General features: G+C 42.3%; 1 protein-coding gene across 2 annotated transcripts; it reads left to right on the plus strand.

Moving 5' to 3' along the window:
* Window positions 1-36,691: 36,691 nt before the first annotated feature.
* Window positions 36,692-90,928, plus strand: WDR11 (WD repeat domain 11). 2 transcript variants are annotated; one of them, XM_068548672.1, is made up of 29 exons: window positions 36,692-36,824; window positions 37,808-37,919; window positions 44,012-44,165; window positions 45,133-45,306; window positions 47,544-47,730; window positions 50,185-50,350; window positions 50,777-50,891; window positions 51,751-51,946; window positions 52,282-52,385; window positions 55,416-55,592; window positions 58,134-58,218; window positions 64,009-64,115; window positions 66,479-66,554; window positions 71,094-71,202; window positions 73,206-73,330; window positions 74,028-74,175; window positions 78,171-78,277; window positions 78,708-78,822; window positions 79,203-79,374; window positions 82,070-82,178; window positions 83,105-83,167; window positions 84,297-84,362; window positions 85,146-85,323; window positions 85,951-86,046; window positions 86,564-86,729; window positions 87,246-87,343; window positions 87,787-87,932; window positions 88,707-88,786; window positions 89,982-90,928. In XM_068548672.1, exons 1-29 carry the CDS (start codon window positions 36,739-36,741, stop codon window positions 90,137-90,139), a joined length of 3,675 nt encoding a protein of 1,224 aa, XP_068404773.1. In that variant the 5' UTR covers window positions 36,692-36,738; the 3' UTR covers window positions 90,140-90,928. The 2 variants fall into 2 exon arrangements, with proteins under 2 accessions (XP_068404773.1, XP_068404774.1); XM_068548673.1 differs by having other exon boundaries at window positions 52,285-52,385.
* The last annotated feature ends 53,251 nt before the right edge of the window (window positions 90,929-144,179 follow it).

Raw genomic sequence — 144,179 nt, forward strand, 5'->3', positions numbered from 1 at the left:
TACTTCACGTCATCCCACTAATTGGTTTCAGCATCTACTTGTGCCAATTGCCGCCACGATCACGTTTTAAAAAATAAAAAGGCTGTTCTCCTAAAAGAAAATTAAAAATGTAAATGTATCATCTCATATTTTGTCTTCATTTTCTCAGGAGATAGGAGCCAGAAGAGAGGGGGAAATAATTAGTCAGCAAAATCCAGCAATTCTCACGCTGGAATTAAACGTTAGCAGTGTGATGGAGAGCATGATCAAGCTGGGACACTTCCAGGGCCCTGGGCTCCTTCTTATTCAGCCAGTGCCTGTTGAGCACCTACCATGTGCTAGACCCTGTTCTAGACACTTCGGAATCTAAGCAAGTTCAGCAGAGTGTCCATGAGAGCAGCCCCCAACTTCCACTTCCCAAAGATGGAAGAACCATCATTCACACTCAAGACTCTGTACTTCTGGCAACGTTTTCACAGACACTTGAAATCATGGCAACATCAAGTGAACGGGTGTTTGCTGCTGTGCTTTTTCAGTAAATGCTGGTGTAGCTTCTGTACTACCTACTGACGTTAGAAAGGCCTGTAAGCCCACTGTGCGCAAAGGAGTGCAGCCAAAGGCTCTTAAGAAAGGGATCTGAAATGGCCGAGACCGCTGGTTTTCGACCGGGATTGCACGAGCCCTAGAGGCTCAAGGGGATGCCTCCAGGCCACTAGGGGGAGCTGTGCAGCAGGAGTTGGACAGACTGCAAAGCTCCAGTTCCCACCCCTCTCTCAGCCAGAGGGCGTCCCTTTCGTTTGTCTTACAGGTCAGTCTCCTCTGGGAGGTTCGATGTATGGAGACAGGTCCGTATCTTTGAAAGTAATTGAAAACCACTAGCCTACACCCTGCTCCAGCACTCAAGAGCCTTGCTGATGAAGTATTCTCTTTGGAACCAAAAGAGTTTGAAATAGTAAACATTTTGATGAATGACAAAGTAAGACCTAGATTGTGGTCGACACAGGTATGTTGGTTTCTTTTGTTCCGGGTCTGGTGGCCCTTCTCAGCTCCGGAGGGTTGTGCAGACAGAAAGCTTTCCAGCGATAGGAGAAGGGCATTCTCTCCTTGCCTGTGGTTCTTCACCCCCTTGCCCCCTCACCCCGCCCCCCACCCCCGACCCGAGCATCTCATGCCAGGAAGCCGGGCCAGCATAACCTACCCCGAGACGCTTCCAGACACTCAAGTCCACATTTCCATGCAGGTCTGCATAGTGTAAGCTAAGCTTAACTTACTTAAAAGTAGACGCTATGGTTGGATAACGCACTGTTTTTATTGCTGCCATAAACCAGGATTCAGTGAATGGAGCACTTAACCATTATTCTTCTTGCTCGTTCTTTTTCTCAACCCATGAAACAGTCAAGGATACTTTCAGGGAAAAGTTAGTAACAATATGCATCTAATGGGTACTGCAAAATGTTTGCTTTACGGTGATGGATAAAGCCATTTTGGAGCAGTTCCTGCGTAGCCACGATTCCTGGGTGTCTGTCAGGGTAGAGTCTAGAGGTGAAGCCACCCAACCCTCCAACAGAAGCATGGGCCTATACAGAAATTAGAAACAAAGCTGCCGGGCTTCCCTGGTGGCGCAGTGGTTAGGAATCCGCCTGCCAATGCAGGGGACGCGGGTTCAAGCCCTGGTCTGGGAGGATCCCACATGCCGCGGAGCGGCTGGGCCCGTGAGCCACAACTACTGAGCCTGCGCGTCTGGAGCCTGTGCTCCGCAACGGGAGAGGCCGCGACAGTGAGAGGCCCGCGCACTGCGATGAAGAGTGGCCCCCGCTCGCTGCAACTGGAGAAAACCCTTGCACAGAAACGAAGACCCAACACAGCCAAAAATAAAAAGTAAAGATTGATGAGATAAAATTAAAGAAGTAAAGTTAGAATTAAAAAAAAAAAAAGAAAGAAAGAAACAAAGCTGCCCTTTATTGAATATCTAGCCTAAGTCAGGACTTCTGTAAATGGCATCTCTCATTCTCAAAACAACCTTTTATGTTAGGTAGTCTCATTTTACAGATAGGAAACTGAGGCTCAGTGAAGTTATAGCCAAGCCACTGAGCTTTCAAATCAAGATCCGCCTGACCTAATCTCTTCCCATTTCCCATGCTACAACTCAGTTTGCACACCTCCAGTGACAGGGAACTCACTGCCTTACCTGCAACACAGCCCTGTGCTGGACGGCACTGACAAATAAGAAGCACTTTGCGTTGAAATGAATTGCTTTATTCTCCCTTTCCTATTTATGCCTCTTTACCCAGAGCCTTACCTCCTTTTTTCCCAATCATAAATGATTGTTGTGTTTCCAATTATAAAGGAAAATTGGTAGAGTGATCAAATTTGCAGAGTAATCAGATTGATGTGAGTCAAACACATTTATTTATTATGCAACCAAAGATGCCATCCCTGGCTTGTTTTCTCCATCCTTAGTCCTAAGATCTCTAACAGGAACATCACTAGAAGAAAACATGGTCTATAGCTAAGATGGATGAAACTGCAATTTGTATTGATTTTGGTAAGACAACCAGTTAATTACATCTTTAATTACCTGGTCCCAGGGGTTATGTTTGTATTAACTAGATTTTTGTTTTTCTCTCTTTTGGGACACTTTCTCAACTGATTTCTCTTGATTATACAAGGATCAATAGATAAATGTGCTTCTAACTAACTTTCATTGCCTATATCATTGACAGCAGTGGTTCTCAACCAAGGATGACTTTGTCCCAGGGAATATTTGGCAATGCCTACAGACATTTTTGGTTGTCACAACTGGGGAGGGGGGGAGGGTACACTGTTAGCGTCTAGTGGGTAGAGACCAGGGATGCTGCTATATCCTACAGTGCTCAGGAAAGCCTTCCCCTCCTGCCACAGAGAAGGATTTCCCTCCATGTCAGTAGTGCTGAGGTTGAGAAACCCCAATCTACAACAATACCAAAAGAATACAAATAGTAAGGGGGAAAAAAAGGGTTATTGATTTCACAGTAGAGAAAATAATTTAGAATTATGAGTTAACATTGGTGCCCACCATAATATCAAGAATCAGTTGGAATGAATAATAATGTGTCATGACTTAGTTAAAGACCACAACTTGAAACAGAGTTATCAATACCCAATGCAAACATTCCTAGCCCTCCTCCTAGCCCTCCTCCTTCAATTTTAGAAATTGTTGAACAAAAACCAGTCATACCATGTTTCTGGGAGGCAGATAGCTTAATCCTCAGATGTCTTGAAGACAAGTGGAACAACAAATTCAAGGATAAGATGGAGTCTTGGAATTCACAGGACAACAATGGAAGGAGACTTGACTTTTAAACCTGAAGACAAGTGAAGGAGCCACCCACCACCAATGAGCTTTGGCAGGTCATTTAAGCCTCAGGCTTCTTCCCCAAACTTAAAATGAAAATAATGGAAGAATATCTGAGGTGAGACATTAAAGTGATTATATCAAATAAAACAGGCCAGCCCCCTGTTAAGTATAAAATGCCATCTGTGGAAAGTTTTACAAGGAGATCTATTATTATAAGTGAAAATAGACACTTCAAACAGCCCAAAGAAATTGACCAATAATGCTTAAATTCTTAATAACAAGCCCTGAAATAGTTATGCCCCAGTCAATTCAATCCAAGATTTAGTCATTTTTTCCAAGTCAAACACAATTATGTGAATTAAATGCTTTTAATAATATCCTGAAATTAGGTTACAGCATTGCACCTGGAGCTTTCTCTATTACCAACAGAATAGCATTGCTTTGAGAAGCAGAAATGGCTGAATGAGTTCTGAAATGAGACTAGAAAGAATGAAAATAGATATGAGGGAAAAAGAAAAATGTATGAAACAGTCTTTCAATTAAGTAAAACCAAACAGAAGAAATGAATCATATAGGTCAAAATCTAGGGTAGAGAGTACTCTTCATTTATGGTCTGACATTAGACAACTTTTTCATGTTTCAAAAGGACAGCAACATGCCTTTGCTAGATTGAAGCCTGTATTGAATAATTAGAGTAGACATAGAAGGACAATTAAAAAAAAAAAAGATAAGCACAATGTCCTAAAGAATACGTTTGATAAATAATTTGATTTATTTTTCTGATTTACATGGAAACAAGATCACCTAGAACTGCATCCCTCTGTAAAACTATGTTAAAAACACACACACATAAATATATATATATATATATATATATATATATATATATATATATGTTTTAGGAGCAAAGGACCTCTTTGCATTTGTAAGGAGATGCACTTGAAGAATTGAATACAGTGCTGGTCCAAGACTGATTTTCTATATTGAGTAAAATGAAATTCAGGGGGAAATTACACCAAAGTAATCTCAAAAGCACAAATCTGATTTACTCACTTCCTGCATCACAACAAACGCAAAAGCACAGCTTCCCCCCAAAGCAAAAGTCCATCCCCTGCCCCATTCTGGCCTAACCCCGCTCCCCACCTGCTTTCTGCTGGTCTATAGGTGCTCTTATACAAAACTCTTTCACTGAACTGAGCTTGTTGTGGTTCTGTGCTTTCCTCTCTCTTGACGGCTGCCCTTGCATCTTTCCTCTAGATGCCCAGCAAGGCCAGTTGCTTTAAGCATCCCTGAAACACCACTTAAAGCCACTGGCTGAACCCCAGGCTGGACAACAGCCACTGCTCCAGCCCCCAACCCACCTGAGTCCCCTCTCAGAAGTGGACTTGCTCAAACTGAACACAGGCCCTGGGCCACCCACGTGCTGCCATGCGGTGTCTTCCACCAAAACTAAACAGATAACGTTTTGCCATGTATGTTTGGCCTCCAAGCTCTCTCAGAAATAAAACATTGCAAACACAGCTAAATCCCAACTGCACCTCTCATTTCCCCCCCCCCCCCACATTATTCCTTAAAGGTATCCACCATTCTAAAGCTGATATGAATTATTGCCATTAATGTATTTTACCATCCATGCAATAGCATATACACTACTAGATTGCATATTTTTTAACATTTAGACAAATAGTATAACACTGTTCCTTTAGTTTGCTGTTTGCTTTTTTTCATTCAACATCATGTCTTAGAAATGTACTCACTTTGATTCCATGTAGATCTAGCTCAAACTTCCATTTAACTAACAGACCTCAGATTATTTATCAGTTCCTATACTGTTGGGTGGTTTCCACTTATATCCTATGAAATAACAGAGCTGCAGTGACCAAAGTGTGCATATCAGTTGTGTGCAAATGTGAGTTTCTCTGGAGGAGAACGTACTAGAGGTGCCATATTGCTCTCTGGAGTGGTCACTTCACCGATCAGCACACCCACCACCTTTGGGACAGAGCACCCATTTCTATACATCTTTGACAACACTTGGTTTGAACGGGCTTATTAATTGTCCTAAACTGATGCATGTCATGGTATCTCATTGCTGTTTCATGTTTAAATTTGATTATTTATGTGAGAGGGTGAGAATATTTTCATATATTTATTGACCATGAAGGTTTTCTCCTCTGGGAAAACTTGCCTTTTCATTTTATTTTCCCTGTCTTTCTATTGGGTTTGCCTTTTAAATTTTTTATTTATTTATTTTTTAATAAACGTATTTATTTATTTATTATTTATATATTTATTTATTTTTGGCTGCGTTGGGTCTTTGTTGCTGTGCGTGGGCTTTCTCTAGTTGCGGCGAGCGGGGGCTATTCTTCGTTGTAGTGCGCGGGCTTCTCATTGCTGTGGTTTCTCTTGTTGCGGAGCACGGGCTCTAGGTGCTTGGGCTCCAGTCGTTGTGGCTTGCGGGCTCAGTAGTTGTGGCTCACGGGCTCTAGAGCGCAGGCTCAGCAGTTGTGGTGCACAGGCTTAGTTGCTCCGCAGCATGTGGGATCTTCCTGGACCAGGGATTGAACCCAGGTCCCCTGCATTGGCAGGTGGATTCTTAACCACTGCACCACCAGGGAAATCCCTGGGTTCGTCTTTTTTAAATAAGAATTCCTTACATATTCTAATAACTGACATTTTGTCAATTACTTGGACTACAAAATCTGTTCTTATCTTTACATGCTTTTTCCTGCTTCTTGTCATGAAAGTTTATTGTCTTAATTAAACGGCTTGATGAAACTTTTCATTTGTGACTCATGCAGTTTTTCTGTCATTAAAAAAATCTGTCCCTTCTCCACTGTCATAATGATATTTGCTTGTGTTTTCTCCCAAAAGTTTTATAGTTTTGTTTTTGACATGTGTGTCTTTTACACAATGGAAATTAATTTTTAATATGGTAGGAAATGACCTAATGTTATCTTTTTCCAAAATAAAGAGATCTCATTATCCCAGGATCACTATGTGTGGCTGTTAGCATAACCAGTGCCTCCTCGGGCCGTCGCAGTTTCTCCTCTTTCTGCTGACCCTACCCAGGACTTTATGGTGCGTTAAACCACTTCTCTGTCGTCAAGGGCTTTGTAGTTAATAGATATTGTTTAATAATCATTAGGACCAGGTGGCCTTTATGCTCTGTTGGTCCCCAAACAATGATGAAAACCTTTGCTGATGTATTCCTGGCACCCATGAGACTAGTTACCATTTACAAATCTTGACTTAGGAATGCACTTCATGTTTCCAAGCACCTACCCCCATACCCTAGGATAACAGTAAAATTGTCCCAGTAGCCACTCGGCAGTGCAGAGTGCAGGTGTTAATGCTTCCAGACAGCTGACCGCCCTATCCCACCCTGTAATTTACCCTCTAATGAGGGTAATGAACTGATCCATTGATTATATGGCGCCACCTGTCTCATTTTTCAGTCTCAAGATGCCTTCTCAGTTCGGTGGGCACTTTTGGTTCCCTCCAATCTCCAACACACTAGTTGTTTGAACTACTCTTTCCCTACCGATTTTAAAGCCACCTGTCATGTACCAGCTCAAACACATATATGTGGTTCTGTTTCCAGGCTGCCTGACACGGTTCTTTGGACTCCCTGTCCAATGCTGAACCCATTTATTTACAGTGCCTGCTTTACTAGCAGATAAGTTATATTCCCCCAACTTTCTCCGTTTCCACACACATGGCCACATTCTTCAAATTTGTCTTAGCATTTTGTCAAATTCTGTGAAAAACAATGTTAAGACTTGTATTAGATAGGCAATGAAATAATAAAGGTAATATGTCTTCTTTATAATATCAAATCTTCCCACCTACAAACTGGTATTTAGATCTTCTACATCTTCCAATAAAGATTTTTGGTTAACTTTTTTCTTTTATCTGCAAAGGCCTGTTACAAATATGAAGTTTAGGTTTCTTTTAAAATTGCACGTTCTATGTAATAGTTTCTGGGATATAGGGATGATATTGATTTTTTATATTACACTTCTGTCCAGCAACTATATAGAACTGTCTTATTTGTTCTTGTAGCTTCTCTGTAGATCCACTTAAAATTTTTGTGTCAACAGAAATTTTGTCTGCAAATAATGGCAATTTTGTTTCTGCCTTTGTAATTCTCATACATTTTGTTTCTTTTTCTTATTTTATTATACTGACTTAAAACTAATGCAAAGTTGAATAGAAGCAGCGGTTGAAGCAGTGCAGGTTTTATTGAATTCAAAAGGAATATGTATAGTGTTCTACTCTTTAGGTATGATATCTCCATATATTTTAGGCAAACTCTTTATCAAGTAATGATGTTCCCTCCTATTCCTAAATTTCTATTTTTTTCTTCACAAGTGGATGTTAAATTTTGATTTTTTTTTTTTTTTTTTACATTTGAGAAGCAAGGCAGTCACATATGTAGAGAACGGACTCTGGAGTCAATATCTGCAATATAATAAACATCGGGTGACACGTTCTTTTCACGGGCACATGTTTCTCAATCTTGGCGTCAGCATCTCTTTGCACTCTTTTTTTAAATTTAGAGACGTATTTTGGTTATTTTTTATTTTATTTTATATTTTGGCCGAGCTGCACAGCTTGTGGAATATTAGTTCCCCGACCAGGGATCAAACCCCCGGCCCACGGCAGTGAAAGCGCTGAGTCTTAACCACTGGACTGCCAGGGAATTCCCTCTTTGTACTCTTAAAAAGATTGAAGACTGAAAAGAGCTTTTGTTTTTGTGGGTTATGTATCAATACTTATCATGTTAGAAATTAAAACTGAGAGGTTTTTAAAATATTGATTGATTCATTTTAAAACAATGATAAGCCCAAACAACAAAAATAAGCCCAATCCATATTAAGTAACATAATTTTTTATTTAAAACAACATATTCTCCAAAACAGAACCAAGGGGAATAGGTGTATATACTATACCTATTAAATTTACTCCAGTCTATTCTCAAGTATTATTACAGCTCTGCACGATCACATATAGCATCTCCCAGCCTTTGTGCTATTGTATTCATACATTTTATTTCTACCTATGTTATAATCTACATAATATCTTGTGATTATTTTTGCTGTAAACAGTTCATTTTATTTAAAGAAAAACTGAAAATAACAACCACAAAAAAGGCTTTTAAACTGACTCACATGTACACAACCCTGGGATCTGATGGCAAGCTTTGATTTCCAAAGCAACGTTTTCAGCTGCATGTGCCTAAGTTGTGACAGCTGCATCATGCAAGAACCTGCACAAAAACAACGTGCTAAATGGTGAAAGGCTTAGGAGGGCTTCTCTTGCTGGACCATATGCACCCTTCATGTCTTAGTTATTCTGATTTAGAGGAAGCAAAGAAGAAAGCCTTACTCTGCAGTGTTTTCTTAATTTTCTTCCAACTGCTTCCTTGACCTACCCTTCGAAATGTAGGTAAACAGGGGAAAGAGTTGCCCTGCTCCAACAGTGGGTCACAGCCACCACTTCCGCAATGGCCACGGGACCCCTAGCTCCTCGTGACTTATTGCTATTATCCAAATTCTCTCCCTGCCCCGTGTCCTGCACCCCAAGCCTGGCCTAACCTAAAAGGAGTTTGATGAGAGGAGAGATGGGACGGTCAAAAGAATCACAGAGGCGCCCTGCCACCACCCTCCCCAACATGTCCCTCCCTGGGACTGGGGGCTCTTCCAAATAGCCTGCCTTTCCCGGAGCCCTCTCCTCAATCATCAGAAAAATCAGTGGATCAGAGAGTCTCGGAGGGAAACACTATGCTTTGTCTTCATCTTTTCTTCTTTCTCCTCTCTTCCCTTCCTTCCTTCTTTCCTTTATCTCTCTCACGAGCATACACTGAGTACCACGGAAGACGGAATAGTGGTCCCCCGACGTGTCCACGTCCTAATACCTGGAACTGTGACTTGGTTACCTTCCATGGCAAAAGTGATTAAGGGGGAGCACAGCAAGAGTCAGAGTCAGAGAAGGAAGCGATGTGACGACAAAGCAGAGAGCGATTTGAAGATGCTGCCCTGCAGGCTTTGAAGATAGAGAAAGGGGCCAGGAGCCACAGGATGTGAGGGACACAGCTCTAGAAACTGGAGGAAGCGAGGAACCGATTCTCCCCTAGAGCCTCCGGAGGGAGTGCAGCCTTGTCAATACCTTTCAGTTCAATGACACGAGCCTGAACTTCTGACTTCCCAGAACTTTAAGAGAATAAATGCGTGTTGTTTTAGACCACTAAGTTTGTGGTCATTTGTTACAGCAGCAATAGGAAATTAATTCAAGCACCCAGCAGTGTATCTGGTAAAAATCAAAGCTCAGAAGGAGGGCCTGGGCTCGGATGGACCGGTGGTGCAGCCACTGCTACAAGGGATGGTCAAAGTCACAGGAGTGGACAGAGTAGATGACAGGGAGGGAGGGAGCTCCACACACCGCACCCCGATGCCCTGAACAGGGCTGAACCCTGGACAGCACCGTGGGGTGTAGGCATTGGATGCAAAAGAAAGACGTGACTTGGCAGCTAGAGAAGAGAGAGTGGGGTGCTGCTACTTTTCAGAAGTCAAGAAGAAGTGTCATGAAAATGGTTTTCCATCTTTTATCCTGGGCCTTAAGTTTTCCTTTTCTTGGCTGTTAATGGGTAGGTCTTTAACTGCAAAATGTCCAAATCCATGGAGACAGAAAGTAAGTTAATGGCTGCCAGGGACTGGGGAGGGTAGTGCAGAGTGACTGCTAATGGGCACGGAGTTTCCTTTTTGGGTGATTAAAATGTACTGGAATTAGTGGGAGTAGTTGCACAGTACCCAAGAGGAACCTGATGCCTCCACGTTGTAGGTGTTCCTTCTCACACGGAGGCTCTTGGCCGTCCCTGCTCCTGGCTCTTCTCAGGGTTCCCTCTGTGACCCTCTCCCGCATGGAGGAGAGACAAGTGAAGGGTAGGCAGGGTGAGGTGTGTCACCTGGAGAACTCCTAGCACGGGGGAGGTGTTTCTTCCAGGCGAGGTGACAGATTGCCATGGGACACCAGCCAGATCCTTTGGGTTGACTTCCAACAGCAGGTGGTGGTTGCTAATCAGAAAGGAAAGCGTGCTGCAGTGATTCCAGAACTAAAGAACAGATGGCACATGGTGAACCCCTCTAAAGCCCAGGACCCACGGAAATTGTCCAATCAGACACCCCTTCCAACATGTGGAGCGGCATGTGGAGTCCCCAGAACTCTGAGGATCGGTTCAGACATGACTCTGCTTCTGGCTGGTTCTATAAGGCACAAGGTACCTCAGTGTTTCCATCTGTAAAATAGGTTCTGGGTTGCCATGGAGCAATTCTGAAGATGTTTTAATTAAAACCAGGGAGATGCCAACTTCTAGGACTGGGTCATTAATAATATGGACAGTGGCGTAAATTTCATAAATTTCTGGTAATGGAGGGAAACCCTATTCTGGGCAAAATATTTGGAATCCCTAAAAATTTTGCTCTATGCCGAATAGTTGCTCAATAATAGTATTATTGATAGACTATAAACAAGAAAATATGTTTCTCTAATTAACTGTGCCTCACTTGAGCTGTGACTTATCTCTGGTCTTATGAAAAGAGAATGATTATTTAACAAGAGCAGTTGCTGATTTGTCAAAATCACACCTTTTTCTGAAATTATTTGCCTGCCCAGGACACCTTTATAAATCCATAGTAGTGGCTTTCACAAAAGGGAGTTTATTTTGATTTCTCTATCAGCTGGATCAGTAATCAGAAAAATTATTTTGAGGGGATTATTTCAAGATCATGTCAAATAACACAGGGATCCTTCGGGAGGCATTTGCATAAGCTTCCTAAAACCTAACTTGTAAACAGCAGCAACAGCTGACCACAGTGGGGACAGGGGAACCCTCCTCTTACCACCCAGCTTCCACCCTCCTAAAATGGGTTTCCTCCTCAACGTTTGATTCTCCCTGTCCTCACTGTAATCAGTCCTGGATGGAGACTTGCAAAACACACGTGTTCTAAGCATGATTAGAACCTTCTAAGGGGTGACCTTCATCATCTTCAATTTATGGGAGCATTAAAGAGTTGTTTGTTCCCTCTCTTCTGCAGTGGTAGCAACAAGAAAACATGGCAGAGATTAGAATCACTGGATGCTGGGCTTCCTCTGCATGATGGCTCACTCTCAACAGGTGAGGCAGGGGGCTCAGGTGTAACGCCCCACAGGCCCTCCTCTCTGCACCCCAGCATCTCAGACAGACACCTCACCTACGCAGACTCTTCCTTTCCAAGAGTAATCTCTCCGCCATACTCCAGTGCCCAACCCCTCCTTCCTCCTCTCACATTTGGCCCTTAGCCCAACCCTCTCCGCATCTCTCCTTCACGTTTCATCAACACTTAGTGACTCTCTGCTATGTGTCAACGGTTAAAGAAGTGACAGTCACCCAAGGAATCTAGGAATACCCAGATTTATCTGCCAGTAGCCAGTCTGTTTTTGAGGTTCCCAAGAAATAGATACGGCGGGAAATGACCAAGTATTGGACACTTTTTGTTACTTCTTCGGGGTTGTCTTCAAATTAGGTGACCAGCTGTTCTGGTTTGCCTGGGACTGAGGAAGTTTCCAGGACATGGAACTTTAAAACCAGGACAACCTCGGGAAACACTGAGGCAAATTGCCCACTGTTATGGATTCAATGTGCCTCCCCCCAAATTCATATATCAAAGCTTTAACTCCTGGCACCTCAGAATGTGACCTTTTTTAGAAATAGGGTCATTGCAGTTGTAATTAATTAGTAATTAGATGAGGTGATCTCTGAGTAGGTTGGGCCCCCTAGTCCAACATGGCTAGTGTCCTTATGAAAAGGGGATATTGGGAGACAGGAATGCGCGCAGGGAGAGCGCCATGTGAAGTTGAAAGCCAAGACTGGGTGATTCAGCAGACGCCAAGAAAGCCAAAGCTAGCTAGCTACCCGCCAGAAGCTGGGAGAGGGTCCTGGAACAGATTCTCCATCCCAGCCCTCAGAAGAAAGCAACCCTGCCAACAGCTCGGTCTTTGACAGAAGTCTGGGCTCATTTTGCAAACATGGTGGATGGTTGCAGACAAAGGGAAGTGGTAAGGCAGACTCTGAGGAGTCAGGATGGTGAAGACACAGACAGGGAGCAAGGTCACTTAGAGCTTCCTTAGGCTCTGAGAGGGGCTGGGGCTTTTGAGGATTGACTGGGAAGTAGGAACCCGAGGCCTGTTCCCATGTGGCACACTGGGACTGGGGCTGTGGGCGGGGCTTAGGCTGGACTCCCCATGGGAATGAGTGAGTCAGGAGTGAGCCTCCCGGTCCCAGCAAAGATCTCCTGACAAGGAAGCTCTGGAGCCACCTGCCCTCAAGGGCACCTCGATGCATTCCTTAAATAGGGAATGTGACCCAAAGGCCAGAGGAGCCTTTGATGAATGTTCTGGACTCTGCCATACCTTCCAAGCCTGGGTACAATCCAGAGGAGGAGGAGGAGGACCCCTGTTCCATGAGCAAGGCTGAATTTCCTGCCAGTCAGGTTGGTGGGAGCGCGGAGCCAATTAAAGTTGATTTAGGAGAATAAGAGCACTGCGACATCTCTTATGTGCACAGATGTAGGGTAACATTCAAATCCACTGCGTTCGGTGATTGAAACAAGATGTATCAATACTTTCAACTCCTGTACTCTTAAGGTCCAACAGGCCGATGTCCCCAGGCCCATTCTTCTCCCAGCTACCTTGCCTCAGCTGACCCCACAGGTCCTATGGAGAGAGACACTTCTTCCCATAAACCCCAAACAGAAGTTAGTTTAGGGGATTCCTGCAGTGCTACAGCTGTGCTCTGAATCACAGGGAGAGGGTAGCCTGGGGAGGCGGGGGGGGGGGGGGGCGGGGAATGGGAGATGAAAAAAAGACGGAGAAGCCCCAAAGAATGGGAGACAAGAAGAAGAAAGCTGATTTGTAAAGCCGCCCTCCAGAGCTCTCCAGGGCCTCTCTAGTACTCCAGGAGGCCAACCTCAACTCCATGGCTTGCCTTTCTGCCTACTATTTCTGGCTTCCACTCACAGGCCAGGGTGCCTGTCAGGCTGGATTACAGCCCATAGCTCACTGCACTGTCACATTTGGCATCTGCAAACAGAAGGGAGTGTATTTCAGCTGGGGACAGGGAGAACTCAGGATCCATGACAAGGAAAAATGGAATGCAGCAGAGGAGAAAACTCCAATGCAAGCTCTCTGGGGAGCTGGGATCATCCATCTTCCTCTTCTGGTTGTCAGTGGCAACTCTCTGCCTACAGCTTCCACCATCTCTCTGAAGGAGAAAGAAACACGGCACACTTATTTCCCTCTTTTAATTGCAGAATTAAAAGGATGTGTGATAAAGCCTTACATGAACCTCACAACCTAATATTTTACCTTATCAGCATCACGTCCTCCAGATTGGGTCGGGGGAGCTCATTTCTTTTCACAAGACCTCACCCCTGATTGTAGCCTATTCACCTTTCATGACTATTTTCTAGCCACCAGCCCGTTTCTCCATGATTAGTCTTAACACAGCCAGACACTTTATGCCTCAAAATATCTACTGTTACCTTCCCAAGACCCACGAGCTTTAACCAGGGGATTTGATCTTGAGTTCAAAAGAGAAACCAAGAACAAAACAATTCGAAGATAAGAACTAAACTGATGACAGTGTTTCATTGCTTGCTACTTGTGTTCGTTTCCCCAGAGACGGAGCACGGTGGAGGGGAGCCCCACGCTGGAGCACGGGCACAAAGCACAGGTGAGTCATGGCCAACAGCAAGATGGGTCACAGGCAATTACTGCGACACACTAAAGCTTGTGACTAAATCTTTTTTCTAATAAAACAGAATGCAGCCAAGGTTATCCTTAGAATGAAATAACTTTCACTCACATTCTGATATGCCCTCCTGTGTGGGAGAAAAAAGGGTCAAGTGCAGACAGCACATCCCGAACCCTTCCACCGCCTCGGCTCTTCCTTGGCTCAGGACACACCTTTACTGATGCCTGTTAACAATGATGGTAGTTAGATATGGTTGTAGTAAAAAACATTTTCAGGTTTTTCTTGAAGTCTAGTTATACCCCTGGGGGCGTATTTATGTGACGCCATCTGTCTCCTGTCTTATGACAGAGTCATTGGGCGTGGACTCGCTTTGCTCCCCAGAGGCGCCAGCCTCTCTGTGTCTCACTTTACACTTCTTAAAAGTGACCATATCACATGGCCTCCCTCACAGGGTGCTTGCCAAGATGAAATGAACTGTAGAAGATCCTCGATTGCCAAAGTTCAAGTGACGGGCTTTCAAAACCGGCTGCAGAGCAAAAGCTTTTCAGCTGTGTCTGAAAACCAACAGATGGTGCTAGATGTCACTTGTGTGGATGACGGAGGGACCCAGAACAGCCTCTGGGAATCTAAAGTGTCCGGGAGTTCTTGGAAAAAAATGCACCTTTAAGTTGGGAGGGTTTGAAGTCATTGCCAAGACACACGGGGCAGCACTTCATCTTTACTGCTGCACTGGCCTCTGCCACGAGCATGTTTTAACAGTGAACTCAATAGTAGGGGGCCATTTGTCCAGGTATATGCCCGGTGTCGTGAAGTAATTGTAAATAGCGTCTCCTTTCAGAGTCAGTGTCCTAATTTGCAGGATAACATATCTGGTCACCCTACCGAGTAGGACCCTTGAGAAGCCATTCATTTCAGAGTCAGTATCTGATGGCTGCTTCCAAAGCTGTACTTTGCATCCTTGACAAATGACACGCTGCATCAAGAGGGGCAAGATAGGATGATTTTTCTATTTTGACTTAGAATCCAAGTGCTAGTTTATGTAGTACAGGAGTTCTCAACCTCAGCACTGTTGACATTTGAGGCTGGCTAAAAATTCTTTGCTGTGGGCGCTGTCTCGCGAGCTGTAAAGCGTTTAGGGGCATCCCTGGCCTCTTCCTGCTAGATGCCAGTAGCACCCTCTGCCCCTGCTCTGTTTGTGACAGCCAAAAATATCTCCAGACATTGTCAAATGTCATTTGGGAGGTAAAAATCATCCCTGCTGGAAAACCATGGACGTGAAACTTCTGACAATAGGATTTAGTGTGCAAATCTGAGTAGCTTCAGCCTCAGACAGTCATGGTTCCTGAAATAGCACTTGACTTCAGAGGATGAGAAACACGTTTAAGGTTTGGAAGAATATACTGGTGGTCATGAGCTCCAGATTTAGAATCAGACAGATTTGGATTTGACGTGGCTCTACCACTTACTATGTAGCCTTGTACAAGTTACTCAACCTTTTTGAGCCTCAGTTTTCTCATCTGTCAAATAGATTTAGGGACTTCCCTGATGGTCCAGTGGCTAAGACTCCGTGCTCCCAAGGCAGGGGGCCCAGATTCAATCCCTGGTCAGGGAACAAGATCCCACGTGCCGCCACGAAGATCCCGCGGGACACAACTAAGACCTGGTGCAGCCAAATAAATAAATAAATTTTTTTTTTTTTAAATAGATTGAAAAAAAATTTCTATCTCCCAAGGTAGTTAGGAGGATTAAAAGAGACATGACATATAAAGTATTTTAAGTGTTTCAGGAACACAGTAAGCACCCAATAATATTGTAGCCACGATGATGGTCTATTAGCTGTTATTGTTATTAGACATTGGGCAGACTCACATGACGGTTGAATGGGCTGCTATGTTCTGAAAGGTACTATGGGCAAGGCAAGTTTCTTAGGAACAGGCCCTTTAAAAGAAAAATAATTATACATTAAATAATTGGACCTGTCATATCGTTCTACTGGAAACCTGCTTCCCAGGTGTCTGATTTGGTAAACAAGTGGGTACGTGTTTATTGTACTAAAGGATTCTTGAGACCCATGGTGTATGAGTCTCAATATCGCCTGGTCTCTATGGCACAACCCCACCTCTCCCAAAACCTAACCTAAGCTCCAACTGAGGAGGTAGTCACCGAGCCCCTGAGCCCAGGACTAAACTGTCAACGCTTTGTCACACACAGTGGCCCATGCTTCAGGTGACAGTCCTTTTGTGTCAAAGTCCACGCCAGACTGTGCTATGCCAAGAGGGCATGAGTCATTTGTGGTCCTAGGATAGTCCCTGAAACTCAGCTTATAGTAATGACCAGTCCTGCACTTTGCCTCTATCCCTGGCTGTGCTCATAAATCTTTACTTAACCCTCTCTGAACATCGACATCTCCACCTGTAAAATAAAGACAAATAATACCTACTTCTCAGGTGACTATGAATATTAAATAAGCTCATTAGAGTGTTTGGCGTGGCACCTGGACATAGTAAAGGCCTTACGCGTACTTGTCGTCTGACCGCCTCTCAGATGTTCATGGATATGAAACGAAGCAATGCTGGCACAGTGCCCGCCGTGGCCCAATAGCTCATGGGTCCCCTTCCGCCCCTTCCCTCACCCCTTGGTCCTTGGTCCTTTAACACCCTCAGTGAGGAATTTGCTGGGGAACCCAAGGTGCCTGGACTGAGCTTCCTCGTCCTCTCCCCGGTGAGTGCAAGGGAGCAAAGAGAAAAGGGGGCTCAGAGTGAGATTCACCACGGCCTCAGCCTGAGCACCCAGAAGGCCACTCTGTGAGGGAGACCTCAGAGGCAGAAGACTCTCTCTCCACCTACCGAAAATCCCACCTCACTCCGATGTAAAGCAGGACGGAGAATGTATTATCTTAACGGCAGGGCCAACTTAGCCAATAGGAATGGTAGGCTGGTGTCCAGGGCCCACGGAACTTTTAAGGACCTATGAGCAAGTTTTAATTTCTCTTAAAATCAGAATTAAAAAAAAATACAATCCAGCTAAAATTACATTTTTCTTATACCAACACAGTCATGAATATGATTTTATATATATATATATATATATATATATATATAAATATATAATATATAAATAAATTAGATAGATAGATAGATGAAAGAAGTGGCCCATGAAGGCAAAAATTCTTTAGGCCCACTAAAGTTGTAATGTGTCCCTGCCTCACAGCTAAGTGTTCAGTTGGTCTTGGGAAGACCTTGATGTTCGGCTTGAAGGCTGGATGTTAATTTGGGATTCGTGGGGCTCCAAAATCACCTTCCTGAGCTCCCCCTCAACTTGTCATAAAGTAAATTTTGTGCAAGTGGAGTTTAAGTGAAAACGAAAGCAAACAGGAGCCAAGTTCCAAATTGACACAAGTGATGCAGAGTCAGCAGCACAACCTAAAGCAGCACCAGGGAGGCAGCCTGGGGGCCCTGCTCCATCAGTGACCTGCAGTAACGGTGGGAAAGGCTTTGAATCTGGGGTTTCAGTGACAATCTTATCCAGAACGCAAGGGGCGGCAGGTTCCTACCCACCATCAGAGTCACGTGCTACAACCACCCCATCACCTTACACCTCTTACTGTCACTTTCACAGTTGATTCTCTAATTCCTAATTTGTTTATGTGTGTTTAGATACAACAGATAAGGCGCCCCTGATGTGAATTATCCTCAGCGTATGTCCTCAACGATCCTCATGAGGACCAACGCTCTCCCGGGGCAGGGATGGGAGCCAGGGAGAGGAAGACCTGAAGCTTGAGTGAGCAATGCTTCTACCTGAAACCTGTGGGGACTGGAGCACTGGTCTGTGGTTGCAAACGGCTACTGGGAGCGGGGGGTGGGGAGTGACTGCTAATGAGTTTCTTTTGGGAGTGATGAAACTTTCTGGAGTTAGATAGTAGTGATGGTTGCACAATCTTGCAAACATTAAAGGAAAGAAAAGAAAAGGAAAGGAAAAGGAAAACAGCTGAATAAAAAAAAAAAAAAAAGTAAAAGTGGGGCAAGACCAGTGCAGACTTTGGGACTAGCTGGATGTGTGGCCTCCACAATATCCTCAGGCTCCGTCTCTTTCCATCTGCAGCTCTGCTCTGCTTCGGGTGGCTCCGCTCTCAGACTGACCGCTGTCTCCACTCGGGGGCTCCTGCAGCTCTAGGCTTACATCCTCCCGTCTCTGAGTGGAGCCCAGAGAGGAGTTCTCTTAACATTGCAGAAATTGTTGTTTTCAGCTTGATTGTGCCCATTGCCTTGTCCCTGAATCAGACATCGCGGAGGTGGAATTTGCTGACTGGCTTAAGCCTGAGTCACATACCCACCCATCTCAGTCGCTGGGGGTGGGTTGGGGATGGGACAGAGGGAGTTGACAACCTCAAGCAAACCACAGGCAGTGAGAGTGGGGGATGGGTGGGTGGCTCCCAAAGGGTAAATGGAGTGTTGTTACCAAAAGCAGGAATGGAGATTAACTAGGCAAAAACAACGGAGATGGAGTAAGTAGCTGGGTGACCTTGAATTAGTCTCTATGCCTTAGTTTCCCCACCTGTAAAACGAGAATAATAGTACTACCTGCCTCCCCAGGTAGTGATAAGGATTACATGAGTTAAATGATATATACCACTTAGATAGAACACAGCAAGCACAGTGCAGTGTTAACTAACATTATTTTTATCTGTAATATCATCTGTTCGTAAATTTCTATAATGAGCTCCAGTTATTTACTTCCTCACCAGAGTGGCTCTTTCTTTAGTTGTCAGCAATTTTTTTTTTTTTTTTAATATTTTATTTATTTATTTATTTATTTATTTATTTATGGCTGTGTTGTTGGGTCTTCGTTTCTGTCTGAGGGCTTTCTCCAGTTGCGGCAAGTGGGGGCCACTCTTCATCGCGGTGCGCGGGCCTCTCACTATCGCGGCCTCTCTTGTTGCGGAGCACAGGCTCCAGACGCGCAGGCTCAGTAATTGTGGCTCACGGGCCCAGTCGCTCCGCGGCACGCGGGATCTTCCCAGACCAGGGCTCGAACCCGTGTGCCCTGCATTGGCAGGCAGATTCTCAACCACTGCGCCACCAGGGAAGCCCGTCAGCAATTTTTGAATGCTCTTTAGCAAGAGTCCGTCAGCTCTTGATTTTTGGTATAAAATGACTAGAAAGCAGTTTGCCAGTTTGTACGTAAGACTGAAGTAATCATAACAGCCCCGGTAATTGCTGTAAGATTACTAGGATGGTGCGATAATCCTGGCCAGCCTTTCTCCTAAGTCTAAATTCCAGGCATTCTTGGTTTTAAAGGGTTCCTACAACGAGAATCCAGAACCACACAGAAGGGAATGTTCTAGATCAGGAATCTACGTGCCTTGACAATGAGAATGCATAGTCTGACTATTCTTGCAGTTCCTTGGAGATTCACAGTATATCCAAGAGAAAAGCAGCCTTTTGTGATTTTCATTGCTACCAGAGCCTTTCTTTCCCCCACTGGCTGCTCAAGCCAGAGAAAAATGGCAGGACTCTGGGTCTATACGTGTCACACTGCATTAGTGCTTATTTCTAGAGGCAAATGGCTCCATTAAACCCTGGGAAAGCCTTCTTATACCTGGAAAACCAGCTGAAAATATTTAAATTGAATTTCACTCTCATAGCAGAAATCCATCTTTATAATACAGTCCCCAAAACTACTTCAAATGATTTTGTGTGAATAGTTTCTGAGATGTGACAAGAAATGACTGCTTTGAGGGAGGGGGGCAATGGATGATTATTTCATTAGCTTTGTTAGCCTTGGCACACCATGACATTATGAAAGGAATTAGCAGCCCTGTGGACTACTCAGGGTACAAATAAATATTTTAATATAATTTGGAAGGTACTGCAATAAGGTCCAGCCTGGAAAATCCACTGCTTTCATTATGATGTGCTTATGGTTGAAAGTCAAATATCTGAAGATCAAAAATTAGTCCTACTCATTTTAGAGAGAAAATACAGTATATGACAACTTTCCAAACAAGGATTTATACAGGTGCTGCTGACCTCAAGGCCCAGGCAACATGGGGGGGCTTGGTTAGAGCCCTCTCAGGCAGATTCTGGGGGCTGGGGCTGAAGGTGGCTTCCAGCTACCTGGGCAACAAAGGGGGAAGCACAAGTATTTATCCTGCGTCTAGACCCGCTGTGTTACCTAGTGGGCCAGGGAGGATAGGGGGCAAGTAATTCCTAATCTGTAAATATCCCCCAGAGATTCATTAAGAATACTTCACAAGGGTGGCAGAAAGAAGTATATTTTCACCATATCAGGGCCGAGCAGATTCTCAGCCAGCTGCCGACATCCCCACCCCTCCTACACAGGGCGGGTCCATAGAGAGGGTCTTTAACCAGCTGCCTGCCAGCAAGCTCCAACCCTTATCTACTGGGAGAACTTAGGCAAGTTATCTTGTTACACTGAGCCTCAGTTTTCTCAACTGTAAAATGCATATGCTTACTCGGGATGCGCTGTGAGGATTAAATGAAATGAGGAACGTGAAACACTGAGCACAGCGTCTGCCCCGTGAGGGTTGTCCCCCACCCCTTTCCTCTTTTCTAACATAGAGGAAGGAAGGGATTCTCAATTCCTCTTTAAAAAGCAATAACAAACTATCATAGGCTACACATTCCTGTTTGTTATGAGTTTACAAGAAGCTGAGAAGTACAATTCTTTTGAAGAGAATGACACTCAGTTTTTCTGACCTCTGATTTTCTGTGTGACCTTTGATGAGCCCCCTGGTCAGTCTGATTCCTGGCTACTTGGACCAGTTGGTCCCCATAGTGACTCCCAGCCCTGTCGTTTGCTGCCTTGATTCTCCCACATAGCTGAGGCTCTGCAGAGTGAACCTCTCAGGGACTGTTTGCAAGAACCTCTTTTTTTTCCAGAAGCATCTCCGCCATGCACACCACTATATGGGGGTCCTTTACGTTATTACACAGCTTGGCTTCCTCTGGCCAGAGGGGGTTCTTCCAGGCACCCAGCCTGAACAGGCGAATCAAAATTCATCTCCATGAGTTGTTCCGGACTTGGGAAAGAGCTACGGGAAGCAGTGAAATCTAGCTCAAAGCTGCTGACAGCCACGTCGCCAGCAATTTGGTGGAAAACAGGCTACAGTGAGAGAGAAAAAAGCCAACACAGAGAGAGAAGCAGAGAGCAAAGGTGTAGAGAGGGTCCAGACTCTAGTCAGTACTTGACTTTCTAATTTTAATTCCTCCAGATGCCTGCTGCACCCCTCTCCTTCCTGCAGTTTAGATGTTTCCTTCCTTAGTTTCCATGAGCCAAATTATTCTCGTTTTGCCAAAGCTAGTTTGAGTTGGATTTCTTTCCCTTGCAACCAAAATTCCTGACTTGGAGCACCATTTTTATTTGATGCAAATGTTCCTCATGTTTATTTGGGATGTCATGGTTGGTTGTTTGTTTGTGTGGGGTTTTTTTTACATTTTATTTTATTATGGTGAGGACATTTAACATAATATCTAACTCTTAACAAATGTCTAAGTATACAATAGTGTTATTAACTACAGGTACATGTTTGTACAACAGATCTCTAGAACTCTTTCATCTTTCATAACTGAAACTTTATGCCCAATGATTGACAACTCTACAGTTTTCCCAACTCCTGGTCCCTGGCAATCACTATTTCATTCTTTGATGCTATGAATTTGACTATTTTTAGATACCTCATATAAGTGGAATGATGCAGTATTTGTCCTTCTGTGAATTCAGTAAAGTTGCAGGATATAAAATCAACATACAAAAATCAGTTGTGTTTTTATACACTAACAACAAACTATCTGAAAAGAAAATTAGGAAAACAATCCAATTTACAATAGCACCAAAAGAATAAAATATTCAGGAATAAATTTAACTAAGGAAGTGAAAGACATGTACACCACAAATGACAAAACATTGCTGAAAGAAATTAAAGAAGACACAAACAAATGGAAAGACATCTGTATTCATGGATTGGAAGAACTCATATTGTTTGAATGTCCATACTAGCCAAAGTGATCTACAGATACAATGCAAATCCTATCAAAATCCCGATGGTGCTTTTTACAGAAACAAAAAAAATTTCTAAAATTCATATGGAATCACAAAGGACCCTGAATAGTCCAATCAATCTGGAAAAAGAAAAACAAAGCTGGAGGCATCACACTTCCTTATTTCAAAATGTATTACAAAGCTAGTAATCAAAACAGTATAGTACTGACGTAAAGACAGACATATATACCAGGGGAACAGAATAGAGAGGCCAGAAATAAGTCCAAAAATATACGGTCAACTGATATTTGACAGGGGTGCCAAGAATACACAAGGGACAAAGGATAGTCTCTTCAATAAATGATATTGGGAAAACTGGATATCTCTTTGCAAAAGAATGAAATTGAGCCCTTATCTTACGCCATACATAAAATGGAATTCAAAATGAATTAAAGAGTTAAACATAAGACCCAAAATTATAAAACTCCTAGAAGAAAGCATAGGGGAAAACTCCTTGAAACGGATCTGGACCATGATTCTTGGATATAACACCAAAAACACAGATTAAAAAAAGCAAAAATAAAGTGAGACTACATCAAACTAAAAAGATTCTACACAGCAAAGGAAACAATCAATAGAGTGGAAAAGGCCACCTATGGAATGGGATAAAATAGTTGCAAACCAAATAAGGGCTTAATTTCTAAAATATATAAGGAACTCCTATAACTCAAGGAAAAAAAGCCCTAATAACTCTTTTTTAAAATGGACAAAAGACTTGAATAGCTATTTCTCCAAAGAAGACATACAAATGGCCAAGTATATGAAAAGATGCTCAAGATCACTATAATCATCATCAGGGAAGTGCAAATCGAAACCACAGTGAGATATCATCTCACACCTATTAGGATGGCTATTAAAAAAAAAAAAAGTAAATGTTGGCAAGGGTGTGGAGAAAGTGGAACACTTGTACACCTTGGTGGGATGGCATGGCTTTTAATATTTTATTAAACCTGCTAGCATGCTACCCTTGAAATTCAGCTTCTGTTGCAACATGCTATTACTTCAAGGGAAAACTGGGAGTTCCTCAGGGGTGTACAATCCTCCGTCTCCAGGCCCAAAAGATATCTTTTCCATGAGGGTCTGATAAAGAAGAACATGCTACCACCAGCCCAGCAGGTAGAAGACAGAACAGTCTGGAGTCCCTCAGAATTTGTTATCTTCAGTTATGCCTATAAGTGTGGAGTTTATTACAGAGTAGATTTAACTTTCTGAGTAGGAAATACAAAGTGTTTCTCTAGCAGTTTGGACACACTCAGGCAGAGTAAAAAAGTCAACCATGACCTCAGGCTCTGGAGTTCTGCATTCTAGAACAGTTGGGCAGGGCTACGTTGGTGGTTCAGTTCTTAGATGGAGTGTTTTGTGAAGCATCAAAGACCTAACATTTTTCAAAAAGTTCCAGGAAGAATCTTGTTTCCCAGGCAACAGCTTTTCTATTGCTGCCTCTCAGCTGACTCCCCACAAATTAATCATGAATGTAAATGAAAGTGCTTCTCAAGGTAAGTGACAGCTGCCCTCCTTGGCCTGTTAGGATAGCAGTGGAGAAATCGAGAGTTGAATAAGGTCTTAAGAAAATCAATGGCACAACTCAAGGCTAAGCATCCAGACTATAGCTGAGTGGCTGAAATGCTGGTCAGAACAGGGTCTGCCAAAGTCAAATGCTACAGGAGCAGGAATTGCCTTCATGGGAGCCTGATGCTTCCTGACAGGAGGCAGTGTGTACCTTCTGCATTTAATGACATCCCTGATGGGGAGTGTGGACTGCTCATTGGTTCTTATCAAAGAATGTCTTCAGACACTGCTGGCACCAATATTTCATGCTATGATTTAACTTTTGGAGTGTGTATTATTTCCCGTGTCAAAAGATGTCAATCTGGGTAGCTTAGGCTGCAGTAACAGAAAACCAACTCAAACTGGATTAAACTGAACATCCACTTACATAAGAAGAAGTCCAAAGATAGGGTGGGCTTTGGGGTAGTTGATATCAGGCTCACGATGTAATTGAGACCCAGGCTCTTTGCATGACTCTGCTCTGATGTCCAGAGTCAACGGCATCCTAAATCCGGTTTTCCTCCTGGTCATAGGGTGGCTTTAGCAGCAACCAGGACTACATTCTCCCTTGTTCATATCCAACAGGAGAAAGGGAGAATCGTTTCTGAAAGCCTTTCAGAGGAGCAAGGAAGAAGGTTCACAGAAATTTCCAACAAAACACTTCTCATATTTCATTAGCCAGAATATTTCATGCCAGTTCCTGAACGAACCCCTGATAAAGAGGAAGGGAACTCACTTGAACCAATCAGGCCCAAGCCTAGAGCCAAGGGTAGTGAAGTCAGCTTCTCCTGAGGTTTATGGATTATTTGGGAAGGGGTACATAGCTGAATCAAGTCTGAGTTCTATTAGATAAGACACAAGGGAAATACATGATATTTAGCCAATGTTAACTAGCTAAAAGATTAGCTAATGGTATTTAGCCAATGTTAACTAGCTAAAAGTTTGTACAGCTCACTTTCCTTTCCAGGTTGCACTGTCAACACAAATACTCTTTTTAGTTTAATTCTTAAACTCCTACCTCTATATTTGTTATGGATGGAATGTTTGTGTCCACTCAAAATTCATATGTGGGAATCCTAATTCCCAATGTGTTAGGGCCTTTGGGAGGTAATTAGGTCATACGGGTGGCGCCCTCATGAATGGGATTAGTGTCCTTAAAAGAAGAGACACAGGAGAGTTTGCAGTCTCTCCCTTTGCTCTCATCTTTGTGAGCATATGGTGAGAAGGTGGCTGCTCTACAAGCCAGAAAGCAGACGTCACCAGACACTGGATCTATCAGTACCTTGATCTTGTACTTCCCAGCCTCAGAACTGTGAGAAATAAATGTTTGCTGTTTAAGCCACCCAATTTATGATATTTTTGGCATAGCAATGCAAACTGACTAAGATAACATCCTTCACTCCACAGTAAGCAGTAGGAACTCTCATCAGGAGAGGCAGGATGGGCAAATTGCTCATAGTGTCCTGAGAGCTCTTGCTGGGTTTGCCTTGTGGACCCCTGGTGTGGGACGGCAAAGTCCCAACTGGACAAAGGCATTGGCAACATCCCAGCACAATATACTGACCAGAGCAATGCTGCTCACACTCCAGTGTGCAAAAGAATTGAGGTGGGGGAGTGACCTGCTTCAAAATGCAGATCTCTGAGCCTTGAACCATGCGGCATCGCAATAGGAGCGAGTTACAAGGGGGCTTCTTATAGGATTTGGGCTTGTGCTGGATGGTTCTGAAGAGAGCGCAAGGAAGCAGAGGCTAGTTCTGGATTGGATGTTGCCAAGAAGCCGGGTCAGTTCACCCATCCGGTATGTCAGCAAGCTTTGTTCTGGAGGCAGGAGGAATGAAGGTAGGGGGCACAGCACTGATGAGAAAGCAGCCATCCCCTGGAAGGGATCCTTAGTCATTTCGGCTGCCGAGGTTCGGCCTCATATAGAAGCATTGTTTGCGTGGCCTTGTCCCTGTTGCGTTGGAAACAGTGTTTACGTTCTGTTAAAAACATGACTATCTGATGACCAGAAGGGCTATTTTCACTTTCTCAAGGGTCATTATGTGCCAAGCACTGTCAGAAAAACATCCAATCCCTATGACAACACTGTTAGTAGGTATTTTTCTCACCATAACAGATTAATAAATTCAGGTTCGAAAAGATGATGTGATTTCCTCAAGGCCACATAATTAGTGGTCGAGCAGAACATCAAACATAGGTCTACTTGGCTCCAAAACCCACATTCTCAATCACTCCACCTTAATCCTGCTTATAGCAAAGTGTAGAGCAGATTGTGGTATCAATTTCTATTTTTCAGAAAAATCAAGTATGATACTATAAAAAATTTTTTAATGTTTCCATTCCTATAACTCCTTCATGGCTCTAATATTATTTCTGGGTTTTTTTCTTGCTTTTTTTTTTTAAGGATTGAAAGAGGGTTATCCATTTATTGTTCTTGTTTTCAAAAGAAGACTGCTTTGATTTATTAATCCCACTCTCTTTTACTACTCTATTTCTCTTTTGCCTTCATTCTATACCTCTATTTGGCAGGAGGAATTTATGTCTCTTTTCTAACACCCTAAATAAAATGCTTAATTTGGTCATTTTTTTTGTATCAATAAAAGCATTTAAGTGAATTAATCTGGTTGAGTTCAATAAGTATGTATTGAAGGTCTACTCTGTGACAGGCATAGAACTAGGTAGAGGAAGGCACAGGATGACTGAGACATGAATATATGTCCCCAAGAGGCCTAGAGAAGGGAACAGGCATATTAAAAGATACCTTTAAAAATATATAAATGTCACAGTTATCTTCAGAGGGGATTAATACTGACTTTTTCTCTTTTGTACATTTTTAAAAAATCTCATTTCTTGTAGTTTCTTTTATTTTGCCTTATTTTATTTATGTATTTATTTTTGGCCGCACTGCATGGCTTGTGGGATCTTAGTTCCGTGACCAGGGAGCGAATGTGCGCCCCCTGCATTGGAAGCGTGGAGTCTTAACCAGTGGACTGCCAGGGAAGTCCCCTCTTTTGTACATTTTTGTATTTACCAATATTTCAGTGATCATTTCTTTAATTTAGCAATATTTCATTCATGAACATATGCTACTTATGTAATCAGAAGAATACAGGAAACTTATTTTTTTAAAGAAAAGCTATTTTGGCATAAAAGCAATGATATTTAGCCTTGAATCTGGAGATTCTAGAAAGACCTGGCAGAGAAGAGGACACCAGATCTGAGTTTTAAAAGAGGAGGAAGAAACAATCAAAGAAAGACAAAGGTTATTTCATGAAGAGGAATTGGCATAAACAAAGGCTCAGAAGCAGGAGAAAAGAGGCATTACCCCAGGTGATGGTGAGGTCCCCAAAGCCTGCCTTGGGGTCTGCCTGTTTCACTGCTGTGTCCCCAGCAATCGAGGATGGACAGATGGACTCCAGCTGGGCCTGCAGCACTAGCTCTAACAGGCGCTCTGTGAACATGTGTGATGTGGAATGAGGATGGGTGAGTAGCAGCAGGAGGGGTAGGGCAGTAGTCAGGGAAGAACATGGTTTTCCAGGAGGATAGATTTGATCCCGAGGGCTATTGGGAACCGCTGTGCAGTTTTCAGAGAATAAAGGAAATTTTTACTGCACTTGGCACACTCCATTTTAGGAATAGCTACTGTTCAGGGATGGACAATTTCGCCACAATTTAAAAATTGATGTGTTATTATCACTTCCTTGAATCACTAAAGTTCATATTAAGGAACCTCCTACCTCCTGCTGTAGATTAATTAGCTCTAATGCAAAGCCTGCAATACCAATATAGCCCTGACATGAATATATTACCATGTAAAGACTGTTCTTATGGGCTGAATAAAGCAGAGAGCCAATGGATTCCTCAACCATAGACACCATAAATGTCTTCGATAATGGCTGCTCTATTGGCCCTTTCTGTTCCGGCCTCAGCAGTAACTCACATCCTCTACCTCCTGAGCCCCCAGAGAGCACTCAGCTAGGAAAGGCAAGACTCAGAAGGAGAGCATTTTAACATCACTGCCGCTTTACCAGATGGCAAGTTATGGTAGGAAAGAAAACATTTCTCATATATGTGTGTGTGTGTGTGTGTATATATATATATATATATATATATATATATATATATATATATAGTATTCGTATTTGTAATTATGCACATATACATAATCAGAAATACAAATTTTCTTTTAGTGTACTGCTTCTCAATAAGTAGCACTGTTATTCAGTTCATCAGGATTTATAAAATGCCCCTTTATATAATTATGCAAGAATCCTAGTGGTTTTCCCTTTAAAATATATTAAGTGAAATTTAAGCCTGTATCCCACAGAGAATTAACTTTTACAACCACTACATTCTGCCACAAGGAAGATTAATGACTTTTCCTTGTCTAATTTCTATTGAAACCCTTCATGCAAATGAGACAGATGTGAGAGACTTGGCACATAGCCAAGTCAGATATGACTTTCCTAATGAATTTGGCTGGAAACCCCTAGGCATTAACTTCACCCTCAAAACAGCATCCTTCAGAGGTAGGAGCTGAATTCTCAGTAATCGACTTGTTTGGCGACCACCTACTAGGTCTGTCTTGAGGCAGACGAGTGGGTCTGGACCAGCCTCCCAGGTGTTGAGCTCAATGACACACAAAGGACCAGGAAAGGCAAGGTGAGACTGGGAATCCCAGGCTCCCCACAGGGGTCATGTAGAAGACAGTGAGTACAGATTCTGGGAGACAGTTCCTGCTGTACCCAATGTCCCCTTGGGAACAACATCAGGCCAGTGAGAGGAGCAGGATAAGCAGGAAGGAGGGATGACACCTCCCAGTCCTGGCACCTGGCTCAGCTCCAGATTTGGAATCACCTGGGGACTTCAGACAGGGCTCCTTTTCTTTGGCTTCTGACATCAGGCCTAGAGTCAGGTGTGTTATGACAAATACAGAACATCGTGTTGTCAAATGGTAACCTGGCAGTCAAGCAATGAAAGACATGCTTTCATTGCATGAAAAGGGCATACGATGGGCAGTGCATTTTATTCCATTAGAAAATGTTAAATTTCTGTATTTCCAAAAAGTTCACAAAATAAAGGGCAGATTCCATTAGGGAAATATTTGCAAATGATTACATCTGATTATTGAGTGGAAAAGAGGAGAGTAAAAATAGTTCTTATAGTATGACCTCAGTTTTATAAAAAATAAAACATACATGCACTTTTTAAAGGAAGAAATATTTAGTCACTTAAAAGAAGCCAATATTACCAGGGATCATATATTTTTTGTATTTATGCTCTTCTGAAGCTTCCATATTTTCTACAATAAGTACTTATTTATTTTGTAATTTAGAAAAAAATTAATAGTAAAAAAGAGACAGTTATACTCACTCCTGTGAATTATTTTAGGGAAATAACATAAAATTCAAACCAACTATAAGCATGAAGATATTTACTGTAGCTTTATCTTTGTTATTAAAAATGGAAATAACTTAAATATCAGGCAATAGTGGAACAGCTAAATAAGTTATTGTATATATTTTCTGTGAAATATTGTGAAATCATTCAAATAATAATTATGATGACTATATAAGTATTACAATTATGATAGAAGTTTCAAAGAAAAAGATTAAGGGCTTCCCTGGTGGCGCAGTGGTTAGGAGTCCGCCTACCAATGCAGGGGACACGGGTTTGAGCCCTGGTCCAGGAAGATCCCACATGCCGCAGAGCAACTAAGCCCGTGCGCCACAACTACTGAGCCTGCACTCTAGAGCCTGCGTGTCATAACCATTGAGCCCACGTGCCACAACTACTGAATCCCACGCACCTAGGGCCCGTGCTCCGCAACCAAGAGAAGCCACCACAATGAGAAGCCACGCACCACAACGAAGAGTAGCCCCTACTCGCCGCAACTACAGAAAGCCTGCGAGCAGCAACGAGGACCCAACGCAGCCAAAAATAAATAAATAAATTAATTAATTTAAAAAAAAATAAAAGAAAAAGATTAATAAAATGTATGTGTATTATGAAATTGTGTAAAATATGTCTTCATTTGGACAGGATTGGGAGAAAAACAGGTGAATATAAAAAATTACATTAGCAACTAAAGATTGTGGATACATTTTTCTCTTTTAAAAAAATTGTGATATTGTTCTTTATATTTCGAAGGAGTAAAACTAGATGCTCTTAGATAAACACTTTCAGTATATGTCAGGGGGCTACGAGTGCCCTGCTTTGTCTTATGCTGGCTTGTAGGCCTCTTGATTTAGTCTGTCCACACTCAAGGCTTATTCCAGGGCAGAGTTTGAATTACAAGTCAGTCGTCTACCCTGAGTAGAAATACAAGTATGACACTTAGAGATTCGACGTATCAGTGGCAAGTTGGCATTTGTTTTTAATTGCAACAATCGGAGGATTCTGTGAAAGACCAGACAATGTTGTGAAAGCCTGTTAGAGTGTCTCACAATCTATTTCCACCAAGTTCCAAGCTCGTTAAGAATGTGAAAATCAATAGAATCATTTCTTCCCAAGAAATCATGATTGCCTACCACCTACAACCTCGTGGGCTTCATCTAATTTATGAAATGCTATTCCATGAGCACAATATTAAGACATTGTTTATTTGGACTAATAAAATTCTGATGAATAAACCAAATAAGGAAGTCCTCTAGTTTATTCTTCCCTTAAAAACAGCCAGTAACTGGATAAACACACACTGACAGAAACTAAGTGGCCCCAGGAATGAGATTTGCTGGCAGGTTCATTATGTGGACCCTCCCTGGAAAGAGGGAAAGGGTGAGAATGGGTGCTGACCTGGCTTCTCATCCTTAATACCCGGGACAACTATCACACTGGAGAATCTTACACGCAATATTTTTAACCCCTAAATTTGTCCAAAGTCACAGAGCTAGGAGGTGGCGGGACCAGAGCAGGACTCCTGTCTGTCTGGCTGGCTGGCTGTCTAACCGCAAAGCCCTCGCTGTCTCCAGCAACTCCTAACTGCCTCTCCTTGTGTGCAGGATGAAAGAGAAACACATCCCTCACACAGCTTCCTCGGGAGAAATCCATTTCATCATGACTGCTTTTCTCAGAAACATCCTTTAGTCTAATAAACCTCAATTACCATGTCATAAGGTGCAGTGACTGATCCATTATACTGTAATCATTATCCATAATATGTAGAGACATAAAAAGAGATCAATAACGAGAGTAACCAGATAATAAATCAGACTGATGATTATCCATGAGGAAGTAAGGAGTGGGCGGAAGGTGTTTAAAGAAAAACTCAAGGAAAGATAGGCAGATGCCAAGTCTAGGCTGTCAATCTAGTACCCCTCCCCTTCAGCCAATCCCCCGCTCAGCTGCCGACTGTGCCTCCCACGTCACTGGGTGCCTTTCCTTTAAAATGTACTGCCTGCACAAAGTGTGCACTCCTGGTCCCCATTTCATCCCCTTTGACAATGTCACAACCACTCCTAAACCTCACATGAAAGCAGCTCTGTATCCTGGACTGAGTCCTAACCAGGTAGAGGTTCGCCTCTGTCACTGGCCAGAAATGTGATCTTGGGTAAGTCCCTTCCCCTTTCTGAGGTTGAGTTTCTTTATCTAGAACATGGGGTTGGCGATAGCTACCACTGACGAAACAAGGTTGGTTTGGAATTCAAATGCTTTCCTTTAAATAAGACAGGATTGACCAATTTAAAATACCAATGTTATAAGGAAAATACTCTTAACAGATGCAGTAAATGTCTTGGCACAAAGTGGTGCTAGAGTTAGCGGGAGGCTGAGTGACCAAGGGTCAAGAGCAGGGTCTCAGTAAAGACACAGCCTGAGAAGGGAGGCTCGGGGGACCCAAGCCTGGAAGAGAATGAGGCGTTGTCATCCCGAAAGATACACAAGCTGCAGCCCCTCTCCTTTAAAAGCTAATCCCTGAGGCCACCGGCCCTGAGCTTCAAACAGCATTGTAAGCACGATGTGATTGCAGGGCAGTCAGCAGAGCACTGGTTGGGGCTTGCTCGGCAGCTCAAACAGCCTGTGTCTTTGGCTATGTGTGAGGACAGCCTGGTCTTTTAGAAAGAGCTGAGTTAGCCCCTTCAGGCCAAGGTCATCATGGTCCATCCAGAACTTCGATTCCCCAAACCCTGTCTGATGTGTTCCCTTAAAACCCTGGTCTTAAAGCTGGTCACTGTGGTTTTGGTATCCTGGTGACTGACACAGCAAATTCAACTCCACTTTTACCCAAATCCTCATTACTTCTTCTTTTTGCAGGATGCATCTTAGAGAGGGAAGATCTTTCTTCAAATTCAAGGTGATAAAGCTTAGAGGGGCCAGTGCTATCAAAAAAAAAAAAAAAAAAAAAAAAAGGCCTAGATTTTTATCCCAGCTCTGTCAGTAAATTACAAGGTACTTAGGAACCCAAGTGCTGTGTTAGGCTCTTTTAATGTATTATCTAATGTAATGCTTTTAATCATCCAAGGATCATTACCAACCCCCTCTAAAAAATAGAAGAAAAGGAGGCTTAATCAACTCAAGTAATTTGCCCAAAGTCACAATAAATGCCCTTCTATTACTGATACTAACCATCCATGACTCCCTAGGACCAGAAGAAGGAAATCTAGTATAAGGATCAAAGATAAGGCTTAGCTCACATGGAAAGTCCTTAGCTCACTGCCTGACACATGGTTAATTCCCAGCAAATGATACCTGGTATCAGTAATAGAAGTGAATTAAAAGAACCTTTAAAGGATCACATACAGTGCGTGGATTCCATGGACTTGTGCACATAGAAGCACTTGGTGTGAGAAGACATTTGGACAAGTGTGAAGGCCAGGAACCGAGCAGGACTACCAACAGTGTGACTGAAGTTGCTCATTACGTGCCATCCTAAGTGAGAGAAAACAGAAACACAATTAAAAGCTACGGAAATAGTAAAATATGCAAATAAAACAAAAAGACAAATTTTTAATTCCTAAATTTTCTCTTTGACTAATTTCATTATTCCTAGGCATGTGACCTGTCCTTACACACCACGTTTCAGCATCAGAATTATGTTCCTGTCCCTTTCCACAATCAGGCCACAACCAGGCCACCGCTATATTTCTTAGTTTTGGAAATAAGACCATGACTTCAGTCCTTGACCTTATGGGGTATATGTGCTCAGCCAAGCGGCTCCACATTCATGTTGCTACCTATAGAATGGGAGAATTTTTTGGTAAATCTGATAAGGGATTTGTGTCTAAAGTATGTAAGGAATTTTTATAACTCAATAGTGAACAGGCAAATAACCCAATTGAAAAATGAGCCAAAAATCTGAATAACATTTATCCAGAGAAGATATATAAATGGCCAATAAACACATGGAAAGATGCTCAACATCGTTAGCCATTAGAGAAATGCAAACCAAAACCACAATGAGAACCACTTCACACTCACTAGGATGGCTACAAAAAGACAGAGAATAAAAAGTGTTGGGGAGAATGTGGAGAAAGTGCCAGCCTCATACACTGCTGATGGGATGTAAAATGGTGCAGCAGCCTCTTTGGAAAACAATCTTGTAGTTCCTTAAAAAGTTAAACGTTAGAATTACCGTATGAGCCGGCAGTTCCAGCCCTAGGTATATACCCAAGAGAAATGAAAACATATGTTCACGTAAAAACCTGCACAGGAATGTTCACAGTAGCATTATTTGTAATAGCTGGGAGGTAAAAACAACACAAATGTGCATTAACAGATGAATGGATAAATAAAAGGTGCTATATCCATACAATGAAATATTATTCAGAAATAAAAATAATAAAGTACTGCTATATACTGCAAAATGGAAAAATTTGAAAACATTACACTAAGGGAAGAAGAACAGGTACAAAGAGCCAAATGTTGTATGATTCCATTTCTGTGAAATGTCCAGAATAGGCAAATCTATGGAGATAGTAGATTAGTGGTTGCCTAGGGATGAGGAGGGAGTCATGAGGTCATGGGGAAATGATGACTGACTGTTAACGGGTATAGGATTTCTTTTTGAAGTGACGAAATAGTCTAAAATTGAATGTGGTGATGGTTGCAAAGCTCTGTGAATATACTAAAACCAACCAAATTGTGTGATTAAGTAGGTGAATTATATCTCAATAAAAGTATGATTTTTAAAAAATCCTATGCTTCCCAGGCAGCTGGCGTTCATTGCAACTGGACCGTGGTGTGGATTGTGCCATGGAGGGCAATGTGGTGCTGTCAGTAGTTAAAAGTATCAGTTCTGGAATCAGATTCACCTGGGTTCCAACACTGGCTCTGCCTTTTATTGACTGTATAACTTCAGGCAACTCTGTGAGCCTTAATTTTGTCATCCATAGGATACTTGTTATAATACAGCCTTATGACGTTGAGTAGATTCAGTGGGATGATGCAGGTGAAGGGCTTATCATAGTACCTGGCATTTTATGAGTGCTCCATAGTAAGCAACTGACTTCATCACCTTCATCCTCAACATCTCCATCCATGGTCAAACCAATTTACCAGTGCTCTCTCTGATGTGACCTTGGAAATTTCACTCACAAAGTGATTTATTCAGTAATATATTATTTCTGTCTTCATCCCTTTCCTCTGTTTTGTCCCACCCACGCAGAGTAGTAATCAGAAATATCACCATTATATTCTTATCTCCACCAACTTTAAAAGAGGAAAAAAAGTTGTCCTAGTTTAGGGAAGCAAATGAGACAGCAGTGGAAGGATGCTCTGAGCCCACTTTACCTGGCTTTGGAGTTGACGTCATTGGACGTGGAGTGAAATGGTAGTTTTTCAGGCATAGAAGAGGAGCTTAGGTTCTTTCCCATGGAAAGAGCAATTGTCCAATGTGTTTATTCTGTCTTCCACACTGGCCAAGACAGACGCTTCAGAGAAAGTCATAAAAACCCATTAACATACTTAATTCACACTCTCGTACCATGGGAGACATATTACTGTCCCAACCCCAGCTGTTCATCCATCCTTGCCCTGAATATTCAACATTCATGTCCTCAAGGTAGCTTACAGATTCAAACTAATTAATTCCTCTTCCTATAAGAGGGTTCCCTGCTCCCCTTCTCCACTTGTGAGCTTCTGCGCTGACTCCTTACTGTCACCTCATGCCTGGTTGACCTTATGCTTAAGGCCATTTAAAACTCTTGCACCATCAGTCATTTATTGAGGACCAGGAAGAGTGCTGGGCATTGGGAAGAAAGGAATATTGAGATTTGGTTCCTTTCTGAGAGGAGTTCTAAGTCTACTAGAGTGTATTTATTCTGCTATAACACAGTTGACTAAAAATGTATTAGTCTCCCTTGCTAGACAAACATATCTGCAGATAACAATAATGTAGGGTATAAATATTGAAATAGCACAGAAGGACAGCACAGAAGAGTGGTTTCTCAGAGGTCACTACACACCTCCATTTACAACTCACTGGCCAGAATTTAGCCTTATGACTTGATCTAGTTGTAAGGGAAGCTGGGGTATGTATTAATTTAATGGAGTGATAATGTGCCTGGAAACAAATTGTGGTTACGTTCCTAAGAAGGAAGGGGGGAATAAATTCTGGGAGCCAATTAGCAATCTCTGTCACAGGAGGCACCAATGATTTTTAATGAGGGAGTGGTATATTTAGATCTGTGGTTATGGGTATCTCTGCTAGCCCCAAAGTATCATCAGTAGGGAAGGATGTGGGGCAGGGAAGGCAGGACAGCAAGGGAAGGGAAGGGAAGCAGCAACAACTGCCAGAGAACAACTAAAAGCCAAAATGTATTCATTAACTTTAACAAATAAGAGGACGTTGTCGGTAATCTTTGAGAAAGCTGTTTTATAAGAGTGATAAGGTGGATACAACGACCCATGATGACAAAATTACCATTACTTTTGTTCCTTTTGTTGATCAAGGAACTAGCAATGTGTTGGGGGAGAGACAGAAGACTGCAAAAATTGTAAAGAAATCATTGTGTCGAGCGTTAAAGGATAAAAAAAGTGTGGAGTACAGAGGAGGGAGGCACTGAGTCTGACTTGAAGGAGAGCAGCAGAGGAGAAACTGGCAAACGAAAGCTACCCCAACAGACAAACAGGCAAAGGGCACTTGGCCTCAGGAGAAACGCTATTTTGTGGTTGTTTTTTTCTGGTTTTTTTAAACTTTTACTTATTTATTTATTTATGGCTGTGTTGGGTTTTCGTTTCTGTGCGAGGGCTTTCTCTAGTTGCGGCAAGTGGGGGCCCCTCTTCATCGCGGTGCGCGGGCCTCTCACTATCGCGGCCTCTCTTGCTGCGGAGCACAGGCTCCAGACGCGCAGGCTCAGTAATTGTGGTTCACGGGCCTAGTTGCTCCGCGGCATGTGGGATCTTCCCAGACCAGGGCTCGAACCCGTGTCCCCTGCATTGGCAGGCAGATTCTCAACCACTGCGCCACCAGGGGAAGCCCCTGTGGTGGTTGTTTTTTTTTAGTATTTCCAAGGCCAGATATGGAGTATTCTCCATATTTGCAAATCTTTTATGTTCCGGCCATTCTTCTCATTCACTCTCTCCATTCATCCAATTAACTTCACACATGCATTTATTCTATAAACTCCATGAGGGCGGAGACTTTGTGTCTTCTTCATCACCACATCTTCGATGCCTACAACAGTGCCTGTCATTGGTAGTTGCCCTAAGTGAACTAATCCAAGGCAGAAAGGCTAATTGGGGCTTTTAGCTCCTGCTTTTCACCATTTGCAGCAGGGCACATAGGTCTACGCAGTCCCAGTCTGAACAAACCGGACGTAACCAGAGTCAGCACCTCTTTCTTCCAGGAACCACCGGCTCCTACGCAGAGCTGCGGAACCGCTACAGCGGCGGCATCCTGAAGCAGCCGGAACATAGGCGTGGCGGAACCTGAAGGAAGCCGTATCTGGGGGCGGTGGAACCTCGGATTCGGCGGAACCAAACTGCGGCGCCCACGGAGCTACCCGGACTCTGTTTGGAGCGGAAGCGCAGTGGTCGCCGCTTCCTGGTTGCGGGTCGGCGTCGAGGGCCGGGCTTAGCCGCAGCGATGTTGCCCTACACGGTGAATTTTAAGGTGTCGGCGCGCACCCTCACCGGGGCCCTCAGTGCCCACAACAAGGCGGCGGTGGACTGGTGAGGGAGCGGGGCTCCGAGGCCGCCAGGCTCGGCCAGGAGTTTGTGAGGGGAAGGGGACAAAACAAGAGGTTTCACCCCCCCCCCCCCCCCCGCTTAGTTTGGCCTCGCAAAGACTGGGTGCCGCCTTCACACTTGGAGATTTTCATTTAAATGCTGGATTTTTGTTGTTGTAAAAGCCGTAAATGCCCCATGTGGGAACTTTCCCGGTGTGGATATATTTGCCCTCGTTCTCGCATCTCTGTTTCTTTTTGCTCTTTTCCCCACACCTTCCTCACCCTCGCAGTCTCGTCTCTTAACCTCTCTCCAGTCTCCAGCCTTCTCTCCCCAGTGTCAATTCCGCTACCACGTTCTCGTCCCCATTCTGTCTTCTTTCTCTTTCATCCCTGTTTCTTACCTTTATTCGTTGAACAGTGTGCCGGACCCTGTGCCAGGCACCTGTGCTCTCGCCGGCACTTCATTTCACCTTTATCGGTTTACTGTAAAATGACACTGCAAATTAACAACTAGACAGATATAAAGCAAACTGCGGTCGCTGTGGCTACTGGGAATGTTGGCAAGAGTACCGAAACCTCCTGTTCACTGTTTGTCTTTTTATCTGGTGGGAAGGACCGGGGCTAATCACAGATACCGGGGAGCGTGGTCCCACGCACTTTGTGGATGCTCAGTATTTAAAGTTGAATAAGACGAGGTATACGCCCTCAAAGGCAAAAAGACGACGGGAGTTGCTTTATACGTCTTCACGGCTCTACGTGCATATCTCTCAGAACCTTTTTTTATCTGAAAGAAAAACTAAACAAGCTTTTTAAAAGCTAAACTAGACATTTTATTTAAATGGTATAATGTAAAATACTAGCCTTTGGGCTTAAATAATTTTATTAATGGTGGTGCATGTTAGATTTCTCACTTATTTAGGCTGCCTCTTGGCAAGAGAGAAGTTGCTTTGCTTTGCTTTTTACTTAAATTTTAACACTTTTTGTTAGGGGCTGGCAAGGTTTAATTGCTTATGGATGTCATTCGCTGGTGGTAGTGATTGATTCCAATACTGCTCAAACGCTTCAAGTTTTAGAAAAACATAAAGCTGATGTTGTCAAGGTAAGTCAGATCCTACTTTGACCCTATAACATATTGTCTATTCTAAAGTTTTAAATATCGCTAGAATCTCAGTAAGTCATATGTACACATGTTGAATAGGTTTTAAGAATGATAATCTATTTGGGGTAGCCTAGTATTTCCATATATAATGTCACATCAGGATGAGCTAGTATGGCTCAGATGAGCTAGGATGAGCTAAAATGCTAGTTCTTAGGTCATTTCAAAGCTGGTGGAGAACACTAATTCTACCATGTACTGGACCACTCATTCACTCATTAATTTTGAGCACCTAACATGTGCTAAGGATATAGAGATGAAAGCCCTCAAGCAATTCATTGTCTAGTGAGGAAGAATGAAAAGAAAACACACAAATACAGTGTGGTAGGTGAGACCTGCCTAATATGCTGTGGAAAGACAAAGGAGCTACAGGTCACCTCGTTTTAGGGATCAGAGGAGGGTCTCAGAAGTCTTTTCATTTTAGGAACTGGTAAACAGTAGTTGGCCAAGTGAAAATTGGGAGAGGTGCACTGCAGGAAAAAGGGAGAATATACACAAAGGGAAGTAATATGTGTGAGGATGGCTAAAAGATGGGATACACATGTAGGAGTGATGAAAGAAGGCAGCTGGAGAAATTCACCTGCCCTGAAAGGTTTGTAAGATTATGAAGGAATCTGGATTTTTAAGTAGGAGATTGATATGATCGTATTTGCATTTTAGGAAAACTCATTCTGGAATCAGTGGAGGATCTGTTGGAAAAAGGCAAGACAAGGCAGTGGGATCATTTAGGAGAATTGCAGTAATTTGGGCAGGAAACTCTTAGGGCCTAAAATAAAGCGGAGGCGTGAAGGAGTTACATTTAGGAGCTAAGAGGTAAACTTGATAGCCTTTATAGTAAACAATCTTAAGGGAGAGTCAGAATAGAATGACTCCAAGGTTTCTGTTGAGTAGTTGAATGGCAGTGTTGCTTTGATGAGGTGAGTGTGTGAGAAGTCGGTGAGTTTAAGTGTTTAACGTGCAAAGTCTGAGACACCTGGCGCAATTGAATTATACTGATCTGAAATTTTAGGAGACATGTTACAATTGGAGATAGAGATTTGGGGTCTTTTTCGTTGTTAACAGCTTTACTGAGATAGTCATACCATTTAAATTCACCTGTTTAAAGCATACAATTCCCTGGCTTTCAGTATATCCACAGAGCTGTGTAGCTGTCACCACAGTCAGTTTCATAACCCCCAAAAGAAACCCTGTACCCATTAGCAGTTGCCACCCATGCCTTTTCCCCATCCCCTTCATCCCTAGGCAGCCACTAATCTACTTTCTGTCCTGTAGATTTGTCTGTTCTAGGCATTTCAAATAAATGAGACGATACGATATGTGCCTGGCTTCTTTCACCTAGCATAATGTTTCAAGGTTCATCCATGCCGTAGCATATGTCAATACTCTGTTCCTTTTTATTGCTGAATAATATTCCATTGTATGAAATACAATATTTATTTATTGATGGACATTTGGGTATTTCCCACTTTTTAGGTATTATGAATAATACTGCTGTGAACATTTGTGCACAGTCTGTTTGTGTGAACCTATGTTTTCATTTCTCTTGGATATATGCCTAGGATTAGAACTGCTGACTCGTGGTAACTCTATGTTTAACTTTTTGAGGAACTGCCAGACCATTTTCCAAAGAGGCTGCACTATTTTACATTCCTATAGCAGCGTATGAAGGCTCCAATTTCTCCTCATCCTGAACAACACTTGTTATTACATGTCCTTTTGATTATAGCCATCCTAGCAGATATGAAGTGGTTCTCATTGTGGTTTTGGTTTGCATTTCTCTGATGGCTAATGATGTTTAGCATCTTTTCATGTGTTTTTTGGCCATTTGTAGATCTTCTTTGAGAAGTGTCTGTTCATTCCTTTGCCCATTTTAAAATTGTATTTTTAAAAATTTTGGAGTTGTAAGAGTTCTTTATGTATTCTAGATACAAGTCCCTTATCAGATATATGGTTGGCAAATATTTTCCCTCATTCTGTGAGTTATCATTCACTTTTTTGATAGTGCCCTATGAAGCACAAGTTTTAAATTTTGATGTAGGTATAATTTTTTTTCTTTTGTTGCTGTATCCAAGAACCATTGCTCTTCCCAATGTCAAGAAGATTTACACCTTTGTTTTCATCTAAGAATGTATGGTTTTAGCTCTTATATTTAAATTTCAGATCCATTTTGAGTTAATTTTTGTATGTAATGTGAAGTAGAGAAAAATACAGGTGATTTTTTTTTTTTTAATACTAACATGTATCTTGTGATCTTGCTAAACTTGTTAGATCTAGTAATTTGGGTTTTTTTTTTTTTTTTTAACATAGACAATCATGTTATCTGCAGATAACGACAAGTTTGGGTTTTTCACTGATAATCTGGTGTCTTTTATTTCTTTTCCTTTGTCCTGTTGTGTTGACTAGGACCTCTACTACAATGAATAGAAGTGGAGGGAGGATACTCTTGTCTTATTCCTGAGCCTAGGAGGAAAGCATTCAGTCCTTCACCATCAATTCTGATGTTAGGTATAGGGGTTTTTTTTGTTTTTTTGTTTTTTTTTATTTTGAGAAAAAATATATTCTCTCCCCCCCCGCCCCCCATTTCTATCTTTTTGGCATTTCTGGAGTTCTCATTTCTTAGTGTAGATCTGTGTTTCAGTCTGGCGTCATATTCCTTTTGCCTGAAGAATTTCCTTTAAGTCCTTGAGGTATCTGATCCTCTCAGCTGGTTGATCCTCTCAGCTTTTATTTGGCTGAGAAACTATTTCACCAGTTTTTTTGTTTTTTGTTTTTCTTTTTTTCTTGTAGTGCTTGAAAGATATCACTCCCAGCTTGGGTAATTTTTAATGAGAAATTTTTGTCTTTGTTTCTGTGCATGCATTGTATCTTTTCTCATCTCGTCTCCTTATCCTGATTTTCAGCAGTTTGATTATGCTGTGTTTAGGTGATTTTTTTTTTTAACATTTTTATTGTAGTATAATTGCTTTACAATGGTGTGTTAGTTTCTGCTTTATAACAAAGTGAATCAGTTATACATATACATATATCCCCATATCTCTTCCCTCTTGCCTCTGCCTCCCTCCCACCCTCCCTATCCCACCCCTCTAGGTGGTCACAAAGCACCGAGCTGATCTCCCTGTGCTATGCGACTGCTTCCCACTAGCTATCTATTTTACGTTTGGTAGTGTATATATGTCCATGCCACTCTCTCACTTTGTCCCAGCTTACCCTTCCCCCTCCCCGTGTCCTCAAGTCCATTCTCTAGTAGGTCTGATTTTTTTTTTTAATATGTACACTGCTTGACATTTACAAAGATGGAATTCAAGTACTACACACACACACACACACACACACACACACACACACAACAATAATTCTTATCCGTGGTAGTTTTATTCTGTAAAGTTGTTGCAAACGCTGAGTTAGCATATACTGAAACACTGATGGCTCCTCGGGGAAATACACGGTGTGGTTCCGAGTGAGCCTTTAGTCACAATATTTTCATCAACTGATTGATACATAACCTTGTTTTATATGTGTTTCTGTTAAAAGACATTTATTATATATTGTTGATTTATTATCAGTGAGCTCATGACCGACAGCACTATAATTCATGCCTGGACAAAGGTTATTTCACGTGTTTTTTTTCTGTAAGGCACGTCACAACTTCTTGTGCTTAGGAGCACTAGACAGCACTTCAACGCTGCGCTTGAGGACCATTTTAAACAGTGAAATCATCAACAAGAAGCACAAAAATGCAAAAAACATGGTACTTAATAGACCTCAGAAAAGACATTTGTTTACTTTATGAGAACTGGAACAAGAGTGCCTCATTCAACCACAGCTGGGATGCAGTTGTATGTTGAGGGACTCAGATTTTTCACTACCCTGCACATGTCCATGAATGACTGCAAAAGCACTGCAAATACTGATTTCACAAATAAAATCACAAATACATTTTAGCGAGTAGGCAAATTCACAAATACAGAATCTGCAAATAATGAGGAGGGAGAGTATACATACATTCACACATGTGAATATACGTATATAAACATTCAAACATATACGCATATATATATATATGCCTACGCACACATTTTATTAAAAAAATTCTTGCCTGAGGAAAAGATGTGTTGGAGTAGAAACATAAGGCTTATTAACACTGGAGTTCAGAAAACTTTTTGTTTCCATCTTTTTCACGAAGGTTGTTGGAATTGGTTAGCACGCTTCCCTAACCTAGCATTTTCTATGAGTGCTTGCTTATAAATACACATGTGTATTTATGTGTCTGTGTACACATGTGTATTTATGTGTCTGTGTACATATGTCTACATAGGTATATACTTGAAGTGTCTGTGGTGTTAAGTTCGTTTACTGAACACATACTCGAACGTCAGCTGCAAGCACTGTGTTATAGGCTCGGGGATAGAAATGTGAGCGAGGCCTTGGTGATCCTGCCCTATGGAGCGGGATTGGTGATAGGGTTGGTGATAGGTCAAAAGAAAGTAAACAGAGTAATTACAAAGTGTTGTGTGGGAAATGTTCTGAAGTAAGCAAGTAGGATGCTGAGCTAGAGGGGAGGGGAGGTTGTGTCCAGGGAAGGCCTTGGCTCAGGGTAAGGACTCTGTGTTTTATTCCTTACTCTGCCATTATTCGATGCTCAGTTAATTCCTTGATTTTGTGCCAGGATTCTTGTGTTTTTTATTTTTTAAAAAAAACTATTCTTAATGATATTACTAAAACTATGATGCACAAATTTGTTTTTTAGAGAAAAAACTGTTAACGTTATTTTCCAATTTTATGAGAGGGATAGCCAGAGTTTTTGTTTGCTTTTGTTTTTTTCCTTTGCAAGGTTTTTGTAGCTGTAAGTTGTCTCCTTTTAATTAGAAGAATAGAATGCAGGAAAAGATTCTGCTTAGCAGTTTAGGATTTTACATGTTATTTCAGAATTAGATTTTATGGTTATTACTATGATCAAACGATATACCAATGATCATACCATTTTAAGATATGGTATTCTGGAGTTTTTTTTACCTGAATTCCCCAGATTACTAAGGCTGCGCATCATTTTTCATATTTTAAAGGCAGGAACATGGTGATGTTTTCAAAAATATTTTAATTGCAACTTTTAAAAAATATCATAATAATAAAAATGTCTGACTTTCAAGATGGAAGCTAGTTTCCTGTTTTAAAAAATTTTTATTGGAGTGTAGTTGATTTACAATGTTGTGTTAGTTTCTGCTGTACTGCAAAGTGAATCAGTTATACATACACACATATCCACTTTTTTTTTTTAGATGCTTTTCCCATGTAACCCGTTACAGAGTATTAAGTAGAGTTCTCTGTGCTATACAGCAGGTTCTTATTAGTTATCTATTTTATATATAGTAGTGTGTAAATGTCAATCCCAATCTCCCATTTTATCCCTCCCCCTGCCCTTATCCCTTGGTAATCATAAGTTTGTTTACTATATTCGTGACTGTACTTCTGTTTTGTAAATAAGTTCATTTGTACCCTTTTTTTTAGATTCCACATATAAGCAATATCATATGATATTTGTCTTTCTGTACGTGACTTACTTCACTCAGTATGACAATGTCTGGGTCCATTCATGTTGCTATAAATGGCATTATTTTGTTCTTTTTTATGGATGAGTAATATTCCATTGTATGTATGTACCACATTTTTATCCATTCCTCCACTGAGGGACATTTAGTTTGCTTCCATGTCCTGCCTATTGTAAATAGTGCTGCAGTGAACATTGGGGTGCATGTATCTTTTTGAATTATGGTTTTCTCCGGGTATATGCCCAGGAGTGGGATTGCTGGGTCATATGGTAGTTCTATTTTTAGTTTTTTAAGGAACCTCCATACTGTTCTCCATAGTGGCTGTACCAATTTACATTCCCACCAACAGTGTAGTAGGGTTCCCTAGTTCCCTATTTTTATAATATAAGTGTAGAATGTAGTTTGGGTTCCAGTTGGTGTTTTATGAAAATTATGTGTAGTTTCATCCAGTGCAAGTATTTACTTGATTTGATTTCTTCTTGATACTAGGTTAAATGGGCCAGGGAAAATTATCACCATAACATTGGCTCGCCATATTCCTTGCGCTTAGCTTCTGCTGATGTCAATGGAAAGATCATCGTTTGGGATGTAGCAGCAGGAGTAGCTCAGTGTGAGATCCAGGAGCATGCCAAGCCTATTCAGGGTGAGGAAAGTCTGTACTCCGCCAAGCGTCTGTATTAATACACTTACTCTTAGAGTGGTTGGTTTTTCCCATTCGTTTAATTTCGTCACTTCTCAGTTAACTCTTGATTGTGTTTAGCCTGTTCTGCTGATCCGAATCTAGCTTTCTTTTCCTTATCAATACGCTTCTGGGCTTATTTCCTCAAATCTCAGTTGATTTGTGCTTTGGTAAAATGCATTAATTTCAATCTTGCCCTCAGTTGAGCATGATGATGAGAAAAATGAAGCTGCTGTGAATAGTCTTGTAAATGTAAGCTATGATATAAGTAAGCTTGCCCAAACTGCTCTTTTGAATTAGCCCTCAGTGCTTACTTTCTCTTAATAGAGATAAAATTTTTTTCTCATTTTCATATAGATCATTTGTTAGCTTGCTTATGTTACTGACCTATAATCAGTACAGTATTCCTGGGCTCTTCAGGCTTTGACTGAGTGGCTCTCTTGACTGAGTGAATCTTTTAAATGACTATTTAAAAGATACTTGTCAAGTACTTACTGTACTACTGAACTAGATCCTTATCCTCTTTATTGTTATGAAAAAACATGAAATTCTGTAAAGTCCCATTAAGTAATTCCACAAAAACATTAGGAGAGTCTGACATTGATCATGGCTAGGACAGTCTTTGACATAAAGTTTTAAATAATGAATAGTGTAAATTGCTTTGTATTTTCTTTGAAGTAATATTTCAGATTACTTGGAAATTTTGACCTCTAGATTCTAATGTCCAGACAGCTCATTTTTATATAAAATTAGCTTTTCCTATCAGTCCTGACACATATATGCAACATTGAGGGGGGGTAGTTAAGATTTTAAGGATTATGTAAACACACACACACACACACACACACAACTAGATATCAAGGACACATTAGACAAATAATTTGAAGTGGGTGATTTCTGAATTTTGCCTTTATTGTTCTGGTCTTTACAGATGTTCAGTGGTTATGGAATCAAGATGCTTCCCGAGATTTATTGCTTGCTATCCATCCGCCAAATTATATTGTGCTCTGGAATGCAGATACTGGCACCAAACTCTGGAAGAAGAGCTATGCAGATAACATTCTTTCTTTTTCTTTTGATCCTTTTGATCCCTCACATTTAACTTGTGAGTACTAGTTTCTTGTGGAAAATGAGTTGAGGTGTTTGTGACATATATGGTTAATGCTATGTACATAAGATACACACACACACACACACACACACACACACACACACACACACACACACACCCACCCTTCATACATTTATAATGTTAAAATGAGAAACACATTTAGTTCATATATTTTCAGCTCCTGTTACAGATACTAAATCATAACCCATAGCATTTGCAAGTATTCTGATGGTTAGAAATTTAAATCAGCAAGCTAGACCTTCACTGTGTGGAATTTGTGAACAGAATTAGATTAGTCAGAGAAAGAGAGAGTTGCTGTGTTACTCTAATTCAGACTTAATTAAATTTTTTTCTAGGAACATCGAAAGAACCTGAGTCAAGGGTTTCATTTAGTCTGTGGCCAAATTCATTTCTTCCTTTTTAAAAAATTGTTTTAATTCATGCCGTGTATTTTGAGTGCCATAAACAGATGCATGTCAGGAACAGACCAAGCCCAAGGGATTTTTTTCTCGTGGAGGCTGTTTTTCCCAATGTGCTTTTGATATTTTACTGAGCTACTGATCTAAAAATTAGATTCTAGACAGATATTTTTGTGACTAAATTATGTAGAAAATATTTTTTATTCAGTTATCCAACAGATATTTCTTGAGCTATTGTTACATGCCAGGAGTGTTCTGGGAACCTGGAGTATATCAGTGAACCAAGGCAAGAATTCCTTCCTTCATAAAGTTTGCATTCTAGTGAGGGAGAGTCAGCTTGTAAACGATGAACATAATGAATTAATAAATTACAATATATTAAGAGGTTATAAGTGGTATAAAAAAGTAAAACAAGGTAAAGGGAGTGGGGGAATGGGAGTGGGCAAGTTGTTGTATTAGATAAAGTGGTCAAAGTAGGCTTCATTTTGATATTTGATCAAAGACTGGAAGGAGGTAAGGGGATTAACTATGGTAAAGAATGTTTTCCCTGGATTTGAATGACTCAAAATTCTAACATGTATCCACCAACATTTATTGAGGGGTGTGTGCATGTGTGAGTTGATGCAGGGAGAGTAGGACAGACAAGTAGAAATTAAAATGGGAAACACAGCTGTATAAATAATTGCAGTACAATGTGTTTAGGCTTCGTATATATAAATGTGTGTGTATGAACGTATGTGTACACTCACTCACTCATTCACTCACTAGTTTGCTGTGAAATGCAGTGCTGTGGGAGCACAGAGGAGGGCTGGCCTAGCTGGCAGAGTCAGGGAGTGAGGGCATCACAAAAGAAGGGGAATGACTGGGACCTTGAAGGGTGACTTCTGTAATCTGAAAGGAGAGAGGCTTCAGGCTAATTTACTGCATCTCTGTAATTTGGTTGATGAAAGCACTATATATTTCAAAGCATCAGTTGACCTAACATCTTTAATTTGCTCATTGAATGTGCTGGGGTTGTCATGATTCTTGAATGCTGCTTTGTTCCCTGTGTTTAAAGCAGCCTTGCTGATTGCCAGGATAGATAAGACTTTTATAATCAGATATGTATTAGTATTAGCCAGCCTGTTTTGAGGGGGATTATTTTTTCAGTCATAAAAAGGTATAATTTGTATTGTTAAATGTGGTGCTGCCTCCTTGAATATTTCTGTTTCCTGTACGCTTAGTAAACCGCTGTTGGCACTTCACTTTTACTCTAGATGTAAAGAGAAAAAGAACACTCTTTACACATCCCGAGGTTCAATTTGATACGCAAGAAGAAAAAGGAAATATATTTAGACTGAGTAGCTCATGATAATGATGAAAAATTAGTATCATCAAGTCAAATATTTGAACTTACCAAGTGTGGTACGCAGAGCCATATGGGATTTTTTTTTTCTTCTGTGAATTTTATATTCTGAAAGTCTTTGGATTTTGAAGTTATGAGATATAATGAGGAAAGGTTTTTAATGAAAGTCCATGCACTGAATATAGTTGGAAGAACAAACATTTGTTCTTTCTGCCAGTAACCTTCTGGTGTCTTTTTAATATAAAACATTAATTTGGAATGCTGAGCTTGGAGGCCTCTGATGAATTGTAATGCACCACCAGTTTCACTGTAACTTGGAGAACATTCCCGTTATGTTATGACTGCATAACACTGCCAGTTCTATATTATTAAAATTATCATTACTTTGCTCTCAAAATTGTATTGGAATAAAACTCTATGCTAAACTTGATTAAACTCTAATCAGAGTTTTGCTTCTCTCAATACAGTACTCACCAGTGAGGGCATTGTATTCATCTCAGACTTCTCTCCATCCAAGCCACCCTCAGGCCCTGGGAAAAAAGTGTACATATCCAGCCCACACTCCAGCCCAGCTCACAGCAAGCTGGCTGCAGCCACAGGGGCCAAGAAGGCTCTTAATAAAGTGAAAATCTTAATCACTCAAGAGAAACCTAGGTAGGTTACAAGTGTAAAACTAACAGCAACATTCATTTATTTATTCAACATTTATCTAGATATTATCTATTCATGAAAACATCATTTTTGGAGATGTACTAAGATTAATTTTCTTCATGTTACCCTTTCTTCTTTGTAATTTTGAATTTATAAGAGGAAAAATGTTTTTTGTTTCTTCCCCTAAGAAGAGATTTAGCATTAACGTGGCTCCTTTGTTTCCAGTAATGTGGTAAACAACCCCCACTGATTTTTACACATGAAAAGTTTTGGCTTCTGAAAATAAGAGATAAAGATTCTAAAATTATGGCTACTGAACACATTAAAAATTGGGGGACAAAAGCTGGATTTTCATTTTAAATACATTTTCCTGACTTAAATGCTGTGTCATCTCATTAGCCAATAAAATATAGGTGTTTTTCTCATGCATATGAAGATGTTTCCCATACTGTTTAAGGGCCAAGATTCTAAGCTCTGTGACTCAAAATATAATTTAATCTTGCTCAAATTTCACTCTCCCAATCTCTAAAATAGTGTTTTAAAGGATTTCTTAGGGTTGTAAGGATTAATAGGTGCAATAGCTTAAGTACTGAACATAGTGTCTGATACTCAATAAGCATTCTTTTGGTAAAGGCTAGCTATTATTGTTTATTTCAGAAGTTTCAACTGAATACAATTTTATTTTAAAGAACTAATTTTATGCATTAAAAATAGATTTCTGTCTTTTTCCTAGTGCTATGGTAGTTCTTATATTTTTATTGCTTTGGTAGTTTTTTTGGCATTTATTTTTTAAAAGCTTTTATTTTTAATATGCTAAGATTATTCTATCTAGACTTTGTGGGTAATTACCTAAAAAATGTAAAATACAAATTGCTCTACAAATACATTCTGAATTTATATGTAAATATCATTCTTATATAGTAAACCATAGGCTGATTAAATTCACTAATTTATCCCCCACCCTGTGCTGAAATAATTTAAGATTGCTCCTTAAATATCTTGAGAACTTCTTATTTACTTTGCATTGATTCTGTATCATAAATAATTATTTTTTGCCTGCATAGTTTTATAAGTTATGATTTATATACGTTATATTTTCTGTCATGTGAATCATATGTTCATCTTGAGTACTGGGGAAATGCATTATTTATCCCTTTAAATAGAACTACTCTGGGTGCTTTCACATACATTATTACATATAATCTTGCTACAATCCTGGGCAGTAGTACTGTGCCCACATTATAAATGAGGAAGCTGAGTCTCACATTGTTTTAAATACGTTACTTAAGCTCACCCAGCTAGGAAATGCAGAGCCAGGGTTTTAATGCAATCCACATCCCTGTCTCTAGTTCTCTAATCTAACTTTATTTTAAGTTTCAAAACCTTTTGATAAAATTGTTATGTAAGAAAAAAGGTACATAATTGTATGCCCATTCCTACTGAAATATATTAAATATAAATTTATTATAAAATAAAGTTGTGATTAAATACATACCACAATCACAACTTACTAAAATGAGTTTTGAGACTCTTTAACAGTCTTTATAATCCTCATATCATTTCATCCCTTTTATTTACACAGAAGAAAATGCTGTGGTAAGTGAATAAAGTACCAAGCTTTGTTTCAAGAAAGCTTTAAGACAGCTGAAAAGTGAATGAAGGCCTTGCCCAAGCCGTCAGATAATGCAGTGACTCCTGATCCAGTTGCCTAGCCCTAACTGCCCTACGTGCTTTATGTTTTAGTCCTGAGGCTTCATTTCAGCAGTCTGTCTAGTACTTCTAATTACAAAATCAAAATAAAACTACTATCTTGTGAATGCCATATAGTATTGTCACTGACCATCTCATACCACAGACTTAGACTACTTTACATTTTCAAATATTCAGAAACATGTCTCTATCTGACCTATGCAGTATCATTGTCGTAATTTGCATTTTGGCACAAAGGAGAGATCTAATTTTTAGATGCTAGCCCATGTTGGTCATTTCAGGAAAACAGTTGTACATTCTCATTGACAGTTATTACGTGGAAAGTACAAAATTCAATCCTTTTTTAGCTTTTTCTGATATGAATAAAGTCTGACTCTTTTTTTTTAAAATTGAATTATGGTTAATTTACAATGCTCTGTTAGTTTCTGGTGTACAGCAAAGTGGTTCAGTTATACGTATTATATTACGTGTTCTTTTTCAGATTCTTTTCCATTATAGTTTACTACAGGATATTGAATCTAGTTCCCTGTGCTACACAGTAGGACCTTGTTGTTTATCTGTTTTATATATAGTAGTTTGTGTCTGCTGATCCCAAACGCTTAATTTATCCCTCCCCTACCTCCTTCCCCCTTTGGTAACCATAAATTTGTTTTCTGCTTCTCTGAGTCTGTTTCTGTTTCATGAGTAAGTTCATTTGTGTGTCTGACTCATTTCTTGGTGCCTGAAGTAAATGTTTACTTTTTTCAGTGCTGAATTCATAACTCTCAATGATTGCCTTCAGTTGGCATACCTGCCTTCCAAAAGGAATCACATGTTGCTACTCTATCCTCGAGAGATTTTAATCCTTGACCTTGAGGTGAATCAGACAGTGGGTGTGATTGCAATAGAACGAACAGGAGTTCCATTTCTGCAGGTATCTACAGCTTATAAATTATATTACCAAAAGTTGATTATGACTTATGTAGAGAAAAACCATAATCTTGCAAAAGTCCTTAGTCTCACTTTCTCTTTTTCTATTTATTTAAATATTAACAATGTTATTTTACATTCCTTATTTTTCTGCACTTTAGATTGGTTTGATTTAACTCTAGAAATTCTTCTGACTGATCTGGAGATATGTACTGAACTATTTAAGTTACATGGATAAAGACAGATTTTTTAGGATTATTGATGGATTTTTTGAAATGTCCATTTAGTTTTAAAACTGGGGGATTATATGTGTATTTTTGTGTTTTGGGGTTTTTTTCGCCCATATTCTCTAAATATGAGTTTATGAATCTCACTGTATATACTTTTAAAATCTATTGTTTTAAAAAACAAATACATCATCTATTTAAAGGTAATACCCTGCTTTCAACGTGATGGTTTATTTTGCCTACATGAAAATGGTTGTATAACCTTACGTGTTCGAAGATCTTACAATAGTATTTTCACCACTTCAAGTGAGGAACCAGGTGAGTTTATATCTCACAATAATGTTAATTATATTTTTCTTCAGAATTATTTTATAAAGCTTCATGTGGCAAATACTTACCAAAGCATGGAGTTAATAATAATCCTTGCCTTAAGAAAGTAGAATATGGTTATAACATGAGGCGTAAAAAAGCCCAAGCCCAAGATAATCTCTGAGTGTTGTAACAGTGCACCTCTTGTATGCTGCAAAGATAGTAATATTTTGTAATCCCTTCTTGATTATATCCATGAGCTAAGTGGATGTTATCTTTTGTGATTATTTCTTTAGCACAAGTCCAACCTTGTATATACCTTTATCATTACACCCCTTTGACTTCTCTGCTTTAGGATTTCCATGGTAAAGTTAACAGGTTAATAAGTCTCCAGGGCTTTCAGTTGTCAGTATCAGTCTTATCCTGGAGAACAAAACTAATGTTTTTATGGAATGATGTACTATGTAAAGGTGAAAGTGACTTTCACATCTTTTATAAAGTATAATTATTTTCAGGCTTATTGTAGACCACAGTAAACTATGTTGGGCTACAAGTGCACTGTTCATTATTTAATCATACATTACTGTTGATCCTTTTCCAAAGAATTTTCTTTATTTTAAAAATATTAAATAGACTATTTTGATAATTATTTTGGAAATTAAACTTGGTGTAGACAGTCATTAAGTAAATTATCTTTATATCCTGAAGAAATTAGTAATTGTAAACAGGGAAGCCATTTTTGACAAACTTTGCATTAGTGAAGGGATGATATCATTTTTGGTTGAGGTATTATTTAAATTAAAACAAGTAGCAGTGACATTGATATGGTTGCTCTCTAATATTTAAAAGAAAACTATACTCTGTTAAGATCCAGATCCTGTCCAGGAGCTTACCTATGATTTACGAAGCCAGTGTGATGCAATCAGGGTGACAAAAACTGTCCGCCCCTTCAGCATGGTGTGTTGTCCTGTCAATGAGAATGCAGCTGCCCTCATAGTGAGTGATGGCAGGGTTATGATATGGGAACTGAAGTCTGCCGTTTGTAATCGAAATTCACGGAACAGGTAAATGAACCAATAGGATCTCTTTTTTGTTTTGCTTTGTTTCCTGCTTTCTTTAGATTACCAGAATCATATAAAAATAGCAGGACCTTTTTTCTGAAAAACATATTTTTAAATTGATAATTAAGACTTTAGATTATTAGGGGATTATGTAAACCTGCTAGAGATATTTCACCTATGGGTTAGATTAATGAATACTGTAAAAATTGATAGGATACTATGATCTAAAATTAGTATTTTGAGTTACTAACATGTGATGCAGGTTTTAAATATGTAAGAACCAGGTTTTAAATATGTTTTAAATATGTAAGAACCATCTAATTATTATGTCTTTGCAGTAGTTCTGGCGTGTCACCTTTATATTCACCCGTGTCTTTCTGTGGAATTCCTGTAGGAGTGCTACAGAATAAACTCCCAGACCTCTCCTTAGATAACATGATTGGTAAACTGCTTTTTTGTTTTTCTCTCACTTTCATGTTAGGTATACTTTTTGAAGGGCAAAATTAATAGTCAGTGGTTGCAGTTATTATAAAGTCAAAGTTAATACTTCAGGAAACTAAAATGTAGACTTAATTCTTTCCTAAATAAATCAGAGGGGTATAAAATATTTAAGCATAACAGTACCTGAAGTAGTATAGACTGTTATTGTAGTGCTGGAATTAGAAAATGTTCATTCGTGAGGGACTCTGATCTAAATGAAAGAGACGGCATGAGGCATCTGGATGCTGCATGTATAGCCCTTGCTGGGCAATACCATACCCCCTCCTCCATGCTCGCTGCTCCCTCAGCTCAGAATTGAAGACACTCTTCCTCTCTCTCTCCCTTTCTGCTACTCCTTATTCAAAATTCAGCTCAGGTGTTGCTTTCTTTAATCTCCCAAGCCTGATGTATGTGGTCCCTAATAGTCATCAGCTGATTGTAGTTGTGATTTTACTTGTCTGTTTCCCTACAGTAAATTATAAGCTCCACAAAGGCGGGACAGTGCTTGATTCAGCTTTGCATCCCCAGCGCTCAGCCCAGGGCCTTGCACATTCTAGATGTGTGATAAATATTTATTGAAGGAGTAAAGTAACTGAGCAGTATTAGAAAAAATCGTCTTAACTTTTTGACTTAAATTTTCTTATTTTCACATTGGGAATTCTTACTTTCAACAAATCTTTATTTGCAGATAATATATTGCTTCAAAGTTATTTAATTACTATAGGACCACTATATATTCAAGGAAGAATGAGGATTGGTGGTTTCAAATTTATACAACTAGAAATTGTAAATATGCCAAGCAGTGCTGACGTCTAATTCTTTTAAAATTGTGGCTAGTGGTTTATAAAGGATTTTCTTTATCATTATTTGTTCTCCCACAGTGTAATTGAAAATGGATATTATTTACTAGGTTCTTTTGTTGAAATGCTGTAAAGATCCGTGATATACTAGAAAGAGCATTAACTTATTAATCTTCTTAATCAGAGATGACATTTATTGAGTGCTTAATACTATGTTAAATACTGTGCCAAATTCTCTTAAGTATTAGCTCAACAACCCTACAAAGTAGGTACTATTATTATTATTATTATCTCCATTTTATGTATGTGGGAACTGAGACCCAGGGGGATTAAAAAACTTGCCCCAGACAACACGGCCAATAAGTGGGAGTGTAAACCTAGTCATCCCAGTCTGGAGTCTGCTCCTCGGCCCGGCATCTAGTCCCGGCTGCTTCACCATAATCTAAGCAAGACCTGGGATTCTCACAGTTCCTGCCAGCTGTGGAATCCTTGCGCTCAGTGACACTAACTTTTATACTTAAAATTCTTTTCACCTTCTAGACATAAATCCATACGAGGAAGTTTAGACACATAATTGTTTTGCAAAATTTATTTTATTAGTTACACAATTTTCCAAGTTAATTGACCTTGTCTGCACTTAATATAAAATATTAAAGTGAAAAGAATTATAAACACACATGCACAGAACTAATCAGTAATACAAAGCCTGTAGGGGTTTGAAATTTTATGCTGTTTAGTTATCTAAGTGATATATAAATTACATTTTTTAGGAGACAAAATGATACAGATTGTATAGCAGTTCTTGACAGTGTTGTTGATTTAAAAGTATTAAATAAATCTTTGTTACTTGAAAACATTTTAATTAAAACTTTTAATTTGAAATTCACTATGTACTTAGTGGTAATTGAAAGCAATTCGGTTAAAGACAGAGGCCTGATTTATATTCATTGGGTAAAGGCTGCTGCTTAGTAAGGCCTCATCTGCCCTTCTTTGTGAATCACCTCACATGGAAGATGCTTGAAGAGAAATATGGCAGTTTCCTGAAGTGAACTCCAAGCTGCCAAGAGTTGGTAGACATGGTACCTACCTGTTGAACTTGCCATTCCTTTAGACCCCATCTTTGTTACTAAAGATTGATACCAATTGTATGGCTTATCCTAAGGGATCATTTATTTGGATTCAATTGATGGCCTTTTTTTCTGTATATCTTACCGATTTTACAATAACATTATTACTAAAACAACTTTACAGCCTTAAAAGGTTTAGTTAGAATCCCGTCACCCACTCCTAGTAATTATTTCATTCTTCCCTTTCACAGTGTGTGTGTGTGTGTGTGTGTGTGTGTGTGTGTGTGTGCATACATATATATATATACTCACACATATTCCTGATATGTACTTTTGACAACTTTATCCCAGTATTCAGTAGTGCTTTAAAGGAAGAAAATTTTTATACCCTTATTAGTGAATGGTTTTGATTTTGTTGCACACTTTGTATTCACATTTTGTGAATGGTTTTTATTTGAATCATCTTTTTAGTTTGAAATTTGATAACCTAAGTACGAACACTGTATCTAAAAATAATGCCATTTAAGACTTAACTGTCACTAGTGACGGTTTATATATTATATATTAGTAATTATAAGTATGTATTTAAATTTTATTTTACTTATTTATATAAAAATATGTAATTATAAAGCTTAAATGTTGTAATTACATTGACACATTAAGATTTCTTATTAGAAATCTAAATGAGTTCTTTGAACCTGCTATTTGTGATTACCAATTTTATGTGCACTTTAAAGAGCATCAGATTGCAAAGTAACCCTTTAGAAAGGCAGTAAGACAGGAATGTAATATCTCATGCTACAGAAACTGTTCTCTAACCCTAGTCCTCTTCATTTGCCTTGGGTGCCCTAATACCAGGAACTTTGGCTAAAATGGTGTTTCTTAGGAGACAAAGGTCCCTGAATTCTGGATAGCAATACTCTGGAGTAATCTATCCTTTGAGATATTAGATGATGCAGTTTAAGTCCCATAGCCAAGTAAGACTCATTGTATAGCTACAGGCACTAGAGTGCTACATGACACCTTCTAGACCTGAAGAGTATACTTCCACTGTAAAGTTCCTTTAGATTTTTAAGAACAGCGTATGTTATAAATAACATATTTGTATTTTTTATTACAAATCAGGGCAAAGTGCAATTGCTGGGGAAGAACATCCCAAAGGCTCCATTCTGCAGGAAGTGCAACTCAAATTCCTGCTAACAGGTCTGCTTTCAGGACTGCCCTCACCACAGTTTGCTATCCGTATGTGCCCACCATTGACCACAAAAAATATCAAGATGTATCAGCCATTGCTTGCTGTTGGTGAGTATTGGACCTGTTCTTTTTTTAATTCTTAATGTCTATTTTACATTTTTAAGATATTTAAGTTTCCTGGTTACTAGAAAGTCCTTTATTCTGCTTTAAAATGCTTTAAGAGGAGGAAGAGGCTAAATGAAATTGTATAAATACTCATCTTGAAATACTTTTTTTTTTCTGTTCTATTAATCTTTTTTAATCACAATGATAACTCATTCACCTGACACCAGATGACAGAGACCCCGACACCATGGGTACATCTCTAAAATGTCAGGAGGAAAGTCCCTGTGTAATGCTGAAACCAGACTACTTGTCTTTTCTTGGACCATCTCAAGCTCTTCCTGTGCATGTCATTTTGTTGTGAGTTTTTGTTAACTAATAATATGGTCACACTTAATAGTTTAATAATAGCAAGGTTCTTCATGTGCTAAGAATTGTATGTTAAACCTGGTTTTATTGTGTTTAAAGTGGCTATTGTCTTTATAAACTAAAGATTTGCCTTTTGGGTTGAAATTGCATATTTTTATGTTGTAGATAAAAAAAATTGGTCTGGGTTTCAACTTGCTGTCACAGTAATTTCATGGTAATGGGATTAACCTGATTTCTTTTATGGAGAGGACCAAATTTCTATTTGCTACTAGTATATAAGGTTAAAATTCATTTCTCTAAAATTTTGAACAATAATATATTTGTTTGAAATTGTCAACATTTTTCTTAAGATGCTGTTGGTTTGACTTCTGGCTTTTTCCCAGAAGGTCTGTAAACATGTGATTTGTGATTCTTTTTTTTTTCCTAAAATGAAAACCTGACCTTATGGCCAGTGTGTCTCAACTTAATGGCTGACTTGTGAGCCCTAATGGCTCGTTTGAGTATTACTGTTTGGCACTACTCCTATTTTCCCATTTTTTCCATTATTATCTTTTGAAAGTGATTTGAATTTTAAGGTTCAGTGGTCTGTGTTTACAGGTGTCCAGATTTATATAAATGCAGATAGATGTTTAATTTTTGTTTTAGAAACTATTGATTCATATTAAACTTCTCATTGAGGTTTCAATTGGGATTTGTCAGTGTACGTAGTGTGTACTTCTCTGTACAATGTCAGTATACCTTCTTTTTCAATTAGGATTTTATTAATTTCTTGGAGAAAATTACTTCTTGGGATAGCTAGATAACAAGAGCTGAGTCAGGCTCTGAGATTTCCATTGTAGAATAAGCTGTATTGTGCTGGTATATAGTGAATAGCAAGTCATTTATTGAATTTAGTTTAATAACAAAGTAAAAGCAAAAAATATAAGTGCCTAAAGTCTTGCAGAGTCATTAGGAAAGAGAAGCAGAGTTCAACCAGAATTACTTCTTCTTCTTGGGCCCCTTAAATATTAAATCATAGTTTCAACATCACCAAAATGTGCAGACTGTAGAAATCATATGATTATTATGAACATCTGATAATTGAAAAGTTTTGGTAATTCTTTAGATATTTTCTCAGTACTAGAAGATACTGTAGAATAGGTGATAAATGTAACCAAGTGTAATACTGTATTTCTCTAGAATAGTTTTGCAAGAAATTTCTGAAGCTTTAATTCAGCAAGTTAGCTAAAATTGGAAATTGCCTAGCATTTTTACATTTATTATTATTATATTATTATTATTTCTACATTCTATTGCTTTGTATGAATCCATTAATTCTTTTAAGTCATGTGCAGTGAGAAAGTGATTGTGCAACCGCTTACATTGTTCACTTTTATTGCTTGACTTATAAAAACATGTTGAGGGCTGAAACATTACTTTCTCAAGAAAGTATTACTTTCTCAAGTGGCCATGTCCCTTCTAATTAAAATTTAGACGTATTACCTGAGACCACGAAAAGCTTTAGGAATAATAATAACTACAAATCATAATTACAGTGATAACAGAAATAGTAATAATCATGTACTTACTTTGTGCCGAGTGTTATACTAAGTGTTTTACGTATGTTTCTCATTTAATCTCCAACAAATAGATTTTCCATTATTCCCATGTTAAAGGGATACTAACACAAATTTAGTGTGGGCAAGTAATTTGCAAGAGTATAGGGCAGAGCCAGGGCTTAAACTCAGGCTTCTTTAACTGTAAAAGCCACAGTGAGCCACTGTACTTTGCTTTACTTTATGATGTATTTAATGTTAAAGACAGAACAAAACCAAAATCTTTGTAAAGAAAACTAGAAAAATCTGGTTAATTAGTTCTGCTAGGTTGCCTTTTTGAGGATCAGTTATAGTAAACATTCAAAAAGCTTAAGAAGGTGCATCTTCAGATTTTGTGTGTATTGAATTAGGTTGTGAAGTCTTTGAAAATCTGTCCCTGGATTTAGGTAGGATTACAGAGCACATGAGATTTAGCCCATTTTTGATGAGAAGGAAGACACAGAAATTTACTTTCTTCACACCTAGCTTGGGTTCCTTTTATAAAATATAGATATTGTAAAATAATTGAAATCTTGAGAAAAGACTTTTGTTAGATTTGGAACTTCCACTAGATTAATTCTCCTCTATTATGTCATTTTAATAGGTACAAGTAACGGTTCTGTCCTGGTGTACCATCTCACCAGTGGGCTGCTGCACAAGGAGTTAAGCATCCACTCGTGTGAAGTCAAGTGAGTCTGTCATTGGGATATTGAGATCATAAACATATGTAATACCAGAAAAAAGTTCTTGTGGACTTTTCTATACTGAATACTCTGCGGTGGTGATTATTTGGCTGAAAACTTTGAATAATGCATATTCATGTCCAACTAATGGCTATGTTCATCAAGGATGAGTACTAATTGTTTACTTTGTAGAGAACATTATGCAGTGGAGAATTTTTTTCTCACTTTATTTCTGCATCTTATTTATCTCTCCTAAGGTCTAGGCTGTTTTCTCACTGGATATCACTCTTTTCCCTTGTTCCGGTTTATATAGTTTGTTTCCCTTTTCTGTAAAGATCCCTCTGTAGGACTGCTCATGAAAAATTTGAATAAGGGCATTTTAATTGTTAATTAATCTCATTTATTCTTTCATTTTGAGATGTGATCTGTTTTATGAGTTCTCTGTATGCAGAGAATATGAGTTCTCTGTATTGTATCTGAGGGAAGGCTAACAGGACAGAAGGATGACTCTTGCTTTCTGTTTTAAAGTACATACATGCCATTCCAATAAAAATTTTTTAAAAATAAGTAAAGTACATACATACCTGCTCCATAGCATTACCTTGCTGATCACATGACTATATTCCTTTCTTTGCCCTGGCAATGACGGATTGTAAAGTTACACATATATAATATAAATTTATTAATCTTCCAGTATTTTTTGATGATGTTGGAACAGATGTATCCGAAAGGCCATTTCTCACTCCTGTACGTTGTATTATAGTTATAGTTCTCATGTGTGCGTTAAAATTCTTAGTGAACCCTTAGTGTGCACATTATTCGGAATAAATGCATTTTCTAAATGGGGAGGGGTCAACCCTTGAAGTATCTCAACTTCTGATTATGATGGAAGTTTCTGAAGCGTTTATGTTGCCTTATTCTTTGAAGTGCATGATTTTTTGGTACAGCCTGAGTGACTGTTTATCGCCACCTTATGCTATGCCCCTACAGTATCTCCCTAAATACATCTACATGGAGGAGTAATGTCTTCAAAAGTGTTAGGCTTTTGGGGTGCAGAGACACAGGTCTCTGCTTGGATCCTTCCAGGCTGTTGTTCATCTTTTCTCTCTCCTTCCAGTAGTCCCTGCTGCCACTGATACCTTCTCTCTCCCTTTCTTTCCTGTTTGCGTTTCTTCTCTTGACATTTCCTTTAACCCCTGGCTTTTGTGTGCAGTGTTCCCTTTTATGGCAAACACCAATCAATCAAAACTCACCATTTAATCAGTATTTGTTCTAAGGATTATGTTAAGTGTTGATACTTTACAGGCATTGTTTCATTGAATCCTCACTACAACTCTATGCAGTAGGCACTATTATTATTCCCAATTTACAGAAGAAGAAACTGAGTATTGTGGAGTCATGAAAAGGTACATGGAATTCAGTCCAGGCGTTTCAGGCTTTAGAACTGAGCTCTTAGGGTACATGTGCTAAATCTCCAGCTAAAAAATTCACATAGATTAGTTGGAAACATTTTGGCAATAAGATAAAAATGTTGACTAAATGTTAACTAAATGTTAATGCCAAGAATTTGGTACATGCTTCTGGAAAATCAAGCACATTGTCATTTTTTTCGGAACACTGAAATCTTATTTATTTATTTATTTGTTTGTTTATTTATTTATATTGAGGTACAGTTGAGATATAACATATTAGTTTCAGATGTACAATGTAGTAATTCAATACTTGTATATATTGTGAAATGATCACCACAGTACGTAATCTTTAATAAAGACACAATAGCTAGTTAATCAGTGAGCTATTTACTGTAAGTAAGATTGTTTTCCTGGATTGTTCAGGTCGTAGATGTCACTAAGTACATGACTTACACATGTTATGATAATATTTGTTATTGACACCAAAATTATTTATAATGTGTTACTTGGGGTACCAAATAACTCTAAGGGGTATGCTACTCAGTCAGGCTAGTGTTGTGAACAATCACGCAAATACGCTCCATTTTTTTAAATATAAATTTTCCCTCTTAATTGCCATTTTGAAGATAATTCACATTTTACATCCAGAGATGGTGCCCAAGAGGATGCTAAAATACTGCTGTCTTTGTGTTTCAATTAATGCAATTATAGTATTACAATTAAAAGCCATTATGAAAATTTCACAGATGTGTTATAAAAATTGCTGAACTTATTAGCAATAAACCCAATACGTTCTAGATACTCATATGCAAATTAAAGGCCAACTTTAGAAAGTTGTTTTTCTACTTAGTACTAAAAGTGTTTTTAAAAACCACTTCATCTTAAGTACTTCAGTCTTTAGCATACATATGGCCTGGTACTGCCTAACTACAGATAGTTGCATCTGTGTGTTTTTTGAAAGCTATGATGTTTTAACCAGTTATGCTTTACAAATATGAAGTATATATTGATCCTCTTCTGTATGCCTGTAAACAGACAAAACCTGGGAGGCTTATAATCCAGTGGAAGATACCTAGAAGTAAATAATGTAGAGTGGTACATATAGGTTTTCTTAGATTATTAAGAGTTCTTATATTATTAGTTGGTGTCTTTGTCCAATAGGCTAAAATTACAATAATATAGCCCAATACTACTTTCAGTGTCAAAAACTGTTAAAACAGCAGTTTATATGGGTATCAAAACACTGATTGACTCAGTATTGCTTTGAGTACATTGAGTGATTTGTGGAAAGTAAAATGATCTCTATTTTGTCTGTCTGTAAATTTGCAGAAGTTAGTTTCATATAATGGTAGAACTTCAAGACCTTTCAGAAAGTGTTTGCCCCCGCCAGCCACCCAGTGTTGAGAAGTAGCTAACGTAGCATCCCCAGTGCAGGTGAACAGGCCCAACCTGGGAATCTGTAGGAGTCAGAACACTGAATACCTGTGGGTAGATTCTAAGGTTACAATTGTTCAGTAGTAAGGAATGCTACAAAACAAACTTAGACTGAGTCAGAAAATGAGCTGCTGTTCTTAAGAGTTTTTGTAGAGCTCAGTGTGTGGTTAAACCTAGACAGTGGTTTTCTAACCCTGGGAGCAGTGTTGTGCTCAGCTGTGTTTGACAAGAGTTTTCATTCTTTTCTTTTGAGAAATAATCCCCTCCTTATCTAATACACTTTGAAGTCCAACGTGATTTTTATTTTCTTTAGTTGATCAGTAGCAGTCAGATATACAGGCTGCTGCTGGAATCTGCTCAAAGGCAACACACTCGTGGTGCTCGATTATAAATAAGCAGCCACCCATGTTCTGTTATATCCTGAACACTGGGACATCCTGTAAACAGTGGGGAAAGCACTTCTCTGAATATGTACGGCACTTAGAAACATAAGGAGGCATGGTAGGCTTTTTTGGGACATCGTTCTTTTAATCTAACAGAATTTGCTGAGTGCCTGTCATGTGCTTAGAGAGACAGGGCATGGTACCTCGCTTCTAAGAGAGTACAGTCTACTGCAGTGCTTCTCCATCAGTCACACTGTTGTTTCCACTGAAAGCAGTTGAGGCTTCCAGGCAAAACCCTATTTGCCCTTTGAGCCTCAGCTTTAATGTTTCCCCAGGAAGCCCAGCCTGGCCCCTGAGACCAGATTCCATGTGACTCTTACAAGCTCCTGTTGAACTCAGCACTGTTCTCTTTTGAGATAGATACTACCGGATGCACTTGTATAACGTCTCTTTTCTGCTAGATTGTAGGCTCCTGAAGGACAACAGTTACCTCCATCTCATTCACATCTGTATTCCCTAGCCTAGCAAAGTCGCTGGCATGTACTGGGTACTTAATAGCACAGGCACCGGCATATATGAGGTACCTAACAGATGTATTTTTAAAAATAATAAATGAAAAGTGGGAGGACTGAAATTTTTACTGTCCAGAGGTAGTGGCATTACTATACTGGAGTATAAGTAGTTCAGATTGCCAGCAGCAAGACTTGGAAAGTATATCTTAAGGTTTCTGTGGGTAAACAGATCTGATTGAAGCTACCAGACTTATTTAGAGAACAGAAGTTCAAAATGATTCTTGTCTCCTTTTGTTCACTCTCAGTAGAAAAATTAATGAGTACTATGTGTTAGGGGAAAGAAAGAGAAACAAGACAAAGGGACTTTTCCAGTGAATAATTAACCAACTTATATAGTAGTCGCTATAGGTGCAGTTTGAGTATAGTAAATGAGGAGGCCTAATGAAGAAAATAGGGCTTGAGTTAGATCTTGAAATAAGAGTAATCATTGATGGTGATTATGAATACATACAACGCTTACTCTGTGCCAGGCCTTCTTTATGCACTCAGTGTTATTACTCCTGCACAGCAGATGAGGAAACTGAGAGGTAGAGGAACACAGAGCTGGTAAGTGCTGGAGCCGGGACTTGATACTAGAATAGTATTTGAAGAGGGAAGGAGAGGGGTCATTCCAGGCATGGAAAGTCTCAAGAGTTCTCTGTTTTTAGCAGCCTAATCTGAGTGTTTCAACACAACTTTACATTTGAAGAGTTATAAATTGATAACTACAGTAATTCCCTGCTGTTGCAAATATTATTGTAAGTTCTCTTGGGATTATCTTTGCTCCTCTGAGAAAAGACAAGTAGGTGGGTACACAGGGGTCAGTGAGGAAAAGCTACTCTCGTTAAAATAGCAAGGTTTTTTTAACATCTGAACCTTTTTAACACAAGGTTCAGATGATTGAGAGGTAAGTTTGATGCCGAATGGCTTTGAAAGTCACAGAGAAGAGTTTGGATTTGATGCAGGAGCCATTGTATTGATACCTTTTCTTGGGCAGGTGAGAGACATGTTCAGAGCAGTATTAATGCTAAATTTAGCAATAGCATTCAAATTGGAGTAGAAGTGGAAAAACTAGATCAGAGGTCAGCAAACATTTTCCGTAAAGGACAGATGGCAAATATTTTAAGCTTTGTAGGCCATAAAATTTCTGTCACGATTACTCAGCCCTGCCATTGTATCGTGAAAGCAGCCATAGACATTATGTCATTGTTAAAAATGGTTGTCCTGTAAATGCTGAATGAGCAATTGCGTATAGAACAGAGGTTTAGACTTGCCTCCCAGCCAGCTACCTTGTAAGCAATGCAGGGTAATAGTAGTGTTTCTCACTTCTTTTTGTGACTCTGATGAATTCACTTGTCCTGGGTCCCCCCATTTTCCATTGATGATGAAGCCGGTTATGTTAGTGGGAAAAAAACATGGACTCACCTACTATCAGTCCCAAATAAAGGGGACTCCCAGGACATTAGGTTGATAGGTTACTGTCTTGTCATACGTGTCTGATTTTTCTTTTATGCTTTTCTCTAATTGACATACTGTTTGGAACGTTCATCCACTTCCAAATCCAGTAGCTCAGTTTGTATTGTTTGCTTCAGGAATTTCTGCTTCCTGACCAACTAGGAATTTTGATAAAATTTGATAAAGTTCCTACGTGTACTCAACATTAAGCAGTCTGCTCAGAATATTTCTGTACCACTTGTTTTTAAACAGTGGAATTCTTGGCAAATACTGTGATGTGACTCTCTTCCTTTGCCAGATTTTAATAGCTATTTTAGTGCTATGAATTCTGATAACTAACCTGTCTTTTTATTGGATTTGGAGATAAAGTTTTAATTAGAAATAATTTTATATATGTTGGAAATGTATGATAATATAGTCTCAAATAAATGTCATATTAATATAATTCCTTAATTAACTTGTATAATAAAATTTAGGTCATAGAAAAAACTTATTTTTCAAATAAATTTTTCAAACAAAAAAAGAATATTAGATTAATCTTTGTTTAATTTCTCATTATAGGGGTATTGAATGGACGAGTTTAACTGGTTTTCTTTGTTTTTCTACCTCAACACCAAACAACATGGGATTAGTGAGGAACGAACTTCAGCTGGTTGATCTTCCAACAGGTTTGTGTATTTAGACTATTAAGATATTTAAAATGGTACCATCATATTGATCAAAGACGTTGCTATTTATAAAACATGTTCCAAAGTACTTTCTTTCACCTTGGAGTTTTTTCTCATTTATATATTCATTTTTATATATTCTATGTTTATGTATTCATCTTTTGGTTGTTCTATAATAATTGCCTTGGAAAAGACTCATCATTGTTTGTATGCAAATTGTGTTAACACAAGTGCATGGTAAATGGAGTACCATTAGCCTGAATGGACAAATTCATAAATATGGTATCAGTTGTACTTTCAAGTACATTGTTGTAGATAACCAGAAGTACAGTTTTAAAATAAATCTTTGTAGTTACACTTTATTAGATTCTCTTTTAAAAATTTTGGCCTTTGCAGGAAACCCTTAAAAATCTTATAAATAAGGATTCTTTTTAAATGCTTAAATTTAAAACTTTTGATAATCTCTGGCTGGCTAAATAGGAAAACTTAATTTCGGAGTTTAAAGACTTTACAATAGGAAATATTCCAGTAAAGTAACTTGTTCACAATTGTTAAAAACCTACAGCCCAGTGAGTTTCAAAATAAGAACTTGAAAATAGAGTAAGGTGAAGGTTTTATATTATTTTATATATAGCACATGGAATGATTTCAAATAGTTTTTTTTTTTTTACAAAATTTTGGGGAGTTTTTTTTTAAATGGCTTAGCAATATGAATATATGTAGATAGTTTTAACCATTAAGTTACATGTGTGTATAATAAATCATATACATGGTTGCTTCCTTGTATTCTCAATATATATTTCTAATTTATAGTTGTTCTTACTTATCAGAGTATGTTACTAAACCTCAAAGAATTAGCCCCACTTTAGTCCAGTGTTGCTCTAGTCTAATTGGAAATGACCTGCCCGGTGACCCCTATCCCTACATTCCTGATTTGCCAATAAACTGGCACTGGTCACTGTAGTTACATGGTGGCCCAGGGAAGAAATGCTGTTCTGTAGTATCATTCACTAAAAAAATGCCTGTTCATTTTTTCCAATCAGCTCAGGTCTAGGACTGTTAGATAACTTAAAATCTGTTTTTCACAGATTTATTTTTGAGGAACAAATTTCTGAGTAATAGTTACTGACTTTTTAGGTGGGACATTTAAATTCATTGATTATAGACTTTTACAGCCTTGTCTTCTAAGGAGGGCAGCCGACTAGCAGAGCCAGGAAAGGATATAGGGTGTTTGGCGAATAATAATAGTGAGATTCTGTTTGATGGCATTGAAGAGCAGGGAGACATATAGGCATCCATTTGTCTTTGAATTGAGTATGTTCTCTCTTTTGTTTAATGTAATAGAAATCTAGGAAAAGATATTAAAATATATTTGTTCAGGGACTTCCCTGGTGGCACAGTGGTTAAGAATCCACCTGCTAATGCAGGGGAAACGGGTTCGATCCCTGGTCCGGGAAGATCTCACACGCCGTGGAGCAGCTAAGCCCTTGAGCCACAACTACTGAGCCTGTGCGCCACAACTACTGAGACCACGCGCCGCAACTACTGAAGCCTGCATGCTCTAGGGCCTGTGTGCCACAGCTACTGAGCCTGTGCGCCTAGAGCCCATGCTCTGCAACAAGAGAAGCCACCGCAATGAGAGCCCACACACCACAATGAAGAATAGACCCTGCTCGTTACAACTAGAGAAAGTCCACGCGCAGCGACGAAGACCCAACGCAGCCCAAAAAAATGTATATTTGTTCAAACATAAAGTAGAACTTGCATTTTTTAAGTTATAGAAAACCATTTAGCTTCTTTGGCTATTAACTAATTCTTAATATTCCCCAGTTTCAGTTTATAGAGACCTTTTGATAGGAACATGTCAAAATATTGTAGTTGAGTATTTTGCACATGGGACAAGAAATCTTAAATACCTGTTCAAAGAGTGTTTTCTCCACTAGTTAGTATTTGTAAACATGAAAATATTTATATTACTTTGAATGTACCAGTAGTTTTTACAGTAAGTAGTTGCTTTACCATAGATGCATTAAAACTTTAGAAATTGGTATTTCTAAATTTCTAAGATTAAATTATTTGAAAGAAACCACAGAAGGACTTCAAGAAATTCTATAAAAAAATGAAAATATATTTTTATAAAGTAGATATTTGAATGTAAGTAATATACTGTTGGTCTTTAACTTGTAATACTTTTGAGTACTTGAGAATACTTTTGAATTTAGATTATTAGAAACAGCTTAGAAGCAAATGGAAGAGTGAACAGGAATAGACGGTAGCACTGATCAAATTACACTGGTACAGCTTTTAGTTTCCTACATGTTTTATGTGCTTTTTTACCTTTTCTTTAATATTTGCAATTAAAGGTAGGAGCATTGCTTTTCGTGGTGAACGAGGTAATGATGAATCGCCCATCGAAATGATTAAAGTATCTCATTTGAAGTAAGTGTCATCCTAAAAAAAATTCTCTGGTCTTATCGCAAGGTAATCTCAGGGATTTTTTTTATCTTTAAGAAAGGGAGAGTATGCATGCATGCGTATAGAATTTCTTAGTGACAGCAAACTGTGATGTGCAGCCATATCAAAGAAAATATTTTAATCGCAAAATTAAGTTGCTATTGCTTCTAATTGTCCACTTCTAAAAAGACAAGGTAACTTATCTGAACCTTAACATTTCATTAGATTGGTAAAACCAGTAACCTCATTGTGTTCCACTATAGCTATGTTGATATAAATGCCTGTCACTCACTAAGAAATGTTATTTGTTGTCTGGTGAAATTCTTATTTCAACTTCCACCTCAGTCTGGGTTTACTGAGTAAAAGAATTCATTTTCCTTATTTGTAATTTAGATCTAATTCCAGTAAGTTTCTGAGTTTTTTGTTCCAAGGGAAAATAAATGTAAAGCAGGATTATTGACGACAGAGACTGAATGAAAACTAATCAAAAGAACAAAGAAAGAAGGAGTAAGCACTCTGAAATTGTTTTTAAAATTGCTTTAGCTTTTCGAGGATCTTTGCATTTCCATATAAATTTTAGACTCAACTTACCAGTTTTACCATAAAAGCTTCCTAGGATTTTGATTTTCATTGCATTGCATCCGTGGGTCAACATGGGGAAGAATTGACGTCTACCGAGTTTTGTGATTCATGAACGTGGTGTATCTCTCCACTTATTTAGTTCTTCTTTAATTTCTTTCAATAATATTGTGTAGTTTCCAGCATATAGGTCTTACGCATCATTTGTGAATTATTTTTTGCTTTTTCTTTGATGCTATTATAAATGGTGTTTTTTCTTTTTTTATTTCAATTTTCAATTATTATTTATATACTGAAATAGTTAATTTTTTACTGAGGTAATATTTATTTATAACATTATGTAAGTTTCATGTGGACAGCACTGTATTGATACTTCTGTGTACCCTACAGCGTGCTCACCACCAAAAATTTATTTTCCGTCTGTCACCACACGTTTGATCTCCTTTACCCATTTTGCCCTCTTTCCCACCTCTTTCCCTCTGGTAACCACTACTCTGTTCTCTGTATCTACATGTTTATTTTTATTTGGTTTGGTTTGTTTATTTTGTTTTTTTAATTTGTTTATGTTTTTTATATTCCACATATGAGTAAAATCACATGGTATTTGTCTTCCTCTGACTTATTTCACTTAGCATAATACCCTTATGGTCCATTCACATTGTTGCAAATGGCAGGATATGGCTGAATAATATTCCATTGTGTGTATATATATATATATATGTATATATATATATATATATACATATATATATATATATATGTATATATATATATATATATATACCACATCTTCTTTATCCATTCCTCTGTTGATGGGCGCTTAAGTTGATTCTGTATCTTGGCTATTGTAATTAACGTGACGATGAACATGGGAGATGCAGGTATCTTTTCGGATTTTTTTTTTTTTATTCTTTGGATAAATATCCAGAAGTGGGATAAGTGGATCATATGGTAGTTCTATTCTTAATTTTTTTAGGAATCTTCATACTGTCGTCCATAGTGGCTACACCAATTTACATTTCCACCAACTGAGGGTTCCCTTTTCTCCACGTCCTCACCAATACTTATTTCTTATCTTTTTGATGATAACCATTCTGACAGGTGTGAAGTGATATCACATTATGGTTTTGATTTGCATTTCCAAGTAATTAGTGATGTTGAACATCTTTTCACGTGCCATCTGTGTGTCTTTGGAAAAAAGTCTATTCACCTCCTCTGGCCAGTTTTTAATCAGGTTGTTTGTCTTTTTGTTGTGGAGTTGTATGAGTTCTTTATATATTTTGGATATTAACCCCTTATTGGATATATCATTTGCAAATATCTTCTCCCATTCGGTAAGTTGTCTTTTTTGTTTTATTTATTGTTTCCTTTGCTGTGCAGAAGCTTTTTATTTTGATGTAATCCCATTTGTTTATTTTTGCTTTTGTTTCCCTTGCCTGAGGAGACATATCTAGAAAGATATTGCTGTAGATATATGTAGATGCCCTTTATCAGGTTGAGGAAGTTTTTTGTTCCTAGTTTGCTGAAACTTTGTATCATTGAGTAGGTGTTGAATTTTGTCATATGCTTTTTCTGCATTTATGGACATCATCATTTGGTGTGTTTTTGTTTTGTTCTTTAAGTTGGCTTAATATGGTGAATTATATTGCTTGATTTCTCAGATGTTAAACTTGACATTCCTGGGATAAACTCCACTTGGTCATGATGTATTAGTGGATTTGATTTGCTAATATTTTGATATATTGTTGGGTTTGATTTACTGATATTTTATTAGGGATTTTTGCATCTGAGTTCATGAAGGATATTGGTCTAGTTTTTGTGTAATATCCTTGACTGGTTTTGGAATCAGGGTAATGACCTTGTAAAATGCATTGTGAAATATTTCCTCCTCTTCTTTTTTCTAGGCGAGTTGGTGTAGAATTGATATTATTTCTTCCTTAAATAGGGCGAATTCACTGAGGAACCCATCTGGGCCTAGAATTTTTTTTGCAGTAAAGTTTTTAAGTATAAATTCATCTTCTTTCATAGATGCCTAACTATTCAGGTTATATATATATTTCTTTCAGTACGCTTTGGTAGTTGGTGTCTTTCAAGTAATCTGTCCATTCATTGAAGTTGTTGAATTTATTGATATAAGCTTGTTCATAATAATTCCCTTATTCTTTTAACGGCTGTGTGATCTGAGTAATGTCTCTTTCATTTCTGATAATCAGTAAATTATGTCAATTTTATTAATTTTTTCAAAGAAACGTCTATGGTTTCTTTGATTTTCTCTGTGGTTTTCTGTTTTCTGTTTCATTGACTGCCATGCTTATCATATCCTTTTGATTCATTGACTTCTTTATCATTGTGAAATATCCTGTTTGTCTTTGGTAATATTCTTTGTTCAGAAGTTTGTCTGATTTGTCTGATTAGTATAGCCACTCTAGCTTTCTTTTGATTAGTGTTTGTATGGTATATCTTTTTCCTTCCTCCTATTTGTAACTTATCTCTGTCTTTAAAGTTGATTTCTTATAGAGAGCATATATAATAGGGACTTGTTTTACTATTTGATCTGATAATCTTTGCTTCTAATTGCATTGTTTAAATTATTCATAGTTAATGTAATTACCAATATGGTATATGTTTTCATCTACCATCTTGGTAGTTATTTTCTCTTTTTTTCATTTCGAGTGAATTAATATAGTTTTTAATTATATTAGGTTTAATTTCTCATATGCAAAATATGAGTTAGTATAACCCACATAAGAACAAAAGTTCTTTGGAGGAGAGCCTCAATAATTTTTTTAAATGTAAGGGAGTCCTGGGACTAAGGAGCTTGAGAATTGCCAAACTGTGTGGACTCCAGTCTCTTCTATTTCCAGTCAGTCTTGACTCTACACAAGCCTACTAAATTAATACATCTTAAACAACTGATCACATTATCACCACTGCTTCAGAACTCAGTGATCTGCTATTCTCTTCAGGATGAATCTCTACACATGCTAGCATTGCATTTTAGGGGGTCTTAGGGATTTTATAATGTGAATCCAAAATTCACATTTTAGCCTTCTTTCTCTTGATGATTGCTGTCACATACTCTGCATTTCAAACAGCATGTGCCCCCAAACGCCCTGTGTCCTTTCCTGTCTTTTGCCATTCATCACACTTGTAACTCTGCCTAGAATGCCATTTTCCTATTGTCAAAATTAATCTCAACTTTCATAGTGAATCTTTATAGCATTTACCAGATTCTCTTTTATATTAGTTATTTACATACATGCCTTTACTTGTTTTTATATTAGATATAATTAAAAAAATGTAACATATTGCATTTATATAATCCATCACTGTTTATAAAATTCTTTCATGTGTGCTGGTCCTTTTTTTTTTTTTTATCCTTACAGTATTTAGTGAGGTATGTAAGACAGGTGTTGCCATTTTAAAGATAAGCAGAATAAAACTCAAAAGGTCACATGGTTTGTCTGAGGTCACATAATTATCAAGTGGGAGTCCTTTGACAACACTGAGCTACAGGGATCTTCCTACTCTGTCACATTTCCTCACTGTCAGCATGATAGAAATTTTACTTACTTTTTCATTTAATTTTTACGTAACCTGCATACCAATCAATCCATTGATGTAAGTAGTGGTATTTTCATGTGTTGATGAGAAAATTGAGCCGCAGGAGGGTTATTGTAAGATGTGGCACCAGGATGTGAACTCATGCCTTTTCTCATGACTCTGAGCTGGGCTCCTTGCCTAATTATGGCTATGTGGCTCTCACAGGTCATTTTAGAGCTTTACCTTCTTAGGACTATATTAATCATGAGGGCTAAAGGTTAGTTTAAATTCTCTTTGTTTAGAATGTGTCATCTGAGCTTTCTGATTTACTGAACTTTTTATTTGCACTGCTTGTGAAAATTTTGCAAAAAGAGGTTTATTTAGTAATTTTGTTTATTTTAGGCAGTATTTGGCAGTTGTATTCAAAGATAAACCCCTGGAGTTATGGGATGTTAGGACCTGTACCATTCTTAGAGAAATGTCCAAAAACTTCCCTGCAATAACTGCTTTGGTAAGTTACAATTTAAGAAGTAAACATTTTATTTAGATATGTATATATGTGGTGAATATTTTTCTTTAGCTTGAATTGAAATCATTACTCCTGTGTATTTTCTTGTCAAAAATGTGTATTCAGAGAAGATGATCTAAACAAATGGAGATAACTCTTATTTTCTTGGATGGGTTAAGCTAATATTATATTAAATCCCAATTAAAATTTAATTTAGATAGTTTGAGGAACATGATAAACATATTCTAAAATATTTATGGAAAAATAAAGGTCATAGTCAACCTTGAAAAAAGAGGAGTAATGTAGGCAGTATGGGTGGGGGTTGGACCCATCCTACCCCATACAGTACATATTATTAAACCGTAGACATAAAAGCAGTGTCATATTGGCCCAAGAAACAGAAATGGATCAGTATAATAAAGAGCTCGTTAACAGACCCATGAATGTTTGCGAACTGATTGTACAGTAAAGTAGCTCACAAACCCAAGAGGAGGGACAAACTGTTTAGTAGACAGTATTGGGGAAACTGTCTCACTTTATGGAGAAAAATACTGGCTCTCTGCATAATACCATATTCAGAGGTGGGCTCCACAGGATTAATGACCTAAATGTAAAAAAAAGTAAAGCTATAAAATTAATACAAATACAGAAGAGTATTTTTCTATTCTGGGGGCAAAAGAGGATATCCGAAGCTCAAACCAAAAGGCAAAAAAATTGAATGAATTTGATTATATCAAGATTGGTGCTTTCTATTCAGTGAATCAGACCATTGTCAAGGTTAAATATAGAAGACAAATTGAAAAAAGAAATTTTCCAGAGTCTAAGATGGACAAAGGGCTAACTAATCCCTCTAAGGGATTAGTATTGTGGGGACTCCTGCAATGAAGCGACAGGAGCCCCAGTGGAAGGATGAACAAGCATGTGAGCAGTTAATGAATGGCAGAGAAACCTAAAAGGCCAACAAGCATGTGAAGAAATGTTCAAACTCATCGGTTTTGAGATGTGCAAAGTAAAATAACCATGATATACCTTTTAGACTAACAAAAATTGGAAAGCCAGGTAGCATCCCATGTGGGTGTAATATGGGCTGTAGGAATTCCTTGGCACTGCTGATAGGTATGTAGACCAGTGAAGCCATTCTGCAGAGCAAACTGGCAGCACTTAGGCAAACACAGACATCCTCTGTGTCCCAGCTGATCAGCTTCTGGTCATACAGGAACTTCTGTGAGGATATTGACTGCAGTGTAATTTGCCGTGAGGAGAGTATAGAGACAATCTGGGTGTCTTTTGCTGGGAAACTAAACTAAACTAAAAACTAGGCTAAAAATTAGCAGATGTACCTATGGAGTGTTATATAACATGCAGAAACAACAGAGGTGGGACTTGAATACATTGCACTGAGTAAAAAGAGTTAGAAACAGGATGAGATATATAACGCACTACTGTTAATGCAGATCACAAATATGTGCATGTAAAATAACTACATGGTAAGAATTTATACATATGAGAGGATATTAGATTAAATGCATTAGAATAATCAGGAATAAATAAATAAAAGGAGAGGTTTGGGGTGGACCTACAGATGATAATGGGCCGTGATTGGAGGAGTGTGATCATCTCACCTTGTGTACCTAAGGGGGAGGTGGGGAGGTAAGGAGTGGGAGATACCATAATTAAACGTATTATTTTCATTCTGTAAAAAATGAAAGCATCAAAAGTTTAAAACCTGTTGGAGTTGGCCATTAAGCTCTTTTCCCTTAAGCTGTAATTGAAGATTAGAGGTAGAAGGAAATAGAGGTAGATCTTTAAAATCTTTTACCATAAGCTGTAATGAAGATGCATTCATTCAACCTTTCTAAAAAAAGTAAAACCTAAGAACAAATTGTGAATTCATGTGTAGTAATAATAAGTGATGCTGGGCAATGGCGGGTATGCCCAGCTCTTCTGGAAGGGTTCTTTGACAGAGAAACTGATCACTTGTGGGCATGTCTATCTTTGCTCCACAGGAGTGGTCACCTTCTCACAACTTGAAGAGCCTAAGAAAGAAACAGCTGGCTACCCGAGAGGCCATGGCCCGCCAGACCGTGGTCTCAGATACAGAGCTGAGTGTTGTTGAGTCATCTGTGATCAGGTACCCTGTTTCCGCCCCTGTCGTTTGTAATAGCCAAGTCATGGTTGGGAAATTGACAAGTGTCATCCCAAGGCACCGCTAGTCTGCTTTTGAACATACGTTGGTGTTTCAGTACATGCTCATATTACTATAGAGTTAGTTTTAGTATTGCACTGCTTGGTGCAGTTTGCAGCAGTAACCTGTGCAGTAACATCTACACATCAGCACCCGTTAGTGAATATGATCATTCTCAGTGCCCTTCTGCTCCATAAACTTCAGCTTCTGAAATTCAAATGAATGTAGCATGAATATCCAGATGGATCATATTGTCATTTATGTTCACCAAAGGAAAGGTATTAGGAGTTCTAACTTATGTACCACCCCGTCCCCATCCCCACTAAATTTACAAACAAAAAACTTCAGAGAGAATGATGAGTCGAGGTAAGGCCTCTGTTCTGCAGCAGAAACAGCAAAAAGGTTTTTTTTCCTGTGTGAGGTCTAGATCACCACATTTTTCTGTGCAGGGTAAACGTTCACTCGTGGCGTTAGGAGTAATTTGTGTTTTCCTATTATTGCTAGGCAAAGATTAGTTTCAGCCTTTCTTTTTTTAAAAATGGTTTTGACCTCCTGTTAATGCATCTGTATTTGGGGCGAGTTAATTAATTATGTCACTCTAGGGAAAAGAAATATCTTTATCTTATTTTCCTCTATCCCAAAGCTTGTTGCAGGAGGCTGAGAGTAAATCTGAACTCAGTCAGAACATCTCTGCCCGGGAGCATTTTGTGTTTACCGATAATGATGGCCAAGTTTATCATCTCACTGTTGAAGGAAACTCAGTGAAAGATAGCGCTCGGATTCCACCAGACGTGAGTCCAACCTGTGATTAAATCTTCATTAAGATTTCTTATCAAAGTCCTTATTGGTTCTATATCCAGTGAAGCCATAGTTGAGTTTGAAAACTGTCTCAGAAAAGTGTAATGTAACTAAACTTTACTAAGGAGCTATTATCACTGATTAAACTTGTTCCATACTGCTAGAGAATAGCATTATAACTGTTTCGATTAAGTGCTTAACCATGTGCTACTCATTTTTATCACTATAATAATCCATGAGGAATTATTTACATTTTATCTATGACAAGACTGAGGGAGAGTGAGTAACTTTCCCCAGGTTGCCCAGCCTAGTGACATGGCAGAGCAGCATCTTAAACCCAGGTCTGTCTGTCTGACTCTAGTTTCTCTTCTTTCCATTTCAAGCATTACCCTGAAGGATTTGACTAAAATCTAGTATTATTTTTGGGTAGTAGTAATCAGGTTGTAGGTATAAAAATATTCATTAATATTTACTAACATATATATCCTCCTGTGGGCTTGTGGAGTTCTCTAACCAAGGTTTTGTAGTTAATAATTTGTGTCAACGTGTATCTCACAGGTTGTTTTTAATGGATGGATGAAGAAAATGTTTTTGTTAACGTATAATACTATAACCGCTAAGTGGAGGATGAGATGGTTTTTTAAAATATATATATATTTATTTAAAATTGCCATCTAAAAGTGGAATGTTGTAGTCGAATGCCAGCCCCCATATTTTACAGATGGTTCAGAGTCTCATGAGGTTGCAGTGAGGATGTTGGCTGGGGCAGGGGATCCCCTTCCCACATGGCTCACTCACATGGCTATTAATGCTGGCCGTGATGAGAGGCCTTGGTTCTTCCTTACATGAACCTCTCCATAGGGCTGCCTGAGTGTCCTCAGACATGGCAGCTAGCTTCCTCCAGAGCGAGTGATCAAAGAGAGAGCAAAAGAAAGCTGCAGTGTCTTTTAGGACCTCGTTTTCAGAAGTCACATTTTCACAGTATGCTGTTGGGTCACTGTTCATTGTGGGAGGTGACTACCAAAGGACGTGAATACCAAAGGCAGAATCAGGTAGGGGGGTGGGCCTCTTAGGGGCTGGCTACCACATCTTCCTTATTAACAACTTTAGAAGAATTGAGGGCATCCAAAAAACCTTCATTAATAAAAATTGAAACTAGCATGTGAAAGTGCTTTTCAAACTGTAATTACATTTTTACTGTTATATAGAACAAGTCATATCTGAGACTTAGTAATGTCTATTTGAAACTCTCTAATATTGCCAAAAGTTTTCACTAGTGTGAAAATAATGCAAATGTGAAAAGTTGATATTTGGTAGTTACAAGTAGGAGCAGTAACTTTTAAGTGTGTAGCAAGAAAAGCTACAGTTAAAGGGTGTGGACATAAGAGTTGCAGTGTGATGAGCTGTCCTCTGGAAAATCAGTTTGCTTTCTTAGTAATATTCAGAGCTCCTCCTCTAGACTCCAGAGAAGGACCCATCTGAACTCCGATAGTGGCACTTGCAAATAGCTCAGTCTCTCTGTTTTCTAATCACGTCGCATTTGAGATTAGAATAGAAATAATCCAATAATTTTTGAGATTCTAGTTCCCCCCACCCTAAATAAAAGTTTAAAATTTTTGAACATTAGACACATGAATTTTCCTTTTTGTAACTGCTTCTTTCAGGATTATTGCACCACACAGCTTTTAAGATTCTACACCGTTTTATGGAGATCTGAAGTCAGGATATAGCAAGTCTCTATTCTGCCTGCCAGATTATTTTATTCCGCAGCTAGAAGCAGCTTCCTCAAGGAATGACCAGCCTTATTAGTGAAATTAGTGCATATTTTAGAGCAGATTATTTTTAGGGAAAGAGAAGTAAGCATCTAGTATATAAAACTTGAGAAATTGGTTTTGGTTCATTATTTTTATTTGCAGTAATCAAAATATTTTTCAATGACTAATATGTAGAATTTAGGCAGAGGTTTTGTTTGTTTATTTTAATCCAATATTTATCTTACCCTCCTCGCAAATGTATAGTATTAAACATTTGTTTTGAGTTGAAACTTCCCCTGAGTTTTGGCCCCAGAACTATACAGTATATAAAAATGGAAAGAAAAAAAAAAAGGAAAAAAAAAAAATGGAAAAGAAGAAGAAAGCTTGACATATTTTAAATTATGTTCTCATGGAGAGTTTATAGTTGACTGACTGCCTTTATTCAGAAAATCAGAACAGCAGGAGAGAATGAACATCTTTGCTTTGCTGCCAGCCTTACTTCTCATCTTCTGAACATCGTATTTTACATGTAGGCAACATATCAATGTCAACTAATAATACTCTATCATAGAGTTTTAAATCTTACACTGGTTCTCTTGGGATTATTTGGAGCCACGAAGCGAGTTTGTGCCACATCCTCTGAAAGCACCTTAGACTTTCCATATGGCTTATATCCCATCAACAAGCTCTTAGGTAGAAAGGTCTGGGTTGTTTAATTGTGCAGTTGTATTAATACATCACTTGTAATTCTAAGCTGGTAACACTGATTTCTGGGCAAATTTAAACTTTAATATTCTAATTTTTAGAAGTTAGAAAATAAGATTATAAAATGTAAAAAAAAATTTAAGACTGAAAAAGTAAATTTAAAGGCAAATTCTTAAACATTCTGTTAATATGGTCAGGAGAATAGAAATAAGATCTTTATACTATACAGAATTCTATTTAACATAGCTTTCTAAGTTTTTTATTAATTGAATTCATTAAAATACTCACTTTTAATCCAATTTTTTCTTTTGCTTCTTGACTAACACTATGATTTATGCAGTATTTGGTGTGTGTGCAAGTCTATTAATAGCCAATTTGGCAAACCCTTGGAACTTTCCTACTTACTATCGATGCCATGAGAACTAAACACGTGAATTTTTATATTGTTCTATAAATTAAGAAACAAGATTTCTTTTAATATAAGTAGAGAATAAGTAGAAAAGTAATTGAGCAATAATATTATTTAATAGCTAACATGTATTGACTGTTTACTCTGTGGCAGGCATTGTCATAAAATCTTTACCTGTAGAAATTTATTAACACTAATAGGAACTCCTCAAGTTCTGTGTGCTTACCTTACTTTATTGATGATAAATTCTAGACACAGAAAGATTAAGTAAACATGCCCCAGATCACACAGCAAATTACATGATAAAGCTTGGATTCAAGCCCAGGCAGCTGACCCCAGAGCCCAGGCTCCTCGGCTCTCCATCACATTACCTCTGTGCATGTGTTAGATCTTGAAGCTCCTTTCTCCCCACTTTGATTTATTACAGTAGTGTTTCATTCTTTTATTTGTGTTTCCCTATGTAACTTCTCTGCAGAGCCTTCTGTGAATTCAGATTGTGCAGATGCCTTTAATACACAGTATCTCTTCACCTTCCTTATTCCAGAAGGTATCAGTGAAGCTCTGGATCCCCTTTTTCTTTCTTTTTTTTTAATTGAAATGTAGTTGGCATACAATATTATGTTAGTTTCAGGTGTACTACATAGTGATGGATCCTCTCTTTCAATAGAAAAATTGCTGAACAATTAGCTGTGAAACAGCTTTAAGTTTCCCCCAGAATAGATTTATTTATCCTTTTGCAGTGAGGGATAACTTGGAGACAAGAGCTCTCTTGAAAGGGTGTCCTTTCCTTCTCTTTTTTTCTTCTTTTAATTTTCTTTTCTCTGAAGTAGTTCTTCCTCAAAAGGCATCCCTTTTCTATAAATCTAGTTCAGATAACAGTGTCTATCGAATTGAAATCTCCTGTTTCTTCTTAGTTGAAATCGAAATGCTAGGTAGCTCTTGTAGTGTCTGAACTCTGTTAGTGTTTGATGACGTTCTTACTAAAGCAAAACCATTTATACTTAGGTTTTATTAAAATATCTTTATTATTTTATCACAGTTATTAAATAAAAATATTTCTCTGTTAATGACTGCTTATAAATGGTGAAATTGATGTGTGTTTGTTGCTGTTGTTTTCTAGGGAAGTATGGGTAGTATTACCTGCATCGCTTGGAAAGGTGATACATTAGTTCTTGGAGATATGGATGGAAATTTAAATTTTTGGGATTTGAAAGGCAGAGTATCCAGGTATGAATCAAAAAATGCAATCGTGTTATTTGGCTTAAAAAAAAAAAAATCTCTTGGTATGGTTCCATTGGAGGCTTGTGACTTGGTAATAAGCAGGGTCACCAAATATGGTCATATGGAGCTTGGACCCTTGGGTCTCTTGTCACTGAACTTGGGAGGAAGGGCCTTGAGCCAAACTCTGGAACATTCATAGAAGACCCTTATCTGCAGGTGGCTCATGCAGAAGTCCTGGGACACTATTCCAGCCATTGTTAAAGAGCAGACACTTTCTGTTATACGTGGCCCCTGTCCCAGAAAGCAGAGATTCTCCTGTCACGTCACTAGACCTTGTCAAAAACAGAAATAGAAAGAGACATTGGACATATCTCTTGATGATGAGATATTACTCTACTTCATATTGGTGTTTTGGTTTTTGTTTGTTTGTCCTCAGAGGAATACCTACACACCGAAGTTGGGTGAGGAAGATTCGTTTTGCCCCTGGTAAAGGAAACCAAAAATTAATAGCAATGTACAATGATGGAGCTGAAGTATGGGATACTAAAGAGGTAGGCCCAGCTCCACGTGGGTACACTGCAAATGAAGCTGCTGGCCACAGGAACTATGTATTTTTTTCTTCCTTCTGATTTAGAAATGAAAACTATGTAATGGGTTTGTCAAGCTGATTAAAAGTTTTCTTCCTTTAAAATTTTTCTTTCACAGTATTTCTGTTTTAAAGGTGATAGCCCAACAGATTTTCAATGTTATCACTATCTTTGGGACCTTTAAAATGCAGTCTGCATGTGGAAGGTAGACTGCCAAAGACTGTTCAGTTTTGAACGTAAACTGGACCTTTGCCACAGGCGCTGTCTTTCCTTGACTGTTTAATCCGGAATGATAAACATCTTCCTTTTCTTTGTGAAAGTGACAATCAGATTCACTCTTGAAGGTTCAGATGGTGAGCAGTTTAAGAAGTGGAAGAAATGTAACCTTTCGGATACTGGACGTGGACTGGTGTACATCAGATAAAGTGATCCTGGCTTCAGATGATGGGTGTATCAGGGTCCTGGAGATGTCCATGAAGTCCACGTGTTTTAGGATGGATGAACAGGAGTTAACCGGTATGGAGTTCTAGGGAAAGGATGCTTGGAAACCTGTCTTTTTTTTTTTTTTTTAGAGAGCCCTTCCCTGAGTCCTCAGCTCTTTATTTTTTTTTTTTTTTAAATTAATTAATTAATTAATTTATGACTGTGTTGGGTCTTCGCTTCTGCGCGAGGGCCTTCCCCAGCTGCGGCAAGTGGAGGCCACTCTTTATCGCGCTGCGCGGGCCTCTCACTATCGCGGCCTCTCTTGTTGCGGAGCACCGGCTCCAGACGCGCAGGCTCAGTAGTTGTGGCTCACGGGCCTAGTTGCTCCACGGCATGTGGGATCTTCCCAGACCAGGGCTCGAACCCGTGTCCCCTGCTGCATTGGCAGGCAGACTCTCAACCACTGCACCACCAGGGAAGCCCGGAAACCTGTCTTTATTTTGTACCAGCTGCTCTCTTCGGGGGAGAGAGATGCTTCTGTTTCATCTCAGTCTTGCTTTCTAGGAATCTGAGTTTAAGAAAATATTATATATTAACTTAAAGCTTGAGTGTTTTTATTGCTGAGATGCTAGACTCTTTGTAACTGCAGACGTCAATCATTCCCCGACTCTGGTTTACCAAGCGCCCCTTCCTTGACCCTTTTCTGAGTGCTCTGTCAAAAGATCAAAGATGTTTACATTTATAAAAATGGCTTCCGCAGACTTTAGGAGAACTCATCAGAGGACATAAATCTAGTGATAAGGTGCTGCTGGCTTTTTAATAGTGAGCCTTATATCTTTCTCAACCATGCATCATGGAGAAATCACTTTGGAAAGTGTGCTGAGTATCATGAATTTTGATGCCCATCTTACGACTTGTTAAAGGGCCAGTCAAAACAAAATTAGATGAGTGCACTACCTTACCCTTTTTTGTATGGTTTTGTATGGTTTATGCTTTGAGATTTTTTTTTCCAGAATGAAAAATATTTTAGCAAAAATAACTGTGACTGTAAAAAAAGGATGAGAAATTTGTGAATGCACCCATCAATCTACTAGAAAATCAGACTTCCTTCATTAAGTTTTCTCCAAGCATATATTTGGTGTACACTCTAAGCTATCTGATCTGTAAAAAATTTCATTAGAGAATTGTTTAGTCATTTACTGAGTTTCATCTTAGAAACTGTCAGCTCTGGGAATTGTCTATACCTTTGTAGAGTCAATCTTTGGCACATTCAGAGGCAATAGTGTTTTGAAAACCTGCCCCTTCATGTTATGTTTGTGCTTGAGGCACTACCAAGTTGTTGTTTACGTTGGCTGGGCTACCTTATGTTAGGTGTGCTTTTGTTTTTGTCACTGCCCCACCCTGCCACTGTATTTGGGAACCACCACTTCTTATTCTGTAACCGTGTCTGCCATCTGCTGAGGCAGAAATTGAGCATTGCATTCCCATATCTGTCCTTGAGACACTTGCCAGCTCTGCAGAAGTAACAGGACTTCCTCCTAGGGAAGGACAAGCATAGATAATATTTTAAACATAAAGTTATTAAGGAAATGGAGGGAATTTCAAGGATGATTTTTCTTTTAATTTAGTTACTAATTCTAGACAAAGAAGTGTGCAAATATAATCTAAATGTTTGAGAAGCTTTTCTTTAACCTTTAACTTAAAATTTGTATCTAAAAATGTCCATAGCCAGGGTACTTATTTTTAAATTAAACTGACTACAGAATTAGAGCCCATCATTAGCACATGTTTAATACCATACCCGAACAGCTGACCTGCAGCCAGATTTTAGATTACATTTTTCTTTTGAAGTTTTCCTAATACTAAAAAAAAAAAAAAAAAAAAAAATTATTCCTATCCAATCTCTATTGGTGTGACCTCAGCCAGAAAGGGAAAAATTTTTAAATAATAATGGGGAAAGGTCAATAAAATTGTGCATATTGAACTTTAAACTCAGAACAACACTCAATAAATGTTAAAGAATCAAAACTGGTGAGAGTGTAAATATGGAGTTAGGAAAAAGATGTCTGTGTTTGCTGCCAGATATGTGCTGATTTGAGCTTGGAAAAATATCAGTCTGTTTGATATAATACATTCCTATTCTGAGGAATTAGAAATGTATTTTGGACTTACTGATGTCGGATAAAAATAAAATCATTTGAGGTCATAGGCAGTGATGTAATATTTAATATATTTTCTTCAATTCTCCTTGATGACAAGTAGAAATATCATAATATATTGATTCAAATATGTTTTCTTAGAATAGCTTAGGTAGTCTTCTTCTTCCACCTGGCCTTTATTTACATTTGTCTGATACCTTCCCCCGCCCCCCAAAAAGGGGGAGGTCAGACAAATGTAGAAAATTGGAATCCCTGTTTTTGAGTTGGAGAATCCTTCTTGCCCACTGCCAATTATCAGGGGCATAAAATGGCATAAAACAATCTTAATATTCTTTTTAGCAGCATCTAAAAGGAATTCAAGAGTATGAGACTTTAATAACATTTAGTATGATGCTGTTTCCAAGCACTTTAAATAGTGTCACTATGGTGTCAGAGACTCTTCAATCTCACTTTCTCCCCAGCTCTTAGCCCCTGTGTCCAGTAAGTGGTGATTACATTGAATATACTCTCTGAGTTGCCACCAGACTTACACACCGTTCTCTGCTGACTTCTCTGTAAACTGTCTATAGCTGAAGCTTTATAGTAGTATAACATTTTACTTATTAAAAGCAAAAACTTTTTTTGTCTAGAACCTGTGTGGTGCCCATATCTCCTTGTTCCAAGGGCCGCCCTCGCCTTGAAAGCTTTCTTATTACATCAGCCTTGGAATGGACGGTATTCTTTAGACATTTCTCATGTGTAAGTTTTTTTTGCATTTTTGTTTTCCTTTCCTAACTGATTTAAGATTGAAGGACACCCATGAAAATCAGCAGTGGCCTGTCTCCAGGGCTTATAGGGATTGGAACCTTAAAACCGAGCTGAGGCAGTAATGGCAGACACAATAAAAGAATCACTGATCTGCCTCTTGTCTTCACCCCTCTGGGGACTTGGGGGAAGCGTGAGCCTGTGGACAGCTGTGAGTACACATGCTGCTCTCAGGTGGCTCTGTGGTAGTCTTACTGTCTGAACATGGGGCATGGCATACTGAGTGTGAAGAGGGCTGGTTGAGGCCAAGAGGAATTTGGGGACAAGATTAATTCTTTTTAGAAGCAGCATGAAGGGGCCTACTTCAGAGGTATTTTATGTTTTATAGTCTGCCTCATTGCAAAAAAATATTCACATTATTAGTGGTTATTAGTTAACCTACCACAGGTGTTACAGGACTTATGCCGTGTGGAATGCACAGATAGGCATGGGTTAGGGGAATTAAAAAGATAATAATATGATGAGGTGTCTTTTCTCCAAGAAGTATCTACTTAAAGAAAAGAATGCTCATTTTGCAGAGCAGAACAAGCAGATTCCTTTAGTCATTGCTAAGTTCCTTATTAACATGAATCTAAATCTGATAGTTTTTAGAGCTCACTGATAAATTTTCTGGTTTCTTGAAAGCCAAGGAGACTTTCTGTACTCATTTCTTGGTTTTGACTAAATAACATAAAAGCAGACATTAAAGATGATTGAGTAGTTCCTGAGTAGACTGTTGCTATTTTGGTCTACAACCAGGTTTTTAACCAAGGACTACAAAGAAGTTATTTCTATATTAATACAACTTTTTTTCTGGTGAAGAAATAAATCGTTGTAAGTGAAGAGAAAATGAACTCATTTAAAATCTTTTCTTGGTACAGTGATTATCCAGAAAATGAAGAAATAAAGAATCTCCTTCAAGAGCAGTTGAACTCATTGTCTAAGTAAGCACTCCAACTGTGTTTTATTAGAAGATAAGAATATGAAAAAGAAAAACATAATGATTTAGGCTTTTTAAAATTAAAATAAGCTTTGTTTTAAAAAATATTTAGTGGCCCACGGAGAGACCATTCTGTTCACAGAGGTGTGTTTCCCTTTAGAATCTTTGTCTTGTGGAAGTAAGGATCAGATTGCTGTGCGGTGGATGTCTTGTAGCTCAGCCTGCCTCCAGCACAAGTCCCCTGCGAAGCCTCATGTTAGAGGGTGTACACAGGGTGATTCTTGTGTGTCCGTTTCCCTCTCCTAAAATGAGCTCTCTGTGTCAGGAGCTGTGTGTGCACTATTCTGGCTAAGAAATTAATATGCTCCCTAGAGCCAAGAGCATTTAAAAATATGTACTGGGAATAATATTGGAAAGGAAGTAGAAAAATATGGGTCCACAAGGAGTTCTTGGTAAAACATAGCATGTTTTTGCAATCTAGACTCTGCCACATGTATTTTAATATTTAATAAATTAACGATAATAGAATATTTTATTGATGTCAAATTCGAAATAATTACTTTATTGTTTTCTCTCTTCCAAGGTTAACCTTTATGTTTAAATGGAAAAGAATAGATTTAAAGACTATCTTCTCTTCTTCCTGATTTATAAATATTCTATATTTGGCTATTTTAGAAATAGCAATTTATAAAAGCACTAGCCTTTCTTCCTTAAATATTTTAATTTTTGAATACGTTCAAGAATAAATTCTGAATGCATCGTCTCTGAAGTATATACTGTTCCTGATGATTATCAGCAAAATCATTTTATCAACAATGACATTCTTGTTCCTATAGTTAGACAGCTGTTCATATTTTTAAAAACATGAGTTGAACTGCTTCAAGAAGCAAGAAGGTAAATCACAATTAGAGCCTTAAGCTGTGGTGGTTGATGGGTACTGCTTCTCCAAACCTAGATACACTCTAAGCCCTGTAAGCTTTTGCAATTTCCGGGTCACAGCAAAGTGACTTCTTTTGGAAGTTCTAAACATACCCTTTGGGTAGGATTTTTCATTTTAAGAGTATACTGATTTATCTCCTTTATTGTTGGATTCAAAAATGTTGTCTTCCCTTTGTCTGGATTCCTGTCCGCAGTGACATAAAGAAACTCTTGCTCGATCCGGAATTTACTCTCTTGCAGAGATACCTGCTTGTCTCAAGGTAACTCTGTTTGAAGTGTTTTGTGTAAGACACAGGGAATTTCAGGTTAACTCATTTCTTTTATTAAGGTTGTTAGTTAAGACCAAACTCTTTTGGATTTTAGAAAATATATCAGTTCATCCTTTATAGTTGGCTTACAATTAATTTTGAAAGTAGTACTACAAATAGGAAAAAAAAACCCCCACATTTTAAACATGAGATCTAGGCCTTCTCTATTGAAAAGACTCCCTCCTACAGACAGCTTTTTAAAATATCAGCTACAAAGTGCATAAATATACCTATATATATACTGGTATGCCAGTATTGGTATTAAATATACCAATAAGTTATATTGAGAAGTAATAACCTGTACATTCTTACTGTACAGTAGAGTTGTCCCTTATAAAAAAAGACATTTCCCTCCACTCCCCAGAGAATAAATAGCATATTATTTCCACACCTTATCTACTCAGTTATTCCAGAGGAACTTCTTCCTTAGTTGGTCCACATTGAAAGGTATGCTAATGGAAAACCAGGTAAATAATGGCCCAGGTGTTCCTCTGAACACAGAACAAGGGGGGATTTGGGTCTGAAGGGGCCTCATGCAGTCAGGGCCCTGTGCTGTTCGAGACCCAGTAACAGGGCTGGAGGACTTGCAGCTTCACCTCTTCCACCCAGCCCGGCACGTGGTCTTTCACGTGCCAGCACCATGCTCCCAGCACTTGAAGCTACTGTGGGAAGCCCCCATCCAGGCCCCGCTCTGCGGTGTGAGTTCACTGGAAACTTTGGTTTCACCCTTGCCAGGCTTTACGGCGATGAATCGGAGCTGCACTTCTGGACTGTCGCTGCCCACTACCTGCACAGCTTGTCCCAGGAAAAGGCAGCAAGCACACCAGCTGCTAAAGAAACTGCTCCTCGGGACAAAGTGAACAACCCACTAGATATATGTTACGATGTGCTCTGTGAAAATGCCTATTTTCAGGTATTATGTTTCATATATTAAAAACCTTTAAAGCTCTGTCTTTGTAAGTATCTTAACCTTGGGAAACTTTTGCACAAAGTGAAGGTCCACGTAATAGAAATGAATCCCTTGGCACATTCACATAAAAAAGGATTGACTCAGTACTTGAAAAGCTCATAAATGCTTACAGAGTTTTTTAATAGACATTAAAATTTTATTATTAACAGTCTTCTAATTTTTTTTGGTCTTAAAATTTTTAACTTGGTTCATTTTAATTTTCTATAAATAACAAATAATTAATTTACTTGGTTTGAATTTGCTGTTCTATATATATAAAGGTAGTTTAATAATTTTTTTAACCTCCAGTAGAGTACTAAATTACACATAGGGATTTTTCTTCCAGCTCTACTGAAGTGCAAGTTTCTGTGAGCAGGCAAACTTGCATACAGATTATAATACATTTCAACATTTTTTCTTCTTAGATTCTTATTAAATTGTTAGATTTCTATGAAGCTGATTAATAACCTCAGAAGTCAAAGTAATGTTTACTAGAATGACTTTAAGTATAATTTAAATAATTCAAAAGTTTTAAAATCCAGCCTCAATTTTCTCTCTTTTTTTTTTTTTGAAAATTTCTGAAATTTCTAGAAATTTCAGCTGGAAAGGGTTAATCTCCAGGAGGTGAAACGGTCAACTTATGATCATACCAGGAAATGTACAGACCAGCTACTTCTCTTGGGTCAAGTATGTCAATTTTTATAACTCTTTTCATGTTTCAGGGAGTTCCTAGTTGATTAGTAATTTACAGCATTCCTTATACCACACACACACATACACTATAGTGTTTCCCTAAAAGTATAAAAGTATAAGTATAAATTTATGCTTTCTTTCAAAATAAGACCAACAAACATTCTGAGAAGGCAAAGGTATATGGTTAACCAGCTTGTAATTTTGGCTTCCATAATGTCACATGAGGCCTAACTAGTTTTGTTTTGTTTTGTTTTGGTTTTGTGTCTTTGAATTGACTGGCGCAAAGCTTACATAAGCACCTGTGTAAACCAGAATGTGGTTTTACATTTGTCCTAAAGAAGCAGTGTTGTACTTTTGTTCAACTTGTATATACGTAAACAAAGTGTTCACGAACATTTTTGAGAAAAGTCCTCTTTAAGCTGAAAACTTCAGTGTTCCAAATTATGAATTTTAAAAGGTTATGTTGGAGGAAAATGGCCTCGTAATTAGAAGAACTGTTTTCTCTTATTAGACAGACAGAGCTGTGCAGTTGCTATTGGAAACAAGCGCAGATAACCAGCATTATTACTGTGATTCACTGAAAGCCTGCTTGGTCACAACTGTCACCTCGTCAGGCCCCTCCCAGAGCACCATTAAGCTCGTGGCAACTAATATGATTGCCAATGGGAAATTGGCAGGTAAGTCATGTTTTTGGGTATATTCGTCAATACTCTGGAAAATCAGACCCACTCCTGGAAAGTAATTGGTTATTAGGGATATTTCTTTCTTTTTTATATACACTGGAGAAAAGTAGAAAGATTATTGCTAGCAGTTTATAAGATGACCATATAATTTAATCATCTAGACCAGAGTGCTTTTTAAAGAGTAAATGGGGCACTATTAATAATTGCCAAGACAATAGGCATAAATTGGATAAACCTGGGCACCCTAAATGCTGAAAACCAGTGAGTGAGGTAGGCTTTACTTGTTTGTTTTCTGGACTGTGTTTGTACTTCCAGCCCTGGTCATTTGAGTGGTAACATTGTAAAGCCCTATTTTAATATTTTATTTTAAAATTTAAGTCAGTAATGTCTCCAATAGGTAGGTATAAAATGTCCAAGAGCAGATGAAGTCAAATGGTGATTTTACCCTTTAGTGACTCGTCAGAGAGACAGCTCCAGTGTCACTTGCGGAGCTGCTATTTTGTCTTCCAGAGGGTGTTCAGTTGCTCTGCCTGATAGACAAAGCTGCAGATGCCTGCCGCTACCTGCAGACCTACGGCGAGTGGAGCCGGGCAGCGTGGCTTGCCAAAGTAGGTGATTCTAGTAGGTGCCTTGAACATTTGGGATAGAAAGTTCAGTCTTGAACGTTTGACTCAAGATTTAGAAGCATTTTTGTGGCTGCAAAGCGGCTTTGCGAATATTTTCTTGCAACTTTCATCCTCTTATTCTTTGAGTATAAATTACATTTCTTATTGCAAATTGGAAGTTGCATTTGTAGCAATTAAGTGAAAGCAGCTGCCTCCTCTCCCTACTGGGGTGTGAGCCCAGACTACAGCCCAGAGGTGTTGCCAGGCCTGTCGGTCCCGAAGGTGTGGGTCCCCGTCACCGCTGGTCATGATGCTGCAGCATCAGGGGGTGTGTAATAAAGCAGAGCCGAGCTTTGTTTCATAGGTACAGATGCCATTTCAATTAAATTCTTTTTTCCTTCTGTAGTGCAGGATGTCTTTGTTTTTAACGTGGGCATCTCTCCCAGGTCCGTTTAAATTCAGAAGAGTGCGCTGATGTTTTAAAGCGGTGGGTTGACCACCTTTGCTCCCCTCAAGTGAACCAGAAGTCAAAGGCCCTCCTGGTCCTCCTCTCCCTGGGCTGCTTTTCCAGCGTGGCTGAGACGCTTCACAGGTACACCCAGTGTCCACGGCTGGTCAGGACCACCCGGGATTAACCACCTTACGCTGTCGTGAGGCTCTTCCCGGTCGATGGTAGTCCTCGGTGTCGGGAGTGAAGGGAGAAGCATACATTTTAGGTTTATTTAAAAAAGAAACCTAAAGGGATGGAACAGTCTATGTTTATTGATTCTTCATTTGGTCTAGGAACTCTTGTTATTTTCCTACCAATATGCTAGTCACACCTAACAGGTACCTGTTTAAAAAGAATATTAAAAAAGTCTTCAGAGAATTGGGGACAATTCATCTTTGAGTAGAACAACTGAGATGAAGGCTAGAAGGCAGTAGGAAGGGTGAAGAAAGGGTGGCGAGTTGGAGGTGTCCCCTCTGAGAACCTTGAAGGGTAATTAATACTCATCACTTGTTATAGGACATTTTATTTATTTAAAAACTAAGGGAGGTAGGTTGAGGCAGATAACTGCAAAAGCTTACTTGTTAAATCTGGGCAATGGGTATGTGGATCCTTGTCCTATCTCTGTAGATTTCTGTGGAATTCAGTGATTTCACAAATTTTTTTTAAGTATTAATAAAAAAGAGCGGGGGGTTGGGGCGTGAGAATTCTCCCTTCCTTTCCTCTAAGCCGGGGCTGAGAACGGTGCTCGTGCGACTTACGCAGCACTCGGGCTTCCGGGGAGAGTGTGTACAAGTCTTTACATAGAAACACGCCCTGGGATCGTTCTCCTCTCAGATACCGTAAATTATAGCACCTAACTCGTGTTCTGTTGAGCAGCATGAGGTACTTCGACAGAGCGGCCTTGTTTGTGGAAGCTTGTCTCAAGTACGGTGCGATCGAAGTCAGCGAGGACACAGATATCCTTTGCCGGGACATGTGTGCTGAGGAGGAGCGGATGCCGTGAGCGGGTTTTAGAATCTCGCTCAGTTGTGCTGCCGGGGAAGAACTAGGCTATCGAGAAAGATCTGTATTCTGACCCTCCAGAGCCAGGAAAGAGGGAGAAACGAGAGAGACAGAATCAGAAAGAAGGTTGTTGCACCACCGGCATCAGCTGTGAGATAGACGGAGCGTCAGGAAGGGCTGTAAAGGGGAGGGAGCCCGAATTTTGTAATGTTTTGTTTGAACTTAAAAGGAAGATAGAGGAAGACTAGTTTAGGAAAGGTATAGGAGGCTGCTACTGGAATAAATGCATACTGGAATAGAATAAAAAGAAAGACTTGCTGTTATCCATAGGGACAGTCTAACATGGAACAAGACACAGCAGCACTTCAGAGAGACGTGTCATGCAGGCAGGTCACTGTGGTCCACGTATGACCAGGAGCATTTCAGTTCTTCTACACGTCACTTGAGTCACATGTGTTTCTTTGAAAAGAATGAGCTTGAGAATCCAACTCTCAGGTCCTTGTGTTTGCAGAGGCCTTGTTGTTATATCATGGCACTTTTTCTTGACTTGTTACATTGTGGCCTCATTTCTACATGTCATGGTTTTGATTTTCTGTATATTTTTTATAGAAAGTTAAACAACTCAGTGTCATATATCTAGGCACTGGGGAAGTTGGCTCTAGTTTGAAGGAGCCATTTTGGATATCAGAACACAGTGGAACAGGGCTGTCTAAAATCCCAACACCCAGCTATCTGGAGCTCTTGCCTTGGGGCAGGCTTTGTAAATAGAACCGCTCAGTGAAGCTCATCTACCCCTTAAACCACAGCCTCTCCGACTTTCAGACGGCATGAGGGTATGCATGTGAATTTCACTTCTGTCATCCTTCTTTCTCCAGTCGTTAAGTGCATTTAGACCTTGGAGAATCCGGGAGGATGTTAGTTGGGTCTTGTAGAAGGACAAGCTCTGGGCTCAGCTGGTGCAAGTGCAGGGACATTACACATTGAAACATCGCCTCCCCCGCCGGGAGTTGCCCTCCCCCAGGGAAGAGGTACCTGTGCTTCTCCCGTGTTGCCCTCCCGTGGACACTCCGGCAGAGCTGGTCATTGTTTCTGGCCTGTGGGAAGCTGGTGGAGCCCTTTTTGCCCTTCTTTTCCTTAACTGTGGTTTACAGAAACTCATCTCTGCTATATATGCGGATTATGCCCGAAGTTTGAAGAACCTCGGTTTTAAACAGGGAGCGTTTTTTTTTGCTTCAAAAGCTGGAGCAGCTGGCAAAGATTTATTGAATGAGCTGGAGTTCCCCAAGCAAGAAGTGACTGAAGAGTGACAGGTCAGCATGTACCGGGGCACCCGGCCTCGCGAGCAGTCGGCCGGGGCCTTGGTCTGGCTGTGGACGGCCACAGCCCAGGCTCATGCGGACGCCGTCCCTGCCGGGGTCCTCGTGGGCCGTTTCGTTTCACTACCTGTGCACAGCAGCGTGTGAACATTCACACTGTCAGGAGGGGGTTCTAGGACCTGTGTTTCTCTCAGAGGAAGGTGGGAGCGCTTCAGATTTTGAAAGTATAACATTTTATACTTTGGAGACAGTTTTAAGAGTCCCTGGAAACACCTTTAATTTTTTTTAAAGTTAAGATCCAAGCAACTGAATTGCTTTTCTCATTGACTAGATTTAAATCTATAGTAAAAGGAGTTTGTGAGACCTGTTCTGAAATCTGTGCTTTGCCTGTGTTTATATACAGTCATTCCAGGTACAAACAGAGCAGAAACATTTAAACAGTAAAGGTGACTTACCATAGCATTCCTGCTTTTCTTACCTTGAAAACAGAACTGTTGATTTCCTGATTTAGGCAGTTGCTAAGTTTTGTAATTGCAGGTTCATAGGCGCATAGAGAAATTGTCCACTTTATGTTTTGTCCAGTGTGTGGAGTCTTGTGTATTTGGATTTTAACTCCTGGGATGCGTTACAGTAACCCCCCCTCTGAAGGCGCTGTTCTTTAATAGTCTTTGTTTTCTTCCAGTGACTGAACTATATGAGATGTGACTGTCGTAAATTACTGCTAAAAATTTAAATGTGTATAATTTACAGAAATGATAAATAAAAAGGGACTTCATCCCAGCCAGGCCTTTGTGTTCTCTGAGCTGCTGTGCACCAGGCTGGGTGCTGGGCTGGCGCCTCAGGAGTCGGTCGAGCTGCCGGCCCTCCAGCATCCAAGCCGCTTTGCTGAATCCAGAGAACCTGGGCTGCGGGAACTCGGGCCCGCAACATAGAGCTGCCTCTGAGTTCCTGGGTGGACAGGGCTCGGCTTGTGGCTCTCAGAGGTGAGGAAATGGCCTTCCTGTCTTCTCCTCCTGGACGTCCACGGTGGCACGTATCGTAACACCCACCAGGAGGTGTTTTTAGATAAAATCGTAGTCTCTACCCTTAGATATCAACCAGTCTGCCCCATCGGACAAGGAACTGAGATCCATGGAGAGGAAGAGCCTGTCCCTGGAATGCTTGTTCCCAGGCCAGTGTTTTGGCTAAATGTCCTAGAAGAAGCCCAGGACCCATTCATTGGTCCTGTGATTGGCTAACCTTCTTGCCCTTTCTTTGCCTAGGTAGGTTACATAGAATTTTTGAAGGCCATGGGCAAACCCATCTCTCTTTATATTGTTTATTAGTTAAATGATTGTCAGGATAGACTTTATTAATTCAACCGTCAACTAGCTAAAGGAGAAAAGAATGCTGGCCTTAGTAAGCAGAGAGAAAAAAGAAGAAATTCCAGCATAGGGCATCTTGAAAATTAAATGTGCTTTGGATTGGAGGCCGGCAAATAGGCAGTGAGCTGTTGCCTGATTGTGGGAATGGAGGAGAGGACCAGGCGCAGCTCAGCAGCAGCCACTGAGCAGAGAGGCCCGAGAGCCTGGAACATGTCACAGACCGGCTGGTCAGGATGGCAGCCAGTCTGTGTCAAGATACAACTCAAAGTCCCGTTCTGAACAGAACCCGGACTTCCCTTTCCCCGTGACCTTGTGGGCTCAAAGCTGAAACTGTGCTCCACGCCCCTCTGGTGAGCATTTGAATTCAAGGGTAGGTGAATCACATTCACAATCAGTCTTTCTGAACCTCAGCTTGCCTTTTCACGGAAGGTCTTTAAGCACATTGTGTTATCAATGCATTAGCAGAGGAGGCTTCCCAGGGTGACACAAGCAGCGGGAATTGGGAAGGAGAGTGACCGTGACTTCAGGTCAGCAGGTGTCTCCCTGTGCAAATCCCCACAGGTGTGCTTGTCAGGCCCTTGGCCCTTCCCTTGGCAATGAAGGAAGCCTGGGTGGAGGGGAGAAACCTGGCCTGGTGGGCAGGCGCTTCTGCGCAAGGGAAGCCCCGTGTGAGACCACTCCTCTGGCTGCTCTCGGCGGAGCCATTTCCTGTCGCTCACTGTTACCTTTTTCCTGTTCGGTTACTAATTGTTCTGCGGGTGGTGGCATGCTCTCGGCCTGTCCGCACTCGTGCTTTAGTTATTTCCATCGCTTTGAAGGTGGGAGCAGAACCTTTTGTTCTTCTAAAATAGATATCAGAGCAGCATCAGTACAAGCTTCATGTCCCTCCCAGATGCAACTAACCAGAAATTCTCTACAGAATAGACCTCACCTCGACATGAAAACAGGTCCTCTCTCGACTATTTATTGCCTGGAGATTTCATCTTGCATGAAGACAGTATTAGGTTTCAGTGAATCCTCAGCTCGGGATCACCCACAGTATTTCATTCTCCTTGGCAGCACTTCGTGATTGAAGTAAAGTGTTCAGGTACAAACTTGTAGTCATGCTAGAATAAAAGAATTCTGCAAGGCAGAAATGACAGACAAGTTAGAATATTCTCTGAGCCAGTAGGGCTCTATTTCTTTGGGATCTATTTTAGAAGAACAAAAGCTTCTGCTCCCATCTTGTAATTGATTTGACTGACTCAAAGCAACTTGTGAATGAAAGAAGTCTCTCAATTAAAATGTAAAGGGATTTTTAATTGGTTATACTTGAAGGTGCTGGTGTTTTAAAAGAAGAAAAGCGAAGGAGCTGGGCTTTAGGAATGCAGTTCTCCTGAGAACTGCTGGAATCCAATTAGCTGGGCAGGCCCAAATCGCACTCAGATGGGCAGATTGCCCCACTTGCCTTTCTTGTCCTTAAAGGCTCCTTGCATGTGTTTGCTCCATCAGCTATGCCAGGCCCACGCAGAATAATGCCATGAAGGCCCCACTTCTCTCCCACTCAGATTTTCAGTGACTGCGGCTCTCAGATGAGTCCCTGCAGGCATTTTTTTTTTTTTAAACATCTTTATTGAAGTATAATTGCTTCACAATGGTGTGTTAGTTTCTGCTTTATAACAAAGTGAATCAGCTACACATATACACACGTTCCCATATCTCCTCCCTCCCGCATCTCCCTCCCTCCCACCCTCCCCATCCCACCTCCCCAGGCGGTCACCGAGCTGATCTTCCTGTGCTATGTGGCTCCTGCAGGCATTTTGCCTCAGCATTTGGCTCTCAAACCTAAAAAGGCCAACTAAACACCACCGACCCTCCTTATTTTTTTCAGTGACATTGAGAAATACGACTTAGTCAAGGTGAAAGTAACTGTCCTAAGTACAAGAGAAGGAAAGACATTCTAGGTTCCGTAGGTGATTTGGGTTGATATTTAGCTTTTCCATCTTCCATATTTATTTTTAGCAAAACCAAGTGCAGTTAGGCAAGAAGGCTGTTAAAAACCCTGTGATGTACTGCTTCAGAAAGATTGAACAAATTAGTTAAGACTTTAAGATCAGATAAAAAGATATTCCTCAGTCACTGCCTTAAAAACGTTGCTTGGGTCAGTTTTCTCTCGCGTTGACTGTCTTCTTGAAACTGAAGTCGGGTGGGCTGGTGTGGGGCAGCAGTGCGGGCTGGCGGGGAGTGGGGGTGGGTGGGTAGGCTGCACGGGAAGGGGCCCCCGTTCCGTGGCTTCCTCGAGATGAAGGGCTGCAGAGTGCGGCCTGCAGACCTGCCTGTTTTGTAAACAAAGTTTTACTGGAACAACCATGACCATTTGTTCAGTGTCCGTAGCATTCAACAGATTTGAGTATTTGCAACAGATACTCTATGTCCTAAAAAACCTAAAATATTTACTGTCTGGCCCTTTACAGGAAGAAGTTTACCCACTCCTACTCTAGGTCCATAATGCCAACTTGAGATGAAATTTCAGATGTCCAGTTGTCTTTCTGGGTACAGATCAGTGATCCTTCTCTGACTAGGTACACTAGAACTTACCTCTTTTTAGAAAGATGTTGTTATAAGTGTTATCTCATCCGGCTCCTTTATGGGCCCCAATTCCCATGGCAGTGGGTCTAGGAAACTACGTACATACAACATGTATCACCCGGGCTGACCTTAGTCTTACTTCTGACAGTTCTGAGATAAATAGATGGTATATATACGTCATCAGTCGATGATAGGTGACATCAGCAGATGATAGAAAATTTATATCTAAGAGCTGTTTCATTATCAGCAATTTTAAGCAAATCTCAGTCTTACTCCAGACACCTCCTAACATGTTCTGCTATAATAAGACCTCATTTTATTCCAATATTTTGACATTCTACCGTCTAGAGCTTTCATGCTTCAGGCAGGGTGGAAGATGAAAAATCGTTACACCCTAAGCCCGTGGTAGGTGTTAACGGTTGCTGACGTGAGTTCACAGGGTACAGATGTTTCTGGACAGAAACCCTGGGTGGGGGAAGTCTCAGCAACTGATGACTCGGGCTTCGTGTAATCCCATATGGATGAGCCAGGAAGTGGAACGGTTATCAAAAGGGGAGGATGGATAAGCCTGCAGCATAATCAAATGGAAAAGCTCAACTGAGGAGGAAACTGGCAAACCGTAAGTTGGCACAGATACATTGTGGGAGGGAGGGAGGGAAGGAGGAAGGCCTGAGAAACGAGATTTCTTAAAGGCTGATTTGGGGGGAAATGATTCGGATCGTTTTCTTAAGAACCATCTGTCCAACAACAAAATTTAGTTCTGTGGATTAAGTTCACTTCCCAGTGGTCTCGAGTGCGCATCGGGAATGTAATTGAACGATAGGCCCTTGCGTGTCTGAAGTTGCTAATATCTGTCAAGAGTAGGACAAGAAGAATAGACCATGTCCCGTGAAGCAGCTGGAAAGCTGTCCTAGAGGATAGTGTTCTAGCAAGAGTCTAGCATTAGTTAATTCAAGGGATCTTAAGAATCTGATTTAAGTTTGTGCTCTTGGCAATGCCACTGCACGTTGCAGAGGGTCTGCGGGAGCCACACTGGCTAGCAGGGTAACTGTCAGCCAAGCCTTGGGTTTTGCTTTTTGCTTTTGCAAACCTGCTCAGCAGTGGTTCTGAACACCAGTGCCCAAGGTGTGGAACAAAGAGGAAAGCGTGGCCTCGGGATGGCATGTCCCTGCCATCTAGCTGCCTGACCTTGGGCAAGCCGTCACCTGAGCCTCCTTTGTAAGAGGGGGATAATATTGCCTGCCTCCCAGGGTGGTTGAGAGAAAGATGACAGATGACAGAGGAGGGCTCATCAGTCTAGAGGATGCCCAAGTCCTTAGAAGTTATTCAGGAACGTGTGTGTTCTGTCTGCGTCGCTGCTCATGGGAAGATGGGTGAGATTGTCAGCTTTCGTTGAGGACGGGGAGTCTTGCTTGTGAGACACAGACCAGCAGGAGCTGGGATTAGAACAAGGCCGGGAGGAAGGGAGAGAAAAGGAAGACAGAAAGTGACTCTCGGCATCCCTAACGTCCGTCGCCCACTCTGGCATCGTGGAAAACTTGTTCTTAGTAGAAAGAACTTGATCTGGAGCCAGGGTGGACCACCTTCTCTCCATGAGGCATCTCCAGACACCTGCTCCGTCTACTTCCAGCAGTTCCTCCCTGACCGTCGCCCCCATACGCAGCAGGTCTCCTGCTGCCTGAGACTCACATCACCTTCCCCCACCCCAGCCCTCTGCTGCCTCCCCACCCCCTGCCCTGTCCTTACCCGTGGGAACCACCAAGCTCCGAGCGTGGACTGAGCCACCACCTTCTGTGGGAGGCACTTCCCTACAACTGGGTGAGGCTGGGATGGAGTAGAGAAGTGAAGAGCAGCCCTGGGCACGAGGGGACGTTCACCCCCGACAGCGGAAGGACTGAACAGAATCTACCGGGAGTGGCCGTGAAAGGACACACGGCGAACAGTGGAAGACAGACCAGGAAAGGCGCACAGCAGGTGCCGTGGGGTTCAGAAAGGCCAGGGAGCAGGCGACTCCCTGGGGCCTCCTGGGGAGGCGGTTTCAGCGTGGCCCTGAAGGATGGGCAGGAATGATCCCAGCCGGTCCAGGCAGATGAAAAGCGCAAAGAAAGGTGTGGCCGTGAACACAGACCTAGAACGAACACCAGCAAATGGTTCCATTTTTCAGCAATGTTGGATATGTCCCCTGGGGCTGGGTGGCAGGACAAGCGTCCTCATGCATCTTTTTCTCATCATATCTCATTTCCTTTAGCAAATGCACATGCTGTCTTATTTAAATGCAGTTCTCTGAAAACTTACTAACTGGAGTGTCAGTCTAACAACATCCTCTGCTGTAGCTGATGAATACAGAAAGAAGCACTTCTGAGAGAGGGAAATGATGCTCATTGTTTTTTCTTTTCTGAAATCTGTAGATACTAAGAGGCAACCTGTCGGAAAAGCCAGTATCCACTCTCTACTGGAGGGGGTGGAGGAAGCTGGGGGGCAGGGTAGACGGGGTGACCCCTGAGTGCTGTCGCCTGCCACCTTGGTGTGCTGGCTCTGCCCCCGGTCCCTCTCAGCAGCCCTTTGAGCCCCAGTAGCTGCTCCTCCCTGGGACAGCGATTCACTCGGCCCCACCGCGCCCGGCTCTGACTCCCTCTTGGCTCTGCATTTGCTAGTTGTTTGACCCCTGACCAGCTAATCTAGCATCCCCATGCTTCAGTTTCCTCATCTGTACAATGGGCTCAATGACAGTGCTTCCCTCGTTGAGCTGAAAAGTTCTTGGGACAGAGCTTGGCACGAGGAACATTGTCGAATATTGGCTCTCATTTCTGGCCTGGCGCTGTCTGCGAGGAGACAGTTGTCGGCAGGAGTCTGGGGGCCTCTCTGCCCCAGAGGGAAGCTGCATGCGTGGCTGGGGGGTTCCGAGAAGACCCACCTCCACCCCTCTGCGTTCTCCCCCAAAAGAGCCAAGTGAGGATCAGAACATCCTTAACGTTCTGATTAATGAGTCTCCAAGTGTCCCCGGGAAAGCCTCCTCTTCCCCTCCGTTAATGGAAGCCAGGGAAGGCAGGACGAGGACCGGGCGCCTGGTCTCTTGTTTTTTGTGAGCAGTAGTAACTCTGCCAATGTGCCCCGGGAATGACAGGTTCTCACCAGTCTCACGAGTCAGCGGGAAGGAGCTGGGGGAGGAAGCAAGATGCTCGTTCCACTGCCCCCAACGAGGGGCAGGGAGTAAGGGTTCCCCCATAACACGCACTTGTCGGTGATGAGAGCCACGGTCCCAGCCTTCAGATCCGGTTCCGCCCTCAGCGCCTTCTCGCCTCCCCACAGCCCTGCAGTCCCTCCCCCGCTTCACTGGGGCAGTTATTGCTGGGCCACGTCCACAGCCAGAGAGATGTCTCATCACTCGGTCAGGCTTGCAGCACCCCTCAGCCCTGACCCCTGCAACAGCTTCCTACCAGGACGTGTTGGAGCGGCCTTGGAGTCCGAGAAGCAGGCGAGGGAGGAGGGAGGGGGACTTCAAAGGGCCCTCCTTCGCTGGGTCTGGCCCGGAGCTGCACAGTTGGCCCCTGGGGAAGGAGGGAAGGGGTGCTGTGCCCCATCCTTGAGCAAAGACCCTTGAAAAGCCCAGCTCTGGGTTCTGAGCTGAACTCGGTAAACCGCGGGAGAGATGAGTCCTCTGCTGAGATCTCCCCAGAGCCCCTACCTGGTGTCCTTACCATAGGGACTCCATAAATATTTGTGGAAAGAAAAGGTTCTAGTACAGAGATGATGGTTTAAGGTTATTTCTTCCAAAAGAAGATGCCAAGGAAGCTTGCTAGTCCCACGGGTTATTCCTCAGGAAAAAAAGCAGCTGAGGTGGGGAGCTCCAAAAAATAAAGTCTATTAAAAAGGGCGGGGGATCAAATAATTTGGAAAAACAAGACATTCTAAAGTCACCTTGTGGAGATTCACAATACACATTGACACTTTAAAGGCTCTGAAAAGTCCTGTAATAAAGAATCCTGTGTAACTGTTTCAACCAGCAATAGCTAAACATGCTTGAAGAGGAGCACCCGCCTTCCCTCTTTGCTCTCCCTCTCCCCTCCCTCCCTCCCTTATCCCCCTGCTGTCTCTGAGCATCCCATGGAGGGCTAGAGTCAGCAGTCACCTGACATGCACAGGGACCTGCTGGTATAGGATGTCACTCCAAGAGGACAAAGCAAAGACTCCACACTCCCAACAGGATTTCTGGGACACTCGGCGCCAAGGGACCGTGGGTGACCCAGGGGTCTGAGCCTTGCAGTAAGCTAGCCCCTGAACCACGGAGATGACTCCTTCCCAGAACAAGCCTCAGGGCTCTCCCTGAACAGATCTGCTCTGCTCTGATCTGACCTCAGTTGAAGCAAAAGGATTTAACGTCTTTTCCCAGAGAGAAACTAACTCTTTTATATACGTGAAGCTGGGATTTAGATCATCAAACAATTTCCTCCAGGTCTAGAAGTTTCATGGGGAGGAAAAAAACAAAAACACTTAAACCAAAAAACAAACCGAAGAAAAATGACCCCAAGAACACAACACCTTTAATGCAATTTCTTAGCCCTTTCGAGTTTCTGAATAATTCATGCCACCACAGCTTTCTTTCCGTTTCGTTTCTCAGGTCCCCAGGGTGGGAAGCCAGCCTTGCCGCAGTCCCTTCCAAGCTGCATCCTGCCTCTGCTTGCACACCTCCTGTGACAGGGCACTCACTACTTTCCAGGCTGTCCCTTGTATTTCTCGTAGGTCCCACCACCAGAATGGGCTTTAGGTGACGGCAAGATGACTCCAGAGGCCCCTCACATGGCCGCAGCAGTGCAGTGTAGTGGGCGAGAACCTGGACCCTGAACCAAACCGCCTGGTCAGAATCCCAGCTCCATCGCTCACGAGCTGTATGCAACAGGCATCAAGCTATGCCTCTCTCAGCCTCAGTTTAGTCACCTGCCAAATGGGGATCACACATTATACTTAATGACTCGGTTGTTGAGGGGATAAAATAAGTGATGTAAAGCTCATACAACACGGTTTGGCACCTGGGATGAATCTCTGACGTGATTTTTTTTCTGAATTGTGATGACTTGGGGCACCTACCTGCCCTGTCTCTTCCTGGGATTCTCTGTCCAGCACGTACAGGTCTGTGAATCCAGCCTGGGCACCAGGCACCTGGACTCCTGACTCAGACTCACACCCAGGCGGCCAGCTCCCCAAGGCGTAGCCAGGGCACCAGGAGCACCAGGCCAGGAAAGAGCTGGACAACGGATGCTGCCCTGCCCACAGTCAGTTCTTAATGCCCAAAGCCCAGGTCCCCAATCCAAACAACCCCCTTCTGATTCATGGCCTCTCAGGCGCCCTGTTCTCATTTCCTGCCCACATTTAGGCTCTTCTAGCTCTGAACCCCAGTGAGAGGGTTGTGATCGCATTGCCTTCTCCTCTCCGGGGACCCTGTGTAAATTTGTAGCTGCCAATGGTGGGGAGCCTCTCCCCTTATCTGCTTCCAATCCTCAGGGCCTGGTGAAGGAACAGTATCCTTGCAATGCTCTCCAGGACCCCTGGACCCACTTTGTCCAGCAACAAAGAGAGTCCATCCCCAAGGTGAATTATGGAGTCTCCAACCACTTATAGAAACAGAACCAGCTCACAACATCAAGGACACAGCGGCAGATTAAAAGAGCAAAAAGACAAAGGAAAACATTCAAGTTCCATTGCTACTGGACCCTGCCCACTCAAGTTTTTGGGCCAAACTCGATTCCCCCAAGGTTCCAGCCATTCATGCCTCAGCCTGCTGGGCTAGGAATATGCATGGGATTGCTTTCTGAGGGGTGAGGGGCTCTGGCTTTTCACAGAGTAACAGTGATGCCTGGTGAGTTTCAGGGCTGCAGCCCAGCCTCTGAGCTCCCAGACCTTCAGGCCATGATCAAACCCAAATCCACCCAGAAAGAGCCCCAAGGACACACACGTCAGCCTCTGCCAAGGGTGAGGGCGCTGGAACACCTGCTGGAGGCTGCTGGGCGTTGCTGGCCTCCCTGTAGGGGCTTGAATGTTGTCCCCCCCGAAATTCATGTCCACCTGGAACCTCCGAATGTGACCTTATTTGAAAATAGGGTCTTTGCAGATATAATTAGTCAAGACCTTGAGAGGAAATCATCAAACAATGACGGTGTCTTTCTAGGAAGAGGAGAGGACACACAGAGGGAAGAGGGCCATGTGAAGACAGAGGTGGGGATCGGAGTGACGTAGCTGCCAGCCATGGACGCTGAGGCTCTCTGGAAGCACAGAAGCTGGGAAGCAGAAGGGAGGATTCTTCCCTGGAACCTGAAGAAAAAGCATGGCCTTACCAACACTGATTTCAGACATCTGGCTTCCAGAACCTCAAGAGAACAAATTTCTGTTGTTTCAAGCCACCAAGTTTGTGGTCATTTGTTACGACAGTCCTGGCAAACTAAGACACCTGCACTGAGCAAAAAGGAGGACACCGAATTCCTCAGGGACTTCAAGTTGTAGGGCTGATGTCCCCCTTCTTCACCCAGAACCCTGAGAATTCTGACGCCATTCCCCCATTCTTTTCTGGCTGGGCTGGAGGAGGCCTTCAGCCTGCATTTGTTTTACTGAACCTGCTTTGTCAGGGAAGAACCCACTTTTCCAGAAAGAAAGGAATGGTTTGCAGTTGCACTTCTGGACCTAGAAATTTCATTGTCAACCAGACTGACATAACCAGGCTCCCTGCTTTCTGTTCCCGACTGCCTCTTTTCAGCAGCCCTCATGATGCTTTGCTGGCATTTCTTTCCACTGCCCTCTGCTGATCAGGCAGAACCATGGACAACAGCAATTCCAGAACCCACAGCCCAGGGAAGTCCCACTTGGTAGTCGAAGCCATCCAGACTCATGATTCTGGCTTGGGGAAGATTCCAGAGCTGGGGATTCTCTGTGGTTTTAACTTTCCAGGCTTCTGGAACCAAGAATACCTTTAGTCAATTTATCCCAATATGTGTTCCTCAGAACTGTAATGTCCTGCAAAATATTAGTAAATATTTTTTAAACATCATAGTCAAATAAATTTGTGAACTGCCAAAATAAATATAGTTAAACAAATTCCTGTACTGCAGACCTTCTCAGGGCTTTTAATATGTCAGATACAAGTTGTGTCCCTCCAAGCAAAGGACATGGTATTCAAGGTTCCCAAACCTGTTTGATCACAGGTTCTCCCTGTATTCTGCTTGCTTGCAGCTGATTGTGGTTTGTTGAGCTACAACAATGAAGATGTCCCTCCCTTCCTTCTCTGCTACTGGAGCTTTCTCTTTCAGAAAGAGAAAGCGGTTTTAAAAAACCACTTTGCCCCTCCACTTTTCCCCATAAATCAGTGTAACTGTCACTGATCCCCCTAGGCTCAAGTTCACTTTTAAATGGCGTGAAAGGCCCTCCATCACCCAGGCCCAGGCCCCCCTTCTCGCTCAGCATCTGCTCTTTGCACCCCACGATGCAATCAACCCGAAACGCTTGTGGTTTCTGATCACGCGACATCGTTACAGCTTTGCCCTTGCTGTCTGGGACGCCTTTCCTGTCTCATCTGCCTGGAGAGCATCTACACGTCCTCAAGGCTGAGCATTCTCTCCCATCTGAGGCCTCCCATTCCCCCACAACCCAGAGCAGGGGCCCCATCTCTCAGGCCCACACATCCTATCACTCTACATGGTAAAGTACCCTTCATTGGCCAGCCTCCCACGCTGGGCTGGCCCTGGGAAAGCAGGACCAGCCTCCCTCCCACCCCACCCCAGCCCTACCCCGCCAGCATCTCTGGCTTTTCTACAGTGCCAGGCACCTCCAAGTTTCCATGAACCTGCGTCTTCATGGTGAATCAGGGGCCAGGACCTTCACAGGCCATGTCTTTACTAGAAGGTGAGGTTACTGCAATGACAACGCCATCAGGTCCACATACCACTGGTTCGTGTGCTCTTTGCTTCTTGTCTCACTGTCTAGTGTTTGATATTAGCACAACTGCATTGTTCTTCTTTTCCCTTGTGCTTGTATTTTGTTATGTTTAGCCTTCTGTGTCTTTATATAGAAAGGCTATCCCTCCTAAGTACCATATAGTTGGTTTTTTTTTTTTTTTTAGGAACTCCTTTATTTATTTATTTATTTATGGCTATGTTGGGTCTTCGTTTCTGTGCGAGGGCTTTCTCTAGTTGCGGTAAGCGGGGGCCACTCTTCATCGCGGTGCGCGGGCCTCTCACTGTCGCGGCCTCTCTTGTTGCGGAGCACAGGCTCCAGACGCGCAGGCTCAGTAATCGTGGCTCACGGGCCCAGCTGCTCCGCGGCATGTGGAATCTTCCCAGACCAGGGCTCGAACCTGTGTCCCCTGCTTTGGCAGGCAGATTCTCAACCACTGCGCCACCAGGGAAGCCCACGGGTTTTGTTTTTTATTCACTCTGCCTTTCATTTGGAGTCTTAGACCATTTACATATAATGGTGTTACTGAATGTGCTTCTGCTTAAATCTGCTATCTTTATTATTTGCTTTCAAATTTTCCTATCTATTTTATGTCTTTCCCCCTCTTTCCTGGTCTTCTTTTAGATTAGGATTTTTAAATATTCCATTTCCCCACTGTTATCTTGTTGCTTATATATTCTTTTCTATTTATTTCATAATTATCTAGGGGATTACAACATTCATCTTTATTATTAAAGTCTAACATAAATGGGGACTTTTACCAGTTTCCACATAGTGAAAAGGACCTTAGAACGTTCTCATTTCGTTTATCCCTCTTCTGTCTTATGTGCTACTGTTATTATGTATTTTAATTCCGCGTGTATCTCAACTGCCCTCCAGACATAATAATTATTATTTTATGCAGTCAGTCTCCACTTAGACTTGCCCACATTATTATCCATTTCCAATGCTCCTCTGTCTTTCCTGTGTCACCAAGCTACCATCTGGGGTCATTTTCCCTCTGCCTGAAGAACACTGTTCAGTATTTTCCTTAGTACATGTCTACTAGTAGTGACTTCTCTCAGCTTTTGCTCATCTTAACTCTATTTTGTTTTCATTTCTTTTATGAAATTTTAAACAGATAAAAGTAGAGAAAATAATGTAATTAACCCCTATGTACCCATTACCAGCTTAAACGGTCATCTCCGATCTCCATGTTTTAAGGTTATTTTCAGTGGATAGTCTAGGTTGGCAATTATTTAAGCACTTTGAAGATATTCCATTGTCTCCCAGCCTCTGCTGTTTCTACGGAGAAGCCAGTTTTCAGACTTATTGACACACCTTTGAATATGCCTGATACTTTTGATTGTCAGATATTCTATATTAAAAAATTTAGATAGAAATTGAAGCTCTGGATGGGGCTGCTTCCTCGAGAGAGGACTTAGTTAGGTTTTGCAGGCAGCTAAGCTCGGTGCACTAGCAACCTCAGGTTACCTTAATCCAGCTGGGAAATGACATGATTCAAACTGGGTTTTGACCCTTGTGAGGGCTGGTCTGTCTCTGGTTTACTCTTATTTTTAGAGCATAGCAAGCCTTTCAGGGTCCCTCAATCCTCCCTGTCTACTGAAAGCTTCACTTTGGTTCTCAGCCTCTCTGTCACCATGTATACACCCAGGAAAAAACATTTTGGCCACTTCTTGAAGAAAAAGGTAAGACTCAGCAGCCCTGGTTTCTCACCTGCATGGTCTAAGGGCTGCAGTGTGCACTGTAAATGCCACAGAAGGCACTCTCCCCCCAGTTCAGCCAGAGAAAGCAAGTCACTGTCAAATGTTCCATTGCCTTGGATAACGCTTGCCTTGCACCAGTGAGCAAAGGAACAAACACTGTGTACAACAGGGAACTTGGAAATGACCGATAACGTCCAGGTCAACAGCTTTTTTTCTCTAGATGTGTTTGTGGTTATGATATTTTAAAAATGAAAACACAGTGTTGCTGTATTTTTGACTAGTTGGTTAGTATTGTTTGGCTGCTTCCTGGGACAGAATGAAATGTACCCATATTTCTGGTGTTGCACAAAGGGCTGTGAGCAACTCGATTTGTGTTGCTTGATTTTAGTACAGATTAGGTTAGGTGGACCAGAACTTTTTCTTTTACAGATGACTGGGACCCACAGGCTCCAGAACAAATCAGAAAGCAGTCATAAGTGCCAGTAAGACTGGGGGTGCAGTGCTGAAGCCCACCCTGCGCAAGGGGGGTCCCATGGCTACAGGCTCAGGAAAGAAAGCAGTAGCCACTACTCAGCACCAGCTGCCTGTGGGCACAGAAACAGTGCCATTGGGGCACCAAGTGTCAGATCTTCTGATCTTTCAAAAGGAGCTGCAAGTCGAAATAACTACATGAAATATCCAGATGTTTAAATGTTGGCTCAAATTCAAAAAAAGCCCGTTCATGCCAAAGAAAATACATCTCTGGGCCAAAATCAGCTCTTGTGCCAATAGTTTGTGACTTTCATGGTCATAAGAATAAGAAAGCATCAGCATCACACTTCATTTATTAGCTCCGCTATGTTAATAGGCAAAGAAAGCTAAAAGATATCCAACTCTTTGGAGCACCATGGTCTCCCTGAACTACCGAGGGCCCCTCCTGTCCTGGATGCCCTTGGGCTCTGAGAGTAGAGTCCCAGACAGTTCTGCCTCACTCCAGGTCACCTGATTAGTGTGTGTGAACTTTTTAAATACATTCATATAACCACACAGCCTTGTTCAGTTGGAGTCTCAAGAGTTGGGGTCTGAGCATCGAGGTCTGCATAGCACCCCGAGTGATTTTAATGTGCAGTCAGAACTGAGTTTACTTGCTTATCCCTCTGCTATTCTCTTATCAGAGTGATGGCAACTAAGAGCTGATGTGCCCTCGATGGCTACTCCTTTCATCAAAGACCCCAACAGCTTAGAAGGAACCGTCTTCTCAGCATAGGGGTGCGTCCACCTCTTCACAGACATCTTGGCCCACTCTCTGGACCCTTCAGAGACAGGGGAAAGCCCCAGGGTGGGTCTTTCCTCTGTCACTTGCTGGAGCGCTTTGCTATGTGATCTGAATTTCCCTACTCTTAACACAGTCATCATGCTGGTACTGATGCAAAATTCTGCGAGCAGCTAATAGGTTGTGAAGTGCAGTGCACATGCGTATGTTGCTTTTCTGAGCTTTCTCCTGTCCCCAGACGTCTCTTTGTGTCCTAGTTCTTCACCTGCCCTCTGCACCCCCAGCGGATACCCCCATGCTGCTTCAAGCAGACCCTCGCACTGGGAGCTATTTTCCTCCCTCGCTCCTGCCTTGCTGTCACCAGAACCTCGGTGGAAGGCTCTGTCACCCTCAGAGGCTGAGTCCCAGGGCCATGTCTGGTCTAGGGCACAGAGTGGACACATGGCTCTGCTGCTGATTGGCAGCCTGTGGGAAGAAGCCTTTGGTCCTTGTTACTGACGTTGACCCCTCAAGTGTCTGTTCAGAGAGGTGAGTGGGCAGTGAGCGCTTCAGCCCCCAGCTCTCTGCTCCCCTTCCAATCAGGCTCTGCCTTTCCCAGTGCGGTTCCCCACACACTGCTGTCTCCCTGCCCCTACCCTCCCAGTCTCTGCCCGTGCAGAGCCCACACTATTCTCCCCCCTCTTGCCTGGAGCTCCCAGATCCATATTTTGTGCTCCCCTGCCCTTGGGGGATCATTATCTCTGTAACTGTGTAACGATTTTCCCACAGTAAGCCGTACAACACTGCCACTGTTTCTTAAAGTTACCACATCTTTAATAAGAAAATCCCTCCCAGTGGTTTGACGTGTTCGGGGTACACTTGGGGGCGGGGAGACAACCTGATGGGTATCAGAATGAAAGAAGCATTGGATGCACCTGAAACAGCCAAGTACTAGCAGAGTGGTATTCACACACAAACAGCAGGCAGGAAGAAAGAATGCCCCGGTAAATTGTTCATTTAAAAAGCAAATCACCAAACAATATAGTATGGTGGCTAGTATAGTATAGTATAGTATAGTATAATATATATATCACGTAGATTGACATAAAAGTATTCAGAAGGCTCTAGAGCAAACTCTTGTCAGTGGTTACATCTACGTGATGGGATTGTCGGTGGTTTAAGATGTTCACTGTATTATCTATATTTAAAAAAGGTTTAACAATAAAAAATCGTCCCATAATAAAAGTCATGTTTAAATTCTAATGGTAAAAAAAATCAGCCCACCAATCCTCAACCTCTGTGATGTCTTTTCTCTGGGTTTCCCTTGTACCCCACCTGGGAAGGTTTGTTTTGAGGCATCCTTCCCTCTCCCATAGCACTCGGGACCACCTCCTTCATAAGACGTGTCTTCACACTGTTTTATAATCCTCTCTTTCCCTGGGCTGTGACCTCCTGCCTATCAGAGCACCCAGAATGTCCTCTTCATAGAGCTTATTATCATTGTGACTAATTAATTTCAGCAAATTCATTCTCTGTGCAATTTGTGTTCTCCTATCTGTCTTTCCCACTGGACTGTATCAATAAGGGTAGGGACCAAAGGCCCAACAGCCAGCACAGTCTGTAGAATACATAGTTGGTGCTCGAGAAACAGTTGCTAAATAAGTGAATGCGTGAAAGTATGGATGAATGAATTCGAATCAGGACTGTCTCAGAAAAGCCAAAGCCCGATGCTGCCGATCATCAGATGGGTGTCACCAAAATGCAGAGCTCCTGCTCAACAGCGGAGGCTGTCACTCACTGGAGTGGCACACGTGTCACCCCGATCAGAGGAGACTTTCTGTCTCCGAGGAGTCTTGTTCTCTGCAAAAGCTCGAACGGAGCCCACCTGTGCGCTGTGGGAATCCAACATTCTCTCAGCACCAAACTTCCCAAATACGAAATAAAAACCAAGTAGTCGAACTTCTGCCTTTCCATGTCTTATTTTAATTTTAAAGATGCACAATATGATTTTTTTGTTTTAAAAAAAGGTCTATTCCTCCTCCAGACTTCTATGTCCAAAGAGATAGCAAAGGTTCTCACCTACAGTGTGCATGAGAATCACCTGGAGGGTTTATTAAAATGCTGAGCGCTGATCCCCACCCACCATTTCTGAGTCAGAAGGTCTGGGGTGAGGCCCGGGAGGCTGCCTTTCTAGAGGCTGTTCCAGGCACCAGGAGGGTCCGTGGGTCAGAGGACCCTCTGCCTGGTTGACGGGGAGGCAGCAGCCCTGCTGTGTGGCCTAGAAGAAATTGCTGCCCATTCTGAGCCTCAGGTCCCCTGCCAGTAAAAACAAAGTGGTTCTGGGCTGCCACACCTGCGGGTTGCATTGGCCTGTCCCAGCCCATGTTGGGCAGCAGAGGGCAGCAGAGATCAGGAAACGGAGCAGAATCGGGCGCTCAATCACCCCACTGAACACCACGTGGACGGACTGAATTGTCTTCCATTTCAACAACAGCAGTCTGGCGACTGAGTGCTCCAAAAACCACTAGCCAAAGGAACAACAAACTTCCTAATCCATTTGCTCTCTCTTTAGTGACTGGGAGAGGTGAACTGATGCCTCGCACAGAAGTTTTTTTCTGAATCACCTTTACAGCTCTGGGAAACTGAGGCCTGGAGAGGGAAGAAAAGGCACTCTCCTACCAGGTCAGCCAGAGAAAGCAAGTCACTGTCAAATCTTCCATTGCTTTGGATATCGCTTACCTTGCACTAGCGAGCAAAGGAACAAACACACGTACACCAGGGAACTTGGAAATGACCAGCAATGTCGAGGTCAACAGCTTTTTTTTCTCTAGATGTGTTTGTGGTTATGACATTTTAAAAATGAAAGCACAGTGTTGCTGTATTTTTGACTAGTTGGTTAGTATTATTTGGCTGGTTCCTGGGACAGAATGAAATGTACCCATATTTCTGGTGTTGCACAAAGAGCTGTAAGCAACTGGATTTGTGTTGCTTGATTTTAGTAGATTAGGTTCAGATGGACCCAAACTTTTTCTTTTACGAATGATTGGGATCCACAGGCTCCAGAACAAATCAGAAAGTCAGTCATAAGTGCCAATAAGACTGGGGGTGCAGTGCTGAAGCCCACCCTGCGCAAGGGGGTCCATGGTCACATGTTGGTGGCAGGTCAGGATAATGCACAGGCCTTTCACTCCATCCTGTTCTAACTTTTACATTCCCTCCTGGAAGAGAGTCAGGCCAGGTGGGGTGCTGGGGGCCTCCGGACGGGGTATGCGATAGACATGGGTAGTTTCTGAGTTGGGCCCCATGAGTTTGGAGTACCCTCCATGTGCAGCTGGAAAAGGGAGTTCCCTACAAAGATTTGACCCCAGGGCCCCCAAACATCTATTCAGAGACAGCAGATAATTCCTAGTCTGCACCTCTTCAACCAGGCTTTAAACAGAGAACTCCCGTCCCCTTTTCCAAGCATGGATCTTGTGCCACGAAGGGCTCACACTTCTGAGTGCGTTTGAGTCACCTGATTGGCGGCGGGCGAGGGCAAAACACACAGCTTCCCGAGACCTTCACCCAGGATCCCGTTCATCAGGTCTGGGGGCGGCCCTAGGATCTCACGATAAACCCAGGCTGGTCTTCTCCATCCATACTTGGAGGATCACGGAGTTGAGGTTCAGTCAGGGAGGATGCAAGAAAGGGGGCACGGACTCACCCACCCCCACGAGGACGCTTCCTACGTTCTGGTAAATTCCTCCAAGTGTCTCCTAGTTCCCTGACATTTTGGAGGCCAGGACAAGAGCAAAAGTGGAGGCCCCATAGCATGTGTTGAGTACTATCATTAATCAAGATAATAAGCTGTTAGAGAAAATGTGTTATTTTTCTACCTTGATAAACATCTTCCTCGTCAACTGGAAAGTGAGGTTTGAACTTAAGAGGCGCAGGAGTGGCCCGTCAGAACGCGGCGGCACAGGGAGCCGGGCTGGGACCCCCCCCCGGAGGTCCACCCCCAGCTCTCTCCGGGGCCACGAGGGGCCTTGCTGCACATGTGTGTGTTCCCACCAGCCCCACGTGTCCAAGTCCTGTCCACGACCCCACCTCCACCGGGCTCATCCAGCCACGCTGTCGCCCACAGGGAAAGGGACGGAGGGGGAGAGGCCGGTACCACACAGACCCGGAGCCGGTTCAGGGCTCTGCAGACTCAAGATGACCTCTGCAAGGACAGGACCCAGGGAAGTACCGCCTGGGCCCGGAGAATGCCGCCCACAGACAGGGCATGGCCCCAAGGGCAGAGCAGGTCCCCGTTCCTGCCTGGGTCTCAGACAGGACAGCCTCAGGGCAGCAAAGCCTGTTGCTCCTGCGCTGGAAGGCCCAGGGCTCTGCACTGACCACAGTGCTTCGCTCCTCAAAGGGCCGGGCTCCCAGAACCCCGCTCGGTGGAGGCGCCCATCAGACCCTGGGCTCCCATCAGCCACCAAAGTAGAATGTGGACCTTCAGCTGATTCCTGCAGGCGGGAGTAGAGGAAATAGATGCGGGGTCCAGGAGGCTACTGGGGACCCGTGGGGCTCTAGGGAGTCTAGGAGGTTGACAAAGCCATTGAGTGCCACCACCCCTGCGCAGCCCTAGGAGGCTTTCAGAGGCCCCGGAAAGAGAAGGCCAGCTCCACCCACCACTGCCAAGGAGACGTCTGGGCCTAGGAGTCTCTGTGCGCTCAGGTGCCTCCACCGCGCCACGCATGGGACCCGGGCCTCCCCCCAGGCTGGCCTGGGCTACGACAAGCTACGGGGGGACTGGCCTGCTGAGCTACACGGGCTTTGGGTGCCCACTGCCTGACCGCGAGGGCTTTCCAGGACCTCAGGGAGACCTGACAGGACTGAACAGGCTGCTTGGAGACAGGGCTACAATTCCCCCAGAAGATTCTAATTCACATTAAAGTGTGAAAAACACAACTTAGAAAATTTTTTATTCATTCAGTCAATGGATATTTACAGAGAGTCCCTTCCCTTGGCACCATCGGACTCCTGTCCCCTGTGGCCGAGAGAAAGCCAGCTCTCCCTCCCATTTTCCCTCCCTCCTCAAGCCTCAACTGCAATTTCACCTCCTTGGGGTGCCCTTTCCAAAATGGCTGCCACCTCCAGGCCCTCTCCACCACATCCCCTCACTTAGCTCCTTCTGGACCTTTACCACAGACACGTTTGTGCATTTATTTTACTCACTGCTGTGTCTCTCCCTCTAGAATATAAGCCTCTGCTCCCGCCCTCAAAAGGCAAGGGCCTGATGTATCAAGATCACCCCTGTATCCCCAGTATTGCTGGCATACGAGGCTCAATGAATAGTTATCAAATGATGAATGAGGCCATGACGACTTACTGATTCATTGTCTCTTCCAATAATGGGACAATGGGGCAGGAGCCTATAGGAGAAAGAGGGCATTTGAAAGGAGGTAAGGTGTAGGTGGCGGAAGGCCCCAAGCTCAGGACCCGGCATGGCTGGCTGCCAGCCCCTCTCTAGGGACGCTCTCCCATGAAAGGCAGAGGGGAAGCAGGATCAATAGAGCTCACGAACGGGGCGTCCTCCCTCGTGAAGAAGGATTCAGGGCTCAACATGCTTCCTGGGGCCGGGTCTGTACAGGTAGAAGGAAGAGGCCGGTCGCTCCCAGGAGGGGCCAGCCTGAGGCCTGGCGGTTTGCAGGAACCCTTCCTTCACAACCTGCCTGTAGGTACTTGCTCACTGGCACGCCGTGAATTGTTTTCTGGCTGCCTTGTTAGGAAATTAGGCTTTCTTTGAAAAAGATGAACAAAAAAGTCTCTAGCAAAAGGCTTGACTAGAGCTGACCCCAAGGAGGGGTGGCAGTAACTGATGGGCACTACATTTGTCTAATTATCTTCTTGTCAACAAAGTTGTTCTTCGCCGGTGCCAGCCCTGACATCACCCCGCAAGCTTGCCACACTGGTTCATACCCGACCGCAAAGGCCACCTCTGACCCTGCCCTAAGTCACCAACCACCTTCCAAAACGCTGCCCCGTGCTGCTGCTGGACTGGGAATCCACGGATGAGAACAGAGGTGCCCCACACCCACTCGCTTAGGAGGGACCCCGGGGCATCACAGCTAGAATGAAACATGGTAGAGACCTGGAAGCTTCGGGGGTTCTCCAAGCCTTAAGGAGGCTGATTCCCAAATAGGACTCAGAGATCCTGAGCTTTTTCTTTAGATTAAACTTTGAGGGGTTTTGTTCTGCTGGGCAGATCGCTCCTGTTTGGCTGGGTTGCCCCAAGCAGCAAAGGTGCACAATCAAATGCCTTTAGGGTCTAGACAGGATGTAAATGAGTCAGGGCTTTAGAAACTGGGGGAGCATGGTGGTCAGAGGGTAAAAACTGGTCCTGCACAGGAGAGTCAGATTTTTTCAGACTGTGCAGGTTTTAGGCTAAATTGGGCCCCCTGGTGGCCATTTCCTACCTCTGTATAAGACTTGGTAACACCAAATTTCACATCTTCCAGGCCTTCCCTGACAGCCCCACCTGATTCAGGCCCTCTCTTCTCATTGTATTGTCAGAATCACCCTGTTGATTTCCTTCAAAGCATTCAGCACCGTCTATACTCACCCTGTGTTTACTTATTTATTGTCTGCTCACCTACCAGGCTTCCTAACCAAGGGTTCTGTGCATAAAATCCAGGAGGTCCCTGAACTTGCCTAGGGAAGCATTTACATCATTAGTCTCACTAACCTCGAAGTGAAATGTAACATTTTTTTCAATTATGAATATAGGCAACATGTCACAGTGTTTAAGCAGTGGCTGTGACTTTGTCACCAACAGAGATCACAGCTATTTTCATATGGCAATTGATACAGTTTTTTTGGTTTGGTTTTGTTTTTTAATTAATTAATTAATTATTAATTAATTTATGGCTGTGTTGGGTCTTCGTTTCTGTGCGAGGGCTTTCTCTAGTTGCGGCAAGTGGGGGCCACTCTTCATCGCGGTGCGTGGGCCTCTCACTGTCGCGGCCTCTCTTGTTGTGGAGCACAGGCTCCAGACGCGCAGGCTCAGTAGTTGTGGCTCACGGGCCCAGTCGCTCCGCGGCATGTGGGATCCTCCCAGATCAGGGCTCGAACCCGTGTCCCCTGCATTGGCAGGCGGATTCTCAACCACTGTGCCACCAGGGAAGCCCAATACCATTTTCTTGATATCATTTGTGCTCATCATTATTTTGAAAAAATGGTAGTTAACATACTGGTCTGTAGCTCTTGTTACATCATGTATTAACAAAGAACATGACTATTTCACAATTAAAAGGAGCCCAGGGGCTTCATCTGACTGGCAAAGGCACCTAGCATGCTCTAAGCCTTCACTTTTATTCTTTTCTGTATCATCCGGAGCCACCTCAGGTCCTGGCAATAGCAGGTGTTCATTACATTTTTGAGAACTGACTTACTGAATGAACCATAAAACGAATGAATACTAGCAGGAGGCTTAATATAACCTTGCCCGGGTTCAGGGACCCATGCATCCCCGAAGGAGCAGAAGGGTTCCGGGAGCCTTTATCACCGGCGCTCTTCTCTGTGACAAACCTGCGGCTCCACCAGGGCAGGCTGGGTGCCTTGCTCCCCACACTATTTCAGGGCGGACCAAAGAGTCCTCGCCAAGTAGGACCCCATCGGGCCATTCCCTTTGCTGCTGCAGCCACACAGGCCGCCCGCGCCCAGAGCTGGAGCCCAGGGGATGTCCCCAAAGGGTGTGGCCGTCCTTCCCCAACCACCGTGATCGCCCAACTCACTCTGGTCCTGGAGAAGGTGGGAGCCGACGGCCCCAGCCGCGCTGCCCACTCTGGCCACACGATGGCGCTGTGGGGCCGGCCGCGGAGCCTCCGCGCATCCAGCCCCCGCGCGCGCTCACGCCGGACCCCCCAGCTCCGAGCGACCGCGGGGCTCCAACCCTGGGAAGGGCGCTCGCGGGTCGCCTCCGGCGTCGCAGCAGCCCCGCAAAGGTTAATCAGTTACGCATCAGTTGCCCATCAGTTACCCATCAGTTCCATGGGGCTGGAAATCATCCCCAAGGCGGGAGGCGTGGGAACTCAGGGCGCCTGGGGCCGGGCAGGGCAAGAGGGGCCAGAGGGGCCAGAGGGGCCAGAGGGGCAGGGTTCTCGCTGCCCTCGGGGTGAAACCCCAGGAACCAGGCTTTGAGAGCCTCTAATTCGCTGTATACACCCTGTGTCCACAGAGGGACCAGAGCGTATAGGTCAATTGCCCTGTTATGAGAGCCCAATGGACTTGAGTTCCAAATACCATCCCTGCCTTTCTGCCTCCCTTTTCTCTTTTGCAATATGGTGATAATAATAGACCCGACCAGTTAGTAGGATTGAAGGAGAGGATGCTGGAAAAGGCTTACTCAGAGCAGCGCCCTGCGCTCAGGCACACGGGGAAGTCGACAGATCCTCGTCATCCTTTAACTCAGGCCAGGCGAGTCTCGGGTCGTCATCCGCAGAAGAGGTCCAGTGTCCTCTCTTGCTTGTTGTTTATTTGAATGAAAGGCGTGCAGAGCTCACACCTCGCCTGGCACACCCCGAATAGCCAAAGACTGTTAATCTTTCCATTGTTCTGGAGAGTGTACTGTGTGCGGGGATGCTGACCAAGACATCCTGCTGCCTCTCTAATTATGGTCACCCCCAGGTCCTAGAGGTGTGTGCCGGGAAGCTGGGGCCTCACTGTGCCAGGGTCTCCCGTGATCTCGAGAGAACTTGGGCGGTAGGGGTTAGGACTCTCAGGAGGAAGGTGATGAACGTTCTTCCCAAATCCTTTTTTTTAAAAATTTCTTTGGAGTCTAGTTGCTTTACAACGTTGTGTTAGTTTCTGCTGTACAGCAAAGTGAATCAGCTATATGTATACACATATCCCCTCTTTTTTGGATTTCCTTCCCATTTAGGTCACCACAGAGCATTGAGTAGAGTTCCCTGTGCTATACAGTAGGTTCTCATTAGTTATCTATTTTATACATAGTAGTGTATATATGTCAGTCCCAATCTCCTAATTCATCCCACCCGCTCTTGCCCCCCTTGGTGTCCATACGTTTGTTCTCTACATCTGTGTCTCTGTTTCTGCTTTGCAAATAGGTTCATCTGTACCATTTTTCTAGATTCCACATATAGATCCAAATCCTTTTTAGTCAGGAAGATTCACTCTTGGAAAACCAGCTTCTGGTCAGAAGGAGGGTGTTTAGGAGAGCCAAGGGGCTCAGCTGAAACCCAGCCAAGGTGTTTCTGGAAAGCTGTGAGACAGCCTTGTTCCTGCCGCTGTCCGGGATCTGTCCCTGTGCCGCGTCCTGGCGACAACCCCTCGGACCTGTCCCTGTGTGCCCAGTAACTGGGGCATGCAGGCCCGGGCCTGGCCCTCTCTGACTCAGCCAGGGACCAGGGTATCCATAATTAAGAGACGCACGTCAAGAATGTAAATTCCTGTGGTTGGCAGCCTAGGAAGGGTTCATTCGTTGCCTCTGGACAATTGCAGGCTGAGGGAGTCTGAAAGAGGCAGTGTTTCTGTTTAAAGTGTTATCAGTGTAATGAACTGCTTATGAAGTGTTAAATGCATGCAAGTGTGAACGCAGCATCTGGGCTTGTATTTTATTTGTAGACTTCAAATTGGGCGCTGGTTGTTTTGAAAATGCCAATTAATGGTGTAAAATCAGAATTTCTAATGGGGAGGAAGGTGATCGTTTTGTGATATCTCCCTGAACTATCTCGAAAGGCATCTAAAACACCGCCCCCAAACTCCACCCCCCACCCAGACACATTCGCATACAAACGAAGCAACAACAAAGACTTAAAAGATTTTTTTTTTTTAAATTAAAGACGCAGGAATTTGCTCTGTCCTGCATTGTTGCACGATTTGGTGTGTTTTTGCTGGAGGAAAGAATGAAGAGTTTAAAATCAGAGGTGCCATCAACACAAATTTCCCAGAAGTGGTTCTAGGAAATTTGTCATCTCTACCCACCTCTTCCAGGCCAGAAAATAGACAGTCTACAGGAATATTTACTGTGCTTTCAGGAGAAAAATTTCCAAGCTACCCCCTGAAGCAATGAAGTTGGATATGGAGCAAATGGAAACATTGTGAAATTGCTTATTTTCTTCCAAAATTTGTATTTTTCTTCCTTATTTCCTGTTAAATCAGTGCCACTCATTAGCAACCATATTTTTGCATTATATCCTCAGCAGAATTTTCTCTCTGTGACTGGATTCCAAATTAAACTTTTAAGTTTCCAGGAAAAATGTAACAAATGTTTAAATCGGTCAGAAATTAATGAGAGGAAGGGGGGAAAACCCACATCTTTTTTCTTCTCTTGTACTGCTGTTGCTTTTTATCTGCTTCACACTTTGGGCATGCTTTTATTCCTGGGATCTTGAAAGGACCATTCACAAAGCAAGAAGGCTCAGGAAAAACAGGAAGATGTCTGAATTTAGAGCTATTGAAAAGTTCTGACAAATGCTGGTTTCAGGAAAATAAAGGCAGTTGGAGGAGTTCATTGCAAGATTTGGATGGGGCTGTCTAGAACCAGTGGTGCTGCGTTAGAGCTGGGAGGGTGTCCAGTCTGGAAGCCTCATTTTACAGATGGTGCGGCAGAATTCCCGAGAGACTGCAGCACACCCAAAAGAATTTAGTGATAAAGTTACAAGTAGAGCCCTTCCCCCTTGCTAGTGTTCTTTAATGAGGAGCTACTGGTTTCCTTTGTGGGTGTCTCTCTGCTAAGGTTCGTTGAAGACATGGCTAAATCCAAGTTGTTGCTTTCTAGCAACAATAGGCAAATGACACTCTTAAAAAAAAAAAACTTTTTATTTTATATTGGAGTATATAGTTGGTTAACAATGTGTTAGTTTCAAGTGTACAGCAAAGGGATTCAGTTATACATATACATGTATCTATTCTTTTTCAAGTTCTTTTCCCATTTAGGTTGTTACATAATATTGAGAAGAGTTCCATGTGCTATACAGTAGGCTCTTAATAGGAAAAAGGTGACTACACACATTAGTTTCCTATCAAGGTGGCCCAGCAAGGCCCAAGCTCTGTCTTCGTTCCACCCTTGTTTACTTTTCCATTCTACAGCAAAAGGTCCGGATGAGCAGGAAAAAATCAAAAGAGTAGGTTCCTGGGTGACAGTTATAAAGCTGGCTATTATCGTAAGACAACGGTGGCTACTCAGGTCAATAGGAGTCATATTCAGACGAGGCCTGCAGTAGCCAGGAATGCTCCTTCTCAGGAAATTTTGGTAGCTTGATCCAGCCCAGAATATTTTGAGAAAGAAATACATTGAAAGTATTACACCGTTGAGAGAAAAGAAGAAAAACAAAGATATTATAAAACTTCAATAGCCAAATCAAACCATCAACATATGGATGGGTATAACAGAATGTCTCAAACACAGACCCTAATAGAGATAAAAAATTAGTACGTGGTAAAGATCCGTGAGGAAAGGGAGATTAGTCAATAAAGGATGTTAGGACCCAACCATGTGGAAAATATTAAAGATAATCCCTAGCTCTCCCCATATACCAAAATAAATTCCACATGTACTTAACAGTTATATGCAAAAATAACATAAAAATAGAAGACATGGGGAAATTTCAGATCTTGAGAGAGGAATTTTATAGCTATAAAAGCTTAGACATAGGTTAAAAAGTAAAAGATTATTGGGTTTGACCACAGAAACATTAAAACTTCTAGGCATCAGTAACACTGGAAAGGTGTTTGTGATAAGTATCACAAAGAATCTTATTTTTATGTGAAAGGCTATTGCAAAACAATGAGAAAAGTGCTAACATAACCGTATTAAAATGGACCAAGAACACGAGTAAAGAACAGAAATACAAATGTTCAACAAACATGTAAAATACTCATATACATTAATCAAAAATGTAAATCAAACCAATAATGAAAATCCATTTTGCCCATTAACTTGCTGTAGGACAGACACTCTTTCACATTTCTGGTCAGAGTTCACACTGATAGAAACTTTCTTAAAGCAATAATATTAATCAAGAGTCTTAAAAATGGCCATATCGTTTCATTATGTTTTCCTACTTCTATTAATGCTCTACCGTCAGATAAGAACACAAAGACTTACTCACAAGGTTTTCCATTTTTGGAGTAGCTCAAAAGTTTTGGGAGATGGGCTCTACATCTGTTACAGCTGTTAGCATCCAAATGATGGAGTATTATGTAGCCATTCTTATCATTACTTTTTTAGGGAAATGCCCATGATGTAACGCTACGGCAACAACTTTGGATGTAAAACCTGTACATACTGTATATTTTAAAAGACTGAAAACAAAAACCTAAAGTTTTCAGATGGGATAGTGGGGATCGGGTGTGGTTTATTTTCTCCTTTTATCTGTGTGGTTTCTTTCCCCACAGTAAAATATATTAATTTATGATAGAAAACAAGTTGTTGAAAATAGCATAACCTTCTTTGTCTGAACCCCTCATGCAGACTCGGATGGGCGGAGATGGATGTTTTTCCCAAGTGGTGGTGGCCAGGGTTGGGGGCAGTGTGATGGAGGGGGTGGAGGCACATTCCATCCCTGCAAGGGTGGCCATCTCTCACAAAGCAGACCCAGCATTCCCAAAGCTTCTTGTATATAAGTTTCTTCTGCACTTGGCAAATCCCTCAGGACAGGCTTTCCCAGCCTAGTTGGGGAAGAAGAGTCTTCAGAACCCCAAAGAGCTACGGCCTCACTTGCCCACCACCATCGGCATATCTATCCCTTAGAAGGGGAAGATACTGTCAAATTAGGGGTCCTTTAGGGTTGGTTAGAGGTTTCAGTTCTCTGTCTACCATGAAGCCAAAAGGGCTTTATTCTCTATCTTGGCCAAAGGCCGGCACAGATAAGCTCCACAAATCCCAATACCATCTGGCTCTGGGCTCCATCACATAAACTGGGGAAGGAACTTTAAAACACACCCAGCAGCTCCAGTTGGGGCTGCAGAGCTGCCCTCTTTTAGGGTCTGCTCTAGCACTGGATAGGGGCTGGCTGGAGCCAGCTCGTGCCGCTGGCTGAGCCCCTTGTTTGCATCTCTTCCCAACTCAGTAGTCACCACATTGGTAGCTTAAGGTTGGTCATTGTAGGAGTGTTTATACCATGGAAATAGACAGACAGTACAAATTAGGATTTTTTTCTTTTTTCTGGAGAGCCCAGAATTACCACTGGCTGTGCTTAATTCAACAATGATTTTATTATCTCTCACAGTTTGTGTGTGACAGGAAATGAGGCAGGGCTTGATTGGATGGTTTTTGGGTCTCTCGTGCACAGAGAACAGCCGGGGGCTGGCTGGCGATCTCCCACTGCTCACAGGCATGTGTTTTCTCCATGTCGGGGGTTTGGGCTTCCTCACAGCATGGAAGCTGCAGAGCCATCAGAATGCTTACATGGTGGGTCAGGGTTCCGGGGAGACTGTGCAACTCACTGCCTTTTATGACCTCACCCTGAAGTCAGACAGCATCACTTCCGTGCATTCTATCGCTTACTAGTGAGTCAGAAGCTCACCTGGTTTCAAGGGGAGGGGAATTAGACTCTACCTCTTGGTGGGTGGGTGTTAAGTTTCTCAAAAAGCATATAGAATGAGAAATATCATTAGAAATATTGTTTTTGGAAAATATAATCTGTCATAACGTTTTAAAATACACGTTGGGGTTTGCCTTCAGAGGCTACAGAGCGTTTTTCTAGATATTCACTGGGCATTGCTATTCTTCCTCTGTTGAGTGTATATTTAATTTCTGAGGATACACAAAAGGTATTGAAAGCCAACTCTAGTAAACAAGGCAGGCAACTCTGCTGGATAATAATAATAACAGAAAAGGAGAAGTCACAGTAGAAATGGACTCAGCTTTCATATGAGTCCTTACCTGGGGCCTGAAGACATTTGCAAAAGAGGATGCCACAGCCCTTCTCATCTCCATCTCAGAAATGAGTATACAACCTTCTAAAGGGACTACTTTGAAGGGCAAATTCTTCCAGGCTAAATATTACAAAAAGTGACATTTTTTACTACAAAACCTGTCTCATTGCTGTATAGCACACTGTACTTTTCTTTTCATCAAAGTATTTAACATTGCACCAGGCACATGATAGGGACAAAGTAAATACCTGGGTGATCGATTTATGTTCCAGAGCAAAAATAAGCCAGCCCCTGGTTCCACAAGGTCCTTAGGTGCTAGTTATAATTGGCCAACTGTAAAAAAGAGAAGCTGACTCTTTCTCTTCAAAACCTCTTAAATAAAATCTAATGTGTTCAGACTGGAGGACTTGGGTATAAATAAAAACGTACATTTCTCTAGATATATACTCTTGAGTTATCTCTTTAGAAAGTCCACAAATCTGTGTATCTATTTCCTCTCATCCTTGTCGGGGGTGATCAGAGGGGCTGGAGGAGTAGATGGCGCCCCAGGTACTGGTCCAGGTGTCTTCATGCCTGGAAGGCAGACTCGGCTGGGACAGTTGGCTTATTTCTCCTCAGGCCGCTAAGTTTCCTCTTTTAGTTCTCAGACCCCACTTGACTAATTGCTCCTTAGCCATCAAATACTTATTAAGGTCCTCACCTGTTCTGTCACCAGGACAGGATACCCATGAAAGTCCTTATGCATCTGTGCTTTCCATTAATAGGAATTTAGAATTTCCCATGCATCCCCACCAAAGACTAAGGAAAGGACTCAGAATGTTTTTCAGTAGGACCTGATTGTAGACATGTGGGTGCTTACATGCGATGGCAGAGACATTTCTTCTCACCACATACCATGTGCCCTGCCATGTTTCCCAGTCCCCTTGCAGGTAGGTGGGTCCATGTGACTAGTTCTAGCCCATGGTTACTGGGGTTCCAACCATGAGACCCTCACTGAAGACATTTTCTCTATACTGGGAAGCCATGTGCCTAGCTTAAAACCATGAATTCAAGAAAAGGGGAACAGCAGATATCAGGGTATACAATTTGCAGTCTGTGTCTCAAGTACTTGAAAAAGTGCCTGGTACTTAGTGAGCAGACAATAAAGGTAGAGTAATATTCTTATCAGAAGTCTGCCGTGCGGGATGGAGCTACTCATGCTTCAAGCACATCAAAGACCTCACCTTCATGCTCAGGATAGTTTACTTTTGTTCTCAGGTTGTGTTCAGTATACAGACTGTCCTTCTGTTTCTACAGATTAGCAACAACAATTTCAAAATAAAAAGAGCAAAAGCAGGTGTGGGAATAGACTGAATCTTATGCTCCCTGGGAGAGAAAATAGCTGCACCCAAATGATACCAAAAGCATTGGTGCAGCAAGGTGGCCGGGGGAGCCCTCAGGGGAAATGGCTCCTCCAGGGAAAGGGAGGGTTCGGGATAGCCATACCCACGTGAAATGAAAATGAGGATTCTTTGGTCCTTCCCTATGACATACTGGGCACAGGGAGGCATGTCACCTGGTTTCTTTTCCCCCAGCTTATGGGTGAGGGCGGAGGGAAGGAGAAGAAATAGGAAAGAAGACAGACAAGGCTGGTCGAAAGCCTGGGACCCAGGGGAGGAGGAACTGCTACTCCTGAGCTGCTCCAGCTACTCCCAAGGCTTTGGTTGCCATGGTTGCAAGTGAGCAGCTGCCCCTCCCCCACCCCAGGTGTTGTCTTAACCTTTTCCATCTCTGACACTCTGGTTACCTTGCTGGAAGGGGAGGCAATAGAGAGGCTCTTTGCTGCAGCTCAGTCAGCTTCTCATAGAGGCTTCACCCTGCAAAGGTTGCCATATGTGTGTCCCTTGTGTTCTAAACTTGCAGTTCTCAAAGTGTGGCCCCGGGACCCCTGGGGTTCCCCAAGAAACCTTCAGAAGATCCACTAGTTTAAAACTACTTTCATAATAATTCTAAGATGTTATTTGTGTTTCTCGCCCTTGTTCCCTCATAGGTATATAGTGGAGTTTTCCAGAGGTTGTATGATGTGTAATGTTGCACTGGAGTGAATACAGAAGCAATGGTGAGAATCTACCTGTCTTCTGTTAACCCAGCTCTTAAAGAGATTTGCAAAACTGTAAAACAATGCCACTCTCCTAGGCTGAAATTTTTGTTTTGGAAAATATCATTTTCCTAAAAATGTGTTATGTGTGACTACGTAGTGGGATTTTTACATTATTTTAAATGAATTAATAAATAAATATTTAAAATGTTTCATAGTTTTAATTTCAAATATGGCACCTGTCAATAGATACAACTCAAAGTCAACAAAAGCTCTTTGGGGTCTTCAGTGATTTTCAAGGTTAAAGAGGGTCCCGAGGCCAAGGAGTTTGAGAATCATAGCTTTCAACAGTAGGACGTTCACGCTCCTAGCGTGTGCGTACCCACACATGGGCACTTAAAAGTCTATTGTGTCCATTACGCTCCAATATAAAATAAAAATTTATAAAAAAAAAAACAAACTTAAAATAAATAAATAAATAAAACAACCATGAAATTAAAAAAAAAAAAAAAAATGTCTGTTGTGACTAAATATCCTTTCCTACCTCCAGGTCAGAAGTTGGCAAACTTTTCTGTAAAGCATCAGAGAGAGTAAATATTTTAGGCTTTGTGGGCTGTACAGTCTCGGTAGCAACTACTCCACTCGGCCGCAGGGTCACAAAATCAGCCAACAATGGTCAGGAACGAATGGGAGTGGCTATGTTCCAGTGACATTATTTATGGACACTGAAATTTGAGCTCTGTATAAAATATTATTTTTCTGCAAATATTTTTCTTCTTCCCCGTAAATAGATTTATAAATCAGATTACATCCTCGTTTCTGACTCTTTCATTCGGAAAATGGGATGATGTGGGCAGCATCTCCACTGCGCTCAGCGCCATCGATGGCCTTCAAATTCAGTGTGTGATGAAGGGTCAAGGGTGTGACCTGCTTCTGAGAGGGTATGTGTAAGCTGGGTGCTTGTGCCTCAGATAAACTCCTGTAAAGAGCCAGCCAGGGGCTTCCCTCGTGGCGCAGTGGTTAGGAATCCGCCTGCCAATGCAGGGGACACGGGTTCGAGCCCTGGTCTGGGAAGATCCCACATGCCGCGGAGCAACTGGGCCCGTGAGCCACAACTACTGAGCCTGCGCGTCTGGAGCCTGCGCGTCTGGAGCCTGTGCTCTGCAACGGGAGAGGCCGCGACAGTGAGAGGCCCGCGCACCGCGATGAAGAGTGGCCCCCGCTCTCCGCAACTGGAGAAAGCCCTTGCAAAGAAACGAAGACCCAGCACAGCCAAAAATAAATAAATAAAATAAATAAATTAAAAAAAAAAAAAAAAGAGCCAGCCAAAAGTGGGGGTGGGGGAACATACAGGTTAAAGAAAGAGGAAGCAGAAAAGTTCATTATGCTGAACTGGGGTCCAAATTGTATAACCACCTCTGTCTTTTTTCCCCACTCATTCAACACACACTGTATTTAATGAGTGCTTACTATGAACCAGGGACAGTAAGAGTTAAAAGATCCAAAATTTGAATCCTATTTTTCCATAGAGATTTCTGGAACACTTTGGGGAATGTTTTTTGTGAATTTGCAAACAGGGAATCCATGAATAAGGAGGATAGACTCATGTCAATGTATTGTTAGTACCTGAAAAGATCTCAGGATAAAACTGGTCCACTCATTCTGGAGGGGAGCTGGGCCATGTGTCTCTAAAAGCTTTAACTCTGAGAGTTCGACTTCTGAGAATTATCCAGAGAAAATCATCAGGCAAGTGATGAATCTTTATGTGCAAGGATGTTCACTGAAGAGTTGTTTATAATATAAGGGAATACTATGTGGTCATGAAACTAATGAATTAGATGAATATTTGTTAATATGAAAAGAAGTTCATGAAATGCTGTCAAGTGAAAATGTAGTCAAACAATACGTATAACCATGTACAAATGAAAATTTTGTGTGAATAAATATATTCCATTTATGACGTGTGATATAGACATATCCAGTTTATTATATAGATATATTGAGTTTATGGGTAGAAAAAACTCTGGAAGGATATATATAGGGACCTTATATATAAGGTCCCATGTCTGAGAGTTTGGACTGTAGATGAATTTAATTTTGTTCCTTGTACTTCTCAGTGTTTTCCAAATTTGTTTACAATGAGACAGCTACCTTTATCACTAGAAATGTGTTATTTCTATAATGATCATTTTGGGGGTGCTTACCCTCTGCCTGGCAATGGGCTAAGTTCCTTAACTCTTGACTCTTTATTAAAATTCTATGAAACAAGAGTTGTTTACATTTTATAATTTGTAATAAAAATAGAGAAAGTCTCAAGATCCCTTAGCTTCATTCCACAGATTTGGAAGGCTCTGGAAGGCCGGCTCCCTCTGACACTCCTTTGCTGCTACTCTGGGAACTAAAATCAGAGTCTCTGGCCCAAGTCCCCACTGCTCAGAAAAGTGCTGAGGCCTGAGTCTTCCCAGCCAGGACAGAATTCCTGGGGCTTGGCCACAGGGACAGGGCAAACAGATTCAGGCAGGAATTTTGTCTGTCTCCTTCTTTGTTTTTAAAAGAAATAGCCACTGCCTAAGCTAGGTTGAGCCCGGTATCATTTGGTTTTCTTCAAAGGCGCGTAAAGATGAGCGGCTGCCTTTTGGTTCTGTGGGGCTGTCTAGGTAGCAGCAAGGTCTGGGAGAGCCTGTGCTCGGGGCCCAGACCTGAGTCAGTTGTCAGCAGGGCCCATTACTACATGGGATGAGGTTAACAGATGCAAGCGCATCGGCCTGAGAGCTTCTGCCGGCAACTTATCCTTTGGAGCATGGCTGTATTCTCAACCTGGATTTTTCTAACAGTTAACAAATCAAAAATGACCAAAGATGATAACGGGCACCAAGTTCAGGCTGCGACCCTTTCTGCAGGCACCCTTCCCTACCCAGTACCAGCCTCCATAGTGTTGCTTGACCAATCCTTAGCTTTCTAGCTTTTTCTTTATACTCTACTTCTTATGAACTGCAGAGTCTTCTGAATTGGAGGCCAGAGGACTTGGATGCAAGTCCCGCTCTGCCACATGCTGCCTGCATGACACTGAATTAAGTCACTAACACTTTCTGGTCCTCAGTTTACCCATTTGAAAAATTAGGTCTAAAAATTAGGTCATGTCTTGATTTGCTGACGGTTTAAAAAAAAATACAGGTTGGAGGATACAGCAATTCGATCACGTCATCGTAGAGACTGGATCCGCCTCCTGCCCACTGAGGTGTGGCGTCTGTGAAAGCAAACAGAGCCTTTGGATTTCTGCGATGCCAAAGCAGTAGAATGAAAGCACAGCTTGCTTGCCAGCATCAATGAGCTTAGCTGGGGTATTTCTGCGGGCAGGAGCAAGGGGGGGGGGGGCCTTCCAAAATTACACCACACAGGGGTCCCCTGACCTACATGAAACAAGTCAGCACCCCCTGGGGCCGGCCGATTGGAGCTCCTCAGATCACATGGCAGAATTAGGCACGGTTTATGGTTCTTTTCAGGGAGCTGGGTTCTCTAAGAATGGTGTAAATGTCAGTTTCATGAAAATCCATTCTAAAAGGCCTGATCAACTTCTCAATCATCTGTTCCCCCTTTTCCTCCTTGCTCTCCCAGAGCACTGGGGGTGCTTCTGAGATCAGACAGCATAATTACAAATGAACGGGGGCTCTGGGGATGGCTTACAGCTTAATTAGCTCCTGTGCCTGCACTGTCTCTGTTTCTGGGCCTCACGCTTGGGGCAGGAATCCTGACTGGTGAAGAAGAATTCAGAGCGGGAGCGTCCTGGCTTGTTCACCTGCTCTCCTCGGTCCCGCCTGACACTCACATCCAGGCTTCACTGCAATTAGGCCCAGCCGGGGAGAGGGAAAGCCCTCTGTTTATGCATCCCGAGCTGGGGAGGGGTGCTTGTCTGAGCCAGCCCGGAGGTGAGACGCACCAAGGAATGTGGAGTGCGCACCTGCCTGGCCCAGCCCAGGTCAGGAGGCTTCGGGCTGCAGGTGTGTTTCCGGGGGCGTCTGGAGGGGAGGGCAATGAAGACACCTGGGGTTAAAGGGACTCATACTTACATAAAGGGGAGGGGAGGGAAGCGGTGGCCGGAGATAAGAGCTGCAATGGCCCCTGGGCAGCAGAGGTGTTTCATCAGCAGGAGTCAGGGCCCCTAGAAATGGCTCTGGGCCGTGCAACATCAAAAAGAAGCAACTCTACAATCACACCTGGGTGGCCCCTCTCAGAGAAGAACACAAACCCGTAAGCTGATTTCTTGGTCCTGGAGGCTTTCTGGTGGCCTTAGGGTTGGGCTGTCACTGAGTTCCTAGCTCGAGGTAAATTACTCTACCCTACAGGGAGCTCACTCCCCTCGCTCCTACAAAGGAGGGAACCTGGAGGAAGAATCCTGCTTGGAGGCAGAAAAGAGAAGCTGTTAGCGGGGCACTGATGCTTGTCCAAGAAGATAAAGGGAGAAGAGAAAAGTGATGCCTGCCTCTGACCACCCCCCAACACCCGCACTCCCCAGCCAGGCGGGTCTGCAAGGGCCCTAGAGGCACTGGGCTTGCCAAGACCCAGACTCTACAGAAGAATTTAAGCCACATCCCTTCCCTCAAAGAGAGGGAGTGAAAAAACAAACCAAAATGAATACGTGTTGAATTTAATGTCTACAAGACATAACATTACATCTAAAAGTCAACCACCACTCTGCTTTAATACAATACTCATATAAAAATGTGTTCGAATATTAGCCAGGGATGTATTTTATTCTGTTTGATATAATAGAGAATAGCTTCCCCAAAAGCGAGTTCCCTGGGAGCCCGCAAAGCTCTTAACAAAGACCTACTCCACCCCTGAAAGAAGCAAGAGATGGAAAAACCGTGAGCCTATCTCATCACAAAAAGCCTGAGGCCTCAAAGACCACAGCCCCTTGGCCTTGGCGGGATGCCCTGGACCAGAGCCTGACCGTCACCTCTGGGGATGAACTTCTTTGTCAAAGGGATCCTCAGCGTTCCCACCGTGAGGTTTCCATACACCTGCTGGTTCTGAGGAGGCCTGCTGCAGACCTGGGGCTTTTTATTTAGGAAAGAAGATTGAGGGGGGCTGTCAGAGTGAGCAAGAGATAACTTTTCCATCTCTCTCCTCTTATCTCAGAGCAGTCATCCTCTGCACCCCTGCACTACCGCCCTGAGAATGCCCTTTGTGCCTCCTTGGGCTCTGAACCAGGCTGCATTTTTGTTATATTGTTAGGGAAAGATTGCTTCTGTGCACGGGGGAAGCCGGCTCGCCCTGTTTGTATTTTAAACAGCCATTGACTGCCTGCCGACCACAGGCCTGGCAGGTGCTATTTTTAAGGTGCTCAGAGGCCTGCAGGGGAGACAATTATAGCACAACTGAGAAAGCTCCAGAGCAGGGGAATGAACAAGGTGTTGCAAGGCCTGGGGAACGCGGGGATCATTCTAGCTGAAGGTGGGGAGACCACACACAAGAGGCGACTACTGGGCTCTGCCTCTGACCATGATGGGGTGTCCCTGGGTCCTGGCCTGAGAGCGGGTGGGGGTCAGGGGTCAGGGACAGGGATGTGGGGCAGGGGACTCAGGCTGGAGAGGTGGGTTGAAACCCAAGGGAAGGACCCCACACGCTGCCCCAGCAATTAGAAGGGTATCGCCCAGTCTAGGGAGCTACAGAAGGAATCCAGCAAGGGAACATTGTTTTGGTTTCCCTGCTGGGAGGTACAGGCTGCAAGGGAGAGGAAAGGGAGGCCTCTTCCACTGGCTGCTTTTTAGCAACATTGCTGCTTGTCAGCCATAGCCATAAGTGGGTCACAGTGCTGTGCTGTCCTTCCACTGTCCCCCATGGCTCCCTTTGGAGCTTTTCTGCCTATTAACAAGTGATGTTTCCTTTAAAGCTCCAGCTGGGTTTGGACCTAGATTCAGAGCGCATCAGAACCCCCCAGGCCTTTCTGCTCTATGTGTGGTCCAGGTACCAGCATCATTGGCCTTCCCTGGGAGCTTGTGAGGAATGCAGAACCTCAGGCCCTGCCCCAGACCCACTGGATCTGATTTCTCCAGCTCACCAGAACAATGTGACTTCCCAAGAGTTCCTAGACCAAGAGTGGCCGCCGCCTGGGGCCACGTGACCTCGAGGATGGACCCTTCCACTCCCAGGCTCAGGCCATGGAGGCCAGGGCAGGAGCAGGACCAGGATTTCCCTCCAGGTACTAAGCAAGCCTTCAGCTTCAGGTTTTCGGGTTTTCAATAATCCAGGCAGGAGGCCAGCCAGAAGGGGCTCAGTGGCTCCCAGGCACATGGCGTCAGGAGCACTGTCAAGAAACAAAACAACCCGGGGATGCAGGTGAGCTCATGCCAACGTGGAGCCCCAGGAACTCACGCTCGGGCACGTTGCATGTGTTTCAGTGAGTAGGCAGGCTGTACAGGTAGGGCCATGCGCCTGGACCTGTCAGCACTTACATTACCCGCGATTATCTGGATTTTCTTTCCATCTGGCCCCAGAGAAGGAGCCGCCACACAAAGGGTTTAGCAGAGCGAAGGCACTGGCCTCGCACTTGGATAGAACAGTATCCACAGATGCAAAGAATAACCAGTTTAACGTGTGAGAGTGTGTGCGTGTATATACAGGGGCGTGGGGCTGCTGAAAGACTCCGCACCTTGTCGAAGGAGAACTTCCAGAAGAGCTCTCTGCTTTTCTGCAGGTCCCAGCGTGAGAAAAATTTCTCATCTCCTTTAGGGCCTTGAGCATTTGAAAATAATAAAAAGGAAAAGTTTTGAGTTAAAATTTATGGTTGAGCCTGCCTGTCTGGGAGGAGCTGGCTTAGTGGGCAAAGCTGACGCCAGCCAGGCTGCAGGGGCTGGGAGAAATTGGACACCAGCATCCTTGTCAGTGAGGGGGTACGACTCTCCTGTAGACCAGCATGGTGGCCCCTCTTGGCCAGCCGTTCCCAGCTCCGGCTGCACACCGAATGCTCCTGCAGGAGTGTTTAAAAAATGCTAAGGCCTGGGCCACACTGTACAACGAGCCCATCTGATTCTCTGAAGGTGGGGACCACTCACAGGAATATTTTAAAATCTCTCCAGTTGATTTTAATGTGACACCACGGTTGAGAACCACCAAAGATTCCAAAACTGGTAGAAAGGGAAGGGGGGCTCCTAGTTTCTGCTCGGGGTCAGTAGTACATGCCTCGGTGGGTACGGGAAGGATGATGTTAGCTTTCAGCTCTTTGGGAGTTTTAGTCCCCTAGAGAGGGTCCAAAATCGATAGGGAAGGTAAGGCTGACAAATTCACCTGCAAGGATGAGGTCAATCCAGCGGCCATCCCCACCCCTCCTTGCCTCTGGGCAACAAGGACACTTCTGATTTCCATGTGGAAGACTTTTTCAAAGAACTTGAACATCCATGATCTTATTTTAACCTGTTACTAGTTTTCTATTGATGGTGTATTTTAACAAATCGGCACAAATGTAGTAAATGTGCCTGAAACAACACAGACCTCTGACCTTACAGTTCTGGAGGTCAGACGTCCAGTACAGGCTCACTGGGCTAAAACCAAGGTGTCACAGGGCTGTGCTCCTTCTGGAGGCCCTGTGGGGAAATCCATTCCTTCCTTTTTCCTGCTTCTAGAGGCTCCCACATTTCTTGGCTTGTGTTCTGTTCCTCAAATCACTCTGATCTCTGCTCGTGTCACATCTCCTTCTCTGACTCTTTCTCTCCTGTCTTCCTCTTCTAAGAACCCTTGTGATTATGTTGGGCCCTCCAGGAGAATCTTCCCATCTGAAGATCCTTAACTTAATCATATCTGCAAAGTCTCTCTTGCCATGTAAGGTCATGTTCATGGGTTCTGGGGATTAGGATGTGAACATCTTCGGAGGGCCATTATTCCATCTCCCACACCTGACAGCAGCCACGTGAATCAGAAGTGCATTACTATACCCATAGACGAGAAAACTGACACCCGCACAGAGACAGGCAGCTCCTAGATTGTAAACGTGAAACTACATTCTTGTAACTCCCTGCCTGGTCACCACTGCATCTGGCACCTGCCTCTTAGGATAATCACCCATCTCGATCCTCCAGCCGTGGGCTTCCTTCTTCTTTCCATAAAGTCCAAGGTCCCTCCTGTCCTCCTGTGGCGTTGGTTATTCTCACACCCTGTGTCAGCTGCACGGGTACCCAGCAACCGATACAAAACGGTGTCACAGGGAAATCCATTGCTACAACTGGGTCAGCGTGTATCACAATAGGGCCCAGGAAGTCGGGATCTCTCTCTGAATTGGTGCACATGGCTCTGGGTTCTTGGATCCCCCTGACCAGGTCTGTATACACACACATGATAGCACATGCCTCTCCTCTATGACATTTGTTAGAATTCCACCATCATTTATGTACTTCTATAATTAATCTTGGTCTTTCTCTCTCAACTATAAACTCCATGAGGACAGAAAACATACTTGCTTTTGCTCACCATGGCAGTTACGGGATGTTTAATAAAAATCTGTTAAATGAAGGAATATTTGCCAGCAGTCTAAGCCTTACAGAACCACTTCTTTGCCTTTTGAAAGCTATGGTTGATGATATTAATGTTCCCATCTACTGCCTTCCCTGTAGGAGAGCCAAACATCCCCATTCATTGACATGTGACCACAGGGGATACTTCCCTGCCCGGCTTCCAGGCTTGGCTATGTGACTTGCTTTGGCCAATAGAATATGAATGGGTATGATAGAAGCCATGTCTGAGCAGCTTTAAGGGCAGTTACATGGCTTGGCTCTGCCTCTTGTTCTTTTCCCTTTGCCAAGAGAACACAATATCCCAACTATGGGCTGCTCCCTCTCAGGACATGTCCCAGAATGAGAAGGCACATGGAGAAGAACCAGAGTGGCCACCATGCAGCTCTCAACATGAGCGAGATTGAAGCTCTCGTTTCTGTAAGATTTGGGGATCTTTGTTACTGCAGCATAACTTAACAAACTCTGACAACCATAGACGTCTTTATTGGAAGTCCCAGGACACATCCAGCTTTCCCTTCTCCCAAATGGAGACCACGGTTCTGCCACCTACAAGTTGCGTTATCTTGAGAAAGTCACATAACATCTTTTGGCCTTAAATTTCTACACCAACATATAAAGCTTCTTCCCAACTTTACAATCAGCAATTTTAAAGAATTAGCCTATCATTTGACACTTGACCTCTGTCCTTTGTAAATTGTCTTTGCACATTTTAGTATGGTACCAGAGAGGTCACTCCAGATTTTGAGTCCAGTAGTTATGTGTTCTTGGGCAAATTGTTTTATCTCTCTTTTACTTGTAGGTCTTCTTATCTATAAAAGGAAAATGTATCACACAGCATTGGGGTAGGTCATCTAGCTCATAATGTAGAGTCAATAAATGTAAGTATCCTACCCTTTGTCTTATTTTTCTTGATCAAATTGATCTCTTTGAGGTTCACTTCTTTGCAGCTCATATGCCCTGAACCTGGGTGCTTCCATAGGAGGGGGGTAACAAAATCCCCGGATAAAAACCCACAAAGCTGTATTCTGATGTTCATGTTCATAGCAGCATTATTCATAACAGTCCCAAGGTGGAAACATCCAAGTATCCATCAAGTGATGAATAGATAAACAAAATGTGGCATGTCCATACAATGAAATACTGGTTGATGTTACAACATGGATGAACCTTGAAAACATTATGCTAAATGAAAGAAGAATGTCACAAATGGCCACATATTGTATGCTTCTATTTATATTAAATGCCCTTAATAGGCAAGTCCAAAGAGACCGAAAGTAGATTAGAAGTTATCTAATCTGGAGGCTGGAGAGGGTGGAGGGGTTACGTGGGGAGGAGGGGGTGGTAATAGCTAATGTGTTGGGTTTTTAGGGGGTGTGTGAAAATGTTTTGAAGTTAGATAGAGGTGATGGTTGTACAACTTTGTATATATACTAAAGAACATTGAATTGTATACTTAAAAAGTTATATAGCGTGAATTACATCTTCATATTTTTTTAAAGAAGAACCCCCAGAGGGATGAAGAGGGATGAGTAGCCAGTGGTTGATGGCTCAGGTTGAAGGGCATTGCCACATCCATCCTTCTTCTCAGCCCTCTCAGTGTTACAGTGCTTTGGTCTCCTATTATCTCTCTTCTTTTCTGCTGATGTCATGTGCCCAAGCAAGGGGAAAATTCTCTTGTTGCTTAGCTCAAAGGAAATGATTGAGATTTTTCAAAGATTACTTTATTGAAAATTTTAAAAGGAGCAGAGTGGGGAATAAAAATGTAAAAGACTTCCCTGGTGGCGCAGTGGTTAAGAATCCACCTGCCAATGCAGGGGACACGGGTTTGATCCCTGGGTTGGGAAGATCCCACATGCCACGGAGCAACTAAGCCCGTGTGCCACAACTACTGAGCCTGCACTCTTCAGCCTGCGAGCCACAACTTCTGAGCCCGCGTGCCACAACTACTGAAGCCCGCAAGCCTAGAGCCTGCAACAAGAGAAGCCACCACAATGAGAAGCCTGCACACTGCAATGAAGGGTAGTCCCCGCTCGCCGCAACTAGAAAAAGCCCACGCGCAGCAACAAAGACCCAATGCAGCCAAAAATAAATAAACAAATAAATACATTTATTAAAAAAATAAATAAAATAAAAGCTTAAACAAACGTAAATACTTAAAGTATGAAGGAGTTAAAAGGTGGAAGTGTTCTGGAGTAGAGATTCCTTGCTGTATTATAACCACAAGTACAAGCCAACTCATGGATCTTGAGTCTTTCCCACCCACTCAGCCCCTTCTAAAAAAACCAATCCTGAAGTCCCCTTTATTTATTTTTTTAAAATACCTTTTATTTTTTATTTTTGGCTGTGTTGGGTCTTCATTGCAGCACACGGGCTTCTCATTGTGGTGGCATCTCTTGTTGCGGAGCACGGGCTCTAGGTGTGCAGCCTTCAGTAGTTGTGGCATGTGGGCTCAGTAGTTGTGGTTTGCGGGCTCAGTAGTTGTGGCTCACGGGCTCTAGAGCTCAGGCTCAGTAGTTGTGGTGCACGGGTTTAGTTGCTCTGTGACATGTGGGATCTTCCCGGACCAGGGCTCGAACCTGTGTCCCCTGCATTGCCAGGTGGATTCTTAACCACTGCGCCACCAGGGAAGTCCCCTAAGTCTCCTTTAGAAGCTCTGGACAGTTTCCTCCATCCCTCCTTCCCTTTTATGTTGGGCCTGAACACCGGCTGGTCACAGTGTGATGGGAATTTGGCAATTAGGTTGTTGGTTCTCTCAGTATAGATTGCCAACTTCTTCCCCTCCAAATCCAGGGACCAAGGCATGGGTGGGTGGGACAGAGCATGCATAGAGACCCCCAGCTCTCCCTCCAACACCACCCCCCCCCCAGAAGGAGAGGACTGTTTCCTTACCCTGCCCCACAAACACTTACGCTGGACTTATCACCCAGAACCCAGAAAATTATAACTTTTCTTTTCTTCCCATGACAATGCAGGTCCCTCACCCCATCTTCAATCCACAGGTTCAAAGACGACCAAGCCAATTGTTAGAGCATCCTAGCAAAATGAAGACAAACAATTACTCTTCCCTGCTTTTGTTTGTGTATTTTCAGATTGTCAGATCAAATCATAGTGTGCCAAGCCTGATCTCTGGGTGTGTTTTAGATCTGTCTGAGCCCCGCTGGCCACTTCTACAGGCCACCTGGAACCGATTGACAGGAAGCAGCACACACATGGAAGAGAGTGGGGTCTCCAGGGGCAATCACCCCATCACGGGTGCGGAGGGTGAGGTTCCCCTTTCCTTGCCAGTCTCCCTTACATCTGAGGGGGTGCTGGCGTTATCTAGAGAGAGTTTGGAATATGGGAACATGACTTGTCTCTTTCCTCAGAGCTTTAGAAGTTTATTTACCAAGCCCTCCAGTTCCTGGGTCGAAAGGGCTCACCACAAGACCTAAGATATCCCACAGACGAGTCAATATTTATCACCCGGGGCATCAGCTCAGGTGGCTTCCTGAGACTATTTGAGTTCCACTTAACTACTGTACATTGATCGTCTGCAGGAGACCTTTCACCTGCTGGCCCCTCTCTCTTTATTCTACTGCACAATTGGGAATACACTTGACTTTCAAAGGCTCAACGTGTGCCATTCAAAGGAAACATGTTCACCTCATTTTTAAGCCCTATCTTGCTCCCCTGCAGTCTGAATAAACATTACTCAATAGCCAACCGTTACTTAGGCATCAATCATTTCCACTTCAAGGAGGAGGTAAAGGGAACAAAGAGGTAAGAGCACAAAAAGATTGAAATTAACCCCCACCGCTGGGTGCTTTCCAAACTTGTTCAGAATAGTTCTTCAAAAAGAAGCCCCAGAGAGCTGACATTACCTGAAGTTCACTGAAATTCTCTTTCTCTCAAGGATTACACTTGAACATGAAGCAAGTATCTCGAAAGCCCTAGGCAGGCGGTCAACTCGGCTAGTGTGTGAGTATTTGCTCTCTCGCTCTCTCCTCTTTGGAGTAATTTCCACACACTTTTGACATTCCTTTCTTCTCTGGTGCACCCCCCCCCCCCCCCCGGAGAGTTCTCTGCTCAGTGTCTCCTTACAATACCTCTCCTGGTCTGTGAGCTTCTATTTCCCTGTCTTTCTCCTTCCTTCCTTTCCCTCTACCCAGCCCCTGGAAAAAAAAAACCACCCTCTAGAAAAATTGGCCTCTGAAACCTCCCCTTTCTCTAATCTTATTGACCAATGGGAGCCATGTTTGGCTCTGAGATGCCAAAGTCCCACTGTTGAGCAGGGGACCTTGGTTTCTCAGACCACCTGCTCTCGACTCACCTGGATCTTGTTAAGCACAAAGATTCCCCCAACCTCACTGCCTTTACTGAGTGGGACTCTGGGAAGGGGACCAGGGAATCTGTATGCTTAACAAGCTCATTAAGTGATCCTTCCACCTAGTGAAGTTGGGAATCCGCTAATACTAAGGAGGGAGATGGCTTTGGAGTCAGGAAAACACTAGCTGGATCCTGTGCTTTGTTCCTTAGTAATGGCATGATTTTTTAACAGCTCTATTGAAATATTACATATCATGCGATTCACCCATATAATTTGTACCTACAATTCAGTGGCTTCTAGTACATTCACAGAGTTGCGCATTCATCACTATGATCAATTTTAGAGCATTGTTAGTACACCGAAAGAGAAACCCTGTATCTATCAGCAGTCACTCTCCCTTTATTCTTAACCCTTCAGCCCTAAGCAATCTCTAATCTGTTTTCTGTCTCTATGGACTTGCTTATTCTATTACAGAATTTCATATCAATGGAATCATACAACAGGGGGCTGTTTGTGTCTGGGTTCTTTCATTTAGAATGTTTTCAAGGTTCATCCATGTTGTAGTATGTCAGTACTCCATTCTTTTTATGGCTGAGTAATATTCCATTGTGTGGATATACCATTTTATTTATTCATTCATCTGTTGGTGGGCATTTGGGTTGTGTCCACTTTGGGGGTTACTATGAATAAGGCCGCTAAGAACATTTGCATATAAGCTTTTGCATGGATGCATGCTTACATTTCTCTTGGATATATAACTGGGAGTGGAATTGTGAGGTCATATGATAACTCCATGCATACCATTTTGAGAAACTGCCAGATTGTTTTCCAAAATGGCAGCACCATTTTACATTCCCACCTGTAGTGTATGTAGGTTGCAATTTCTCCCCATCCATGCCAACACTTGTTTTGTCCATCTTTTTTTAAAAAATTATTATTATAACCATCCTAGTGTTGTGAAGAGGCCTCTAATTGTGGGTTTGATTTGCATTTCTGTAATGGGTAATGATGTTGAGCATCTCCTCATGCCCTTACTGGCCATTAGTGTGTCTTCTTTGGAGTAGTTGCATGATTTGGGAAGGTATGTAATCCTTAGCTTTGGTTTCCTTGCCTGTAAAATGGAGGTAATCAGAAGGTGAGTAAATGAGGTAATGAAGCTGGAGTCCCTGATAAATAGTAAGCCCTCAGCAAAGGTTTACCCTTCCACACCATTGATAGGAAACACAGTAGCCTAGCTAGGCTGGAACCATGATTCCCAGAATTCCCTGTACAGTTCCTGTACAGTTCTGGGTTGAGATTGCTTTAGACTGAGCACAGAGACATCGCTGGGGAATTTGGAAAGCGCAAGTGGTGCAGTAGCCATTTCAGGCTCTGAAGGTCGGTATAAGGCACTGCGGCAGCTGATGTCTGTGGCCGCCGCTCCGCCGGCTCACTTTGCCGGGTGCCTGTGACTTCTGTGGCACAGGGCACGGTTTCTCTGTGGGTCGCCCACGTCGCCCAGGTTGCATGGGAGACAGGTTTGGCTTCCAGTTCCCCAGCGGATCCCAGCTGATCCTTGCTCTCCTCTGCTTCACATCGGCCTTCTTTCCTCAATGCTGCTCTGCTGACCTAATCAACTTCAGACTCAACACCCGAGGCAACAGCCTTGCAGAGAATTTTCCACCAGCTTCCAGTATTGCGTTAACACCCAGTTCTTATAATACATCCCCGATTCTCTGGCTCTCAGAGTGATTCTGCTCCTCTGAGTTAATCCTGGGCAGTACAATCACCGAGGGCAATCATGATGCCTCCCCCTCCTGAGAAACCATGGACCGGGATTTCTGAAATGTGGTCTTCCCAGAGAAATCATATGCGGTTCTTCTCAGACCAGTAACCCCAGGGCTCCCCATGCAGAGGTAGAGGGACCTTCCACCTGTTCCTCCTGTGTTAATTTTCTAGTAGTGCTGTAATAAATTACTACAAACTTTGTGGCTTAAATCAACAATTTGAAAAATCAAAATTTGCTAAAAATCAGGTTTATTACCTTACAGTTCTTGAGGTCTTAAGTCCAAAGTGTGTCTCATTGGGTTAAAATTATGGAGTCCTCTGGGCTGGGTTCCTTCCAGAGGCTCTAGGGGACAGTCTGTTTCCTTGCCTTTTCCAGCTTCTAGAGGCTTCCTTCATTCTTTGGCTCATGGTCTCTTCCTCCATCTTCAAGGCAGTAGCCTCTTCGAATCTCTCTCTCTTTCTCTCTCTCTCTCAGACACACACACACAAAACGATCCTCTTATGAGAACTCTTGTAATTATTAATATACTATGCCATCACAGATAACCCAGGATAATCTCCCCAACCTAAGATCCTTAACCACATCTGCAAAGTCCCTTTTGCCACATGAGGTAACATAGTCACAGGTTCTGAGGACCAGGACTTGCTTATCTTTGGGGGCTATCATTCTGCCAACCACACCTCCAAATCCACTCCCTTCACCTCCTCCAGGCTGCTTGGTGCCCCCAGAGTCTGACCCAAGTAGGAACTGCACCTCCTGGCTCCCTTGCCCTCTTGCTTCTGATAGGATGCAACCAGTGGGGAGCACCAACAAAGATCAGAAAACAGAGTAGAGTCCCTGGTTCCCTCCCCTGGGGGATGTGGAGGACGTATCCTTCTACCAAAGGTTTCGGGATGGTAACATCACCCTTGCCTGCCCGCCTGCACCAAGGTCTTGCTCCATTCCTTGTTTTCCTTGTAACTCTGCATATACCTCTTGAAAAAGTTCCTGGTCTGGCATAAATATAACTGTTAAAATTATAAAACTCTTAGGACATAACATAAGGGTAAGTCTTCATGACCTTGGATTTACCAGTGGATTCTCAGAAAGACAAAAAAAGCACAATCAACAAAAGAAAAGATAGGTAAATTGGATTTCATCAAAATTAAACACTTTTGTCCATCAAAGGACACTAGCAAGATGGTGAAAAGACAACCTACAGAGTGGGAGAACATGTTTGCAAATAATATAGCTGCTAAGAGTCTAATATATAAAGAATGCTTAACTCAATAGTAAAGGCAAACATCCCAATTAATAAATAATTAATAAATGAGTGAAGGACTTTGAATTTCTCCAAAGAAGATATACAAATGACCAACAAGCACATGAAAAGGTGCTCAACCTCCTTAGTCAATAGGGAGATGAATATCAAAACACAATGAGGGGCTTCCCTGGTGGCGCAGTGGTTGAGAGTCTGCCTGCCGGTGCAGGGGACACGGGTTCGAGCCCTGGTCTGGGAAGATCCCACATGCCACGGAGCAACTAGGCCCGTGAGCCACAATTACTGAGCCTGCGCGTCTGGAGCTGTGCTCCGCAACAAGAGATGCCGCGACAGTGAGAGGCCCGCGCACCGCGATGAAGAATGGCCCCCACTCGCCGCAACTAGAGAAAGCCCTCGCACAGAAACGAAGACCCAACACAGCCAAAAATTAAAAAAAAAAAAACAAAAAAAACACAATGAGACACACTAGGATGGCAATAATCAAAAAAAAAAAAAAAAAAGAAAGAAAGGAAATAACAAGTATTGGTGAGGATGTAGAGAAAGTGGCACCCTCATACACTGCTGGTGGGAATGTAAAATGGTGTAGCCATTGTGAAAAACAGTTTGGCGGTTCCTCAGTACGTTAAACATAAAATTACCATACAGTCTAGCAATTCTACTCCCAGGTATAGACCAAAAAGAAAACAGGTGTACAAATAAAAACTCGTATGTGAATGTTCGTAAGTAGCATCATTCACAACAGCCAAAAGGTGGAAAGAACTCAAATGTACATCAATGGACAAATGGATAAACAAAATGTGATACAAGCATACAGTGGATATTATTTGGCAATAAAAAGGAATGAAGGCCTGATACGTGCTACAACATAGATGAACCTTGAAAAATTATACTAAGTGAAAGAAGTCGGGCAGAAATGGCCATATATTGTAAGATTTGACTTATATAAAATATCCAGAATAGGCAAATCCACAGAGACAGAAAGCAGATTAGCGGTTGGCAGGGGCTCGGGGGAGGTGAGAACGAGGAGTGACTGCTTAATAGCTACAGCATTTCCTTTTGAGGTGATGAAAATATTCTAGAATTAGATAGTGGTGATGGTTGCACAGCTCTGTGGATGCACTAAATGCCAGTGAATCGTACACTTCAAACTGATTTAAATGGTAAGTTTTATATTATGTGTACAAAAATTCCTTTTTAGGGGCTTCCCTGGTGGCGCAGTGGTAGAGAATCTGCCTGCTAATGCGGGGGACACGGGTTCGAGCCCTGGTCTGGGAAGATCCCACATGCCGCGGAGCAACTAGGCCCGTGAGCCACAATTACTGAGCCTGTGCGTCTGGAGCCTGTGCTCCGCAACAAGAGAGGCCGCGATGGTGAGAGGCCCGCGCACCGTGATGAAGAGTGGCCCCCGCTTGCCACAACTAGAGAAAGCCCTCGCACAGAAACGAAGGCCCAACACAGCCAAAAATAATAAATAAATAAATAAAATTTAAAAAAAAATTCCTTTTTAAATTACTTTAAATGTGCCATATGACTCCTGCCAGGACTAAACCCCCAGACTCTGGCAATTCCACCAAGGTGTCATCACTTCCATGATGGGAACCTAAATCTCAGCTGATCCTACACACTGTGGGAGCAACTGCTGTTTACTTGTGGAAGGATCCTTCCTGTAAAAGTATGTCTGCTTCTGGAAATGCAAATAAATTCTCTGCAGAGGAGGGTCAGTTCATCTCAGCAGCTTCTGCTAACCAGAGCATGGCATGGAGACCAGAGCAGGTAGTTTGAGGCACAGATTCCAGAAACTTCTTGAGCAATATTGGAGACATACCTGAGGCCACCCCAGGCACTTCTGACAGCTCCACTGGGGAGCTGAGGACAGTCTGTTCTCTTACCCCAGACAGTCTGCCCAGAGGAACGACTGTTTCGCTGGAGATGTGGCCTGGGCAGAGGTTAGGAGGCATCCACTAGCCCAGAGTCCAGCTTAAGGGCAACCTCTGTATTATCTTCTAAGTCATGTGGGACCCCTGAGCCAAGCCAGCTCCCCTCACTCTCTCTCTACACGCCAAAGACACCAGGCCCTTCCTGGCTGGTTGTCCAGGTGGAGGTCCTGGCTGCAGCCTGACATGGTTCCCCAGGCACTGCCCCCTGGGTCACCCCTCCTTCCTGATCCTCACACTAGGAATCTCCAGAAATACTCTCTCCTTTCACGAACGCTCAAGTTTAGGCCAATCTCTCCCTGTTTCTAATGTTCACCTCCTGCCCGTCACTCCATCACGGCCCCCATTCTCCTCCCTCACTGTCATTTCTGACCTTGGTCAGTTACATTTCTGTTTCCTTGCTCCCTGGCTATGAGGCCAACTCCTTCTTCCATTACCTAGTGATCCCCCCAACCAGCTCCAATGTATGAGCTGAAAACACCTGCTTTTAGATGCTCTCCCAGCAGATAATTTGTGTCCCCTGATGGCAGAAGAGCCAAGGCGAGAAGCCTGGGGAGGGGAGGGCTGTCCATTGTCCAGGACCGTTCATCACAATATGACACAAAGTTCAAGGTTGCTGCCAGCCGGGCTATTTCCCAAGGTGCTGGAGTGGGGTACATGCCTAGGGAGGCCTGCAGTTTATGAGGCTTTAAGATCAAAACAAGGTCAGGGGGAAAATTGGCAGACTCACTGTGAGTCTAAAGTGATTTCAACTAAAATAGGTAGAGAAGATGGAGATCGTAGAAAAAGGAATTTCAGATTTAGTGTCTGATGTTCCAGCTCCTAAAAATAGGCAACCTCCCGGGCTGTGATCTTGGCTTTCTCTCTGCGTTGTCTCTTTTGGAACTCACTGTGCAGATGTTTCTGTGCTAAATTTCTACCTGAAGGCTGCAAAGCCTCTATCTGGAGTCATAGCACACTTCAAACGCAGTATATCTCTAACTGAACTCATTCATTGATTCATTCATTGATGCATTGATTCATTCCTTCGCTGTGCTTCTCTCATCATGATCATCTCTAAACTTCTCAGCTTCCTGGCTTCCCCATCCCTTCCATTTCCCACCCCTGCAACCCCCAGCTGCCTGTCAATGCCCACGGATCCCTGCTTATTGGTTCTCTGGGCTCCAGTCTACCCTAGACCCCAAATCCAAATTCTCTGAAGCCTGCCTCCAAGCTATCCGTCTCTGTTACAAGCCTCCAATTTATTATTGCGAAAACTCCATCTCATTCATTCTGCATCCAATATTTCCTGAATATTTATTACGTGTTGGGCATTGTGTTAGGGGCTGGGATTGTAACAGTGAACAAGATCCTCAGGGCTCATGATCCAATGGAGGAGACAAACATGAAGTTGAAATACAAGGGTGAAAAGTGCTGTAATAGGGAGGGAGGTGAGTGTGCCTTGAGGCCACAAAGAAGGACACAGACCTCAGACTTGATGGGTCAGGAAATGCCTCCAGTACTTGAAGGTTCGATCTAGATTCCTTAGTAAGGGTTCAAGGTTGTTCATACCTGGCCCAGATTCCCTCTCCTGCCCTCTAGCCTCCTCACATGTTCCATGAAGCACCCACAAAAGGATCCTGCCTCTTTCCAAACAGACCAACACCCTCCTACTGCTAAACATTTTTTTCATTCTTCTTTGTCCCTTGATTATCCTTGCTCCTTACCGCTATATGTCAAATTACTACTGAGTCTCCAAGAGCCATAGAAACACCACCCCCTCCCTGAAGCCTTCCTTGGTTTCTTTACTGCCCTTGTCTCTTTGTATGTGGTACATTGCAGTGGTCTGTATACTTCTACTTTGTGCCATTGAACTCCAGGGGCAGGGACCACATTTTGTTCATTTTTGAAAGCCCTAGAGGACCTTCTTACCATAATGCCCTGCACTGAGGTGAGGGTGATGATGAATTAAGGAAGATGCCCAAGAGGATATTTTGTCCCAGCTACACTGAAACACGAACGGGCCACACGTAGTAGATTTGGACTGTTCTGTGTGCACTGCTTCCTTGTACTGAAACCCTCTGTTAACTCATCTGCCCAAGTACTAGTCTGGGAAAAAGTCAAGGGCAAAGCACATTTATCTGTGTGTCCCCGGGGCCTCAGCTTGCACCTTCTAGGTCCCCGGTAAACCTTTCCTGACTCTGACCAAGAGCACATACTTCTGACTCTTTTGCTTTCCCGTGCACAATCTCAGCCCGTGTTGAGACTGAATTAAAGCTCTTGCAAGCATAACCACATCATCTTTTTCTCTCATACATTTGGTGAAGGAGAACTTGCTTTCGTTCTGGGCTCATTGATCCCTGCCATCTTTTTCAATCCATCCTTCTCTGCTTCTCAACTGGCTGGCAAACCTTCCTGTCTTAACCCAGTTCTATTTGAACTGGCCGCCAGCCCAATCCATACGACCTTCCTTCCCTCCCCTTCTCTTGAACCTGGGCCCCTCACCTTGGCTTTGCTTTGGAGAAAGTTTAAAAGGCTGGTTTCCTCCATCCCCTTTAATCATATTCGGTTATCTTGATCAGCACTTTTATTTTGCATTGTTAAGACGTTCTGCCTTGAATTCTGACTTCATTGGGGGAGGGGAGAGAGTTGGAAGGAGGATTGTTGATGATGGCTATATTTTATTACGTGTGATGGTCATGGGTTAGACATGCAGCTCGTCAAGCTGGGGGCTGGGTGTCGGGAGCGGGAGAAGGACACAAAATACCATGTCACAGTGCAAAATATTTTTCAAGGAGACATCAAAGGCTTTTTCCATGGTGTCTTGCCTTGACCCCATTTCACACTGGCAGAACACAAACTCAAATTAAAATAAAAATACCAGGCTGGCTCCATTTAGCCAGTTGGGCTGCTAGGCTAAGTGACCGATTTTATTAAAGTCACCAAATGCAAACATTCCAAGATTTATTTTTGTTGCTTATAATTTTTTCTGCCTTCCCACTGGTGGGCTGTTTACTTCTAATAACCTGGTAGGAAAAAACATTCGCTCATACCAGTGGAGGTCTTATATGCCAAGCTGCAAACCAGAGCACATTTTATTGCGGAATAAAACCCCTGGAAAACAGGCTCTAGCGGGGCCCGCTGATGCAAGTTTACAAGCATAGTACAATTGACGCCATTATAATTAGTTCCCCCCAAAAGTCTTATTTTTCAGGGCAGAGATCTGAATCTTTCTCTTTGCACATGAATATCTCCGGACTAGAGGAAAAACATTACGGAGGGTGAGTCATAGACCCTTTGGGCTTTAAAGACTAACGCAGATCCTATAAATCTAACCCACATTCTTTTACTGGGAATGACTGACTTTTATGAAAACCGACGATTGTAAATCAGAAACCTAAATAGCTTACTTTGCAGCAGATAAACACAGATTTATGTAGTGGCTGAGCCCTAACTTAACCCTTTCATGGTGCCACAGAGGACCTGGGGATATGTGTGCAGTAGGGGTTGCTTGCATCCAGCTCTGGTATTTCTTCCTAAAAGCTGGAGGGTGGAGGCGAGATGTGTCACGTTATCTCCAGCAGGTGGAGGTGGGCGACAAGAGGAGCCTGTCAAGCGTGCTTGCTACTTATGCATCTCAGCTGGCTGCACATCCAGACACCAGCAGCTGGCCCCTGGTTATTCCAAAGGACAGTCCCCAGCCTGCTGCGGCACACGCACGAAAGCTAACCTGGAGGGGCTCCCATGTGGGTGCTTGTATGTGAGAGGCTGATCCAGCCTGGGTTTCTAATCCCTACACGTTTGACCTCTGGCAAGGCACCGTATCTCCCTGGACCTCAACCTTTTCATCTGCAAAATGGTGCATCTGGCACGTTGTAAGAGTTAAACAAGACAATCACATCAGGTGCTTAAAACAATGCTGGCTCATGAGAAGCACTCAATACACCGTAGCCAGGATTGTTACTATTATTACCAGAGCCACTGGTTAGTAGACCAGACTTCTCAAACTGTAATGGGGACATGAGTCACCCAGGAATCTAATTAAAGTGCAGCTTCTGACCCGATGCGCCGGGAATGCCGCACTTCTAACAAGCTCCCAGGTGAGCCGGATGCTTCTTCCCGGAACCCCGCTCTGAGAAGTGTAGGCGGCAGAATTCGGAATTTACGAACCGGGCCCTCATCCTTTCCCATTCGTCTCATTCCCAAGCTTTGCCCTGTGGACAGGTCGAAGCATTCTTCTTGCGGTTGATGCTGTTATCGCCATCCACGTGATCGTCGCCAAAGAGGTCCTAGCGGGTCTCCGAACCCTCCCCCACCTTCGGGGCGCGGCGCCGGCGGGCGGGCGGCGGTGGCCGCCCCGCGCCCCGCGCCCCGCGCCCCGCAGCAGAGCGCTTGTCTCGCCGGCGCCCCGCCCGCTGCTGCGCAGCCCAGGCCGGCCTCGCGCTCCCGCGTCGGAGCAGGGCGCACCCCGTGCGGCCGACGCAGACTTTAAAGGGAAACAGGACCCGTCGATCCCGGAGGGAGGAAAAGGGCATTTTTCATTTTTATGTGGCATTTCAAAGGAGGAGGCTCCTGGGCGGCCCGGAGACAAAGGCCGGCGGCGGGGTTAATGGAGAACCTGGGATTTAATCATTAACGCTTAATACTAAAGCAGCCCGAGGAGGCCCGCCCAGGTGGGGGAGGGAGGCCCCCGGAAAGCTCCGGCTCAGCCTTTGGGGGTTGGGGGGCCCTCCTGGGGTCGGACTGTGTTTGGGCTCCCATGGGTGGGGTTGGGGTCCTGGGCTCATCCTTGCAGACCGGGCTTTCTGCTCAAGAGTGGGCAGATGCGCCCTGTCCGTTCCAAGGGCCCCCTGAGAATCTAGGGAGGAAGGGGGGATGCCTAGGTGGTCCTGACCTAAGGAACTGAATCTTTTCCACCGGCTCGCCTTGCCCTGGGAAGGTAAAGACATTAGCTTACATTCTAGCCTAGACCCGAGATCTGGGTTGGGTAAATAGCCCAGAGCCACACACGGGCCAGCGAGGGCCCTGCGAGTCCAGGGCCCTCCACGTGACTCCTCGTTGGGCCAGTGGTTGGGGCTTGGGCATCCCCAGGCTCTTCCCAGCCCCGACCCAGTTCATCCCCAGCCCTGAGGCCTTCAGCTCTGACCTCCGCTGGTCCCCCATCCCCATCCTCCCATCCAGCCACATAAACTCTTTCTACTGCAAATCAAGATGTGGTAAAACAAAAGGATCAAGACAAATGAGATCTAATACTACTGTCAGTTTAATGTCCACTGTGTTTTATACAGTATCTTTTTGTTCACTTTGGAAATTTTTACTAAAAATTGCAAAAAATAAAGTATTGTGCAAAGAATACTTTGCCACCTGCTGCCCACTGCACACACCGTCCCCCCCCCCAGCTCTCCACGCTTATCTCATTTTAATCATTTACCTGGAGCTGGGACTAAGTCGCCTCCTTCAGTGTTTTCCCAAGTGCTTGGACAGAACCTTGAAATCACACAATGAGAAAGTCATTTCCTTTCC

Source organism: Eschrichtius robustus, chromosome 7, assembly GCF_028021215.1.
Source record: "Eschrichtius robustus isolate mEscRob2 chromosome 7, mEscRob2.pri, whole genome shotgun sequence".
Classification (NCBI taxonomy): Eukaryota; Metazoa; Chordata; class Mammalia; order Artiodactyla; family Eschrichtiidae; genus Eschrichtius; species Eschrichtius robustus.

Bases quoted from the DNA above. Each gene is read 5' to 3' on its own strand.
- WDR11 (XM_068548672.1), top strand. From the start codon at position 36,739: ATGTTGCCCTACACGGTGAATTTTAAGGTGTCGGCGCGCACCCTCACC. The intron at 47,731-50,184 runs GTAGGTTACAAG...TACTTTTTTCAG, and splicing joins ATCACTCAAGAGAAACCTAG to TGCTGAATTCATAACTCTCA. The intron at 50,892-51,750 runs GTGAGTTTATAT...TACTCTGTTAAG, and splicing joins CACTTCAAGTGAGGAACCAG to ATCCAGATCCTGTCCAGGAG.